Source organism: Arvicanthis niloticus, chromosome 10 (assembly GCF_011762505.2).
Source record: "Arvicanthis niloticus isolate mArvNil1 chromosome 10, mArvNil1.pat.X, whole genome shotgun sequence".
NCBI lineage: Eukaryota > Metazoa > Chordata > Mammalia > Rodentia > Muridae > Arvicanthis > Arvicanthis niloticus.
In genome coordinates this window covers 9,649,237-9,787,162 of record NC_047667.1, presented here as the reverse complement: position 1 = coordinate 9,787,162, position 137,926 = coordinate 9,649,237, and the positions used below count along the sequence as shown (strand labels likewise).

Here is a 137,926-nt window from a genome sequence, read left to right as displayed (position 1 = left end):
GGAGGTTTCCTCACTGGAGGGGCAAAAGGCAAATGTCCAATCAGATATGAGACAGCACTACGCAAGAGAAAAGTTCTTGGTGACTATCGGGCCCAGACAGGTCCTGACCCATGCTCTTGGGCCAGCCAACACCCTGAGGCTAGGTATGACCTAGTGAGCAGATGCTCTTCCCACCAGCCCTGGAGCCAGGCTAGCTCCTGGAAGGCAGGGCCTCCGGGTAAGCTGTGTCTCCACAGTGACACCTTGTGGCAGGTGGATGAAGCTGCAACAGCAGATAAATGATTTGTGGGGGACTTGGCTGTGAATCCCCAACAATTGAGAGGGGGTGGGAGTTCAAGCAGTTAACTGGGCAGCAATGTGACCAGGCAGGCATTTGGTCACCGTGTGAAACTGGCTCTTTCTGGTCATGCTGCAGGAGGGTAGGTGTGGGACTCTAGACCGTTTTTTTTTTTTTTTTTTTTTTTTTTTTTTTTTTTTGGAGGGAATCCCTGGTACAGATGGGAGGCGTACATCCTTTGGTACCTGGACGTTAGAACATTGCCCCAAGCCAACCACAGCAGCATGAATGGCTGAGTCCCGAGCTTCGTGGACTCAAGTACCTAACATGGGGGGTGTCCTGCCAGGAGGATAGACCCTTGGTAGAATCGAAGGTGTGAGCACGGCAGGGGAAGGGGCTATGATGGAGAGGTGGAGGTTCACGAGGAAAATATGGGAGATGGGAGAGGGGGAGGGAGAAGGAACACAGGAAAATGTTTCAAATTTACTTCCAGGGCAGGGGAGAGGTCAGGTGCTGTGCAAACACAGGTGCCCAAGTCTGGACCCCCAGCATCCATGTAAAGCTGGGCACGGCAGCCTGGCACAACACGCAGATGCACTCGGGCAAGGCATCCCTTCAGGAAGCAAGGTGTCCAGGGAAGCTTCTGGTTACCAGCAAGGCCCATAATAATGGGCACAAAGTGTTTTAGAGATAGGCATGGTGGGGTATCTGAAGCAAGGTGGCTGGTTGCTAAGGGAGCATAAATACTGGAAAAAGGGAGAGGGTTCCTAAGCTGGGGTGTGAGGCACATCTTAGCCAGTGTCAAGTCCTCTTCCTCCTCCTTCCCTCCTCCTCTTCCCCCTCCCCTTCTTCTTTTCCTCTTCCCCATTTTCTTCCCTTCCTCCTCTTTTCCCTCCTCCTCCTCCTTCCCTCCCCTCCTATCCTCCCACTCTCCCCTCTTTTTTCCCCCTCCCTCCTCCTCCCGATCCCCCTCCTCTTTCTCTTCTTCCTCCTTCTCTCCCTCCTTTCCCTCCTCTTCCTCCTCCTCTTTCCCCTTCCTCCTTCTCTTTCTCCTCCCCTCCTCTTCCTCCTCTTCCCCCTTCCTCCTGCTTCCCCTCCTGCTCCCTCCTCCTCTTTTTCCCCCGCCCTCCTCTTTCTCTTCCTCCGTTTTTTTATCCTTCTCTGCTTGGATGCCCTATGGCCATGAGAGAACAACTCGTAGGAGTCAATTCTCTTCTTCCACCACTCGAATGTTGAGGATAAAGCTCAGATCGACAGGCGTGGCGGCAAGCACCTTTAACATGCTGCATGCTGAGCCAACGCACTGGCCTCTTCTTCACATTTCCCTAGAGCCTTGTCTCCTGCTTCCTTCCTTGGGACTCTGCACTCTCACGTGCCCATGCAGGGATTCCACTCTCCCAACATTTCTCTTATCATTTCTCACACTGATCCTCCTCAGAGCCTCCCGGCACCCAAGTCCTCATCGGAGAACCATCGCACCCTCTGGCCAGGGTACTTCATGCTGAGTGGTTACCATTTCTGCTCGAGAGCATCTGAAGGAACTTCGGACATTGCACTTCCACCGTCTGTGCCGGTGCCGAGGACGGCCAGCAGCTCATGTTGTCCCAAAGCCCCTCACAGCCTGCAGAGAAGATTGGAGTGGAGTGGACCCAGGGCGCCACCACCCTTCAACCCAGTTCCCATTACACGCTGACACCTGAACTCCACCTTTCCAGGACTGGGACATGGATGGAGAGTAGGGTCTTGTACACACTGGGCAAGTGTTCTGACTCTGAGATATTTCTTGCCCCACCCACATAGTTCCCAAAATCTTTCCAAATAGTACCACCAACCAGAGGCAAGTGATTAACACGTGAGCCTACGTTTCAGCTCATAACAGTGGGGCTAAGAATGTGCTCGCTCAGTTGGAGGAGCACTTGCCTAGCATACCCAAGAGCCCTGGGTTTGGTCCCCAGCACCACATAAGCTGCCTGTGGTAGCCCATGCCTATAATCCCAGTAAGGAGGAGACAGGAGAAGTTCAAAGTTATCCTCAGCTACATAGTAGGTTCAAGCCCAGCCTGGGCTACACAAAACTCTGACTCAAGAAACAAAAACAATGCCATTCAAGTAATGGTTTCATAGAACCACTTTTTAGACTCCCGCCATCTTTGTCCTGGGCCATAGACTGCCCTTTGCCTGTCCTTCACCCTACCTCTGAACTTCTCCCGGGCCCACTAGGTGCTGGTGCCACTGACAGGGCAAAATACCACATCGGACTCTATTCTCACCTCCCCAAACCTCTGAACCCTCTGCTAACCCAATTCATCACACACGCACACGCGTGTGTGCGTGTGCACACACACACACACACACACACACACACACACACACACCCTGACTTGCCTCTTCACAATGGCCGTGGGCCTGCCTGGGATCGAACAATGCCTTGGGACAAGTCAGGTGGTGGAGTCTATGAGCCAGCACCAGGTGAGCTAGGCAGACACATCCTGTCCCTATGTTTCCTGGCTGTGTCAGCTGAGTAAGCCACCCCGCCTCACTCTACTTTATGCCTTCTGCTTCATTTGAAGTGCGGACTGAATCAGTTGCCTTGGGTTCCTCCCACAAACATCAAACCAGAGGCTGGCAGGGAGAGTGGAGGGCCCCTCTGAAGACACGGAACCCAGAAGCCACAGAGATGTCAAAAGCATCTGTATGCAGAGGGCACTGGTGTGAACACCAAGGGTGCCAGCATTGGTCCATCCACAGGCTCATACTGAGCACCCTCACTATGCCAGGCCCACAGGAGGCCCAGGGGCTTCAGCTGTACACCACCAGACAGGCTTCTGCTCTCGGGGAACCCTCTGACTGATGGACAATAGTGTTCTCTTTGGAAGCTAGGCCAACGACTGACTGCCTCTGTCTGTGTGTGCTGAGAACTGGAGCATTCTGGACACTCAGATTAGGGAAAAAGGGAAGGCTGGGTGAATCCTCAAAGCGTCTCTGGGGAGTTTATAAAAGGCAGGGAAGTAAAGGCCTCTGTGGTGGGTCAGGTTTCCATGGAGAGCGTACTGAGAAGGGATATAGATGCCATGAGGACACCTCATCTCTTTGGATTGATGCTTCAACATTGCCTCCTACTGTTTCTCTGTCTCTGGGTTTCATGTATCTCAGAACGGCCTTGAACTCACTATGAATCTCAGGCAGGCCTTGAGCTCCTGATTCTCCTCCTACCTCCATCTCCTGAATCCTGAGATTACAGATTGGCTCACTGTCTTAGGCCATTTCTGTTGCTATGATATAATGTTCTTAGCAAGAGTAATGGGAGGAATGGTTTATTGTTTTATATTTCTAGGTTAAATCACAGTGGCAGGAACTTGAAGCGTTTAGTTATATTACATCCACGTCAAGAGCGGGGAGAAATCAATGATTGCATGCTTGCTTCCTTTCTTGCTTGTTCTCACCTCAGTTTCTCCACTTTTATACATCTTGGGACCCCTGCCTAGGGAATGGTGCTACCCACAGTGAGCTGTCTCTCCTAACATCTATTAACTCGGTTAGGACAACCCAACAGACATGCCCATAGGCCAACCAACTTAGACACTCCTTCACTGGGATTCTCTTCTAAGGTGACTTTAGGTTGAATCAAGTTAACAATTAAAACTAATCATCAGGCCGGGGCAGTGGTAGCACATGCCTTTAATCCCAGCACTTGGGAGGCAGAGGCAGGCAGATTTCTGAGTTCGAGGCTAGCCTGGTTTACAGAGTGAGTTCCAGGACAGCCAAGGCTACACAGAGAAATCCTGTCTCGAAAAACAAAACAAAACTAATCATCACAGTCACCATTTATGAATGGCTGGGAATGGAACCCAGAGATTTATGCATATTAGGCTATCAGCTGAGCCACATTCCAGACCTTGGTGTTGTGTTACAAACAGAAATGTCCCCTACTGGCTCCTGTAGTTAGTCCTCAGCTGGTGGCACAGAGATTTAGGAAAGTTTTTGAGAGGGGCTTGTTGAAGGGAAAAAGTCACTAGGGTCCAGCCCACAAGTGGTTTTTGCACAGGACTCAATCTCTTTCTTATGCCCTGCCTCCTGTCCACCGTGAGGCGAACAGCATCCTTCTGAACATGTTCTCACCACCATGACATTCTGCCTTACCACAGCCCTAAAGTCAGGAGGGCCGAGGACAATAGATTGAACTCTTGGAAACTGAGAAAAATAAATTCCTTCTCTCTTACGTTGTTTATATTGGAACAACAAGAAAACCATACAATATAGACAGGTTTCCAGGTGCCAGTAAAAACATGTGCAAAATGAAGGACTAGATAGCTGCTGGTCCTTCGAGGAACCCAGGAGATGAGCAGCGACTGACTGCTTCTTAATCTCCACCCAGAATCTCACAGGGAGCCTGGGGCAGAACGCCCTCTGCTTTTCTGCTTTGGAGCAGCTACAGAGTGCCTGTCTGTCCCATCATCCCAGAGGCCAGTCTTTCTCCGGGCACCCATGCATGTTCTCTCCAGGTCTGAGAAGGGTCTTCCCAGGTGTCCCTGGGTGTGGCAGTTAATGTCCACTGTCAATTTGCTGGGATGTAGAATCACTTAGGAGATAAACTTTTGAGCATGTCTGGATTTTCTAGACTGAGTTAACTAGGGAGGGAAGAACCGTTCTGAATGTGAACAGCACAGTTCCATGAGCTGGAGTGAAAGAAAAAGGAGAGAGTGAGTTGAGCACAAACATCCATCTCTTCTCTGTTGACTGTGGATGCCATGTGAACAGCTGACTCCTGATGCTGTCCGTGCCTGCCACGACGGACTGTACCCTCAAACTGTGAGCCCCTCCTTTCCTAAGCTGATCTTGTCACAGCGATGAGAAAAGTAATTCATATAGCAGGTGTGACTTGGTCCTCGGATGACCCTTTCTGTAAAAGGCTACTTTCTGTTTCTGGCACTTGGAGTCCCATGAGGCCAAAGATGCCTTCCTTAAGCAGATCTCTCCATGTGACTCTGCAGGATGTGGTCTCCTTGTCTACTCTGTGCCTTCTCTAGTACTGGGGGCAGAAGGCCACTTCCAGAGACTATTAGCCACATGAGAAGTGGGACCCAGATCTATCTGGGGCTGGCCAGGTCACCAGGGCACTAGCCAAAGGCTCCAGTCCATGTGGTAGGTGACCTTGCCTGCTTGGCCAGACAAGGAATGAGCTAGAAGTGTCAGAATGTCTGAGAGTCTTCCGGGGAGTCACATTGGACAGGGTCCACAGAACAGCCAATCTAGAGCTGGCTGGGGCATGGTAAAAGTACCCAGGGTAGGTAGGAACCCCTGCCAGCTGGCTCAGTGTCACACTCCTCATGTCACCCAGGGCAGGGATGGAACTCTGCCAGACCTGAGCAACGAGAAGCAGACATTCTAAAACTGACTATTGCAACAGCCCAGGTGTCACAGGGAGTCAATGGTCCTTGCTTAGAGGAAGAACGGAGGAGTCCAGGGTGGAAACAGAGAGACAAATGCAGGAGGATGAAGCTGGGGTCCCTACAGCCTTCCTGTCTCCTCAGCCCAGTGAAGGGTCACCTGCCAGGCTGCCCTCCACAGCAGTAGAACTGGCTCTCAAGCCTGCATTTACCGAACACCCAGAGATGCTCTTACTTGCCCAGTAAAGCTCCATCCTCTGAGCAAAGAAGGCTGGGAGTGGACCTGTGGACTTCCGGCAAGTGAGAAAACCGCTCACAGGGATCTTTTCTGTGGTACTTGTTTGAACAATTTTTATTTTACTTGTTATGTGGTTTTTAGAGAATTTACTTTGTCTTCAGAAGATGGTGGGGGGAGTTAACAGGATGCCAGGGCTGCAGCTCTGTTGGGGGCAGTGCTGACCTAGCTCGTAGGAAGCCCTGAGTCCAGTTCTAACACCACAGAACCAGGCATTGTGGCACACACCTGAAATCCCAGCGCTCAGGAAGTGGAGAAGGAGGATCAGAAGGCCAAGGTCATCTTTGACTACCTAGTGAGTTTGAGGCCAGCCTGAGCTACATGAGACCCTGCTGAGAAAGAAAGAAGAAAGGAAAAGAAGGAAGGAAGGAAGGAAGGAAGGAAGGAAGGAAGGAAGGAAGGAAGGAAGGAAGGGAGGGAGAGAGAGAGAAGGAAGAAAGGGAGGAAGGGGAAAGAAATCGGGAAAGAGGGAGAAAGAAAAAAGAAAGAACAGAGGGAGGGAGAGAAGAAAAAGAAAAGGCTCAAGGCCTCTCAAAAGCCATACAACTGATGTGAAAAACGGCTCAGAGGAGAACAGCTATAGAGACCAGACCACAGACAGCCCTGCAGAACACACTTCCCCAGCCAGGTACCGAAGGACTTGTGGTTACGGATAGGGATCTCTTAGCTACTACACAGGCAAAGCAAAGCTTAAGATGTTTTCAAGAAATACCAAGGCAACAGGAGAGATCAGATCAGGGAGGATGGAGGCAGAGAGTACTGGGAAAGAAGACTAATGGGGGCCATCTTGGGATGAGCTAGAAACCTGGAGCAATGGAAACTCCCAGAAATCTACTAGGGTGACCCTAGCTAAGACTCCTAGCAATGGGGGTTATAAAGTCTGAACCAGCCTTCTCCTGTAACCAGGGGTAAAGGTGACTTAGAAATTGTGGGAGTGGCCAAGCAATGACTGGTCCAACTTGAGACCCATGAGCCCAGCCCTGACCCTGCTGGGAGATCCAGAACTAGAGGCTGGATAGCCCAGAGACCTAGGATAGAACCAAACATGACTGGGTGGGGGGAGTGATTCCTAACACTATTCTGCTGTACTCATAGATTGGTGCCTAGCCCAGTTGTCATCAGAGAGGCTTCAGCCAGTAACTGATGGAAACAGATGCAGAGACCCACAGCCAAATGTCAGGTGGAGTTCAAGCAACCCTGCCAAAGAGGGGAAGGGAGGGGTGAAGGAGCCAGAGGGGTCAAGGAAACCACAACAAAACCTACAGAATCAACTAACCAGAGACAAACACCAACCAGGGAGCCTGCACTGGCCTGACCTAGACCCTCTCTGCACATACAGCTACAGTTGTGTAGCTATATTCTGTGGGACTCTTAAGAGTGGGAGCAGGGGCTGTCTCTGACTCTATTGCCTGATTTTGAGGACCTTTTTTCCTCATACTGGGTTGCCTTGTACAGCATAATACAAGAGGAGGGGCCTATTCTTACTGAAACTGGATATACCATGTCTGGTTGATATCCAAAGGAGGCCTGACCTTTTCCTTAAGAAAAAGGAAGGAGGAGTGGGTGACAGAAGTAGGGTGGGAATAGAGGGAAGGTGGGATGGGGAACTGGGAGGGGATATAAAAATAATAAACAACAAGCAGACAGACAGACAGACAGACAGACAGACAGACAGACAGGAGAAATGCCAAGGCTTATGTGTCAGCTACCCCAGAAGAACAGAGTCAAAACAAAAGCCACAGCTAAAAGAGAATGGTCTGTTGCCACCCAGTGGAGGGTATAGACTCCTCTAGACTTAGGAAGCCCCAAGCCCCTGAGTCTGTTCCAGGCCCAAGACAAACACCCAACACCATGTATGCCTGTGTCTTGCCTAGAGATAGCCCCAGATACAGGTATAGGGAGACATGGGACTGGGAAATGAGGGAAAACTGAGCTAGAAGGCAGAACGGGGCCTTGGAGATCTTCAGAGCCCCAGCTATCAGGGCACCTGGCTCACAGAGAGCCAGCCCTCTGCCAACTTTGACTCTTTCCTGTGTGGGTGCACAGGGCCACCCTCAGGGCTTATTTATAAATCAGCACAGATGGTCTGATAACCTGGGACTCTTTCTGGAGTGTAGAACTTGGAACACCCCTGCTCTGGGACCTTGCACCTACTGATGGAGATCACTGGGGAGCCAGCCCATGGTTCTTCCTTGCCTGATAAGAGCATTTTAGACTTGCTGTGGTTGCATAGTATGGTCAATGCAAGGGGATTGCAAACCTCTCAGAGGTTGATTTAATATGAATTTTCTGTTCATGTCAACAGAAAAGCACAAAAGTACAAAATCTCCTGTGCCTTCCCACTTGGGGGAGATCAACCAGCTGGAGAGACCAGAAGAGACCACAGGCATGCTCTACTTGACGGATAAGGCAGAACGCCAAGGTCCAGACATCTTGCTGGAGGTCACACAGGCCTTATGTGACAAATCTGGATGGGTGCCCTGGCCTGTTATGACCACAGAGCCTACAAATATCTGGCCACCATACTATCCTTCTGGAACATTCTTCTTGTAAGGAGAGCCAGAAACTTCCCCCAGGCTTCTCTGAGAGGACAGAGGCTTCTACAAACCCAGTAATAAATATCCCAGTAGAGTGGCAGCTAGGGTCATGACCCTGAGACATTCCCACAGAGTTGACTGGGTCCCCTAACTCAAAAGAGCTGAAGAGTTAATTTTTTTATTGTGGTAAGTATTTCCGGCTTGGTGACACTCCACAAGTGGCATTTCCTATAATTTGTCTAGTTTTCAAACATTAACCTCTACCTGAGAGAAGAAACAGCTTAACCATTAACCCCAGGCCCCCAGCAGAGAGTCCCCTGACCACTGCTGAGTACATGAGCCAAATGGAACCTTGTGAGGGGCTGAGAGCTGAGTTTATTGGAAACTCACTGAGGTGGCAGGGCAGGTGAGGAGCACCTCAGTCCTTCCCAGGCCTCTTATCAGGCTCGGAGCATAAGACACCTGCCTGGTTCTAAGAACAACCCTCAACCAGTCTCTGCCTCTATTTCTGTCTGTCTCTGTCTCTCTGTGTGTGCATGTGTGTGTGCATGTATGCATGTGTGTGTGTACGTGTGATCTTGTGTATTCATGTGTGTACCTGTGTGTGTGCATGTGTTCCTGTGTACTCCTGTGTGTACACGTGCATGTGTGCATTTGCATGTGTGGATGTGGATGTGTTTCTTCATATTCACGTGGGGGGGGCATGTGCATGTATGTGCATGTGTCCCTGTGTGTTCGTATGTGTGTGGGTGCCTGTCAGAAGACAACCTCAGATGCTACATCCTGTTGTTGAGACAGTGTCTCTCACTGGTCTGAAACTCACTAGTTTGGCTGGCCTGTGAGCTTCAGGAAACTGTGCTTGTGCCTCCAGCCCAGCACTGGGATTGCAAGTGTATGCCACGATGCCTGGCTTTTTAAAACAACTGGGTTCTTGAGAAAACTGACGCAGGTCATTGTGCTTTTAAGGCAAATACTTAATTGAGCCATCTCCCCGGCCCCAAGATGGCTCCTTAATGATACACTCTTAGATGATAGGCTGCAAAGAGAGACTAGGAATACAATTAGCACTTAAATATAAAACTTATAATAGTGTTGACTTGTAATACTGTGTGACGATAAGTATTTCCCCTATGTATCAATTGACTGACCATGATACCAGGGATTGAGTGGAAAGACGGTCTTGTCCACGGTAGGCAGGCGATCTGTCCCTTGAGCAACATTTCTAGCTCCAGTGATGAAAATTTAAGTTCATAGTCTCTGGCCTTACCCACTTTATCTCAGTTAGTCTAATTCTGAAACAGACATGATTGTCTCCATTCTAGAGATCAGACTCAGAAGGTTAAATGATTTCCTACAATCACAACCAGTGAATGCCAGTCAGCACTCCCTAAACTGGAATGCTGGGCTTCATTAGCGGTGCCTTCTTTAGAAGCCAGGAGTGCAAGGGTGCATACATGGCCATATTTGCTAAGATGCTCCCGGCAGCACTGGAGAGATGGTTAAGCTGGGAAGCTCAGTGGTTAAGAGCACTTATTATTCTTGCAAAAGATCTAAGTTTGAGTCACAGCGCCCACACACTGATTCAGAACCTTCCATAACTTTGCTTCCGGGGATCCGATATTGTCTTCTGACCTCCTCATGTACCAGAAATGCATGTTGTACACAGACACCCATCTGAGAAAAATATCATACATATAAAATAAAATAAATGAATCTAAAAATAAAATGTTAAAGGTTTATAGTCTTTATAGGGCTTTCAGAGAGAGCGGGAATCAGGAATCGCCCAGTAACCAAAGACGTGTGTGTGTGTGTGTGTGTGTGTGTGTGTGTGTGTGTGTGTGTCAATCTAGTGTTGAATGGAATCCTCTCAGCAGGATGCTCTCAGGCAGTCTTATCTGGGTTTCCTAGTCTGCTCCACCAGCAGGAGATGTGTTCTCTCCCCCTTATTTTGACCATCCTGGTGCCATACTGCCGCCGCCCCCCCCCCCCCAGCTACCTTGCTCATCACAATGGGCCAAGAGTGTGGAGGAGGGGCGGAGAATGCTGTGCACACTTCCACCAAACCATCACTTTGCACTGGGGAGGTGCCTTGATGGGTTAAGTGCTTGCTATCCAAACATGAGGACTTGAGTTCAGAGCCCCAGAACCTATATAATGCTAGGTGTAAAGTCACACATCTGTAATCCCAGCATGGCTGAGGGAGAAAGGTACAGATAGTCCCTGGGAGCTCTCAGACCAGCTAGCCTGGCATGGGCATCAGTGTTGAAACCTTGCTCAAACAAGTTGAGAGGCAAGGAGCAGTTGTCCTCTGACTTCACACACCCGCCCCACACACATACACACAGACATATATGTATCATACACACACCATACACATGCACACACTCAAAGACTTACAAACTGACAGAAACGAATGAAAAACTCACCTTGATAAAGTGTGTGTGAAGAAGCAGACGGTGAGAATACACTGGCTGTTCCCAGAGAAAAGAGACATGAAGATGCTGCCTCCTGAGTCCATGAACACCATGTACCCGATCCGACAGCTGGTTGAACGCACAAAACGGGACCCACGGACAGCCCGCCCCGTCCTAAGGACAAGTTTCCCACCCCGATGACTCACAGGACCCACCTGCGAGGGCACCGGGCTGAGGGAGCATCCTACCTGATACCGGCTCCGGGCCCAGAGCCGCCTTCTCTCTGGAGAGTTCCTGCAGGCACTGGGCCTGTTCCTGTAGCAGCACACGCCGCACATCACACAATCGGGGCAGAGCTCCAACCTGCAAGGGGACACCGAAGATTCTCGTCAGTGCTGCTGAGCATCCTGCCTTCCTCAGGCAAGAACCGGCAGGCAGGCAGATGGTGAACACGGGTCTCCAACATTAGCTCCAGCGTTGCAGTGAGGATCTCCACCTGAAGGCCTCATACTCTACTGAATAAGAATAGGGTCAAAATGGTCTCCATGGATACCAACCCTCTGCCTCCCGGCCAGGAATGAGACAGAAAGAGGAAGAGGAGCATCTTAGCCGCACTCCCCTTTTCAAGGGTACACTACAATGTATCCATTTGGTGCCCACTTAAGAGGTCCACCTTCTCCCAACAGCACCAAGCTTGGGTAACACTTTGACACATGACATTTGGGGAACATTCCAGAATCAATTTTTAGGAAAAAAAAGTTCTTAAGTACAACTGTTGCAAGCATACACAGACTTGTGTGACTAAAAAGTGTATGATAAAAGAATTCAACGGTCTAAATAAATGCAGAGATGCCTCTTGTTTCTGGGTCCTTGCTCAGCCTGTTCTCAGTGGACGTTATCAAGTCATAACCGCAGCTAAGACTCTCTAGTGCCCGATCTTCTCCTTCCCAGAATTCTAGAGTCTGCCACAGAGTGACTTTGCAGGACTGCCCACTTCTCTGAATTCTTCTGAAAAGCTTAGCCTTGCCCTTCCTTCTTTGTCCGATGGCTCTCAGCATACTTTCTCTGGTACTCTGCGTTCCTAACTGTTTTTGTAAAGGTCTCCTCCCCGCTGTGGGGCTGCAGGACCGCTGTGTGGCTGGCTCATGGCCATACCAGCTTAACTCAAATGACATAGCTACTTTTCCTTCTCTTCCCCACTCTCCTCCTCCAGGCAGTGGCTGAGATTTACAGTGTACCTGCCCTGAAATTTTTCTCTCAAACTCTAATAAAATTGACCTAGAGCTTCAAATAAATGCACTTAAGGGATGGGGGTGTGGCTCAGTTGGAAGCGTTTATGGGGCCGGAATAAAGCCATAGGTTCAGTCACCTATGAACCAGGTGAGATGGTCCGTAATCCTAGCACATGGGAGATCAAGGCAGAGGATCGAGTTCTAAATAAGATACTGCCTTAAAGAAAGGAAACAAAACCCTCTGATGCACCCAGGTGAGCATCACTGGTATGTAACACATCTCGTGGCTGACTGCCCACCCAACTTCATCAGAAATGAGAAGTCCGAATGTTCCTAGCTGGAGAAAGGATCCAAATGTAAAAGGGTTGCCACAGCAACGCTGAAAACCTGTCACCTTCTCACTGCTGTAAAGACACAGGAATCAAGGGTCATCTGTGAGTCCAGCGCCGACTTGCTGGAGAACTGGGCAGTGTATTTAATCTGTGTTAGGAAGCACTGAACTATTTCCACAGAATCTACACTGCTTGTAGGGTATGAGCCTCACCAGTCTCTGGCTTCCTCTGTTCATCCCCAAACCTGGTGTGCGTGCGTGTGTGTGCGTGTGTGTGTGAGTGCGCGTGTGCGTGCGTGTGTGTGTGTGTGTGTGTGTGTGTGTGTGTGTGTGTGTGTGTGCAGGTACACATGCCTGTTTTTGATACAGAGTCTCACTGAGCATGGGGCTTAATGATTCAGCTGGTGTCCTGGTTGCTTTTTTTGTTTGTAAACATGACACAAGCTAAAGCCATCTGAAAAGAGAGGCCCACCACTGAGAAGGTGCCTCCATAAGAGTGGCCTGTAGGCAAGCCAGCAGGACATTTTCCTAACTAGTGATGGATGTTGAAGTGTCCAGCCCCTTGTGGGTGGTGCCCCTCCCCTAGACTGACGATCCTGTGTGGTATAAGAAAGCAGGGTGAGTACGCCACAGGGAGCACGGAGAGTCAGAAAGCCACTCCTCCATGTCCCCTGCTTCAGTTCCTGTTCTAACTTCTTCCGATGGATCACAGGCTGTAAGATGAAATAGACCCTTTCTCCTTGAGTTGCTTTTGTGAGGTGTTTCATCACAGCAATAGACAGCCTGTTAGCAGTGTGTGCAGGGACGCTCATACATGTTTGGTATACTTGTTGCCTTTGTCGAGCTGGGTAGAAGGCTCAGGACTTGCCTTGCAAGCAGAGGACCTGCATTCCATCCCCCCAAATCCTCTTAAAAAGAAAATTGAGCTAGGCATCATGGTCATAATATATTTTATACACAGATGAAATTCTCAAAGGATAAATTAAAATAATTTTTTTAAAAGACAGACATGGAAAAGCACACTTGTAATTCCCCTCTGAGGAATGGAGGGTACCAGAAGCTCACTGGAAAGTTCCAGGCCACTGGGACAACCTGTGTCAAAACAAACCAAGAACAAAGTGGGCAGTGCCCGGGGAACAGCGAAGTTTGTCCTCTGCCCTCCACATACACACACACACACATGTGTATGTGTGATAACACACTCGTGCACACATATACACAAACATGAATACACATGTACATGCAGTGTTGATAATTTTGCATGAAATTCACAGAAGCAAAAGGTAAACAAAGATGAAAAGATTGCTGAGGTCCACAGGAACAAAATTCCTACACACACACACACACAGAGAGAGAGAGAGAGAGAGAGAGAGAGAGAGAGAGAGAGAGAGAGAGAGATTCTATTAGTATACGTTCTTCCCCATTTCTCTTGTACCAGGACCTGAGAGGTTAAAATGAAATTGGCCATGCTCCCTCCTTAATGTCTGCCCGTTTCTCCTTTGGTAACCACATTCTGCTCACTTTCATTTTTATCGCCATATTTTTAACTTGCATGCTTTGAAACAGCAGCTCTCCCTCTCCTCTCTCCTTCTCCCTCACGTGTGCAGTCATCCCATGTGCACTTATGTGCATCTGTGTGTGGAGACCTGAGGATGGCCTTGCAAGCATGAGGGCTGTCTTGGTTGTTCTGTTTTGAGACAACAAGGTCTCTCCCTGGCCTGAAGCTTATGAAGAAGGTTAGGCTGGCTGAGCAGCAAGCCCTCCCCTGTTTACCCATCTCTGCCTCTCCAGTGCTGGAACCACAAATGCATGCCACTGCGCCAAGATCTTTTCTTCTTGTGTGCATTCTGGGGATTGAACTCATTTCAAATTTTATTTTTTATTATTTTAGATTACGTGAGTATATCTACGTATGGGGAGGTGCATAAGTTCAAGTACCCACAGACGCCAAAAGAGGGCGCCAGACGCCTGGGGCTGGAGGTTAAGGCAGTTCCGGTGCAACTGTTAGAATTGTGCAGCAGCCGTACTAGCTTCGAACCCCATCTCTCTAGCGCCCCCCATAGTCTTAAAACAACACTATTTCTTGGATTATTGGAATATCCCAAGCTTCCTATTAAGGCCATTAAAGATTTAGATGTTTTAAATTCTCCTTAGAAATATTTCTCTCTCCCGGATTCAGTACACTCTGTTCGTATCACTTTCAGTGAAAGCCACGCTCCATGTTTATAATGGCTTCTTTTGACAATGACGGATTGTTAGCTGTTGAAGCGAGTCCCGTAAGAGGATTATGTGTCCTTGGGCATTCTGTCTTCTCTGAGGTCAATAATTGCTGTGCTTTCTCATCTAATTAGTTTCTGTGTACCTGTGGCTGACCTTCGCTTTCCTGTCCCCATGTTTTTCTAGAATTCCTGCCAGTCAATGGTGGCCATCCGAATCCGCCCCCTGGCCTTTCAGCTTTCTGGGCTTTTTTTCTACCATTTCCATGAAAGATTCCTGGATATTATCTGTGGCAACTCTTTTGTTCTTTTTGTTCTCTTGCGAGGCAAGGTCTCAAATATGCCAAGCCAACCTTAAATTCCCTGTGTAGCCAAGGATAACTTCGAACTTCTAATCCTCCTGCCTCCATCTCTCTCCAGCTGCTAAGATTATAGGTGAACACCCTCTGGGGCAAGCATTCTACCAATTGAGTCACATTTCCAGCCCTACTTTTTTATTTTTTAATCTTATATATTTTAATTCAGTTTTTGTATTGCCAGGGTATATATAGCCTGTGTTAATTTTCTTTTTTAAAAGATGCGTTTGTTTTTAATTTATATGTATATACCTGCATGAAATTATGCATGTGGAGTGCCCTTGGGGGAGAGAAGAGAGCTTTGATCCTCTGGAACTACAAGTTCAGGGAGTTGTAAACCACTGTGTGGGTGCTGGGAACCAAACCTGTGTCCTCTGCAAGAGTAGCAAACACTTTTAACCCCTGAGCCACCTGTCCAGTGGCTTCCTTTTTAAACAACTGATACTTGACTTGTCATCTCTGAATCTTTATACATTCAACAGTGTCTGTGTGAGGAATGTCACCCTCTGTCCTAACATGCAGCTAAGGCTGGGCCTGCACTAGCACACAAGCTCAGATTTGCTGTTGGATGGTTGGCCATGACACCCAGTCCGCCATGACACCCGCCATGTTTAGTTTTGGATGTTTTCCAAATGGAAGGTATGTTTTACCATATCTTCTCAGCCTGAGAGCCCAAACTCCTCCCCAGGAGCAGCCCTACGTCTGTGTTTGTTGCTCTTTGTCTTCAGCTCACTAATGAAGCCAAAAGAGAAAAACAATGACCAAGTTTGGGGCAATTTATATGTTCTTGGATTCTTGGCCCTGCCATGGGACATAACATCAGCCTAGCCTGTTCACCAAGTAGATGCACTTGAAGCTATAGGCAACCACAGTTGTCCTTGTCCTTGAGAACACAATGGAAGAGTTTAGCCCAGTCTGGAGGTAGGGGGTAGAGAAACAGGTATCAACAGAAGAAAGGAAAGCTGTTGCATTCCATTAGTTAATTTAATTTTGGACTCTTAAGTCTGAGAAGACAAAATATAAGATGACAGAATTTTAAAATCTGCTCAATTCTTGGAAGCATATAAGAGGGTGTGGCTGGTGAAATGTTGTGTATGTATGAGGGCCTGGGTTTGGATGCCAGGACCCATGTAAACAGTGGGGCATGGCACCTTGCTGTTGTAATCCCAAGGCTGGTGCAGTGGAGACAAGAAAAGTAAGGAGACTCCCTGGGTTTTGCTTGCCAATCAACTTACCCAAGTCTGCAAGCCCCAGATCCTTGTCTTTAAAAATGAGAGGACTGTGAGGATGACTCAAGAAATAAAGAGTTTGTTATGCATCCATAAGAACCTCCGGAACCCATGTAAATCTTGGTAGACATGGCAGCCATCCAGGAATCCTAGAACCCACAACTTAGAGACAAAGGCTCCCTCGGGCAAGCTGTCTAGGTAACATAACTGTCAAGCTCTGAGTTCAGTGAGAGACAGCCTCAGATAATAACCGATGGGGCTGGAGAGGTGGCTCATCAGTTAGAAGCCCTTGCTGCTCTTGCAAAAGACCCAAGTCCACTTCCTCATACCCATGTCGGGTGGCTAGCAAACCCTTGTAATTCCAGGGAATCCAGTGCCCTCTTCTGGCCTCCTCAGGGAACTGCACTCACAGGCTCATGCTTCCATGTAGAAGCATAATTAAAAAATAAAATAAATAACATAAATAAACATAAATAAGCATAACATAAATAAAAAATAAAGAAACATTTTCTAAAGAAAGAAAATGGAAGATGACTGAGGGAAACACTCAGCCTCAACCCCAGGCCTCCACATGCACATATGGAATGTGCTCTCACACACATGTGAACACACAGAAACGTGCATACATACTACATACATGCGCAAAGAAAAGAAACAAAAATGGAGAAGGCACTCAGTGTAGAACTCTGGGTCCAAGTTGCACATGCACAGACACTTATAAGCACATGTACACACACACACACACTCACAACACACACACACACACACATACACACACACCGTCTCTTGCCCTTCTCCTTCTATGATGACACAGCATGAAGGACCTGACTAGAGGCAGCGCCTCAATATTGGATTTTCCATCCTCTTAAACTGTACTAAATAAATCTCTGAGCTGGAAACATGCTCGGAGGACCTGAGTCTGACTGCTAGAATCTGTGTAAATAGCTAGGCATGGCTACGAAAGCTTGTAATCCAAGCCATGGAGAAGTGGAGAAAAGTGGATGCCAGGGTCTCACTGGCCTGCCAGCCTGCGTCAGCAGTCACACGGCCAAAGGAGACACTTTGTCTCACAAAACCAAAGTGGACAGCACATGCATACACATGCATATGCACATGCAATCCCAAAAGACAAATGGACAAAAACAGTATAAAATGGTGATTACATGAAGCTGGGAGATGAAGGAAGAGGACAGATACTTAGAGAGTGGATTTCAAGGGCTTTTCACACACACGCACACATCACATATACACACATGCACACACGTGCACATGCACACACATGTGCACACACATGCACACTCACGGGGAAGCTCTATAAGAGATAGATGTTAATTTGCTTGACTGTGGCAGTCATTTTGTCATGTACATCAAAACATCACATCCCCTTAAGCACATGTGATTTTAACTGTGTGAGCATGCGTATGTATGTGAAAGTATGTACAAGTGTATGCATGTGTCAAAGCTGGGGGACAACCTTGGATGTCATGCTCAGGAGTACTGTCTACCTCCTTTGATACAAGGTCTGTCATTGGCCTGAAGCTCACTGGCTAGGCTGGACTGTCAGGCCAGCAAGCCCCATGGACTCTCCTGTCTCAGGCTCCCTAGTGCTGTGATTAGAATCATGAGCCAACCACCAGGATTGATGCCTTGACGTGGGGATGGAACTCCTGTGCTCCTGGTTGCCACCAGTGTTCACTTGCACTCAAAACACATACAATTTTAAAAGATATTTTTCAAAAATGTCTAGCAAATGTTTAGACATTTTTCAAAATGTCTAAACGGAGGCCACTGAAAAGCCTGACCCTGTGGGTGCTGAGCCGGGACCAGGCTGCAGCAAGGTGAAGGCTATAAGCCTAGAAAGAGCTTCCGAGAAGTTGGCCACCAGGGGGCAGAGCTGAGGCTGTGGAAGGAGGTGTTCAGAGAGCTATTTTACCAGCCTGGAGAGGACTGGGCAAGCAGAGCAGTTAATGAGAGGGAAATACTCAGTGTGACACCACTTCCAAGTAGAATCTGAAGAAGTCAGACACAGAGAAGTGGGGCTGGGAGAGAGCTCAGTGGGTGGTCACGCAAGACTGGTTCACCTGGGGAAGGAAGCTCCTGAGGTATGAGTCAGTGGCATAGTTTGGATCTAATATGGTCCCCAGTGTATTAGAGGCTGAGTTCCTAACTTGGTCTTATTTGGAAGGTTGTAGAACTTTTAGAAGGCAGGAACTAGTAAAAGACAGGTCAGTGTGAGTGTGTGTGTGTGTGTGTGTGTGTGTCTGTGTGTGAGTGTCTGTGTCTGTGTGTGTGTGTGTGTGTATGTGTGTATCTTAGTTTTGTTTCTGTTGCTGTAATAAAATACTCTGACTGGAGCAAATGGTGGGAGAAAGGGGAACTTCCAGCTCTCAGTTCCGTCATCCGGTCCATCATGGCAGCTGCGGTCTTGGCAGTGGGAGCTTGAGTCAGCTGGCCCCATCACATGCACAGTCCCAACAAATGCTTGCACACCAACACTCTGCGCCTTTCTGTGCTTCTACACAGTCAGCATCCTCTACCCAGAGATCGGCGGCAACCTCAATGGTGTTCCACCTTAGTTAATATGATCTGAATAATTCCCCAGAGAAACGCCCAGAGGGCAACCCAATCTAGACAACTCTTCCGTGATCTCTCTCCAGATGATCGGAAGCTAACCAGCACATGGGTGTGCCTGTGAAAGGGATTATAAAGATACAGTCTCTTCCTGTCTTTATTTAGCTTTCTGGTTATGAAGCTTGAAGTTTTGTTCCATTATGAAATTCCACCATGATGCTGGGCCTCACCGCGGGCCCAGAACAATAGGCTATTTATCGTTAAGTGAATCTCCAAAACTGTGAGCCAAATCAACCTTTGTCTTCATAAGTTGTCCCACGTGTTTGTTTTAATGACAAAAGCTGAGCAACACAGATAGGCAAGGTATAGGGACTGGGCATGACAAGAAGGCAGTGCCCCTCCTCAGATAGTGCCATGGGCTAAATGTCTATGTCACCCAAATCATACACCAAAGCCCTCACACCAGTGTGGCTGTATTTGGAGACAGAGCCTTTCAGAACGTAATTAATGTTGGTAAGGTGGTAAGGGTGGGTGCCAGACCCTAAAAGATCCATGTCCTTGTAGAAGAGACAATATTCGCTCAGCATGCTCCCTGGACAGGCCGCAAGAGAACAGAGCAGCTATGTAGAAGCCAGGACTCGAACCCTCACTAGATACTGGATATACTTTATCTGGACTTCAGCTCCAGAACCCAGGAAAAGAAACTTTTGCTGTTTATGCTGGTCAGTTTGTGGAGTGTGTGTGTGTGTGTGTGTGTGTGTGTGTGTGTGAATGTGTTTGTGTCTGTTCACACACACAGGTATACTAGAGGTCAACTTAATACATTATTATTCACTTATTGTCTTATTTTTTCTTTCTTCTGTTTGTTTGTTTTGAGACACGGTCTTTCACTGGCCTGGAATTTACCAAGTAGGCTGGACAGGCTGACCAGGGAGCCCCAAGGATTTGCTTGTCTCCACCTTTCCAGAGCTGAGATATAAGGAAGCATGCACCACCGTATCTGATCTTTTAAAACACGGGAATCAAACTTAGGTCCTTGTGCCCCCCGGGGAAGGGTTCTGTTAGGACAGTCTGGCTGACCAAGATGAATAGGAAGGAAAGAAGCAGAGGGTCCAGAGTAGACACATCCATCAGAAGCCAGCTGCTCAGAGGAAGCCAGTCTAGGTAGTCTTGACTCTCAGGAAATGCCAGGCAAATCCATCAGCTGGAAATGAGATTGTGAATCAGAAGGGTAGGGAGTCAAATAGACAGGTCACGTGAGCATGCCTCTGAGAGCCGCGGGTGAGGAGAGCAAGGTGGAGGGTTTCAGATAGAGTCCTGGGGTTAGCTGAGCTTATGGGGCCAGATTCCTAGCAGACTCATGTTCCAATAAGGGACAGGGTGGTCTGGGCTGCAGGCGTAGTTGAGTAGACCTACCTATCCCCATTAGAGTTCGTCTGTCAGAGTGGTCTGTTGAAGCCAGTAGCCCCAGGGTAGCCTCACTTTCTCAAGTCCACCCAAGTCCGCCTTATATTTATTGTAAGCAAGTACAAGTAGATAGAATCTGAGTGTTGTGGGTTTGACGTGGGGACCCCAGAGCCAGGTGAAGGTCAGTGTCCTTAACACGGCAGGGAGACTGGGGCCCAGTGATGAGACACTGGAAGGGGCTGCCACAGTGGTAGAACACTAATCAGACCAGCACGAGTACTGGGAAGACGGCTTGCCTACGGCTGCAATGTTGGAGAGTCTGGAGCCATCAACTTGAAAGCAGGGACAAGGAGAAAATGCCACAGCAGGCAGCAAAGACAACGCGTCCTCTGCAGTCTTTTACCTGGTTTGGAAGTGAGTTTGTATTGGGTATGTGTTAGTTAGCTTCCCGTGCTCTGATGGAGCAACAGAGAAAAGCAGCTGAGGAGGAAGGGTTGGTTTTGACCTAGAGTGTCATGTGAGCTGGTGGCATCAAGCCCATCTCAGTGACAGCACATGACAGAGGACACTGCCTGACTCAGGGTAGCCAGGAAGCAGAGAGAGGTAGAGGAAGAGCCAGAGTCACAATGTCCCCTAACTTCCTCCCACTAAACTGTGCCTCTCAAGTCTCGTTATCTCCAGGTTGTTCTATGGACTGGGCACCAAGTTTTCAACACGGGACCTTTGGGAGAATATATAAGATTTAAATTATGGGGCCGGGAAGATGGCCCAGTGGGAAAACTGACTGCATTTCAAGTCCAATGACCTGAGTTCAATCCCCCAAGAACCCACATAAAAAAGCCAGTCATGGTGACACATACTTAAAATGTCAGGAGTGGGAAATCGAAACAAGTGGGTCCTTAGGGTTTCAGACCACCCAGCTCAGCCAAATCAGTGAGTTTCAAACCCCAGTGGGAGACCCTGTCTCAAAACAAGACAGACAGGGTCCTGGGGAAGGATGCTTGGGGTTGACCCCTGGCTTCTGAACACATTTCTCCACACACACAAGATCCAAATTCTAACAGCCTGTTTTCGTCATTGGACACAGAGTCTCTGTTATTATGGTGCCTCAAATCCAATCATCGACACCTATTTGTAGTCCTGCTGATGTACCTCTCAGAAACATGACATGACAGACCTTAAGACAGTAGCCGTCACACAGGGGCAATTCCCCTCCTTGCATTCATAGAGCATTTGGCAATGCCTGATGATATTTTCTGTTGTCACAGCTTTGCAGAGATATGCATGGCCTCTAATCTAGGGAGACCAGAGATGCTGCCTCAGGCTCGCACAATGCACAGCACTGCTACATCTTGTCCACATGTCAAAAGTGTCAAGGTTGGCCTGGGGGTGTGGCTCAGCTGGTACAGTGCTTGCTAGTATACCTGAAACCCCGGTTCCCACCCACCCCCCAGCATAAACACGACATACGTGTGCACACCTGTACTTAGTAGGTAGAGGCAGTGGGATCGGAAGTTCAAGACCATTCTTAGTTACATAGGGAATTGGAGGCCAACCAGGGCTCCATGAGATCTGTCTCAAAAAAACTGTGTCAAAGTTAAGAAATCCTGTTTGAACCATGGGTCAGAAAGATTACAAGAGCCGGAAGTTACAAAAGACTGCCATAAGGCATGCTGGGACAATCACACACATGAAGTCACTGCAGCCCTGGTTGCCTGAACAAATCAAGCCAGCCAACATGCCAGCAGGGATGGGGGAGGGACTGTGAGTCCCCACCTCTAGCTGAGAAGCTACTGGCAGTTAGTCACTAATATGGAGCTTCAGGGATGTGGATTCAGTGCTACAGTGGATTACCCATGATCATATGGGCAACACAAATTGTTGTTTTGTTGAGAGAGAGGATGAACTTGAGAGGGGTTGGGGATGAATCTGGGAAGTTAGGGGAATAAGTGAGGAATAAATATGATCAAAATATATCAACAATATTATGAGACAAATAGAGCTAGTATAGAGAGCATAATAATTTCAAAAGATTTTTATATGAATGGGCATTTCGCCTGCATGTATGTCTGTGCACCATGTGCAGGCCTGGTGATTCTAATTTGTGGCAAGTTGACATTAAAACCAGCCATAATAACCAGAGCTAGGGAAGTGGAGACAGGAGAATCCCCAGAGCTCACCAACCAGTCTGCCTACCTCACTTGGTGAATCCCAGGCTAGGAAGAAACCAAGGTGGCTAGCACACGAGGAATAAAAGCCAGAAGATGCTCTCCGGCCTCCACATGCACACACATGCACCCACACACACAAACTTGTGTACATACATACATACACACACACCAAAGACCCTATCCTGGGGACGCAGCTAGCATCTCATTGACTCACTAACATGCATTAAACACACACCCGTTGAGCTCCCTCTTATGGGGCAGGTCCAAGGGACAAAATAGAACAAGATAAGTCTCAGTGTTCAAGCTACAGCACGTGTCTGGTGCGACAAGGATGTGTGTGTGTGTGTGTGTGTGTGTGTGTGTGTGTGTGTGTGTGTGTGTGTAGGGGGGGAAGTCAGATGTTATTGTCCCAGGAGCAAGCCAGCAAGCAGAGAAGGTGCCGTGCTCAGTTTCTTATGGTAAAAATCCAGCCCTCTTCAGCAGTCAGTGTTTTTTCATTTTCTACTTGCAAAGGACTCTCTGGCCCCTCCCCTGTAGGGAGAGGTGAGGTAGGGAGCAGGAACCCGCACTTCAGCTTCTCTGGTCTCTTTGGAAGACGCCTATGATGTCCCTCTGAGGGAAAGCCAAGAGGAAGGAATTGTCTTTATTATCCTCGGATCCAGCGTCTGAGCACCCAGAGTCAAAGGAGCAAAAGGGGAAGTCGCAGAGGCTGGGAAACAGTCCAACAAAGCAGGCCATCCACCCTCATTTATTAAAGGCGTTTTCTACTACAAACCCCAGGAGATAGAAACACAGGTCTGGATAAGCCCACACAATAACCAGAGGCCCACGGGAAGCCTTCTCCTAGAGATACCCAGGGTGCACGTGTGTATGTAAATGACATGCAAATACAAGGGGCACAAGGGACTGAACAAATTTCAGGCAGGCCAGACCCCTCCTCCCAAAGTGAGGAATCTAGCGATCTGGGGATCTGGGCGCCAGTCCCAGCCCAGCTCCTTAACAAGCTGATCAAAAGCAGGTCTCCCACTGAGGCCTCTGGTCGTCTGTAAAATGAGGGACTTGAACAGACTACTCAAACAGCCGTCTCAGGTGCAGTGAAGACTTTGAACCAGGCGAAGCCCTGGTTTCCCTATCTGTTTATTCCAGAGATCGCCTTTGAGGCAAAAATGTAAGCTGAGCCCGGTCATGCAGCCTTAGCGTAACACAAAAATGCCCCAGGAAACGGGAAAGAACGTTTTTAACCCAGATGGCAGTCTCAGGACTATTCCCTGTGGTAACCCTGGAGTCCAACCCTGCAGCCTTGACCTCCTTCCCAATTCCTGCCAGCCTCGATGCAGCCTGTCTGTCATTCAGATATCCCACGGGAAAGTTTCCAGAAGTTTCTATGGGAAAGAAATACAAACCACTACCCGCCTGGCCTCTCTCTACTCCTCCAACTTTCTTCCTCTCCTACCCCGAGTTTGTTGCGACCTACTGCTCCCAAGAAGGGCAGACTTTAGAAAGCCAGTCGCTCTGGGGGGGGGGGGGGGGGGGGGGGAGGGGAGAGCTGAAATGGTCCCATCACAGATGCAAAAACTGAAATTTCCCATCTGCACACCGGGGCACGTGGGGGAAAAAAAACACGTCAGAGGCTAGCTAGCCTGAACAATGTGGTTCTTACTTTTTTTCTGACAGTAAGCCTCTCCTGCCCTTTTCTGAACCTTGGTCTCTAAGCTTGAGACCGGGGTCTCAAAAGGGAACGAGGGTGTTTTGATAAAGCCCTAGAAAACAAATGTCTAGCACTTGTCGTTGCCGGGGTGGCTACAGAATTGTCTCCTGGAAAGAAGTGAGTTTAGCGGCGGGAAGGGATGAGCGAAGGTGAGGGGACTGAGCCCATGAAGTTTTTGCCTTTGGAGAAGAAGGGGGCTCCGACAAAGCGGACAATAGTATGTTGAGGGAAGAGAGATTCGCTGATCCCCATAACTCCTAGGACCCGATAGAGGACCGTGGGCTGGTCCGTGGGGTCCACGTCCGGGGGGCGCGGTGCGGGGCGCGGTACTCACAGTGTGCGCTACGCCGGTGAGCAGCAGCAGCCTCAGCAGCAGTGACAGCCGGGGGCTCATGGTGCTGAGCAGGCTCCGCCCACTGTTGTTCCCCTTTGTGCTCTGGCCTCTTTGGAGCTGGGTGTCCGGCTCTGTGTCCCGCTCAGCGTCCTGTACGTCGTCCAGGACTCTGGGCGACCCCCAAGCCCAGAGAAGCCATGGCTGGACCAACCCGATCCGACTAGATCCACAGCCAGGCTAGGGACTGCTGCTCCCTGGAGGAGGTGGCAAGACTGTTAACTAACCTGCAGTGCCTATTGATAAGGACTGGATGCTGCTCCCGACTCCACCCTGCTGGGAATAGCAGGGAGGGGTTGGGGGGCGGCACAGAGCTGGTAGGGAGGAGAGAGGAGGAGGGACCCTAGACACCCGCCTAGAGGCAGCTGCAACCTCCCTCCTTCCCTTCCAATCCAGAAAGTACTCTCTCCAAAGGATCTAAGTCACTTGCCTTGAGCAGTGACAAGGTAGGCAATACCTTTTTTTTTTGAATCCACGATTGAGACAGGGTCTCACTATATAGCCGGGGCTTACTTTGAACTCTCAGACGCCTCAATTTTTCTAGTCCTGGGTTTACAAATGTGGTCTCCTACACCTGGTCTAGGATCAGCTACCATTTCACAGGCTGACTTTTAAACGGAACAGTTAAGTCAATCAATGTCTACTCCGTCCTACAGAACAGCGTGACGTGACGTAAACTCTCTCGCTCTTTTGTTGTCATTACTGCAACAAACAAGCAGCTAATCCATGCAGAAAGAGAAAAGGGTTGTTTTGCTCATAGTCTGGAGGGCCTCAGTCTATGACCAGTTGGCACAGGTGCAAAGCAGCCCCATACTTAGGGTTGGGAGCTAAACTTTCTGTTTAACAAGCCCTGGAGACAAAGAGAAAGACGCCAGGGTCAACCATCTCCTCTGAGGTCACATCCCTTATGACCGAAGACCTCTCGCTAGGTCCCACTAGCTCCACCCCAGGGACAAAGCCTTTATTGACACAGGGGTCTTTGGGCACACTTAACACTCCAGACTGTAGGAGATACAAGCCCATCCTAGCCCCAAGCTCTTTATGTAGCCCTAGATGACTTTGAACGTCTGCTCATCCTGTCTCTATCTCCTGAATGCTAGGATTATAACCGAGTCACCTCACCCAACACATGCAGACCTAGAGATCAAACTCAAGGCTTCCTGCTTGCTAGGCAAGCGCTCTGACAGCCCAGCAAACAGCTCTTCTCGGTGTCAGAGGGAGACGGTAGAAACTGTGGTGGCCGCTATGGGGAAATACTATACTGTACGTTCTTCAAGCTTCAGTGTCACCCTCCCTGGGGAAGAGAGGGACCATTTTCTTATGTCAATCTAGTCACCCCAGCCACACTGTACTACAAAGTGGGACATTCAATCAAAGTCTCAACAATCAGAACCCTAGACATTCAGTGTGTCCTTCCAACAGATCATCCTGAGGAGAGGCGTCTGCTCTTGACTTCCTGTGTGAGTGTGCTTTTGTGTGTGTGTGTGTAGAGTGACCGTCTTCCTCAGTCACTCTTCCTTTATCTTTTGAGGCAGGTTCTCTCAGCGAACTTGATGTTCATGATTTGGCTACACCACTGGTCACTGAGCCCTTGGGGTCCTCCTCTCTCTGCTTCCCCAGGACTGGGATAACAAGGTCCCCATGCTGGCACAGCAAGCATTTTACAGACTGAGCCAACTCCACAGCCCTCTTGCAGACACACTTAGCACCTCCCTGAGGCAGGTTGCAAGGGCAGACACAAATCTTCAGAAAATGAAAATCTCAATGAAAATTTTATCAAGTGCCAAAAGGGAAACAAATTTCCCTCCTTACCCTTTTCTTTCAGCATATCCTATAGAATTCTGTGTCTCTTTACAGCATATGCAAATTTATAAAAATATAAACAAGCCTCTTGCCAGCTTTGAATCTGAGTACCCTCTCCAACTCCTTCTAGGCCTTATTTTTTGGGAGAGCGTCTCTAGCCCAGACTTGCCTTTAACTCTCTATGATATAGTTGGGGGTGCCCTTGAGCATCTGTCTGGTCCTCCTGTCTCTACACCCCTAAGTGCTGGGATTGCAGAATGTTCCATCACACCTGGTTTTGTGTGATGCTGGGACAGATCTTTGTGATCTATGTGATGCTTTGTAAATGTTAGACAGGCATGCTGCAGGAGCTTGGTTACTGTTCGTTTCCTTTTTTGTTTGGCTAAAAGCAATCCTGTGTGTGTAAATGAGTGTCCTTTCCTGACCATATCCAAGAGTGACACCTCTGTTGCTTTTGTAGAGAGCTGGTTAAAGCGCATCCAGTCTGACTTGATGCTGACTGGATGTGCTCGTTACTTTTCAGTGGCTGTGATAAAATACTTTGATGGAAGCAGCTTAGGGGGAAAGAGTTTAGTTTGGTTCATAGTCTAGGGGTACAGTCCATCATGGTGGGGAAGGCACAGCAGCAGCAGTGAGGCAGCTCATATGGCATCCACAGTCAGGAAGCAGAGAGAAAGATGCCGGGGCTCAGCTTGCTTCCTCCTTTTTAACTGGGTCCAGGACAGCAGCCCATGGGATAGTGCTGCCCACAATTTCAGTGGGTCTTCCCGTCTCAATTAATTTAATTAGTTAACTTCATCAACTAATAACATCAGCTATCACACCAAGTTAGAGAATTGTCTTATTTTCTTCACATTGTGAAGAGGATTCACCAATGATCTTATTTTTAAATTATTCCCCCAGTTATGTCTTATGTTGTTTGTTTTCCTTTCCCCACAGAAGGAATAAGATATGCTAGAGAATTAACATTATTTGACAAATATTTATGAAGCTCCTGCTCTGCTCCAGGGGCTTACATTAGGGTGATGGAGGCTTGTGGAGATTATCCTCGCCAACCCCAGCCTATGTGCACAGTCTACAGTGCTACGACTTCATCCTCTTCAGGATGCTAAAAAGGGTGCTGCTTAATTTAAGTCCTGCATCACCACAGAATGAAACAGTCTGCTGGTTAACAGACATAAGCAACTGGAGAATGCAGAGAGGGCAACTGTTTTCTCAGACTGTGGTAAATTCTATGCAAAGTAGATGGAGATGCTATAAAGATGGTTTCCTTGGTAAAGTGACTGTGAGAAAAGTGTGAAGACCTGAGTTTTATCCCCAGTGTCCACATAAAAGGCCACATTTGGTGCCCTATATCTGTTACTATAGGGGAGGCGGAGATGGGCGGTTCCCGGGGCTTGCTTTATCTGTGAGCCGTAGGTCTCAATGAGAAATCCTGCTTCAAAACAACAAAACAGACAAAAAACCGAGGTGCATGGTGCCTGAAGAATGACTCCTGAGGCTGACTTCTGGCCTTCACATATATACACACGTGTTCTACACGTCTACAAGGTTCATGCACATGGCACGGGCACAAACACAAACACACACACACACACAAACACAGCATATAGGGAGGTGTAAGACAACTAAGACTAGTGGATCTGTATATTAGTTGAGCCCTACCTGTCACCAGGCTTGTAGGCCAAGCACATTTGATCATCCATATTTTATAAGGACTAAGCCTGTTCTGACTCCATTCCTCTTCTTAATTACACAGACTTTTCTTGTCCACTTTCAGACCATAAACCTCAACAGGTTTTTAGGAAGAACAGCCTATGAGTTAACTTGTGACCCAGCAGGGGAGCAGTATCATCATCCCTTAACCACATAGGCAGTGAGTGGTCCTGAGACAGGCACTGGACTCATTCTGACCAGGAGGAGTGACACCAACACATCCTGTATGTGGACATCGTGATCAAACTAATAGCAAAATGGCAGTCTTTTCCAGAGGGACATCCTTGTTGAGAATGAAACCAGCTGGAATGGAAAGAACCAGTCACAGAGAGAGGGATGATGCAGGAGCTGCCATCTTTGTGCATCTGAAGTCCTAACTGGCTAATCTTGGTTGTCAATGTGACTACTTCTGGAATTAACTAAAACCCAAGCAGCTGGGTACATCTGCAAGGGGTGATTAGTTTTCTTTCTTTCTTTCTGTCTTTCTTTCTTTCTTTCTTTTTTTTTTTTTTTTTTTTTTATTTTTTTCTTAAATAAATCATTTGCAGTGAGAAGACACACTTCCAATTTGGATCTTTAAGGTGGGAAGATCTGCCTTTAACTGGGACCACACCTTCTTCTGGCAGCCTAATAAAGGACCAGGAAGAAGAAAGTTTTCTCTGCCAGCTCCCCTTGCTGTCGCTGGCAAATCCCTTCCTTCACTGACATTAGAGCCTACTTCTTTAAGATTCTGGTGTATACTGTAGTCCAGCTGAGACATCCAGCCTTGGGGACGGAACAACTGGTGTATTCTTAGATCTTCTCTTGGTAGAAAGCCATTGTTGGACTAGCTGAACCAAAGCCTGTAAACCATTTCTAATAAATTCCATAAATAGATAGATAAATAAATAGATAGATAGATAGACAGACAGATAGACAGACAGATAGACAAACTCATTCTATAAATTCTGTTCCTCTAGAGAACACTGATTAATACGCTTGCCTTCCAGTGAGGCTTCTCTAAGGAATATTTGAGATTTAGTGGTTTGGAGGTTGTGGGAGGAGATAACAGAGGAAAGAGAAAGAAGCAGGCTGCTCCAGATGTTTGTTTGAGTCCAAGGTGTCCATCAAATGGCTGCACAGGTTCAGAGAGAGCCATCAAAGGCATGGAATCGGCTCCATGGAGAGACCTGTGCTCTGAGGGGCAGCTTTACTGAGAGCAGAATTAATGTTTGATTGATGAACCATGAGTAATGAGCCAGAGTGGTTTCCTATTGAGCGCTGAGCTACAAAGGTTTGACATTCACATTGTAATGAGGTTTTAATGCTCCCACCTCTGTGTTTACTCTCTAAGTAGACTGCTGTTCTCAGGGAAGCATGCTCTCCTTTACTGCATTTTCCTCCACTGTTTGTCAGCATCCTTTTGAATATTTAAATGAAATATGAGAGTTAAAGTTGATCAAATAAAAGAGCAAATAAAGCCACCTCTGAGAGAGTGTTGTTAGTGCTTTCAAATCCTTATCATCTGTGGATGGAAGGTTGGGAGCACCCCAGCCTTCCCAGAGAAACCCACAGGGCTTATTCAGCCCACAGAATACTTGTGGACTGGCAAGATGGCTCAGCAGGTAAAGGTGCTTGCCTCCACGGCTGATGGCCTGAGTTCAATCCCTGAATCCCACACTGTGGAAGGAGAAAACTTACTTAAGTTGTCTTTTGACCTCTATACATGCACTGAGGCACACACACACACACACACACACACACACACACACACACACCAAATGCATTAAATAAATAAATGTTATAAAAATTTTAAGAATATTGTTAACAGCCAAACCTGGATTCAAGTCCTGACAATAATCAATCAGTACTAGGACTGTGGGCAAATTACTTGAACCCCAGAGACTTCATTACCAGTATATTCAAATATCAAGTGTGATGGCTGTGTTAACTGTCAACCTGAAAGGATCTAGAAGCACCTAGAAGACTCAGGCACACCTGTTAGGGGTAATCTGGGTCGGGCTAGTCTCTTGGGATGACTGCAGAAACTATCCTGATTGCATTAGCTGAGGTGAGAAGACTAGCCCACCACAGGTAGCACCATTCCCTGGCTGGGCTCCTGGTGTATAAATGGAGCTGGCTAAGAATCAGTCAAGTTTCTGACTAGTTGATGTTGCACTGAAAACTTGTATCACAAAGTTAGTGTCTTGAAACAATCAGTGGGTGAAACTTTGAAATCTTTTTTGTTGTTGTTGTTGTTGTTTTGTTTTTGTTTTTGTTTTTTGAGACAGGGTTTCTCTGTATAGCCTTGGCTGTCCTGGAACTCACTCTGTAGACCAGGCTGGCCTCAAACTCAGAAATGCGCCTGCCTCTGCCTCCCAAGTGCTGGGATTAAAGTCATGAGCCACCACTGCCCGGCGAAACTTTGAAATCTTAAATTCAGGCGGGGCTCAACTGGACAAATGAAAAGTCACAGATCGATGAAGATCCAAGAAGAGAAGACAGGGCCTCCAGCTCTGCATGGGAGAGGATGGGTCAGTAGCTAGTCTAAATTACCACAATGCCAGGCAAGGAAAGGGCTGTGGGGTAGGGAGCAAAAAGAGAAGGCAGGAGTGGGGTGGCAGCTAAGTCCTGCCTAGCCCTGAAAGCATGGTAAGCATTCTGAATTCTCCCCATCCAGTGTGAAGTCCCCAGAGAGATTTAAACAAGGGAATCAATGTCCCTCTCTGTTCCACGGAAACGTGTGACAAGCTTCTATGCCCGTTGTCTTGCTTGTCTCTTCACATTCTCCTGGGGACTGGGGCACCTCTCTGTCTGGTCATTGTGAATGCCAACTGCAACATGCACATGGGTAGAGGAAGTAATTAACCATCTAGAGCAGCAATAATTATAGAGAATCCTTGGGTCCAGAATCTCAGACTTTAATGAGCTCACAAATATCTCAGTGGAATTTTACTAAAATTTGGCTTCCGATTCAGGAAGTAGCCTGAGATTCTAGATTCTCAGCAAGCTTCCATGTCAGTTACACTGAATGAACACCGAGGGTTTAGAAATCAGGCTGGGGCTGGGGGTGGAGGGCATAGCTCACTCTGTAAAGTGTTTGCCTTACAAGCATCAGGATCTGAGATTTTTATCCCCATAGGCCACATAAATAAAAAGGGCCAAGTATGGTTTTAGCAGCTTGTAAACTCAGTGCTGGTAAGGCAGAGACAGGAGGATCCTTGGGACTTGCTGGTCAGTTAGAGACACTGCCTCAAAAAACAGTGTGAACAATGGCTTAGGAATGGCATGGTAGTGGTTCACACTGAGGATTAATCTAATAGAATCTAGAATCACCTAGGAGACAAATCTCTAGACTTGTCTGTGGGAGTTTTCAGAGTGGCTAAGTTAAGGTGGATTGACATACCCTGAGTGTAGGCAGAACCATTTCATGAAAAAAAATGGGATAAAAAAAAGAAAGGAAGCAAGAGAGAGAGAGAGAGAGAGAGAGAGAGAGAGAGAGAGAGGTGAGCATCAGCATCCATCTGCTCTGCTTCCAGGCTGAGGATTGAATGCGACCAGCTGCCTCTCCTGTGGCTGACACAGCATCCCCATGGTGGACTATACTCCTGAACTAAGCCAAAGTAAACCCATCCTTTTTAAAGTAGCTTTTGTCAGGCATTTTGTCATGGCTTTGGGGAAAGTACCTAGTGCAACAGCATATCTCTGTGTGTCCTTACCAGAGAGAACGCTGTTTACAGGCCTCTCCCAGGAGCTAGAGTCTTGGTAGCCAGAGTTGGATGACATGCCCAGCCCTAAATTCATCAAGCTAAGCTCAGCCTGGATGCAGCAGATGCTGCTACCTGAGCTGCTATGAGACAGTGGACATTAACAACAGACAGTGACCACATATGACAACAGGCCCTGCCGCTCATTGCTATGTGACCACGTGGGCACTTTCTATGTATAATAGGAAATACATTCTTACTAAGAAAGACACTCAGTTCACATTTTACACGCAGCCCAATACACATCCACATCCGTAAGTGCATGGAAACATCTTGTAGGCCGTGCTGGAGGACGGGGCATGAGGTCTGGAAGGTGGGTGCTTGTCCGCTTTCCTGAAGTCTTGTTCTGTTGGGGCACAAGAAAGAAGGAACAAAAGCAACCTGTGAGCTCACCCAATGGCGATGTTCATTCTCTCGGCCAACAGTAACCAGTGTGAGTAATCACTGTGGACTAAGGACAGCATCGAGGGCTATGGGAGAGCCAGAGACCCGAGGCCCTTCCCTAAGAATTTTGCTGGTGGGGCCTATGCTTAGAGCTGGGGTTGTAGCATAGCTGCCTAGCACGCCCTCCAGCTCCCCAAACTCTCAGCCCAGCACACACACACACACACACACACACACACACACACACGGAGAGTGATGGTACATATTTGCAATTCCAACACTGGGAAGGTGGGAGCAGAAAAATAAAAACGTCAAGGCCATCCCTGGCTACATAGCAAAGTTTTAAGTCAGCCTGAGATGTATGAGGTTATCTCAAAACTAAACACAAGGCGCATTACACAAACAATGAGTGGTATAACATACAAAGAGATAACTGTTATAAGAGATAAAGATGGAGCTTGGGTGTGGTGGCACCTACATCTCCAACATGTGAGAGGTAGAGGCAGGGGAGCAGGGGTTCAAATCTGGCATAGAAAGTGAATCTTACCCAGTGCCAATGTTAAAAGACGAGGTTATTGTAATTTTTTACATATAGTGTCTGTGTGTGTGCCCACATGTGCGTGTGCCTCAGAAGACATGTGGAGGTCAGAGGACAGCTTACAGGAGTCACTTCTCTTCTTCCATCAGACGGATTTAAGGATCTAACTAAGGTCGTCAGGCTTGGAAGCAAGCACACTTAACCACTGAGCCACCCTTCCAGTCCCAAAATGAGTTATTTTGTTTGTCTGTTTTGTTTTTTGTTTTTTATAGATAGGAAGGATGGTAAGGACAGGGGGAAAAGTGGAACCAAACCAGACCAAACTAACAAAAGGCAATGAACCTTTCCAGATGGGGAAGGGTTACATCCAGCACAACAGGTGTAGAAGTAGACAGTGTACAAGAGGTTAGACACCGTCTAGACTGTAATCCACAGTCTCCTCACATGTGACTGTCCAAATAACATCAAGTTTCAAGTCATCAGAAAAAGAGAGAGACCAGAAGAGACGCTGGAAAGAGAGAATGTTGAGCAGGCGCTGTAAACTTCCAAGGCTTCTGGATTAGACTTAAAGTCTTCTCCACAGGTAGGAGTTCAGGCCTGGTGCCCTGAGCCCAGTCAGAAGCTGGCGCCTGCTGAGTCAGCACTCTAAGAACCTACTCCTGCTGTTTTGCTAAACCGCATGCTGCCAAACTGCCTTCTAAAAATTTGTGGTAATACCCATGGGTTAGTAGAGCCTTAACCTTGGCCGGGGAAGCTGCTCTCTGCAGCAGGCACAGGTTTATGCAGAGATTCGTAAGTGGTCAGGGTGCTCAGCCTAAATAGAACTATGTCGACCCAACGCTCAGGGAAAATCAAAGAAGCGAGGCGGAGAGAATGACGGGCCAGAGGAAGACAGGAGTGCCGTGACATGCTGTCCTCTGGCGGTGACATGCCATGGCACCGTGAACTTCCTGCTGCCGTCCTTATCTGCACCAGACCTGCACAAGGTCAGGTCAGCATTCCGGCAGTAGACACTAATTGGAGTCAGTGGGTTATTAACAAAAGAGAAGATAACGTGTGTGTTGGGGGGGGGGGAGGGATTTATTGAAGGCTCTTGGTCCGGGCTGGGAGTGCATATGATCGAGATACATTATTTACATGTACAAAATTGTCAAAGAAAAAATAAAAGATACACTATTTTTTTTTAAAGTATGCAAGACAATGTGGGACTTTCTTCAAAATAATAGAAAGTACAAATGAAACTAGATCGGCTGAGATTTGACCATGGTTGCAGCGGGAGAAGGGGAGCTTCTTTTTAGCACACTGCCTAACTTTGCTAGTGTATAAACTTTACCATAAATCAAAGTGTAAAACTGGGAGGGGAAAAAAAGCAGACTTGACAGGAGGTCCCGCCCACTGGGCCGAGGCCCCGCCCCCATCTGCTCTTGCGAGCTGCCCAGCCCGCAGGGCGGCCAAACTCTCTCTGCTCCTGTGGGAATCCATCATTAGTTTTCCACATAGTAAAGTGACGCTCTCTGGTCTTTCTCAGGCTCCGCAAACTGCTCAGAGCCCAAAGAAGTTAACTCTCGTTCCAGAACAGAAACCGCCCATCTCCCCCCACATTTGGGGGCCGTTTGGGCTCGTCCCCCAGCACATCCTGGGAAAGCGTCCGCGTTGTCATGGCGACGCTCTGAGTAGGTTCCTGCGCGCCCGCCGCGGAACTATCTTCTGCAGGGTAAGAGGCTTCGGACTAGTGGCTCGAGTGTCCCAAGGTGGTCGCCAAGCTACTAAAGCAGCGGGAGCCCCCAGGCAGAGCCCCTCGATATTTATCTAGGGATCGGGTCGGGGTGGGGGCGAGGTGAGACTCAAACAAATGATGGTGGTAGGAGTGAGTCTACCACCCCTTCAGCTTGGATTGGCTTGAAAGAAGAGGAGATTAACAAGGGTGTGGCCCAGTCCAACTTTACCCTACCAGAAACACAGATAATGACTGTATGGGACCTAGAGCAGCAGGGGTTGGCGGTGAAGTTGGGGCAGGCATTGGAAGGCAGAGGGGGTGTGTGAGTGGGGAGGAGATATGTGTTAGCGGGTTCTCCAGGCTGAGTTGAGGATTGTGAGCCTTTGCTACTGAACAGGACGCTGGGGAGAGGACAGCCCAACTAATTTCTGGAAATGATTGTGACACAGCTACTGTGCTGACAACCTCGGGGTATCTCTACATTCTCTTGTGTCTTCTAGAAAGCTATGGGACTTCTCCAAGGAAAACAAAAAACAAAACCCATAAACGTGCATTCTTGATTTTACCTTCAATTTCAGGGGATTCTCCAAGCAGCCCCTTGGCTTGTTAGAAGGAGTCAAGAGTTGTGGATAATATAGAAAATGTGGGTTTGGGAGCTCAGTGGGTAAATGTGCTTGCTTTGCAAGCCCGATGACCCAAGTTCAATCCCCTCAACCCGCACAAGAGTGGGAGGAGACAACCAACTACACAGAGTTGTCTTCTGACCTCCACAAGTACACCTTCTGCCCCCTACCAGTCCTACAAAATAATAAAGGTTTTTAAAATGTGAAATTTGTAAAGTTTTGTTTCAAGGCAATATCGTTGACACCAAATGACTTTAAAATAGCAATTGAGAATGTTAGGGTTGGGAATGGGTGTTTCTGAGGAAAGTGGAATTTCTAATGACTGTCAACTGAAAACGGTCTTGACCCCGAATCCTAGGCATGCCCCAGGCCACCTACAGGCTCCATCACCCCTCTACCACCTCCTATTAGCAGACAGGTCCAGAAGGTGACATGTGAATGCCTGTATCTTAAAAACACTCAATATGTTGAAAGAACCCTTGTTCACATCTCTGTGAATGTGATGTGCAGACATGTCAGAAAGGAGACTTTTAACTGTCAACTTGACACAGTCTAGAATCATCTGGGAAGAGTCTGAATGAGGAATTATTTAGATCAGTTTGGTCTCTCGGTATCTAACTGTTAATTGATATGAGAAGACTCTGCCTACTGTGGGCAGCACCATGCCCTAGGCTTTTAACTGTGTAAGAGTGAAGAAAGCTAGGAAGCAAAAGGGAACAGCTAGCATAGGAGCATTCGTTTCTCTCTGCTTTTGTGTTAATGTGATTAGTTGTTTGAGTTTCTGCCTCAATTTCCCCTTAACGATTTGGAGTTGGAAGCCCAAATGAACCCTTTCCTCCCCCTATATTGATTTATTGTTGGGATATTTTGTCATTAACAACAGAAAACTAGGGCACTTTCCAAATGTATTAGCCCTTGAGAGTTCTTTCTTTCTTCCCCCCTCCTCCCATCATGTGCGCGAAAATCATCTCAGGAACACATTTAAGAAAAAGCTCGAGAGAGTCATGGGAGAGTTTGGAGCATGTTGTCATATTGGGTTATAGTGTGTGATGTCAAATGAGTAATGAGACAGTCCTGTGTGGGAATGCAGTGTCCAGTAGATGAGAGGCGGGGAAGGCCTGAGGCACAGCACACCATGTAGAGACAAGAGGTACATTTGTCAAAAACTGAGAAGAAATATGTGCGTGATTTCTCATGATAATTCTAGGACTCCTGTTTTTCTTCCCAGGAAATAACCTTTGACCCTAGACAGAAAGCTCCATTTTTCACGAAGAGATGGCAGCTGTAAAAAGCCCCATGCAGGAACTAAAACATGCAAAAGAACCCTTTGATAAGATGTCACCCCTCCTCTTGAAGAGCCTGGTGGAGGAACCCAAGAAAAGAACCGAAGTGCCTAACCACCTTCTGGAATCTAGTAAGTGGGCAGCAAACCCTTGCCTGTGAGTTACGTCTCCAGGGAATCCAGAGTCCAGGAAGCTGGGACTGTGGATGCTGATCTAGCTGTATCACTATGTATAGGCTCACAATAGATTTTATTATTAAGACTGGTAACTCTATTTAGAGCTAGCTGCTTAAATGGTAGATTTTTAAATATATTTATTTTCATTTATGTATGTGTTTATGTGCTTATGGAGGCTATAAGAGCCCCTCAGATACCTGGAATCAGGGGTCACAGGTGTTTGTAAACCATCCAGCATGAGTGCTAAGAACCAAACTCAGGTCCACATGAAGAGTTAGAAGTGCTCTTAACCGCTGAGCAATCCCCCTGCCTCCAAACAAAGATTTTTGTGGTAAAAATTACTCATAAGTTCAGTGACTTCCATTTCTTCACATGTTGTTCCTGTCTGTTCCACTGTGTAAGGAAGAGTAGAGCAGGAAGCGAGGCACATGAGGTCAGTAGGTAAAGCACTTGTCTTGTAAGCATGAGGACGTGAGTTCGAACTCCAGCTTCCACATAAAAAACATGGACATCAAACACTTGTAACCCCAGCACTGAGGAAGACCCCTGAGGATCAGGAATCCCCGAGGCTCACTGAGTCAAGATAGGAGACCCTGCCTTAAAAAACAATGTGGACAGTGGGTAACAACCAAGGTTGTACAGTACACACACACACAGACACACACACACACATGGTTAACACTTGAACAATGTCAGAGAAAGCCTGGAATACTCTCCGACCAAGGCTGACATGTCGCAGGCATGTGGAGAAAATCAGACTGTTATTCAGATGACCGAAAGCCCACCACACTGGGATGGAAGAATCCTGATCCTGACGGTTCATCATCCACTATTGAGCCTCTGACATTTCCCCAGCCCTGCCCACTTCCGTTTCCTAAAATGCTTTTCTCTTTTAATAAACTATTTCTGTTTTTACCGCCACTCACTTGTCCCTGATGCAATTCTTAGCTCTGGGATGTAAGAACTTAGACATTCCAGGGAGCACCCTCCAGGAGCACCCTCCAGGAACACCCTCCAGGAGCACCCTCCAGTGTCCACTATTTGCCTGTGACACCACAGACAATTTCCATCCTTAGCCAGTCTTGAGACTATTATGCTTCTTACTTCAGTATCTACACTCCTGGTTTCCCTTCTGGAACCCCCGTCTCTGCCCTGCTTGAAGACTCTCAACAGCTCTCTGTATACTGGACAAAGTCACAGTTCTGATATGCATGAGAAGACAGAGGGGCTGGACACTGTCACCCTCAGCAGCCTGAGGAGTTGCCCTAATCTTTAGGGACCTCACTTGGCCCAAACCAGGATTTATTTCTTTGACACAGAAAAATGTTCAGAAGTAGCCAGTTTAAGAAGCAGATATAGTATATTATTATAAAATACATTTTAATTAAAAAATATATCTTACTGATGTCTTTGGCACAAGGGTTAAAAGAAAGAGAGGTGTTCGGCAGAAAACAAGACAAAGGCATTGATGCAGGCAACTCCCTGAAAGTCACAGGGAGGAACATGAACCCAAGTGTGGGCGGGCTCCTGGACAGACAGCTGTAATTAACTGCCTTGTTAGTAGACAAGGATACCTTTTTGGTGGCTCTTTGGATACATTTCAACAGGTTGCTAAGAACTCTCTTCTGTCCTTTTCTCTCTCTTCTGGAGACATAACAAGGTGACTCCAGCAACTCTTGGATGGGTTATAATCTGAGAGAGTAAAACAAGAAACCATGGGGTCTGCAAGGCGGGTTCCCACGGTCCTTTCCTTGTCGATGAGCTTCTGATAATGTTCTCAGGCAAGTCCAGGTTTATAGCTGGGAAGGTAGAAAGGCCTTAGGCAATTGTAAATTGTGCTGGACTCTTGCTTCTGTGCTGATAAGAGGCTTTAGCTAGGGTGAGGGGCTCCTCTTCCTTTTCAAGTCCCCCAGTTTTTTTTCTGTTTCTCTTTCCTACCTCGCCGCCAGCTGCCTGACCAGACACCTTTGCCATCCACATGTCTTATCTGACTCATCCCCAGCCACATGGGTCACTCTGCTCCTTCAGACAAGGGACACTTCACCCTTTTGTGTGTACCACAGAAGAGCCTCTGGAAACCCCTGTAACTTGATGGGAGAGGATAACTATGGCTCTGCACGGGTTTCATCTTAGAGTCATACATTGACTTTCTGAAAACATTCTATTTCTGTTCTCAGTTGGAGAAGCTGACATGTGGGAAGGTCCCACTATTTGCTGGAAGTGGGCACCTTGTGAGGGAGGAGGGGGCATTCAGCAGGAAGGACAGGGAATTCAGCAGGGAGGAGGGGGAATTTATCAGGGTGGAGGGGGCATTCATCAGGGAGGAGGGGGAATTTATCAGGGAGGAGGGGTATTCAGCAGTGAGGAGGGGGCATTTAGCAGGGAGGAGGGGGCATTCAGCAGGGAGGAGGGGGCATTCAGCAGGGAGGAGGGGGCATTCAGCAGGGAGGGGGGCATTCAGCAGGGAAGGGGGCATTCAGCAGGGAGGAGGGGGCACTCAGCAGGGAGGAGGGGGAATTCAGCAGGCCAGCTCCCCACCAACATGTTCATCACCCCATCTTGGTTTCGTTTCCACTGCTGTGGTGAAATTCCTTGACAGTGGCAACTCAGGGGAGAAGGGGTCTACTTCAGCTCACATCAAAGCAAAGAGTTCAAGGCAGGAACTTGAAGCAGCCAGTCATGTCATCCAGAGTCAAGAGCAGAGAGAGAATGAATGCGTGCTCGTGCTCAGCTGGTTTCTTTTATATGGTCCAGGACCCCAAATTAGGGAATGGTCCCCTACAGTTTCAGCCTGGGTCTTCCCACATCAAGACAGCCTACCACAGACATGTCAGCAAGGTCAGCTTGTTGAAGTTAGGGCCCCGGTTCTTCCTCCCAGCCCCATGCTCCTAGAAATAAGACTTAGACTCAAAATATATTTACAAGTACCTTGGCCAAATAGCTAGGCTCTTCTCTGGTTAGAATCATAACTTAAGATAGTCCATTTAATTTAATCTACACTCTGCCATATGGCTGGTTACCTGTGCCCAGGTACCATGTATCTGTCTGTCTCATATCTTCCCTGGCAGATCTCCTGCCTGGCTCTATCTCAGAATTCTTTTTTCCTCCTGGATGTTCCACCTCTATTTCCTGCCTAAGCCATAGGCCGCGGGCTTTTTAATTGGCAGGTGATGCATCCACACAGGACACGAGATATTCTCTCTACAATAACTTTATCTAGACTCTAGATCTAGAATCTAGAGTCTAGACAGTCCTTTTCACTGAGACTCTTCTCCCAGGTCATTGTAGGTTGTGTCAAGGTTATAATTAAAACTAACCACACCCCCAACACACCCGCACCAATCATTCAAGCCCCACCTTAAACCTTAGAAATGCTTCTGTTCCGTCGTGGGCTCTTTTGTCAGCTTAAAACTGAAAAGTTATTCTTGTTACACTGTTATACTTCACCTGCAGGAGCACAGCATGCTGCTTTGTGACCCAAAAAAAAAAAAAAAAAAAAAAAAAAAAAAAAAAAAAAAAATTAGCGTTAGAAAGCTATCTGAAATGGATCAGGGCTGTAGCTCGGTTGTTAAGAGTCCTTGCCCAGCATGCGTGAGGCCCCGGCTTCCAGCTCCAGCACCCGTGGAAATCGCAGGTGGCAGCTAGCTCACATCTGTAACTTGGCACTCAGGAGATGAAGGCAGCAGAATTAGAAGTTCAAGATCATCCTTTGGCTAGATAGTGAGCTCGATGCAGCCCGAGGTACAGGAGACCCCAACTTTAAAAAAAAAGAAGAAGAATTAGAAGAAGAAGAAGAAGAAGAAGAAGAAGAAGAAGAAGAAGAAGAAGAAGAAGAAGAAGAAGAAGAAGAAGAAGAAGAAGAAGAAGAAGAAGAAGGGAAGGAAGGAAGGAAGGAAGGAAGGAAGGAAGGAAGGAAGGAAGGAAGGAAGGAAGGAAGAGAAAAAAGCGATCAGCTCACTGGCCAGAGCCGCTTGCCCGCTGATGAACAGCTGTGCACCAGTTGTGTGTCTCTGCTCCACTTCCACACGGGGCGGGGAGACACAGCTCCATATTGGTGCAGTTAGGGTTTAGAAGGCACCTCCAGGGGGACTCCAGGTTCTTGTGACTCAGAACAAGGAACCAGAGACATGGAAATTAGCAGGAGCAGGTGTATCTGAGAGCTAGAGCGCGGGGAGGGGGGTGACTCAGTCAATAAAGTGAAGCGCACAAGCCGGGGACCTGCCTCGTACCTCCAGACCCCGAGTTTTTAGAAAGCCAGGAATGGGAAACCACGTGCAATCCCAGGGCTGGAAGTGGAGACAGGAGAATCAAGGGCTCACTGGTCAGTGAGCACAGTTGAATAGGAGTTCTAGGGGAAGGTGAGAACCCCATGGCTAGAAAAGGGTCTGGCTTCTAAGGAATGACACTCCACAGGAACACACATGAATGTACACACACACACACACACACACACACACACACACACAATGGGGCAGGGGCAGAGAGGACAGCCAGCATATTTCAAAGAAGGGGTAGGTAGATCAGAACAGTGAGAGAGTTTAGAAGTTCAAAAGGCCCCAGTATGCAGAGTGAGGCTTTTATGTTTCAGTGCAGGCTTTTGGAGCATTTTCATGGAGCTGGTTTTCTCTCACAAATGCTATCTGTTACATAAGGTTTAACAGTTTCATGTAATACATGTTTCATTGGCATCTCAAATCTCCACCAAGGGTATGTGTTTCAGTGTTATAATGTGTCACATGTCACTTTCAGACACCCTGAAGTGACTGTGTCTGTGCCAGTGGCTCCAGAGGGGAGAGGGTTCCAGCCATTTTTTATACCAATATTTGTCAACCTTTTGCCAAGGTCTGCCGGATAGTTTAATGTCAACTTGACCCAAGTTCAAGTCATCCCAGAGGAGAGAACCTCGGTTGAGAAATGCTTCCATACGATCAGACTGAAGGCAGACTGGAGTGAAGTTTCTTAACTGGTGATTGATAGAAACCCAGCCCATTGTGGATGGGGCCATCCCTGGGCTGGGGGCCTTGGGTTCTGTACAGAAATAGGCTGAGCAAACCACAAAGAGCATCAGCTCCTGCCTCCAGGTTCCTGCTTAGCCTGAGTTCTTGTCCCACGTTCCTTCAATGGCTGTGACTCAGACTAACCCTCTCCTCCCCAAGTTGGTTTTGGCGGTAGTGTTTTATCACAGCAATAGTAACTCTAACTATGAAACAAGTTGGTTTTTTTTTTCATATTCTCATTTTGCAGCCTTTATGTAAACATGTGTAACGTGGGCTAGGAAGATGGCCCAGCCAGTATAGTTCTTGCTTTGAATCCATAAGGACCCGAATCAAATCCTACAACCCCTGTAAAATACACGCACACAGACACACCACCACCAGCAGCAGCAACAACAACAAGAAAACTCACGTCTCTGTGATGTGTGTTTGCCGTCCCAGCTCTAGGGGAGCAGAGCCAGGCAGTTCCCTGGGGCTCACTGGTCAACTAGCCTAGGCTATCTTCTAAGTTCCAGGCCTGTGAGACACCTCGTCTCAGAAATCAAGAGAAAAGTGGACAGCACATGAAGCATGACCCCAGAGGTTGTCCTTTGACCTCCACAAGCACACACACACACACACACACACACACACACACACAAAGACATGCATGGCATATGTGGAGAGCAGATAACTGTAATGGACAGTATGCACGCATGAACACACATGGAACAGAGGGGACAGAGGAGGCTGATCTACCGAGAGCACTTGCTGCTCTTCAGACTCAGTCCATTCCCACCACTTAGACCAGGCAGCTCACAGCTGCATGGAGCTCCAGCTCTGGGGGATCGGACATCCTCCTCTGGCTTCTGTAGATACACACAGACACAGACAGACAGACAGACAGATAGACAGACAGACAGACAAATAAAATTAAATATTTTTTTTTAAATAGAAAAGGAGACTCAGTCCGGTTTCTTTTGGGATTCAGAATTAATCTTATTGGCAGCTAAACCCACTGTGCTTAAAGAGCCCTAAACTAAAGACAGTTCATACAAATAAGAACTTCTTCAGTGCAATACTCTCTTTGATAGCTCATGATGGATGTGTCTACCTTTCTTTTATAGAGGTTTATGCCAAGCTTCTGAACAATAAGGTCATCCAGGCCAGACCAGGCATAGTCCATTTTGGAGGCTATGAGATAGAAAAAGAGCACCAACAGATTCTGGTAGGTACTTGTTAAGGGCATGGGTCAGGGGAAGCCTTTATGTTACTAATTCAGATACAAAGCAGGGGCTGGGGAAATGGCTCAGTCGGTAAGGTGCTTGCTGTACAAGCATGAGGTCCTGAGTTCAATTCCCAGCACTATGTCAAAAAGCTGGGTATGATGACACGGGCTTGGAAGCCCATTTGCTGGGAAGGTGGAGTCATTGAGCTCCTGGTAAAAATGAGACATCTTACTTCAAAAAAAAATAGTGGGGGCAGGCAGGGAGATGTCTCTGTGTGTAAAGAATCTTACCAACAAGCTTGACAACCCGAGTTTAATTCGTGGTACCCACATGGAAGAGGGAGAAAACAGAAAACAGACTCCCACCACTTGTTCTTTGGCCTCTATAAGCAATCCATGACATGTACCCCCCATAAGTAAATAAATGCAACAAAAATTTAAGGTAGGACCCTCAAGGAATCTCAGCTGGTTAGAGCACTTGTAGCCAACACTGATGGCCTGATCTTGCTCCCTGGGACCCCCATGGCAGAGTGAGAATCAATTCCTAGAAATTGCCTGAGCTCCACACTGGTGCGGTGGCACACGCTGGCCCTCCCAACAAAGACGTGTAATACAATTTAAAAAATAAACTAGAAAGTGACTAAAGAATACACCCAAGGTTGACCTCTGACCTACACACACACATGCATACAAGTACTTGAACACACACACAGAGAGAGAGAGAGAGAGAGAGAATGCTCATGCATGTTAGTCAGAAAGGCAATTCCTTGAAAAGAAATTAGAAAGGGCATCGGTGTCCTTGAATAAATGAACTCCACTCTGCCAAAGGACCCCTCTCAGCACCCTTTCTAAAACTGTGACCCTCCTGTCCACTTTAGGGACCAGGGTATGGGCTTCACAATAGCTCTGAGAAGGGGCTATCCAGATGAGAACCCCTGGTTCCAGTACACAAGGGATCGAATGATGGAGTCGGGATGGCATTCAAGGACGGTGTCCCTCCAAACCAGTGTGGTCACAACACCAGGGGAGGGGAGGTCCCTTTCCTCGGACATCCTAGGTAGGAGGAGTCAATTTGCCCTGCTCTGGAGAGGTGTCATGCCTGTCCAGAGATGTGTGTAGGTCCGGGCAGCAGTGGTCACTGCAGTGTACACATTCTCTCTGCCAGAATGACTGACTTAGGCCTGACCCCGGACCAGAGCATGTCGAAGAGAGCTCTGGCTTTGACCTCATCTTGCTGTTCTTTTTTTACCATGTGAGCTGGGACTCAGATATTAACATAAACAACATGAGGGGACTGGAGAAATGGCTTAGCAATTAAGAGTGCGTACTGCTCCTGCAGAAGGCCTGACCCTGGTTCCCAGCACCCATGTTGGTCAGTTCACAACTACCTATAACTCTAGTTCCAGGGGGTCAGACACATTCTCCTAGCCTCCACTGGCATCCACATGTATGTGCATAAACCCCCACAAAGACATACGTGTACACACAATTAAAGATTAAATCCTTACGATCCAAAGCGTCAACTCTGCCCTGCTGGAGCAGCCCCACGCCTGCTTCCCTCCCCGCACCCGCCCCCCCCATTGCTACTTCCTCATTGTCCAGCACAATGCCTGACACGCAGAAGACATTCAGTGAACAGAGGAAAGACTCTGAGCTCACTCTCACACAAGGTTGACTTGGCAATTCACTCATGCACCGAGGACAGTGTGACATCTAAAGCACATTAAAACAAACAAAAGTAGATAAAAGTACAATATGATTTCATCTTAACAGCATTCTGGGAGACACTGGGAAAGCCAGTTTCCTGTTCTCATCAGTGAAGCTAAGCAGAAGCCCAAAGCAATTACCTTATACTTCTGTCAAAGGCACTCGTAACTGTCCGAGGTGCTAGGAATGAGCAGGCGTGGACTCAGCCACAGAAGAGACATCTCCACGGACCTGCTTCTCCACCCACTAAGCTCAGAGAACATTAATGAGGAGTGGGCAGAAAGAATGGAAGAGCCAGACAATGGGGAAGAGAAAATCTTCTGGACATGACTTGCCTTTGCACATTTGAATTCACAGCAGCTATGGCTGCCTGCACAAGACCTTCGTAAGATCCAGCCAGTTAAAATTCCAACAAGGTCTGGGGAAAGACTCTTGAGGCCCCAGCTGGGGCTGAAGGAGTTACTGGCAGTTGATGGCCACTAGGGGAGGGAGAGTCGGTTTTCTGTGTGTAAGTTTCTTATGCCCCAGTAGATGACCTCACACTCACATGTGGGCAGCACCAATCTCAAGACAAGTCTTGCCAAACAAGGGGAGAACACTGACTGTTTTACTAAGGTTTCCCCGTCCCTGCAAATCAGTAGAAGTCTTCATTGTGCCAAAAAATGTCCCTAGTCATTCTTCTATTCAGGACTCTGCAGCTGTGTATTAAGGTCTCAGTCTTCAGCCAGCTGTACCATTTCTTTTTCAGAAACACTGACAGTATCTAAAACCTTTCTCACATTCTTGGCTTGTAACTGCAGCTGAACTCAGAGCAAGTACAATAGTGTTTCCTTCAAGGATTAACTCGTCTTTCTAGGCTTGATCTATGGAACACACAACACCTGTTCTGTGCCAAACCCTGTGGTTCAAACCGAAAGATCCCTCATTCTGAACCACGGGATTGATGGAGACGTGGGCACAGACATGGGCTCAGTCTTGAAATGAAAGCTGGGTCTAACAGCCTGGGACTTGATCTGGACGTGGCTCCAGATGGTTCTGGTAGCAGCCAGCTCATGTATGTTTCCTCCCTGCTCAACTGGAGCCTCCTTTTCCTTTCAAGGAGACTCAGCCCTACGTTGATGTTATTGTAGTGCCTCAGAAGGGTTCACAGGCATTGCATCCCCTCAGAGTGAGGTGGACATTTTCCGGAATGTGGGTTATTTGGTTGCTGAGAATGGTCTTCATTCTTGCAGAAGATGACAAGGACGTTTCTAGGTTTTGGCACAGGAAACTATGCAGATTGCCCACAAGTGGAATGACTGAGCTCAGTTCATTAACACTGAGGCCACGCAGATCTGAAGGGTCTGAAGCATCTGTTTGCATACATATTAATATTAGTGCCTCAGTCTACTTTGAAATTTTAAATAATGGTCTTTGTGGGTTTTTTTTTTAATTTGTTTTTACTTTTTTATTTTTATTTTTCAAAACCCAAGGCCCCTGGTATTCTTTTTTTCCTCCCTTTGGGGACAGATTCTTTTTTGCCTCAGAAATTATATTTGTTAATTAATAAGCTATCACGTTTCCTAGGAGACACCCAGTGTGTTTATAGGCCCAGACAAAACTTATTAACCTACAATGGCGGTGCCCTTGGGATTTCTGTAAAATACTGTTCAACTCTCTGACACAGCTTTTAAGAACTCTACCCTTCCCCAAATATTGCTTCTAGAAATTAGGACCATAAGTAGCAGTGTCTTCTCCTCAGGGCCTGGGGATGCAGGGCACAATATGGCCACGGCGCCCCCCGCCTCACAGCGCACTCCGCCTGAGTGTCATTATGCTTATGGGTTTGTTTTGTTTTGGTTTTTTTTTTTGAACCACACTTATTTGTTTACTATAGTCATTAGTTGGCCATGAATGCAAGATTTAGACAAAAATCAAGGAGGTCATCTCTTTATTTCATTCATATATATAAGAGTTGTCTGGGTGAATGTGGGCCAGGTGTGTAAGTTCCCTCAGAAGCCAGAAGAGGGCTGTGCATGCCCTGGAGCTGCAGTTACAGGCAGCTGTGAGCCAGCTTACATGTGGGGGTGGAATGGGGGACATGTATATGCATCTGAGTGCTAGTGCCCATGGCACCCAGGAGAGGGTGTCCTCAGATTCCCTGGATCTGGAGTTGCAGGTGTTGTAAGCCGCCAGCTGTGGGTGCTGGGAACTGAACCCTGATCCTCTGTAAATGCAGAAAGCATCCTTAACTGCTGAGCCACCTCTCCAGTCCTAACAAAGTCCTCTGTGATAATCAATTGGCAATCTAGAACTTTAAATTAAAAGTATTACATGTCTTACTTTAAGATGTGTGCTAACAAGCATATTAAACATGTTACATGTAAACACATAGACACATCTATAACACACATATGTAAGAAGGTAGGATGTTTGTGTGTGCACATGCGCACACATGCACACACATGTGTGGCATATGCACACACGTGTGAATGTAAGCACATGCACTCGTATGTATACAGGAGAAAGCCAGAAGAGGGCATGGGTGTTTTCTGCAGTCATTCTCCACCATATTTTTAAAGACAGAATCTCTCACAGAGCCTGGAGCTAATCCATTCTTCTAGACATGCTGGTCAGGGAGCCCCAGGGGTTCTCCTGGCTCCTCCCCAGCATCAGGGTTCACAGGTACAAACTGCTGCCATAGCTTTTTCATGGGTTGCTGGGATCTGAACTCAGTTCCACATGCTTGTCTGGCAAGGAAATCACTGGCTGAGCCATCTCCTAGCCCATATTTCATGTCTTTTGAAAATTTTAAAATACTAAGGTGTAAACAATGAAGAGACTATGTAAATAAGTCAAATTCTTACTCATTCTTCTCTCACCCAGAATATTGCCAATATTTCGGATGAAGACACACACCTTCATATTTTACCACCACAGACCAAATACTTTCAGATCAACTTTGAGAAGAAGGTACTTTCCCTGGGTCACCTTCCCTGCTGAGGGAGGTATGGGAGGAGTGTGGTTTCTGACTCAGGCCTGCTAGGGCAGGAGTGGGTGCATCCTTTATTCCTCTCCTGACTCCCCCCATGCCACCCCAAGTGCTGCTCCTGTCTGTCGGGTCCAGGGCCTGTCCCAACACAGCCTACCTGCCTTCCAGGAGCATCGCCTCATTCCAGGCTTGTCACTCAAGGTCACTATTAAATTTTCTCCAGATGAGTGGCGTTACTATTATGACTGCATCCGCATTCATTGTAAGGTGAGTTTCTGGAAGTGGTTATTTGTTGGGGGTGGGAGGGGGGTAGGCAATACTTCGTATCCTGATCCTGAAGGAGGACAAAGGGCAGCTGGACGAACCTGTGGGTTCTCAGTGTTGTAAGAGGCCAGATGGCCCACAGCTGTACCTTCTGCACAGTAGGTCTCTCCCCGATAGCTGTGCCTGACACTTAAACAGATCATAACCTGACAGGAAGAAGAAAGCCAGGGCTACCCCTCAGCACCTTCTGAGTGGTGTGTGAGGCTGTAGGCTCAGAGCTGTGCCTGTATCTCAACTAGGAAGAGGTTAGACCACAGGGACCTTGGGAAGACACTACCCTGCAGTCCCCCACTGCCTATGCCAAGCCTCCATTTATCCTGTAGTGGTGGGGCCCTATGTAAGCTTTGTCAAATAACGTTTGTGTGTTCCTTTAAGTGTAGAGTTAGAAAATAAATAGAGCCCCATTCTGTTGTTATAAACACTGGCAACTGGCCCAAGACTCCAGCGATGTCTGCAGACAGGCGTGGAGTCCTCAGTCCTTGGAAAGGTGGAGCCTATTGGCCTGAAGCGCCTGGTGGTTGAGCTCTCAGGAGCCTGTGCCAGGTCTCTTCATTCACCTACAGTCAAGGCTAGGGGCACAGTTTTGTGGTTAAAACATTGAGTTCAAATTCCCAGAACCCACGTGAAAACCTGGGCGTGAGTGTGCATACCTGTATTCCTAGCACCATGCTGTGACAGAGACAGGAGGATTGCAAGGAGTGCCTAGTTCTAGGTTCTCTGAGAGACCCTGTCTCCAGGGAATAGGCAGATAGAGCAGGGCACTCAGCATCTTCCCCTGGCCATTCACAGGCATGCATGCCAACACACACGTGTGCAAAGACATACACAATCAAACTAAAAACCAAGTAAACACATACACAAAAAGCCCTGAGCATTCTAACATAATACAGTCCAAAGCCACACTTGCCACTTGATTGGGGAGTAACCAAGAAAAAAATAAGACAGCTTCACTGTCAAGGGGAAACAATAAAAATGAAGACCCCGTTTCCATAATTAAAACGCTATGTTTCTGTAGAAACACTCTGCAGAATACTTTATATGTACAATTTATAAAAACTCTACAGTTAATCCTATGCCATAGTCTTGGATCTGAGCCAAAGTGTTTCAGACGGTGTTGACTGGCGTTTTTAGGACTCAGGGCATACATGATGCAAGTGTCCGTGCCCTGTATTCAGAACCAAGGCTGCCGTGATGTCAGGAGATGAACCATGGGCAAGTATTACTAGACACATCTCAGATTCACCAACATTTGATTTTAAATTTATTTTTTAGTCCTCGTGCATTTGAACCTTTTACTATTACCAAATATTTCATAGCCCCATATTCAGTTCTGTGATCTCATACAGAGTCTAGAAGCTTAGGTATTGAGCCCCAGACCATATTTTCTGCCACTGGATATGGTCACAAAGTAAATACAGTGTAGTGCTTTTTACATCTTGAAGCTGGAGTCTTGCCTTTTAAAGATATCCTCAGAGCAAAGTATAACTACATCCACACTGCTGAGGATCGTACAGACGTGGAGAAATCAAAGACCTTTTCCAAGGTCACAGCCAAACTAGAGCGACCTAGAATTGGCCTTTGTGCTCTCTTTCAGCTGAATGGCTTTCCACTCTGCCTTGCAGACCAGATCTTCTCTTGGTCTTCTTTTATAACTCACCCAGGGGGAAGCAGATAGAGCAGCAGGGGGAAGATTATTGCCTTTAGCTTCTACGGGCAAAAGCGAACATTGTTGTAGTAAGATAGATTTGAACATCTTTGTGCTTTGTTTGTGGTTAAGAAACATGACTTTTTTGTTGTTGTTGTTGTGGAGAGAAACATGTCTCTTGTCCTAGGGGTCGAGAGACAGCTCAGTTGGTAAAGTACTCACCATGCAAGCATGAAGATCTGAGTTTGATCCCTGGGACAAACTTTTTTTTTTTTAAATGCTGACCATGTTGGTATGTACTTGGGATCTTGTTACTGGGAGGAGGAGGAAGCAGACATAAGAGGACCCCTGGGGTTATCTTGCTTATTTGGTAACTTCCATTCTACATAATAAAAAGGTGATTGGCACCGAAACAGTGATATCCTAAGTTGTCCTTTGGACATGTCTCCACATGTGTGCACACACCCATGCAAATGGACACGCATGCACATGTCCACACACAGACACGCACAAAAGAAACCCAGGATGTCTAATGTTTTACTTAAAGCACCGAGGTTTCCTAAGGAAATTCTTGAGAGATTAAAGTTCAAAATGATAGTTTTCCAAACACTAAATTGACCTTTTCTCCACACTAATTTCAGGGAGACGACACCTTGCTTGTTCCCATTCATGCCTACCCTGTCTTGAATGACCTGGACTTCCCCACGTTTATAAATCTATCAGATGTCTTCCTCGGAGAGAGGTGAGTTCCCAAAGCGAACCAGGAAGACCCCGCAGGGTGTGGAAAGTTAACACAGGGCTGGAGAGATGGCTCAGCAGCAGAGAGCACGTGCTGCTCTCGCATAGGCCCACAGCTCGGATCCTAGCATCCACACCATGTGGCGTATAGCCACCTTAAGTTCAGCTCCAGGGGATCCTGTGCCCTCTTTTCAGTTCTGCAGACAGACATGCACATATACACATAAATAATTTGTTAAAGTTAAGAAAGATATAAGTGAGGCTGTAAAGGACTGGCCTCGGAGAGGGGTTCTGAGGAAGGGGTGTCTGGGAGTGGGAAACAAATGACTCAAGTCAAATTGTGGGTTACAAGCTGATGTCTTATGTACTGCTCAAGACAGCTTCCCAGATTGCGCTCTCTCTCTCTCTCTCTCTCTCTCTCTCTCTCTCTCTCTCTCTCTCTCTCTCTCCTCTCTCTCTCTCTCTCTCTCCTCTCTCTCTCTCTCTCTCTGTGTGTGTGTGTGTATGTGTGTGTGTTCTTTTCTTGTAATTCTAAAACTTCTGAATAGCTCATCTCTTGCAGATTAAAAGCCCAGTCTTTTATTTACATAGTAATTCAGTCATTACCCCAGGTTCCCTTTTAATTATCCCATGGATCAGCATGACCCCAGCCCCTTGATTCTTAGTAAGAGACAGCAAACACATGTTGGTTTTTTTTTTCTAACATTACAATAGAATTCAAAAATCTGCCTTCCTTTGTTAAACATAGACAGTAAGCTAGCTGGGTGGAATCCTGCCCTAAAATTACCATTCCTACTATGCCTGGGCCTGGATATAAACTCCCTCTGTCCTAGGCTGACCTTAAACTCAAGAATCTGCCTGCCTTTGTAAGCACAACTTTTCTGCATGGGATCTTGCCCTGCTATCATCACTCCCTAAATCTCTTTATATTCTTCCTTTATAACTTTCTGATAAGCTGCTTCATAGTGCAGCTGCCTCTGTTCCTTTAGCTCTTTGAAGCTCCTTAATACTATTCATATTGCATTCTTATATTTTGCATAGTTATGAAATCATATATTTTGAACTCATGTTTTCAGAGTTCTTTCCTACAGCCTTAAGGATTGTCCTGAAGGTCTCAGCCTTTACCATTTTGCTGAGACATAGAAACACCCTTGCCACCAGGAAGTGCTATTTCTGACAATCATGAAGTTATTAATCTTGGTGGGGAGAACATTGTCCCAATAACCTTGGCAGGGAAAATATTTCCCAAAGGAGTAACATGAAGTAAAAAATATATTTTCATACAAACAATCCCTGTACCCACAGCAACCATTGACTCATGGAGGCCCACACCCTGATGGCTCTGTTTCAGGGGTAGGAACCATGTCACACCGTCCCAGCCATGGCCAAGCTAGACTCAGTATGGGGCTGGGGAGATGGCTCAGTGGGTAAGAGTGCTTGCTGCACAAGCATTAGGACCTGAGTTCAAATCCCAAGTGTATACCAAAAAAAGTATGATCACATGCACGAGTAACTCAAGTACTATACTTGATGGACTAAGGAGGGTCACAGGGTCTTTATGCTATCCAGTCTAGCAGAAAAATGACAAGTTTGAGTGTGCTGATAAGTTTTTTTGTCAACTTGATACAAGCTGGAAAGAGAGACCTTTAGCTAAGAAAATGCCTTCATCAGAATGACTTGTAGGTAAGCCTGTGAGGTTTATTATTATTATTATTATTATTATTATTATTATTATTATTAATGATTGATGTGAGAGGGCCCAGCTCACTGATCAGGTGCCACTCATGAGCAGATGGTGCTAGACTGTCTAAGAAAGCAAGCCGAAGAAGCCATGGGATGTGGGCCAGGAAGCAGCGCTCCTCTATGGCCCCTGCTTCAGTTCCTGCCTCCAGGTTCCTGCCTCCAGGTTCCTGCCTTGGCTTCCTTTGTGACATACTGCTATAGGATGAAATAAACCCTTTCCTTCTTGAGTTGCTTTTAGTCATGGTGTTTATCATAGCAGTCAGGAAGCAAACTGGGACACTCGGGTTCAGTGGGAGAGCCTATCTGAAGGGAATGAGGGGGCAAATGATAAAAGAAGCCACCCAGCAAACTTGTCTGGTTTCCACACGGAAGTACATGGGCATGCACACCTGTGCACACCTCTACACACACATGCACACATCACACAATATGTGCATACCCCCCACCCACACAAACACCCCCCACAAGAGAAAACATACACTTGTGTTTTTTCTGACGAAGTTCATCCTTCCACCTCCATTAGACAGGATCTGTAGCAACACAAGACAAGACAACGTGATCCAAACAACTCAAACGAACCAGCTGAAAATACTGTTAAAGACGGGGAACTCGCCAGGTCTGGCTGGATCCAGAATCAGTTGGAACAGCCTGACTCTCCCCATGCCCTCTTTCTGCTACCTGAGATATCCTTCTCATAGGACCTGCTCATGGCAGGCAAGACAACAGCAGCCTGTTCTAGCCTGGAATAGAGTGTGACAGGAGGGGCTGAAGAATTAGGCCAAAACTCATGACTGTGTCTACAAGACCAGTTTGGCTCACATGGCTTCCCCCAACCCTCACATTCTCCTCACCAGTCTTTAGAAGAAGGGAAAGCAAGTGAGCTCAGATCTCAGATTCTGCCCTTCCTGCTGAGGAAATGGCTAATTATTCCAATTGTGGCCCAGTGTTTATCTCATCCTGTGAGGTGTGTGTGTGTGTGTGTGTGTGTGTGTGTGTGTCTGTGTGTGTGTCTGTGTGTCTGTGTGTGTGTCTGTGTGTGTGTTTGTGTGTGTATTGAGGGGAGGAAGGTCAGAAGGTAACCTCAGACATTGTTCCTCCGGTGCTGCTTACTTTTTATTTATTTGTTTGAGACGGTCTTTCATTAGCCTGAAACTGCCAAGTAGGCTAGACTACCTGGCCAGAAAGCCCAAGGATCTGCCTGTCTCCACCTCCCCAGCACCAGGATCACACAAGCACACACCACCACGCCTGACTTCCTATCACATGGGTTCTGGGGATCAGACTTCCATCCTCATACTGGAAAGGCAGACACTTTACCAACCGACCTATCTCCCAGCTCTCTATCTCACAGCAGATACTAAACACCTACCTGCAGGCATAGTGCCATCTGCCCTAGAGATGTCAAGGAGATGCTATTTGGCTGCTGGCTGTCCATACAGAGTGGCTGTGTTGGTTGTTTAAAGCTTGAAATACTCAGCTCAGGTTACGCAGAGAGAGCTGGTGACTGAAAGAAAAGTATTGAAATCTGGGCCAGTGAGAAGTACCTGCTTCCAAGCCAGACAACTGAGTTCCATTCCTGGAACCCACATGGTCAAAGGAGAGAGCTCCCTCCCACAAGCTGTCTTCTGACCTGCACACACATGTCATGGCACACATGTGACATGCTCAATAAATAACAAAATAGAATTTTAACTTGAAAAATATCAAATATTGGTCTTTCTGCACCAATAGGAAATGCCTACTCTCCTGGGAACTTCACCTCTCAACCCCAGCTCCCTCCCCTGGCCTCCTTCCCTCTTTTGTTATGATAAAATGCCCTAAAAGGAGACTTAAGGGGGAAAAGGGTCAGAGGGCTAGAGTCCATCAGGAGAAGACGTGACAGCAGGCAGGACGACGTGACAGCAGGCAGGGAAGGCGCCGCATAGGAGCAGGAAGCTGGCCGGTCATCCTCATCCATACACAGGACATTTAAAGAGAACTGTAAGTGGTGAGGCATGAGTGCCTGAAGCCCACCCCAATCCCCCGCCCTTTGACGTACTTACATCATCCAGCAAGGCCCTACCTCCTAAAAGCTCCACAACATTCCAGATCACACCACAGAAGGGGATCAGGGGTTTTTCCATGTTCTAAGCACAGCGCCCACTGAGCCTGATGTATAGTTCTGTCTGTCTGTCTGTCTGTCTGTCTGTCTTTCTGTCTGTCTGTCTGTCTGTCTGTCTGTCTGTCAGTCTCTGTAAACCACCTCTCATTTGGGTCATAAGCAGGGCTTATGCGTTGAAAGGGGAAAGACTGTCTAAGAAAGCGGTGCAATCAGGGTGCCTCACACTGTGGACATCCGTCACCGGTCCTTGAGAGAGACGTCCACCCTCCTCGAGGCCTCCCCCAAGCTATTTTCCACATAATGCGTCTCACTTGTATTCAGAATGAAAAATTCAGCTAAACAATTTACTTAATTGAGTTACTGTTTATAATGGCATAATATATTTTTTAAAACCTCTTAAAAGATAAACACGCTATTTTTCTCCTCCAGACATCCTGGCAGCAGGCAGTACCTTCCCAAGACTTTCTGCCCTTTACAGTCTCATAGGCAACGTTTAACCATTCAGACCCTTCTTTGCTTCTTTCAATCGAAACCATTCACTACTAGAATGACATATTTGAATAGACATTTTCCGAGTGAATCCTAGGCCACCTTAGTGCTCCAGTGTATCATTCAGATGGGTTCTTTATTCAGCATTCATTCATTTATCCAGCCAGTCAGTCACTCAGGCATTTCTCGAATGTTTGATGTGTTAGGTATTGTCTCTGTCCATTTTTGTTGCTATAATAAAATGCCAGTGAGTTATAAAGAGCAGTTCACTTCAGCTCTTAGTTCAGGAGGCTGAGAAGAGCATGGTGTCAGAGTCCCTCAGCTTCCAGGTAGAGCCTGAAGGAGGTAAAAGAGACACGACTCAGGGCCCTTTGTCAGTTATGTCACTTCTGTGACAGTAAAGGAAGAAAGGGAAGATGTACTTTGGCTCACAGTCCGAGGATACAGTCCATCATGGTGGGGAAGGCACAGCAGCAGAAGCATGAGGCAGCTGCTCACACGTGACCACAGTCAGGAGACGAAAAGAGGAAAGGCCAGCTCTCAGCTTGCTTTCCTTCCCGTTGAGTCCAGGACTCCAGCCAGTGCCATGGAATGGTGCTGCCCACATCCAGCGTGGGTCTTCCTTTCTCAGTTAACCCCATCTAGAAACTCTCACAGATGTGCCCTGAGGTTTGTCTCCTACTTAGGAGTCTAGATCCTACCATGTTGGCAGTCAGCATTGACCATCACTGTGCCCCTTATAAATCTCTGTGCCCCACTCTCCTGCAAACCCACTGGGTATCATGCATAGAGTCTAAAGCAGAAGAGAGAGTAAGGAGTCTCGAGCTAAGTCTTCACAAGGCCAATGCCTTTCTTCTCTTTTTTTATGTGGATTCTTGGGATCACAGTCAGGTCCTCAAGCTTTAGGAGGCAAGCACTTTACCATCTGAGCCATCTTCCCAGTGCTGTATATGTGTTTTCTTACAATGTCTCAGTAAGATAGCCATTTTGTTTACCGAAGACCCACCCTGCATCATGAAGAATTGGGAAAGCAATGGGAGAACCTAAACCTCCAGACGGCAGGACTCTGGCTTCATTCTGTTGCTGTAACGAATACTCTGGTCAAAATCACCTTAGACGGGGGAAGGTTTATATTGGCTTGGGACTCCAGGTCATAATCCATCACTGAAAGAAGTCAAGGCAGGAACCTGAAGGCAGGGATGTTTGATATTCCATGCAACATTACCTCCAAATAAGGGACTCACCTCACAGCCAAGAAGTACAGCAGGAACCATGGAGGATGCTGGGTGTTGGCTGGCTTGAAGGAAGGCTTATACTTAGCTAGCTTCCTAATATGGTTCAGGGTTCATCTGCCTAGAGATGGTGCCGCCTACAATGGGCTGGCCTTTCCTATGTCTATTAACAATAAAAACAGTCCCCCCACCCCTGACATGCCAGTAGACCAACCTGATCCAGACAGTTACTCCACTGAAGCTTCTCCTCTCACATGACTCTAGGCTGTGCCAAGCTGACAGCCACAGCCGGACAGGGGGACTCAAAGGACTCTATGTTCCCCTTTGCACATAGAAGAATTTGGACAAAATGTCAAAAGTTGAGGATTTGTGTTGAAGTCGCTCATGTGGCTTTCTTACTGTGGGGTAGCTCTCGGGAGGAATAACTGTAGTCTGACCAAAGCCTCTCTGAAGTCTGGACAGCATCTCCATCCATCTTCCTCTAGGTTACACAGTGGGCTTGTTCACATTTATCATCTACATTTTTTGGTGGCTTGTTCTGGCTGTTGTGAAGTTTTCTTTACTGAGATGCAATGTCATGAGGATACTTGCCAGATAGCCATAAACAACTTTGGTGGCTTGAGATCTGCTAAAACGCACCCTGACGTTCTCTATAAATAATAAAGTTGCATTCCTGCATCTGTCCAACATCCCCAAGTCAAACAGTGTCACTGGGTGAAAAAGACTCCCAGTTCTGTATTCCTCCATGGGCTCACTTTATAATTTACACCCAGATAAACTCAACTGTGCTGGCTTGTTAAATATGGCGGTCATGGGTTTGGGCGAGCGGCTCAGCGAGTAAGAGTTTGCTGAACAAACACGAGGACCTGAGTTTGGATATCAGCAGCCACAGAGAAAGCCAGGTGTGCACCTGTGTGCCTGGCACTAGGAAACTGAGGAAGGGAAGATCCCTGGAGCATATTGGCAGCCAGTGAGCCAAATCCTTGAGCCCCAGGCTCAGTAAGACACTGTCTTAGAAGAAAGGCAGAGAGTGATAAAGGAAGACACCAATACAGACACACACCACACCGGATAGTCCCTTGATATCTCCGAGAGTATTGTCGCCACAATGCAATCTCAGTCTTCCTATGTATCAAAATAAAGATCACACTCATATTAGATATTAAAATTTGCATTATATAAAATTTTGCATTATTCCACTCTTCTGGTTCTGGAAAGGTTTCGGTTAAGTCGTCTTTCTCTGCAGTTCTGCAACGCCATTTTTCTGGCTAGGTGTGATGACATACACCTGGAATCCCAGCACTCAGTGGATAAAGGCAGGAAGAGGAAAAGCTCATCCTCAGCTGCATGGTGACTTGAAGGCTAGCCTGGGCTACACCCGACCCTGTCTCAAAACCAAAACATGTGTCTTTCTCGTGCCATGTAGCCAGCTGAAGCCACTCGCCATGTTCTCCTATTACTCCATCTTCCTTGCATTAAGCCACCACTGACAACCACCCGGCTAATGAGTTATGGCTACCTTGCGATGGTTCATCTTGCCAACCTGATAGGGCTTAGAATCATTGTAGAGACAGAACTCTGGGCCTGTCTGTGAGGGAGTTCCTAGATTGGACTGAGGAAGACCCACCCAGAATGTGGGCAGCACCCTCCCATGGGCTGGGGTCCTGGACAAAACACAAAGTGGAAGGTGAGCTGAGCCCCAGCGTCCATCTCTGTCTTCGTCTTGACTGTGGATGTGACGTGACCAGCCGCCTCAAGCTTTGTACATCCCCACCTTCCCTGACATGATGGTCTGTATCCTCAAACCCAGAGCCAAAGGGAACCATTTCTTAAGTTGCTCCTGTCACAACAATGAGGCATTGAACCTCATGGCTTACTTTAGGTGTGGGAATGGCCAATGTCAGAATGTTCTGCCGCTGACTTTTAAACCCCTGGGTTGCATGGGAATGTGTATCCTCCAACTAGTGCTGACAGAGAAGATGGATGACACAGACAACAGCCAAGCCCAGCTTGCTCTTTGACGACTCTGAGCCCTTCTGGGAGGCTCAGAGAACCAGCTGCAACAGGTCACGGCAGGCAAACATATCAGTAGAAGGCTACAAATCCATCTCCAGGAAGAGCTTCAGAGGCCAATTGTCAAGAGAAAAATTATTCTTCCCCATACTAAGGACTCTGTTTATGCACCCCAGACTCAAGGTAGAGTTGAAGAAGTGTTAATATTTTATCAACGTGTGTCCCCATGTTGGCAAAATTAACAGCACATTCAAGAGACTTAAGAAAAGAGACAGTTTTTAATATACAATTCTGCAGAAATACGCCAGCATAGAAAGAGGGCAAAAAGTGCCAGCATACTGATTTGGTACAACACGGTGGTTTTCTTATACAAAAATGGACAATAACAATTTATTTCTTATACAAGTAAGGATGATTACCTTGGGGAAACACTTCTTCATTTCAGCTTCTACCTGCATCTCTGGGACAGCAGTTAGCCTCCATCTCAAAATCAGTATTTGGAAGAAAGAAATGACCATGGGCAGAAGAGAGGGCTCACTTGTAAGCTGCTTGCCTCACAGGTAGGAGGACCCGGGTTCAATCCCCAGAAACCACAGAAAAGCTGGGCTGGGGGTTTGGTGGTCTCCAGATGCTGCATTTGTTTGGGAAGGACTAGGAGATGTGGCCTTGTTGGAGGTGTTTCACTAGGGGTGGGCTTTGAAGAAAACTGTTAGTCTTCCCAGCGTGCCCCTCTGCCCCGCTTATACACCAGAGTGTGAGCTCTCAGGGTTTGAGCCAGCCTTTGCTCCACTATTGTGAACTCTAAGATAGAAAAGAAACAAAAGTGCACTTGTAATCTCAGTGCTATGCAGGCAGAGCTGGGAGGATCTCCGGGGCTCACTGGTCAACCAGCTTACTAGCCGACTTAATGAGCTCCAGGCCAGGAAGAGAACATGTCTCAACAAACAAGGAGGGTGAGGAGCAATATCCAGGCTTGATCTCTAGCTACTACAGATGTGTGCACCTGTACACATGCATGCATAAAAACACATGTGCACCTGCACACGTGTGCACACACACGCACATGCATACACACTTTCTATCATTTGACAAGCACCTGTAGTTTTGTTATATGAACAACTTTTTGTAGTTAGAATTTCTTTGATTTAAGATGCTCTGACTGCGCGCACATCAATCTAGTTGTTCCTCTCAGTCCAGTCTCCTCTTCTGAATTTTAGTGGGAAAGAAAAATATTCCCACTCTAAACTCTAGGGATCTCTCTGAACAATAATGCACGGGCCCAAGAGCTATCCCTTCAGGTGACAACTTCAGAGAGCTGACAAGGGGGACTTGCACCTGAAGACTTGAGTTAATACTCTCTTTGTCTTTCTCCAAACTTCTGGATCTAAGGGTCCTGGAGAAAGCAAAGGAAAGAAAGCCCAGCTTTAAAGTGCTAACACGCTCTTCTCCCGTCGACTTCGTTCATACTGTTTAGCTGGTTTGTGTGGTCGGTAAAGTGGACTAAATTTATGGTGTGCTCCATGAGCAAATGAATGTGTATCGGGGCAGTTAAGGGTAGAGCGTTTGTCATGATAGGCTCATCCAGTCTGTAAAGTTTTGGAATGATTCATTCATTCGGTATTTATGCTTAAACAGCCAAGCTAGCATCGCATACTAAGTCTTGATGACCTTCACTGTTAGAGAAAGTATTTGCAAAGACCAGAGAGATGGCTCAGTTCATAACTCACTGCCAAACAGGAGGAACTGAGTTCAGATTTCTAGAACCCATGTCAAAAAACTGGGTGTGGCAGTACCCATGCTTGTGATCCCCATACTGAGAAAGTGGAGATAGAGGGGTCCCTAGGGCTTGCACACACACACATATGTGCACACTCACACATGCACATGCACGTGTGCACACAAACATACACTGACACATGCAGAGTATTCATGGATAAATTGCTAGGCCTACTATTTAGGACTGTAATATAAAGAATGTCAGTGTCTATCTGAAGTACAATCCTTCATGGAGCAAAGGAAGCTGATGGTTTCCAGTTCCCTGCCCTCCAGAGTGGTATCTGTGTGCTCTTTCCTTGCCTGGGTCAGAGGCTGCTATTTCTAGCACTAACTATAGTAGCTAGTTGGTGTTTGGCTGCTACATCCCAGCTCTGCAGTACTGCACACATGACGTGATACGTGTGCATAGGTGCACATGAATGCACATGCAGGCATACAAGCACACAGGTACCTGTGTTCAACGTGCATTTTAGAATACGTTGGTTGGGTGCTTGTCAAATAGGATGAAGGAGTAGCTGCCAACTCCCAGAATTATGACTAAAATTCCTTCCTTTCTTTCTTCTGTCCTCTCTTTCTTTGTCACACTGTAGCCCAGGCTAGCTTCAAACTCCCTATATAACACTGAGACGTGTGCTATCATGCCCGGTTGGCATGGTGCTAACATTTGAACCTAGGGCTTCCTGTGTGCTAGGTAAACATCCCGTCGAGAGGTGCGACCCAAGCCATGGCTGTAGTTCCAGGAACAGCTGTCTTCTGTTATATATGGCCCACTTCTTAGCCCAGATCTTAGACAGAGCAGCTTCAAAACCAGAGGTGTTTGAGTTCCCTTTGTTTTGTTTAAAATCAATCAATTTCCTTTCCCGCAAGGGAAGAGAACACCAATTGATAATCGAACACCAAGTGGTCAGCCCTGAAAGTACAGGTACCGTCATACAGACTGAACAGGTTATATTTATATAGTTAGGAACACACACACAGCAACAACAGTTAAAGAAAAGAGGCCATGGATTTGAAAGAGTGTTGAGAACGGATATGTGGAGAGTTTAGAGAGAGCACACGGAAAAATGATGTAATTATAATCTCCAAAGAGAAAATATGTTTTAAATAAACAAAAGAAATGCATTTCTTATTCCAACACAGAATGAACCCTTTCTTTTGATGGCTGTGGGTGGGTGGGCCACAAGGACAGGCAGATGGTCAGCAGGGTGCCCTGTAGGTAATGCCAGTCAAATGTTATTACAGGCTCTTAGGCTGGGAGGATCTGTGGTTTTAATACAAGCATGTGTCCGCTTCCACCACCTCGTGTAAAGGAAGCCGCCGTGCATAGCTTTTCACAGCCTTTAGGGCATCTTCATATCTTCCCCTAATAACGATATATATTTCTCCATATGAAAACGCCAGTGCCCGTCAGGAGGCCTTTCATCCCTACCCCTACCCACCCCTCTACACTGAGCCTTCCCCCAGCTCCCTTCCTGGGTTCTGCCACCAGCTGACCCTCTTCCCTGGGCTTCAAACAGACAGAGCCTGCTTCCTCCCAGGGAGTGGTCCCTGAATTTTACTCTGTATCTCCACTCTCCTACCTTACCTACATTTGTGTGAACTGGAAAGCGCTGTCTACTATCAAATGTATTGTTTCTATTAAGAATTTCCTGTTAAGTGAACTTAACATTTAGTTTTTCCTGTGTATGTTCAGTTGTGTGTTTGTGTTTGTATCCTGGTGTGTGTGTGTGTGTGTGTGTGTGTGTGTTAAGGGGGGGGTTCTGATACACATTTACACACGTGTATGGAGGCCAGAAGACATCTTGTGTGTCATTCCTCAGTAGCTAGCTACTTTGTTTTTAAGACAGGTTCTGTCACTGGACCCAGGATTCTGTGCTTCCACAAGGCTGGTTGGTAAACAAGCCTTCAGGATCTCTGTTTCTGCCTCCTCAGCATCAGGATTCAAAACGCAAAGCAACACACCCAACTCTACATGGGTGTGGGATCTGAACTCAGGTCCCTGTGCTTGCAAAACAAGTGCTTTTTACCAACTAAGCTATCCTTCAGCCCCCTTAACACGTAGTTTGCAAAGGTATTTTACACTGTAAGACTCTCACCATGCAGAGGACCTACAAGCAGCACATTCTTGGACATGGGTATAGATGTGGCCACCAGTGTCTGTGAAGGAGAAATGGTGAACTAGTGTGTCGTGGGGAGAGGATTCAAACAAAGACAGTCCTGAGGGTGGCTGGAGGAGGCACAACACTGTGGTGCATTTAATGCCCAGAATGGCACATTTGAAATGGTAAAATGGTAAACATTATCGCATTCTTTTAAATGAGGTTTTGGATTTGATGCTGGGATTTGTATTTAGATCACACATGCTAAACTGGTGCTCCACCCTTGACCCTCTCACTGAAGACGATTGTGAAATGTGAATAAGATGTATATGATCTCTACAGATGGCAGTTACCATGGAACTTCTGCCTTCTTTGTTTCAGATGTGGCACTTGTGTGTGTGTGTGTGTGTGTGTGTGTGTGTGTGTGTGTGTATGTTTGTGTGCTCACGTGGACTAAAGGTTAGCATTGGGAGCTCCTACTCGCCTACTCTCTACTTTATTCCTTTAGACAGTGTTTCTCTGAACCTGAAGCTTGCTGTGAACCCAGATAGGTCTTGGGATCCACCTGTCTCTGCTCTCCCAGAGCTGGGGTTCCAGGTATAGCCGGCCACACCTGGCATCTACATGGATCCAGAGAACCAGAATTTAAGTCCTCAAGCTTGCAGAGCAAGACTTACAGAATTCTCTCTCTCAATTATTCTCTATATATATCTCTCTCTCAATTCAATTCTCTTACAATACCAAGGAAAAGAACATCTTAACATCTTTTATCAAGTCTGGAGAGGTGAACTCATGAGTCCAGGCTGCTCTCTGGTGTCCTTGCCTCTGTTTCATGGAGATAGCATGTGTGCTCACTGAAGCCTCTGCATACAGAACATACATTTTGCATGCTGTCATACAACACTTTTTGACTCAGACTATTGTCTTTGATCTGAATGGCCTATACAAAGATTTTTTTGTTCTTCTGCTCAGATCAAAGACTATTGTATTTGGTATGAATAGCACATACAAGGTTTTTGTTCTAATAGAAACGTAATGGAGCCTATTGTACAGGATGTGCGTCTCTATGGTGGATAGAATATAACGTGAGGAGAAGAGATCAAGAAAGCTGAGTAAGGGCAAGAGGGAGGACTGAACGCACATGGTGGATACAATGAAAGATTTAAAGCTATTTGCATTTCCCGGTCTAATTCAGTCATGGACATTTTGGTCTTGGTGCTGACTTTAACTGTGTAGAAGTTCATTGACTTGTACAGACTTTGAATCTGCTTAATTTTACTGTGTGAGGTTTTCATTTACTCACAAGTTTTTCTGCAATAAAGTTTATACAATTAAAAAAAACCAATGATTTAATTATAGAAAAATACTATTAACATTAATGTCTTAATATTTTCCTAATGTAAGCATACGAGTGTGAAATCAGTATCTTTGGCTATAACAGAATTTCTCACAGTTCTGGTGCCGAAGATCACGGTGCCAACATAATCTGGCTCCAGTGAAGGCTCACTTGTGGGTTTTCACTTAAAAAAACATTAATCTCGGATTTCCAAAGTCCAGTTGCCATGATAGAGGTGGGGTTTGTAACTAGGTGTACATAAGCTCGGATGGGGGCCCCCAATACTGACTGTCTCCCTCCTCCGTCTGCGTATGCGTGTGTGTGTGTGTGTGTGTGTGTGTGTGTCTGTGCATTTGTTTGTGAGGTTACATTTGTAAGTGTGCATTTGTGAGTGAGCATTTGGCGGTGTGCATTTACGTTTGTGAGTGCATTCATGAGTGTGCATTTATGACTGTGCATTCATTACTGTGCATTTGTGAGCATACACTTGTGAGTGTATATTTGGGGTGTGCATTTATGAGTGTGCATTTGTGAGTGTGCATCCGTGGGTGTGCATTTATGAGTGTGCTTTCATGAGTGTGCATTTGTGGATGTACATTCTAAGTGTGCATTTTTATCATGCTCAGCCTTTTAATGTGGGTTGTGGGTCTCTAACTCAGGTTCTCACATTTGCAAGGCAAATATTTTGCCAGCTCCATCTCCCCAGGCCCTTCCCTAAAGTTTTATAAAACGTAATAACTAACAATTACATTGCTGTAGCTGCGGAGTCCAGCCATTGTGGAACAGCACACATTTGTCATGCTCATTGTCCCTTGCTCTTCACTCTCTAGCAAAGGAGCCAAATCCTATTATGGTAAAGTGGCCCGTTCACGACACTCTCCAGACACCGAGAGCTTTAAACAGTTTATTTGATTTTAAGTCATCCAATAAGTTCACTCTAAAACAAATCAGAGATGGGAAGAGAGAAATTTGAACTTATTCTCTCTCTCTCCTCTCTCCCTCCCTCTCTCTTTCTCTCTCTACCTTTCTTTCCAACCTCCCTTTTCCCCTTCCTCCCTTCCTTCCTTCCTTCCTTCTTTCCTTCCTTCCTTCCTTCCTTCCTCACTCCTTCCCTTCCTCCCTTCTTCTCCTTCCTTTCTTACAGTGGGGTCTCAGGTAGCCCAGGCTAACGTCGGACTCACTGTGTAGTAGGGGATGACGTTGATCCTCCTGGATGCTAGGATTGCACGCGTGCCTGTACCAGCACACCTGGTTTATGCCGTGCTGCGGATGGAACCCAGGCTTCGTGCTAGGCAGGCACTCGACCGACTGAGCCACATCCCAGGCCCTCCCCTCTCATGTGTACTGTCTATAAGGTAAATGTGTACTCTCTTCTGATGATGACATTTGAACATAATACAAAGTCTTAGTATTTTAAAGGTTTAGGCTGCCATTTAAAAAAAAATAGGAAGGGACTCTTTTGAAGTATCTAATGTACTTTTATATGCAGTCCTAATGAAATTGATAAAATGAGTGGTAAAGTCAGGAGGATAAAACCTAAGATTATCTCCCAGAGAGCTGACTTCCACCTGCTTTTTTCTGTTTTAATTACCTGATGCTTGTCACTTAGAGAACTCTGACTTAAGGTCCTATTTGCTTCTGAGGAATAACAAGAATGGGATATTTGTTTCACTGTAGTTCAGAATTCATTAGTAGGGATTTAGCTTAGAAGTGTGTGTGTGTGTGTGTGTGTGTGTGTGTGTATACATTTGTTTTTATGTCTCTCTGCACATGTTTGTGTGTATCTGTGTGGATGCGTGTGCATGTGTATATGTGTGTGTGTGTCCAGAGGCCAGAGGAGAATATGAGATTTTCCGATATTTCACCTCAGGCTCTCTCCTTGGTCCTGGAGCTAGGCTGGCAGCTACCAAGCCTCCAAATTCTCTGGCCACTTTCCCCTAGCCCAGCACAGAGTTTTAGTTACCCTGATCCTGAAGCCTCATCTAAACTTTTAGCTGGGAACTAGGTATTTGAACTTGGGCCCTCATGCTTGCATAGGCAACACTCTTAGCTGACTAAACATGTCTTCAAAGCTGAGGAGGTTTGTTTGTTTATTTGAGATGCTGTCTCAGAAAAGTTTCTCAGGCTGGCTTTGAACTTCGGATCCTCCCACATCTGCCTCCCAAGTGCTGGAATTACAGATGTGCACCACTGCTCTCAGCAAACACTAAAGAACTTCTAGTACTGGGCTTGAACCCAGGGCCTCACATATGGTAAGCATCCCAGTTCCCTCTCCTGTTGCTGTGTGATAAAATACCCCAACAACAGCAACTTGAGGGAGAGAGGGCCTGGGAGGCTCGAAGTTCCACGTGTGCCAGTGCTTGGCTTGCTTTCTCTGACGTTGCTTGCTTTGTTTTTCCTACTCTTCTGTGGCTCAGAATCCCACTCAGCCTCTCAAGGGAACCTCCTGACGCCTTTCCTTAATTAACATAATTAAGATAATTCTACACAGCTGGAGGCTGTGTGGTGCATGCCCTTAATGCCAGCACTGTAGAGGCAAAGGAAGCCATGTCTCTGAGTTCAAAGCCAACCTCCCAAATGATCCTAGATTGTGTCATCTTGGCAATTAAATTAACCAACACATAAGGAGTGAAGAGATGGCTCTTTGGTTAAGAGTTCATACAGAAGAGACCCCAAGTTCACGTGCCAGCACCCACATCTGGCAGTTCACAACCACCTATAACTCCAGTTCCATAGGATCTCACAGAGACCAGCATTCATGTGAGCATCACCACACACACACACACACACACACACACTCATCTACGCATGTACACATGAAAGCGTGTCATTTAGAAGTAAAATAAGAGGCTGAAGCCAGTGGAGACTGGAGAGATGGCTCAGAGGTTAAGAACACTGACTGCTCTTTCAAAGGTCCTGAGTTTAATTCCCAGCAACCACATGGTGGCTCACAACCATCTGTAATGAGGTCCGATGTCTTCTACTGGTGTGTCTGAAGACAACTACAGTGTACTCATATACATAAAATAAATAAATTAGGCTGGAGAGTTAGCTCAGAAATTAACACGCACTTGCTGCTCTTGCACAAGAGCAAGGTTTAGTTCCCAGCAACCATACATACATACAAAGTAAATAATAGCCGGGCGGTGGTGGCGCACGCCTTTAATCCCAGCACTTGGAAGGCAGAGGCAGGCAGATTTCTGAGTTCGAGGCCAGCCTGGTCTACAGAGTGAGTTCCAGGACAGCCAGGGATACACAGAGAAACCCTGTCTTGAAAAACAAAAACAAAAAAAAACAAACAAAAAAAAAACAAAAAAAAACAAAAAAAACAAAAAAAAGTAAAGAATAATATTATAAATAAATGTGCACAATAAAAGTAAAAAATGTTAAAAAAAAAAAAATCTAACAAACAAACAACTAATTGTCATGGTAACGCTCCTGAGCTACAGTCCTGCCCCATCATCCTTGCAGCCCTGACACTGACAAAGGAGCCAGAGCAGCCAGAGCGGAGTGCAGATTCCATTGCAACCTGGTGACTTGCATCAGTCTGGCGTCCTCTGAATCACGGTGCTTGGAATTTTGTTCCCTTGAGGAACTGTTTGTTTTTCCAGGCTGGCAAGTGCATCGGGAACTTGGCTGCTGGTAATCATCACTAAACAAATACCTCAACACCTTTTTCTGAGAATTATCAGAGCTTAGGAGTTCATTGAAAATGGGCCATTTATCACCAACAGGAAGGACCCCAAGAGAGTCTGTGGGGAATTGTTTCAGCGCAGAAGCATCCAGCCATGTAGCATTTCTCAGAAGAGCCTTGAGCATCAATCAGATTGGGTCTGTATTGGGACGGCTCTGTGCTGACCCCTGCAGGTAATGACCTGTGAGCCATAGTCACCTGCCTTATCCCCAAAGACCACATGTGGACAGCAATAAGTCATTGCCCACACCCTGCTTACCTCTTCATGAGCAGGGTCCAGCCTGCTTGCTATAACAACCAGTGTTGGTTCAGTCTAACCAGTTTGGGTGGAATGGCTGACATGGAATGGAGTGCCTAAGCATCGGCTCAGCTGATCTGCCTTCTGTTTTAGATAAGATTGGGGCCTTCAGGGTGGTAAGGCCTTAGACAGCCTTGTGTGGTCTCTACTTCTCTAGATGCTGTGACAAAAACAAACAAACAAACAAACAAGCAAACAAGCCTGATAAAAGCAACGTAAGAATTGGTTGGTTGAGCTCACAGTTCCAGAGCACAGTTTCTCAGGGTGGGAAGGTGTGACGGTGGGGACTCAAGGCAGCTGGTTGCATGGCATCCCCAGTCAGGAAGCAGAGAGAGATGGATGCAGGCACTCAGCTCACTGTCTCCTTACTCAGTCCAGGACCGCAGCACACAGGACGGTGTTGCCCACAGTTAGGTTTAGAGTGGGTCTTCCCACCCCAGGCTAACCCAATCTACAAAATTGCTCACAGCCACGCCCAGAAGTCTCTGTTCATGGTGACTCTAAGTCCCATCAAGTCAACAGTCAGAGACTGACCATCACTCCCTAAAAAGGCAGCCACCGTTGTACACCATTCACTGTTTGCAGTATCAGGAGTTCTGGTCACCTGCACACCTCTAACAGAGCCCGAGGTAGGAAGGTTGTACAAGTTTTGTGGAAAATCCTGTGAACTGGGCTGAAGACAGGATCCCACATGACCATTATCCAGGATTTATATCAAAAAGTATCACTGCCAGAACCCTGGGGCCACCTTGTCTCCTACCAGGGCACTCAAGTGTTTATAGCGCACCTACCCTGACAGCATAGAAAGTCACAGCTAAGGAACATTTACCAAGAAGCAGGAGCAGCACAGAGCTGGGAGTCTGGCTCAGTGAGTAGCGTGCCTGTTTAAAATGCAGGCACCCATGGGTTCTATCTCCAGCACCACATAAACCCGCCATGGTGGCTCACACCGTCATCCCAGCGTTTGAGAGGTGGGGACAAGGATAATAGTGTAAAGTCATCCATGCTGCACAGGAAAACTAAGAACTTGGCTACATGAGACTGTGTTTCAGGAAGGATGAGAGGGAAGGAGGGAGGGAGGGAAGGAGGGAGGGAGGGAGGGAGGGAGGAAGGGAGAGAGGGAGGAAGGGAGAGAGGGAGGGAGGGAGGGAGAAAGGGAGAGAGGGAGAGAGGGAGGGATGGAGGAAGGGAGAGAGGGAGAGAGGGAGGGAGGGAGGAAGGGAGAGAGGGAGGGAGGGAGGGAGGGAGGGAGGGAGGGAGGGAGGGAGAAAGGGAAGGAGGGAGGGAGAGAGAGAAAAAGTAAACAGCAGTGGATCCAACTCTAGGCAGGCCTCAGGCAAGTTCCAGGGCTGCAGTGGACTCAGAGGCTGCAGTGGATCCAGGGGCTGCAGTGAACTCAAGGGCTGCAGTTGATTCAGAAGCTGCAGTGAACTTAGGGGCTGCAGTGGATCCAGGGGCTGCAGTGGATCCAGGGGCTGCAGTGGACTCAGAGGCTGCAGTGGACTCAGAGGCTGCAGTGGACTCAGGGGCTGCAGTGGACTCAGGGGCTGCAGTGGACTCAGAGGCTGCAGTGGATCCAGGGGCTGCAGTGAACTTAGGGGCTGCAGTGGACTTAGAGGCTGCAGTTGATTCAGGGGCTGCAGTGGATTCAGAGGCTGCAGTGGGATCAGAAACTGCAGCGGGCTCTGGGGCTGCAGCGGGCTCCTGGCTGTAGAGTTTATTCCCATGGATCAAGGAGGCACAGTCTCACTGACCTTAGAGAGTAGCACCTGCTTTTGCCTTGACAGTCTCACTGATCTTAGAGAGTAGCACCTGCCCTTGCCTTGACAGTCTCACTGACCTTAGAGAGTAGCACCTGCCCTTGCCTTGGAGCTGAGGGGAGACTGAGGTTCTCTTCCTTTTCATCCAATGAGAGAAAGCCAGGAGACGTCACTGAGCTGGGCCTGGCGCTTCACACCCAGCTGGGGACAGAGGAAAGTAGAGGATAGTGGCAACTAGGTTGTCATGCAGAGCAGAGCCAAGCTCCTGTTGGCCCAGTGGCTGGGGGAACTGTAGTCCTGAAACAGCTGCTTTGTAGGAGCCGCAGCGTTGTTAGAGAGAGTCGTAGATGACTATAGTACAGTTTTGCTCGTGTCCTCTGTCCGGCTTCTCCTGTGTACCCCCATCCAGATTTTCTTCTCAACTTACTGTCCTAGCTTTTAAAATATATAACCTACTGAGCCCAGTTGCCTGTGTGTCCATGGGTATAGTACTGACCCCTAGAGAGCAGACAACCCACCAAGGACCATGACCCTGACAGAAAATGTCTGTCTCTCCTAGTAGCACCTGCTCCAGGAGTGGCTTTGCAGGCTCTGCTCCCATCCATGCTGGGATGTTGACTGACTTATCTTCTGCAAGTCTCGTGAAGGCAACCACAGCTCTTGAGGGGTCATGAGTGCAATGGCAAATTTGAGTTAAGTTTGGAACCACCTAGAAAGCACATATGGGTGTGCCTGAGAGGGCATTTCCAGAGCAATGTAACTGAACTAGGAAGTCCTGTCCTGCATGTGGGTGGTGACATCCTATGGAGTAGGGTCCCAGATTAATAAGAAAGGGCAGAGAGAGCTGAAGAGCAGCGTTCAACACTGGCTGCCTCCCTGACTGTAGATGCTATGTGACCAGATGGGACCAGATGGGACCAGATGGGACCAGCCACCTGCTCTCTTGCAACTACATCTTCCCAAGCATGATAAGTAACAATGTTATTAAATACATATAACTACATAAACTTTAGGCAGAGGATACCCAGTACTAATCGCCCTTGCAAAGAAGAGAACAGAGATAGACATGCACTGTCAACTGGTGATATTTTAGTTCTTTGGAAATATTTTATAAATCTCAGTAATGAAAAAAAAAGACATCTTAATTGTTTTAAAAATATTTATATTCAAACTATTTCAGATATATCACAGATTATTAAAAGATAATGAATTTCAAAGCCCAATATAAATGTTTTGGACATACTTTTATCTTTTTTTTTTTTTTCAGAGCTGAGGACCGAACCCAGGGCCTTGTGCTTTCTAGGCAAGTGCTCTACCACTGAGCTAAATCCCCCAATCAATCGGACATACTTTTAAAAGTCAAATTTATAGTCTACTAAATGGTTACTGAGAACCAAATATTTATTGATCTCTCTCTCTCTCTCTCTCTCTCTCTCTCTCTCTCTCTCTCTCTCTCTCTGTGTGTGTGTGTGTGTGTGTGTGTGTGTGTGTGTGTGTGAATCTGGGATATCTCTGAAACTCCTACACATATGACTCCACCAGAATTCAAGGAACCCTGGTATTGCTGGTGAGGTCTAGCCTAGGGTGTGGTGGTAAAGTCCACTCAGATAGGTACCTCCCAAGAAGGCAGAGTCCCCTAACCCGGTAGCTCCACCCACAGTGACTACAATGGAGTTCTCTCAAGAGTGTGGATGAGAGGTGTAGCTCATTTGGTAGACTGTTCACCTACTATGGGCACAAAGCCCTGGGTTCCATCCTCAGCCCTGCATGGTACCATATGGTGGTGTATGCCTCCAATCCCACCATTCAAGAGGTAGAGGAAAGAAGACCAGAAACTCAAGACCTTCCTTGGTGTGATGGTTAGTGTTAAGTGTAGAATCACCAGAGAAGAGTCTCAGTGAGGGATTTTCTAGATCACATTGGCCTGTGGGTGTGTCTATGAGGAATTATCTTGATTACATTAACTGATATGGGAAGACCTGCCCACTGTGGGTGGCGCCATTCCCTGGGCATGGGATCCTGAACTGTGTAAGCAGGAACAAGAGAGCTAAGCACAAGCAACCATGCATCACTTCATTGTTCTCTGCTCTCAGTGGACGGTAGCTGCTTCAAGTTCCTGCTGCCTCAGTTTCTCTACAGCAATGGCAACAACCTGGCACTATGAACTGAACAAACCCATTCCCCCTTAAGTTGTTTCTGTCAGGGCCATTTTGTCACAACACCTGGAAACTGAACTCAGACACTTGGTCACATAGCAAGTTTGATGCCAGCCCAGGCTACATGAGAGTTCATTTTAAAACAAATCTTTTTGTTGGTGAGAGACAGGAAGGGCCAATTGGGGTCCCGGTGACACGTATTGCTGCTAACCATGCTTCCTGAGTCTCTTCACCTTTCTAGGCTCATTAAAAGGAAGTTTAGGAAAATGATGTGTTCCTTTCCTTCTTGTGCTTATTTTGCAGCAAAAGCTATGTGATCCCCTTGCAGTGCAGCTGCCCCGTGGATTTTGAATTCCATATCACGTTGCTTCGGTCTCATCAGGCCTTTACAATTGAGCCAAAGTCAGGTGAGGACAGTGTGACTTCAGACACCCAATTGCCACAGTGGTCTCAGGTCAGAGTCGGGGCTTGAAACATTAGTCGCTTTCCATGTTGTTGTAGCAAAAAACAACAGGAGGGAGGGAGGGAAGGAGAAAAGGTTGTTTTGGCTCACAGTCTAAGAGCACAGTCCGTCATGTCATGGTGGGGAAGGCACAGCAGCAGGAGTGAGGCAGCTGCTCACTTGGCATCCACAGTCAGGAAGCAGAGAGAAGGATGCTGGGGCTCCGATTGCTTCCTTCTTTTTACTCAGTCCAGCTCACAGAACCGTGCTGCCCATTCATGACACGTCTTCTTTCCTTGGCTACACATTTCCGGTAGCATTCTTACGGAGTTCCCACTCAGAGTGTGTTTATACGGTAACTCTGTGTTCAGTCCGGTTGATCAGAAGTATTAACCAGCAAATTTGGAGAGCACACACACACACACACACACTTAAATGAGGGGGGACAATAAAATGAGTCAAGTATACAGTTGTTTCAAGACACATTTCTTCTTCCAAGCAGCTCAGCAGTAACTGAACCCAGGTGCGCTGCTACTTGCCTATGTGGCCTAAAGGCTGAGAAGTTCAGTATTCACAGACACTGCACTCAAACACTCACCTCAGATCCACAGATCAGTGTATCCTTGAGGCCTTGTTCCATTTTACAGATGAGAAAACTGAGCTTCAGTTAAGGTGTTCAAGCTGAGTTGCAGAGTTCCTGAGTGACCAAAGAGAATTGTGTCTGGTGGAGGCCCAGTGACCCTTGAGTCTGCTCTCTTGCCCCAGGCCCTGGGCAACAGCAGTGGCCTGTGACTGAGAGGCAGAGGGAGGCCCTGCCTTCTTGGTGCCCTCCTCCATAACCTCAGTGCTAAAATTTATCAACAGCTTGTCTGCAGATGATTTTTAAACTGTGCAGCTGTCTGCTGAATCTTCCAGAGGTTAGTTCACTCCAAACCCCACACTCAGTGAGACCCTAAATCTTAAAGGGTAAAATTGTCCTTATAAGACTCCAAGCTTGAGGCTTTGGATGGCTCTGTGACAGTTCACGGGGGTCAGCCTGTGCCTCTGCACTCTCGCGAGGAAATGTTTAAAGTTAATGGTGACCTCACTGACCTGTGGGATCTATCAAGTTTGCTCTCACGGGGCTCAGGGTGTAGCTCAGGTGGCAGCATGCTTGCCTGGCATGCAAGTCAGGGCAATGCTCCAGCCCCACCCTGCATGACTGCACACCTGTAACCCCAGTGCTTGGGAGACGGAGCCAGCATGATCAGTCACCCATGGTCATCTTCAGCTACACAAAAAGCAAAGGCCTGGCACCCCAATAGTTTTGTTTTGGCCAAGTGTGCCGGCGCATGCCTTTAATCCCAGCACTCAGGAGGGAGATGCAGGTGAATCTCTGTGAGTTTGAGGCTAACCTGGTCTAAATAGGGAACTCCAGGAGAGCCAAGACTACATAGAGAGTAGGCTCATATCTTAAATTTTAAAAAAAAAAATTTTTTTTTCAAGAAACTATTTCATGGGAACAGAATCTAGACTAGTGGCTATCAAAAGCTAGGGATAGGAGGCGGGATGGTCAGCAGGTAACAGTCAGAAGGAAGTGCATATTAGAGTATCAGAGGTGAATAATGCGTGCTTCTAATGACTCAGCGGGACTGAGGGGAGCCCATCAGTAAAGCGCTTGCTGCTCATGACGACCTGGCTCTCCAGCACATGGAGGAACTTTGCCTACAATCCCAGACCTAGGACAGAAGGAGCCCTGGTGTTTGCTGGCCACACAGCCTAAGTGAGCTCTGTGTTCAGTGAGATACTGTCTCAAAAAGTAAGGTGACAAGCCACTGAGGAAGACACCCAATGTCAGTCTTCACATATACCTGCACATGTGTGCAGACTTGAGTGTGCATAGACATGGGCATACACAGGCACAGGTGTGCACAGGCATTGGTGTGCAAGGCATTCCTGTGCACAGACACTGGTGTGCACAGGCACTGGTGTGTACAGGCAAGGGTGTGCACAGGTATAGGTGTGCAGAGGTAGGCATGAGTGTATACAGACACTGGTGTGCACAGAGATAGGTGTGCATAGGTGCACAGACTCATCTCAGAGGATTTTAGATGATTTACTGTGACAAAGATAAGGTTTGGGGTGACAGACTTCCCTGCTTCCTCCTTATCCAAATGTGTATGTATGGAAAAAAATCATATCTGTACAATTATATGTTGATTAAAAAAAATTTTTAAGGCTATAAGAGTACATAGATGTATAGTATGGAACAATTTTTACAAGTTGTCCCAGCCTGGGCCTTACTGCCCTAAAAAATAATGTACTTTTATTTTCTGTTCTTTAATACCTGCCCATGCCTATCTTTCCAATTAAATCATTTACATATTTAAATATGTCCATGTGCAGAATCATATTACCTTATTTACATATTTAATATGTCCACATTTGCTTTATATTAGTGTCACCTAGAAAATGATACAGCGATATTTCCTTGTTGTGACTTCACATTGCTCAGTGTTGTGTGTTCTTCATAATGCTTACATTGATAGACTATGGCCTTTATATTTGTGTGTGTGTGTGTGTGTGTGTGTGTGTGTGTGTGTGTGTATGTGTGTGTGTGTGTGTGTGTGTTTATATGTATGCCACATGCATGTGATATTCATGGAGGGTGAAAGGGGGCATCGGATCCCCCTGGAGCTGGAATTACAGGCAGCTGTGAGCTGCCTGATGTTGGTGCTAGGAACCAAACTCCAGTCATCAGCAGGAGCGGCAAATTCTCTTAACCTCTCTCTCAGGCATCTTTGCAGCTTTTTGTTTCTCAGGCAACTTTTGCAGCTTTTTGTTTTTGTTGTTGCTATTATTTTGTTTGTTTGTTTGTTATTGTCTTGCTGCAAAGTGCGGACCAGACTGAACCCTGCCTCGCTCTCCTGAGTCCTGGGATAACAGCCACCCAGCTTCCTGCTCTGTGACTTTGCATTATTCTTTCTCCCTGGTTGTGTTGAGGGTAGTGATCCATAACGGATCCAAGAGTAGTAGTTTGAGTTTTAGTTTTTTATAATTACTTTCTTATGTATTTATTTCTTGTACTTGTGCATGCACATGTATGTATTGTGGGCCAAGGACAACTTTCTAGTTAGTTCTCTCCTTCCACCATGTGGGTCTAGGGCTCAGACAGCATGCGCCTTTACTGTGAGCCCTTCCCACTGCCTGCTCCAAAGACACACTTGTATTTTGCAGAATGGCCTAGAAGTCACTATATAGCCAAGGATAACCTTGAACTTCTGATCCTGCTGCCCCTCTCCTGAGTGTTGGCACCACTAGGGCTGACTTCTGTAGGGGATCTTTGTGCATGCTAGGCAAGCACCTGCAGACTGAGCCACACCCAAGGCCCCCCGAGGTAGACCTTTTCTAGTGAGGTTAAATATTGAGAATACCGTTCTCACTTATAAACACAGGACATCACTCCTTTGTGCCACTATGAATTTTAGCCAAGCAGAAGCTGTCAAGACTTGGCACGTGTTCTCCAATTGTCAACATTGCACAGCCTGCCACCACCATGTTCTGGTGATGGAGCTTCAGGGACAGGGAAAAAAAAGAAACAGTTTCCTGTGGTTGCCTGACCTACATCTCCACCACCAGCTTTAAGTATCATGTCTGGGCTGAGAGCACTTAAAAAAGTAGATTTTTTTTTAATTAAAAATTAAAGGTACACATTAAGCCGTGCTCCAGAGCTTTTCCTCATGTTTTTAAGTTACTGATCTGAAGTGAAGTAGTAGCGTCGTGGCCTCGAACCCAGATGGTCTACAGGTCCCACAGATGGATGCTCCAACCAAGTGATGGTCAGTATATTAAAACCTCTTCAGTTAAGATTTCTATCCAGATGTCCTGCTGTTAGCCTGCAGACCCAATGTCTCTAGTGACTCTTTCTACCTGGCCCAGGACTTGAGAGCCAATGGTGGCCATTACTTAATGACTTTGATCTCTCTTTGTACCCAGGAAATTAACAAATGCCCACTTGTGTGTGTGTGTGTGTGTGTGCATATGTGTGCATGTGCCATGCACATATGTGCATGTATGTGTGAGTGTGTGTGTGTGTGTGTGTGTGTGTGTGTGTGTGTGTGTGTGAGCTCATTGGGATACCTAATTTTATTGTTCCACTGCATTACCTTTGAGGCAGGGTCTCTCACTGTTTCTGCTAGGCTGGTCAAGGAGCTCCAGGAATCCACTTGTCTTCTCCCCTCCCAGTGCTGGGGTTACAGATATGTTCACCTTGTCTGGCTTTTACAAGCTGTGAGCTGGTGTTTGCCTTCGGGGCTGACAATTTCCCTGGAAGGTACCATTCAGTAGGACCCACAGAGAGATTTCACAAAGTGCTGACAGCCTCTCAGACCACCTTACAGGAGGGACTGGCCCTGAGCCACAGCTGGGTCAGTGAAGGGCAGGACCACACCTTGGCCAGGACAGCTTAGCCATGCCTGGCTCTGTTTAAACTTGGACTTCACGTCAGGGCCGCACGGGTGGACTGGGGGACCATTGCACCTCATCATTCTCCTTCTCAGTGTGTGTGAACTGACTGCATCTCTTCTGTTTCTCACTGTCACTTTGTCTCTGTAACTGAGTTACTAAGTGACACAGCCTGACTGCTTAGGATTGCAAAGGTCCAGGCTGTGGCCCTGACAACCCCTGGAACATACAGCACTCTAAGTCCAGTTGACATGAGATATACCAAGGAGGGATATAGGATAGTGTGCTGCGTGGTGGTAGAAGGAACACCAGTTCATCGGCCAGATTTGAAAGGGAAGGGCCTGGGTGTAGCTTCCTGCTAGAGTACTTGCCAAGCATGGATAAGGCCTTGGGCTGCAGCCCCAACACTGAGAAAAGAAAAAGGAGAAAGGCAGGCAGGAAGGCAGGCAGGAAGGCAGGAAGGCAGGAAGGCAAGAAGAAGGCAGGACGAAGGCAGGCAGGCAGGAAGGCAGGAAGGCAGGAAGGCAGGAAGAAGGCAGGAAGGCAGGAAGGAAGGCAGGAAGGAAGGCAGGAAGGAAGGCAGGAAGGCAGGCAGGAAGAAGGCAGGAAGGCAGGCAGGAAGGCAGGCAGGAAGGCAGGAAGGCAGGCAGGAAGGCAGGCAGGAAGGCAGGCAGGAAGGCAGGAAGAAGGCAGGAAGGCAGGCAGGAAGGCAGGAAGGAAGGCAGGCAGGCAGGAAGGAAGGCAGAAAGGAAGGCAGGCAGGAAGGCAGGCAGGAAGGCAGGAAGGCAGGAAGGAAGGCAGGCAGGCAGGCAGGAAGGAAGGCAGGAAGGCAGGAAGGAAGGCAAGCAGGCAGGCAGGCAGGAAGGCAGGAAGAAGGCAGGAAGGCAGGCAGGAAGGCAGGCAGGAAGACAGGAAGGCAGGAAGGCAGGCAGGAAGGCAGGAAGGCAGGCAGGCAGGCGGAAGGCAGGAAGGAAGGCAGGCAGGCAGGCAGGCAGGAAGGCAGGAAGAAAGGCAGGCAGGCAGGCAGGAAGGCAGGGCAGGAAGGCAGGCAGGAAAGGCAGGAAGAAGGCAGGAAGAAGGCAGGAAGAAGGCAGGAAGAAGGCAGGAAAGAAGGCAGGAAAGAAGGCAGGAAAGGCAGGAAAGGCAGGAAGAAGGCAGGAAAGGCAGGAAGAAGGCAGGAAGGCAGGCAGGCAGGAAGGCAGGAAGGCAGGCAGGCAGGAAAGGCAGGAAGAAGGCAGGAAGGCAGGAAGGCGGCAGGAAGGCAGGAAGAAGGCAGGAAGGTAGGAAGGAAGGCAGGAAGGCAGGAAGGCAGGAAGGCAGGCAGGAAGGCAGGAAAGGCAGGAAAGAAGGCAGGAAAGGCAGGAAGAAGGCAGGAAAGGCAGGAAGGCAGGAAGGAAGGCAGGAAGACAGGAAGGCAGGAAGGAAGGCAGGAAGGAAGGCAGGAAGAAGGCAGGAAGAGTGATTTGAGAGAAAAGAATAAAGTTATAGAAAAACACAGTACTGAAATGTCTGCTCCAAAATTCTAGGTGTCTTCCTAGCTCTTTGTTGCTTGCAGCACTCACAGTGCATTCTGGCCATTTTTTGCTGTAGGACCAGCATTCTGAGAATTTATGTGTGAGGCACTGATGTAGTAAGGTTTGTCCATATCTGTGTAACTACATGATCAGACAATTGTTGGAAAGGATTCCCATAGTCACTGATAACTAAGGTCCATGTCAACACTCAGGTGTTGAGTCATGTGCAGTTAAGGAAGAGACTGTACAGAGAGCAGAGGCACACCCACGTCTTGCTGGGACAATGGGGTTTGTGCACCCCTTTCACTGCACTTGCTGAGCAGAGCACACCTCTGTGGTGCTTCATCTTATCTGGCAATGCCAGAGGGTAAAAAAACGTCTGGGCAGGGCATAGGTTCAAGATGAGAAGATCCACCCTGCATATGGGACACCCCAATCCATGGCCTGGGGTCCTAGACAGAATAAAAAGGAGACAGTGAGCTGAGCCCCAGCATCCATTTCTCTGCTTCCTGACTGTGGATGCCATGTGAGCAGCTGCCTCACTCCTGCTGCCGTGCCTTCCCCACCATGACATGACGGACTGTGCCCTTAGACTGTGGGCCACAATAAACCCTTCCTCCCTAAAGTTGCTTCTGTCAGGCATTTTCTCACAACAGTGAGAAAAGTCATTAATATAATGACATTCATATCTATCTATCATCTGTCTGTCCGTCTGTCTCTCCTTACAGGAATAATTCCAGCTAATGGGAAGGCAAGAGTAGTTGTCAAGTTCAAACCCATTCAGTATGGAATGGCACAAATAAAAATTCAATTGTGGATCTCCCAGTTCAACTCTCAGCCATATGAATGTGTCTTCACTGGAACCTGCTACCCCAACATGGCCTTACCGTATGTATGGCTTCTTCATTGTGTTTCTGTCTAACCATGTAGCCCAGGCTGGCCTCAGACTCACTATGAAACCAAGATGACTTTGACATTCTGCCTGCCTGCCTTCTCCTACAGAGCACTGGGACACAGACATGCACCACCACACCCAGTTTATATGGTGCTGGGGATGGAACCCAGAAAGCTGTGCATTCTAGACAAGCCCCTACCAACTCAGCCACAGCCACAGCCCCAGACCCAATTTTTTCTTAACACTTCATCACAAACCCAATACAATTCGGTACTGGGCATTGTGGTACACACTTGTAATCCCATCACTGAAGAAGCAGAGGCAGAAAGATCATGAGTTCAAAGCTAACCTGTGTTCAAAGCTAGCTACATAGCAAGAAGTTGCCTTTTAAAAAATAAGAAATATCTGAGTTTTTCTTTCCACTTTCTCTCTTCTCTTGTTTTTAAGCTGGGAGTGCAGGTGATTGGCCTCTTGCCTGGCCTGTATGTGACTCCAGGTTCAACCCAACACTATGAAAACAACAACAAAGACTTTAAAGTATAGAGGAAGGTGTTCTGTTTTTCAAAGGGCACAGTCATTCTTTTACTAGGATAATAAATTAAAGTAATGGTTGGTATCTAAATCAATCAGCCTAGGTTGTTAAAAAGCTACAGGCTAGAAATAAATGACAGTAAACCAGGAGAGCATTCCCTACCCTGTTGTGTTTCATTTACATATTCATGAGAAATGCAAATAAGAGAAGGCAAAGGTACTTTGTTTTGAGACAGACCTGGGATCCACAAAGTGTTGTCCTCTGACCTCCACATGTATGTCATGGCACACCCAGGCACACAGACACAAACACACACAGGCACACATGCACACACTCGCACAACAAATATGTATATCATTTTAAAGGATGGGAGGAAAAGCAACCACTGCTGTATAAATATGTACACACATACATATATGCATATATACCAATATACATTACATATTAATATACTGATATGGAATTTATTTTCATGGACACACAAGTTTACTTTTCATTTAGTTATACTACTGGTTCACAGTAATAGTTTTATCAGAAGGAATACAATAACAAAATCCTTGATCTATGTGGGTACAGAGATGGCTCAGTGGCTAAGAGCAGTGGCTGGTCTGGAAGAGGACCTGGGTTCAGTTCCCAGCACACCATGGCCTCTCACAACTGTCTGTAACTCTGTCCCCAAGGGATCAGATGCCCTCTTTTGGCCTCACCAGGTATACAGACAATATGGCGACACAATCAAAAATAAAAATAAATCTTCATAACAAACCTCAAACCACTGGATCATACACTAATTTAACATCTGTTTTAAACTCTAGATTAGAAGAGTTTGAAAGATTAAATACTCGTTCTAAGAAAGTAAATGTTCCTCTAGAAAAAACAACGTATGTGCAATTTTACCCAACTCCAGCAAAGGCAAAACCTCAGAAGTTAAAGGTAAGGGGTTGGGTGTGCCCGGCGTGATGGGGAGAGGGAAGGAAAGAGCTCATTCTCCTCCCAACTGGGTCCTCAGGAAATCGATTATCAGGACCTGCGGTTTCCAGCCGACCTGTCAAATCCATTCGCTGTGGCAACCGTCCTAAACCAGGAACCCGGAAAGCTGAAGATTAAGGAATTAAAACAAGGTAGCAGTCATTTGGCCTGCCCTAAACCAGTCCCTGGGGCAGAGGAAGAAGGAAATGTGTCCATTCACATTTATTATTAATGAACAAAACTCAGTTAGATGTCTGTTAGGTGACATGGTTAGAAACTTGTGTTCGTCTGGGCAAATGACTGATTTGATTACGGCCGTGATCTCCACTTGTTCCTGCCTCCAGTCCTGGACCAAGGTGACGAAATCTCCAAAACCAGACAGATGAAGGAGGCAATCTTCGAACAGAAAGTCAGACAGGACATCATGACAGAGATCGAGAACCATCTTAAGTGGTAAATATGGCAGGATAATTTGTATCAAGTGACAGGGTGACTGCTTTTATGGGATAGCCTTTGAGGCAAGGAGACACAATGACAGGCAATTATTGATAAACTCTCTTGGTGAATTTGATTACTCAGTCTCTTCAGCCAGTGTTCCTGTCTCAGAATGAGTGGCTATTGGGTATAAATTAATAACTAAGACATGTTGTTTCCTACACATAGGCAGACAGGGCAGAGCAACCATGAACTGTGGGCGTGTGGCCCCTGCTTCCTTCCTGATACAGAGTCCCCATTCCCAGACAGACCTGGGATGACTCAGGTGCACACATCACATCCCATGACCCCTCACCTCCCTGTGAGCCCCCATGGGCATGTTGTGCATGTGTGTGTATGTGTGTGCATGTGTGTCTGTGTGTGTGTGTGCATGTGTGTGTGTGCATGTGTGAGTGTGCGTGTGTGCGTGTGCATGTGTGCGTATGTGTATGCATGTGTGCGAGCGCATGTGTGTGCAGTATGCGTGTATGTGCATGTGTATGTATGTGTGTACATGTGTGTGCATGTGTGTGCATGTGTGCATGTGTGTGCATGTGTGCGTGTGCATGTGTGTATGCATGTGTGTTCATGTGTGTGCGTATGTGTGTGCATGTGTGTGCAGTATGCGTGTATGTGCATGTGTGTGTGCATGTGTGTGTACATGTGTGTGTGCATGTGTGCATGTATAGACATATGTGCATGCACATACATGTGTACATGTGTACATGTGCATGTGTGTGTGCCTGTGGCATCCTGAAGTCAACCTTGGGTATTGTTCCTCAAATGGCATCCACATTATATTGTTTGTTTTAAAGATAGATTTATTTTATTTTAATTGTATTCCTATTTTGCCTGCATGTTTACCAGTGTGTGTGTGTGGTACCAGTAGAGGCCAGAAGAGTGCATCAGATCCTCTAATACTGGCGTTATAGTCTGTTGTGAGCTGCCACATAGTTGAACCTGGGTCCTCTGGAAAAACAGCCAGTGCTCTTAAACACTAAGCTGTCTATCCAGACTTTTTCTTTCTTTCCTTCTTTCTTTCTCTCTTTCTTTCTCTCTTTCTTTTCTTTTTCTTTCTTTTTTTCTTTCTTTCTTTTTTTTTTTTTTTTTTTTTTTTTTGAGACAGGGCCTCTCACTGGCCTGGAACTCACCCAGAAGGCTAGGTTGGCTGTCCGGGGATCCTTTGTCTCTACCTGCATAGAGCTGAGATAGAGTATACCGCTACTCCTGACATTTTGTACCAGGCTCCTATGGCTGGGATTGAACTCAGGTCTTCATGCTTGCAAAGCAAACACTTTACTGAATGAACTATCTCTCAGACCCTTGTTGTGTTAATTCATAAATATTTTAACATTAAGCACTAAATTATAAGCTTCATTTCACAGGACATATTATTCACCCCAGAGGTGATTCTCTCCAGTTTCTCCCCAACCCTCCTTGATTATAGAAGATAGCTAAGACACTCATTGCAAAGATAATGTTTGTGAATGGCTTATGGAGGTTGGCTTTTGTTCTCCACAGGCAGGTGCACCTTGGTAAAGACCACACAAGTTCCAGGTTTAGAAGAGAGCTCAATGAGGAGCGGCATAAAGCACGTGAGAAGTACAAGGTCAGAATGGCCGCCGTGATGATCTCATTTGTTTCACTAAATGCTTGCAATTCCTGTTGTATACAAGATGCCAGAGCAAGAGAAAGACAATGCAAGGAACGCTGAGAGTACTGCAGAATGACAGATCACCTGCCTAGAATGTGGGGTGTGGGGGAAGAGGGACAGAGGGAGACAAAGACAACAAGACACAGAGAGAGGCAGAGATACAGAAACAGAGAGACACAGAGACACACACACAGAGGGAAAGAGAGGGAGAGAGAGGGGGAGAGAGGGAGAGAGAGAGAGACTTTCAGTCTAAGGAGATGACCAGACTCAGGCTACGGGTCTAGATGTGAGATATACCTGTAGTCTACAGAGCATCATTGTGTCCCCAAAACTGCTGTCAGGACTCACCCCGAGCTGGATGCCACATATAGTCACATGCTGAGGAGCTAGGTTTGAGGCACTGGAGTCTGAATTATAGGCGACCTCCCCCCCCCAAAAAAAAACCAGCCATTAAAGCTTAATAGTGTGAACTACAAGGTCTCAATGAGTAGGGAGGATGGGAGCATGGCCAAGCTTTTATTTTATAAAGATTTATCTTATTTGTAATCATATGTACATGTGTGTGAGCATGCAACTGTGAGTGGGTGCCTGCAGAGGCAAGAAGGGGGGCAGCTGATCCCCTGGAGCTGGAGCTCCAATAGTTGTGAGCCAATCGGCACCATGTGGGGAATCGGACTCACTCCTATGCAAACACAGCATCCACTCTTAACAGCTAAGCCTCCTCTCCAGCCCCTGTGGCCAGCCTTTTGAGTATTACCATATGATGTCATACAAAATTCATACTGAAGGACCTGCAACTAGGTTGTTAAAAAAAAAACAAAGAAAAAGAAAGCCATATGATGTTTTGGGGGGCATGGAGGGAGACTGACTCCTACCTATCCTGGGATGCTCTGTGAGGTAGAAGCAGAAGGTTCAGAAGTTCAGGGGTATCCTCAGACACATAGTGAGTTTCAGGCTAGCCTGGGTCACATGAGACTTGGTGTCTCTATAAAATTTCCCCTTGTCTGAACAGTAAGAATAGTGGACTCTTTAGCCTCTCAGCACTCTGTGGCAGGGTGACCCATTGTCCTGTAGGCTTCTACAAGCTTTAAAAAGAAAGTTTCACACATTTGTTTTTGACTTTAGTGTGTCTACTAATATAAAAATCTAGCAAAACAGAGGCGACCCTGTCATAGGGGAGGAGCTTCAGCGACTCCAGACTGAACGAAGCAAAAAACGCATCGTCCGTGACTTGGAGGAGGTAAGTAACTTCTCTTCATTTGGACTCAAATTAAGTGGCAATTCTTTGTTCATTTCCAAAGACACCAACAAATATTATAGAAATTCCTTCATCAGGAGCTTCTAGAGTGTCATTTTACTGTGTGTCTTGGTTTCTTTTCTGACGAAAAGTGACATAAATGTTAGACTCTAAGATCCAAACCAGGGGATGCACTTCCCCAGAGTCACACATGGACAGAGGATTTGCTGCAACCACATGGGGTTTAATGATTCCAGTGCACCAGGGCTCCCTTGCATGCAGGCAAGAGAACCCCCGAACAAAAGCTGGGAGCCATTCTTATACAAAGTTTTCGAGGGCAACCACAAAGCCTGACCTTCTCAGGTCCGGTCTATCGATGACTCAGATTCACACATTACTTTCTTCCTGACCACCTCCCATCCTGGAATGTGTCTCTGTGCTCTGGGCCTTCCCCACATGAAAGTGGGTTCTCTTCCCTGTGGTCTGAGGAATGTTAATCAGCCTCTCCCTTTCTTTTATGAATGTTAATCCAGCAAGTGTCCTCCCAGTCAGGAATAATGTACTCCTCCCAGAATTTGTCCTGGGACAGTGAATTCTAAGTTCAAACCAAGACCTGAATATCTCACATTTAGTTCCTACAATCCCCCCTTTTTCTTGTGGGTGATTCCAATCCTGGAATCACAAGCTGTCATTTAACTTTGGGTGTACGAACCCTAAGCCCCGCCCTCTAAGGCTGCATCTGGGACACAGGTTAGATTCAAAAGTCTCTTATCTCCAACATTTGGGTAATCTCTACCCCTGTGTCTCTAGGGTGGAGATATCTCAGGAGTCAAGGCCTGCTGCTCTTTGGCCTTTTGGAACAGCAGGTGATCTTGAGCTTGAGGGTGTTGCTCAGGTGTCTGGCTGCTCTCTAGTTGGCATGAGGTGCAGGTGCTGGTCTGAGTTATGTGAAGTCAGGAAGTTACTCCATATACTTCAAGCGGAGATCAGGATGGTCAGCAGTGTTGCAGCCTGAGCTGCCCCACGTTGGGTGCCAGAAATGTCTCGGACCATTCTGTCAATGTTGGAATTCACACTGCCAGAAGCCTTGGGGGCTAAGTTGTTAGAACTTGCACTGCCCCAAGCTGCTCCGGTCCACGGGTCGGGGTTCAGCAAGAAAGAGAGTAAGGACAGACACGAGGAATGGAGACCAGACAGAGTGTGATTCAATCCCGTTTATTCTTCAGTCTCTCTTCTTCTCTCCAAGTCCCTAGTTCCTAGTCCCTTGTGCCTCCAAGTTCCAAGTTCTTTCTCCAAGTGCTAAGTGCCTAAAGTCTAATAACTAACTCAAAGTTGTACTGAACGAATGCCTAATTCCTACTTCCAGGTTGTACTCCAAGTTGTACTGAGTTGTACTCTAACCTAATTCTTAGTTCCAAGTTGTACTCCAAGTTGTTCTCTCTAATGTCTAATAACTACTCCAAGTTGTTCTTGTTAATGCCTAAGTCCTACTTCCAAGTTGTACTGTCTAATGTCTAATTCCTACTCCAAGTTGTTCTCTCTGAAGTGTCTGATTCTCTGTTACTCTCTTCTGTCTGCCTCTCGCCTTTTATATGTCTCACTTCGAAGCCATGCCTTTAATCATGCCCTTAGGTCTTGTCTCTAAATCTGATCTCTAAATCATGCCCTTAAATCACACACCTTTAAGTCTCACACACCCAAGGGAAGATCCTGGGTATCTAAAACAGGATGTTATCAGAGTGTGCTCAGCTGTTGTAGGCTATTGTAATCAAATCCCTTATCAAGGTATATGGCTCAAGATGGCTGAAAGGATGATAGCCGCCTTCTGATGGCTCCCCACACAGCAGCACCAGGAACAGCCTCTTATTAGCCTGAAAAGTCATTTGGGGGGGTGGGGGTCTCACACAAGAGGGGTGTTCCAGACTTGGAACAGGGATAGGACAAGGGACACCACCCAGCCAGCACCAATTTCCGAGGGCAATTTAGTTAAGGTCTCTTTTAGGGTTCTGTTTATTCTCTCTACCTGCCCTGAGCTCTGGGGACAGTACAAACAATGGAGCTTCCAATTAGTCTCCAATATCTCTGACAATCTCTGACTTACCTTAGAAACAAAAGCAAGATTGTTATCTGATTTAATTACCTCAGACACTCGAAACCTGGAGAAGATTTCTTATAATATCTTCTTGGTTATCACAGTAGCTGTTTCCTGTTTGGTGGCTCTTCCTCTCCTCTGCTGTCTGGATTCTCAAACCAGACAGGGCCAGAGGTCAAGGTCCCTACAAGTGGCAGGTGGGAAGCTGCTGGGCTGCTATAGTAGTGACCCTGGGGTCCCCAGCCCAGTCACACACACCAGGCTAGGCAACTGTCATGTGCTGCCCTGCTGCCATGCCTCCACCTCTGCCTCTACCTGCTGCCTCCTCCATCTCCTCAGACAGAGCTTTCTTTTCTTGGCAGTCAACTTGCACGGGGTGGGGGGTGGGGGGGAGTCCAAGGGTGCCACGCTAGGGGAGCCGCAAGCTGTCACCTGCCTGCCGAGTGCGGGCTGGGCAAGAGCGCCCTCCATGCAGTGCTACCTGGAGAATACCCTATGTGCGGTGGGCAGGCTGCCTGTCAAAGGACCTGCCTCTCTGCTCTGCAGCAGCTATCTTGCACCTGTGGCTCCATCTCCCTCTCTGCCAGTGGCCATGTTACCTCTTTTTAACTCAGAATGTTTAACACAGTAGATTCAGTCTAAAATAACATCAGTCAAAGTCCAAGAACACAAAGAACGACAACCAACACACAGTTTGCCAAGAAAACAGAGATAAACAGCACAGACAGCTCACCCCTGTCATTGGTGGCGCATAAACCAGGTGATACAGATGGTTCTTGCCCCTGTCACAGGCACAGAGACCAAGTTACACAATTAGGACATAGAAAGATTGCCAGTGGAAGACTCCAATAACCAGACGACATGGCCAGTCTACACTGGACCTAATTTAACAGATTTAGACGACTTGGTCAACCTACACTGGACCAAATCTAACAGATTCACATGACTTGGCCAGCCCATGCTGGACCAAATCTAACAGATTTCTAACACCACCAGCAATGAACAACACAAACAGAGTTAGACACAGACACACTGCCACAAGAGTGCAATAAACACCGCTCCAGGTAGTGGTGGCCAAGGACCACCTTCAAATGGAGAAGGGTCAGTCGTTCCTGACCCTATCTCCCATACAAATGAATCCCGAGGTGTCCCTGATGGAACTGTGGCCTGCAGTGTGCTGGCACATCTGCCCCACTGCTTCCACTACCCATGAATTCCCTCTCAGAACTTGTAATCTGACCCTGATCTCAGGGTCCTGACCCTATCCCAGTGTTCTGTTCTCCATGGCTTGCCCAGGTCTTGCCCCTGCCACAAGCACAGAAACCAGGCTGCACAGATGGTTGCTTCTGCCACAGGTGCACAGACACTTCACAGACACAGACAGTTGCCCCTGCCACAGGGACACAGACAGTTGCCCCTGCCACTGGCACAGAGACTTCACAGATACAAAAAAAAAAAAAAAAAAAACAGACAGACAGTACAGAAACCTGCTCAATCGAGAAGACCTCCGATCCCTGGAGATGTAGGGTCTGAGAGAGCAAATCTCGTTGGGACCTCCAAAATGTTTGACTTTAAGGTCCAAACCAGGGGATGCACTCCCCCAGAGTCACACACAGAGGATTTGTTGCAACAACATGAGGTTTAATGATTCCAGTGCACCAGGGCTCCCTTGCATGCAGGCAAGAGAACCGGAAACAAAAGCTGGGAGCTGTTTTTATACAAAGTTTAAGAGGGCAACCACAAAGGCTGACCTTTTCAGGTCTGGTCTATAGATGGCTCAGACTGGCACATTACTTTCTTCCTGACCACCTCCCATCCTGGATGTGTCTCTGTGCTCTGAGCCTTCCCCACCTGCAGGTGGGTTCTCTTCCCTGTGGTCTGAGGAATGTTAATCAGCCTCTCCCTTCTGAATGTGAATTAACATTCTTCTGAATGTTAATCCAGCAAGTGTCCTCTGACTCAGGAATAATGTACTCCTCCCGGAATGTCCCCGGGCAATGAATTCTAAGTTCAAACTGAGACCTAAATATCTCACATTTATTTCTTACATAAGGAACCTGGAGAGGTGGCTCCATGGCTGAATGCAGGTCAGGTGGCTCAACACCCCAACCCCTGGCTCCCCATAGCTCCAGCTCCAGTGTATCAAATGCACTCTCCTGAACTTCACTAGCCCCTCACTCCCAGTAGCACATACCCACATACAGGTGCACAATTTAAAATGAATCTGTTTTGTCAAGATTATTTTAGTGTATATTTTTGAGGTTTTAAAAAACTTGTTTATTTTTATTTCACATGCAATGGTGTTTTGCCTGCATGTATGTCTGTGTAAGGGTGTCAGATCCCTTGGAACTGAAATTAGAGACAGTTGTGAGCTGCCATGTGGGTGCTGGGAATTGAACCTGAGTCCTCTGGAAGAGCAGCTAGTGCTCTTAACCATTGAGCCATCTCTCCAGCCCTTGTTTTTTTTTTTTTTTTTTTTTTTTTTTTTTAAGCAATTTATCGGAGTGCAGGTTTTATTTGCTCACAACTCCCCATAATTCATACTCTATCACTAAGGAGCTCAGAGTCAGGCCTGCATGTTGTTTCTCACAAGCATTATGTCTGACACAAACTCACTTCACAGCTAGAGAAGCGCCAGAACACAGAGAGGAGGATGTTTACTAGCTGCTCCACCACAGGGCTAAGGCCGCTCAGGGAGGCAGGATGCTGGAGTTTGCCGGCTTACCACAGGGACACTGCAGTCTGAGGTGGCTCCGGGATCCTCAGGCCTGCAAGGAGGCCAGGGCTGTCTGGTTCTCAGGTTCTTAGACACCCAGGCACTGCTGGATGCTGTGGAAGAGCTAAGAACAGAGTGGGGGCCTGCGGGCTGGATCTAGCCTGGGCCGAGGGGAAGAGATGGGGGAGCTCCGGCTGGTCCTGAGAGAATGAGTCCTTAGCTTGGTCAGTGGGCAGCTTGGCTTGGGTTTGGCTTGGCTTGGTGGAGGCTGTGGCTGGGAGCAGAGGAAGGCCTTCTATGGGAGATGAGACAGCAACTCTATAAGCAAACACCTTCTCCTTGGTTTGCCATGGCCAGATCCCGATGAAAGAGGCAGTCCATGATTTTAATGCATTTATTGTCATGGCGGAAAGTGAATGAATAAAACCATACCACAATTCTCATGGTGGGCCTGAGGTTAAATACCTTTTGCAGGGAGGAGTGTCTAGGAAGGAAAGTTTATTGGCTAAGTCTCCAGGCCTTTAAGTACCTCATTAAAAAGGAGATCTGTCTTGAGCCTACATGACCACAGGTCACATCCTCTACCTGTGGAGGGGTTTGGGGTATTGCCCTTATATGACTGATGGCCACATATTTATGGAGGGCTGTGGCTTCCTGCCAGGAACCTGGTTCCCAGGGAGCAGGGTAAACTGCCTTCCATCCATTTAGGGTCACCGGGATTTCTAGCCTTAGCTTAACCAGGAACCAGGCTGCCTCTCACAGTCCTACAGCTAGCTGGCTCACAGGCAGCTAGCTTTCCTAAACAATCCAGAGCCACCTACTTAGGTATGGCGCTGCCCACAGTGGATTGGATCTTCATATCAATTAACAATCAGGACAAGTCCCCATACTTGCATATACCTACCCACAGGCCAGTCTGATCTAGGAAATTCCTCAACCAAGACTGTCTTCTTAGATAACTCTAGGCTATGACAAGCTAAAGCTAACTGGGACACTACATAATTGCAAATAAAATGTCAAAACTTATCATTATGGTCTGTGGAGATGGCTCCGTTGGTAAAGCGCTCACCGTGCAAACTTGAAGACCTGAGTTCCATCACCACACCCACATAAAAACACCAGATGGTGGTATGTACCTGTGCAGAGATAGTCCATTCAAGTCAGTGAGCTCCACACTGAGTGGGAGACTCTGTCTTAAAAACTGAAGTGGAGGCTGGAGAGCTGGCTCAGTGACAAGAGCATTAGCTGTTCTCAGTTTGAAGACCGAGACTGGATTCCCAGCACCAATATGGCAGAGACTGAACTCAGGTCATCAGGCAGAGTGGCAAACGGTGTCATTCTTTGAGCCATCTTGCCGATCCTGGTTTTTGCCCGTTTTTCTAAGAGTCTTCCTAAGTAGGCCAGACTTACCTCAGACTCCAGATGTGCCACCTTAGCCTCCTAAATTTCTGGTATTCCAGACACGTACTACCACACCCAGCCAGAGATCAAACGCAATAATATTTATTAAATGCTATGCCAAAGAGTTTGTATTTAAATGTAAAATGCACGTGTGTTTTTATATTTATAGAAAACCCAGGAATTCCATCCTAATTTTGATCCACTCATCAATAACATGTGGCTGAGCAGACACCGGGCACAAAGACGGTTTCAGCAAGCAGCACGGAAGGTAGCTCTCACCTCCAGATTGCCAGCGTCCTCTTTCTACCTGTGCAGTTATCAGCTGCAGGGAACACACCATTAGAGATGCCATTCGCACAGTGTCCCGGCCTTCGGGGATTCGACGAGACCTTAGGGAAGGGAGCGAACGAATGAAAGGACAAGAGACACAAAGAATGAGAGCAAGTCTGGGTTCTGATCAAGCTCTGAAACTGTAATTCTGGGGACAGGTTATAAAGACACAGCAAACCGGGAAGTTTAGGCGAGGGTCATTGTTTAGGGCTATCTTACTATGGAATCCTTACTGTCTAAGACCTTCCCACTGTCATAACCTTATTGCCCTAGACCATCCCACTGTCATAATCTGCTCCAAGGAAATGCCAGACGTTCTTTAGGTTCCTGGGACCTGAGACCTGTGAACGTCCTTTCTTAACCTTGTACTGACTAGACTTTCTAAGACAGCAGGTAATTTCCTGGGCTTGGCTCCTGGCAGCACAGCATAAAAATCACTTCCGCAAAGTGTCCCATTGAGCTAGTGTTCTAGTCCCTTCCCTTGCTGTCACTCTGTGATAGAACACTGACAGAAGCAACTTGGAGGAGGAAGGGGTTAATCTGACTGACACACCACAGTCCATCGTGATGGGGAGCAGGGCAGGGACTGCGGGAGACACCATGGAGAAGCAGTGCTTGAAGGCTCGCTCGCCCAGGCTCACAATGAGCTGTGGGAGGAGCCTTGTTCATCCATTAATCAAGATAGTCTTCCACAGATATGTCTATGGAGTAGTCTGATCTGGGGAAGCCCTGTCAGACTACCTCCTCAGCCACAGGAGAGTTAAAGCTAACCAGGACAGTGAGGTTTTAGTATCGTCACATATACAGACAGCCACCATTGCCATGTGATATTTACTTATTTAATTAGTCAGAGTCTATATTCCAGGGGAGCCTTGAACTCTCTAATCCTCCTGCCTCTACCTCCTGAATGCTAGGATTACTGGTGTGCACCACCAGACCAGGTTTCTGTTATGGTTGGAACTCCAAGCCTTGTGAAATTCAGGCATGCACTGTGCTGACAGACTGGACAGATGGAGGCACACCCCTGCCTGCTACCCAAGTTCCAAAACATTTTTGTTATGCAGAAAGGAATTCAGCAGTCCTTGCCCATCCCCTTCTTCCCCAGGTTCCTGGCAGCCACTAAGACTGCATTCTATCCCTATAGGCTTGGCTCTTCGGGTCATTCCATGAAATGGAATCACACTGTAAACACTCATACACGGGCTAGTGAACATGTGGTTCTCTACTCTCCAGGCTACATACGCCTAGGAGAGGAACTGCTGGGGCTCACACAATGACTCTGAGGCTGTGCGATTTGGGGGCAATTGTTTCGATGGAGAGTGGGGACTCTCAGGGGTGACACTGGGGTCACTGCTTCCCCTCAAGTCACCTCCTAGCATGCCTCCCCTTCATACCTATCCTCCACCAAGCATTTATCATGTAAGTGTGTGACTTCAGATCCATACACCTGTGTAAAAAGTCAGATATGATGGACTGTCCTGTGATCCTAACATTATGGAGGTCGAAACACAATGACCCTGGGACTGGCCTGCCATTCCAGCCAAATCTGAGAGCTCTGGGTTCACGGAGAGATCCTGTTTCAAAAAGAGAGGAGAGAGAGAGAGAGAGAGAGAGAGAGAGAGAGAGAGAGAGAGAGAATTAAGGATGATACCCAGTATCAACCTCTTGTCTTCATGAGCACATGTATGCCTGTACACCACGTACACACATGCACACACATGAATACATAGATACAGCACCACACAAAACAGAAATGTGGGAAGGGAGGAAGAAAGAAACCTTTCAAAGCTCTGACACAGTAGAGATGTCAGGGGGCGTGACACCACGTACACACATGCACACACATGAATACATAGATACAGCACCACACAAAACAGAAATGTGGGAAGGGAGGAAGAAAGAAACCTTTCAAAGCTCTGACACAGTAGAGATGTCAGGGGGCGTGTCTGGCTTCAGCCACACCTCTGCCTTAGGCTGTACCCACCCAAGAACAGCATCCCCACTGTGGATGAACCTGCATTTCTACTCCTCCCCTATGACTGAAACACTACCCTGTCTCCCTCCGAGGGTTCACCCGTGATGTGCTCAGCCCCTCTGTCCCCCTATGCCACCTGCAGGTCTCTCCTTTTTTGAGTGTGGCTCCCTTAGGGGACAAGGCCATACTCAAGCAAGAGAGAGTAATGATTAAGACTTTTCATGTTATTCACATTTTTGGCTGTGACAAAATGCCTGAAGCAGTCAACTGAGCACAAAAGAAGGTTAGTGTGTTGACTCAGTTCCAGAGGTGTCATTCCATCACACAGCAGCCCAGCGAGGAGAGCCTGCTGGGGCCCAGCCGATCACCTCTGGACAGCCAAGAGAGCCATGGACCAACCCCTAACCTGAAGCCGTTCTTTGCAATTCCAGGTCATGCTTGAGCGAAGGCTGCTCATTATGTTGGGGAATATCCGTGAAATGGACAAAGAAGGCATCATGAGAAAGCTTGTCCAGGTCAAGCGAACCCTGATACAAGGTAAATACACCCGAGGGCTGCTGGTCACCATGGCCTCCTAGAGCCCGAGGTCTCTCCTTGATGAAATCAGCTCTGGCGGCATCAAATCACATCACAAATCTACACACTGGTTTCCTGGTACAGTTATGACAAACTGATACCAACCTTGCTGCTTCGAATTACACAGATTCAGTCAGCACTTGCCTGTAAACTGTGAGGATCTAAGTTCAAGCCTGGAAACCAATAGAAGGCAGGCTGCAGTCGTCCCTGTGACAGTGAGTCGGGAGGCAAAGACAGCAAGGTCCCAAGAAGCTCCCTGGCCAGCTAGCCTAGCCTGCTTTGGTGACATTCCAGGCCAATGGGAGATCCTATGGCAAGCAAGAGGTAGAAGCACCTGAATACTGACACCCAAGGTGGTCCCCCAGCCTCCACATGAGGTGCACAGATACACATGTGTGCACACATGAGCACACAGATGTCAGCTTCTAGAAATCAGATCAGGAGTCTAAAAGCAAGCTCTCGGCAGTTTGGCTTCTTGTTGTACCAGCAGTGGTTGAAAGTTGCCTGCTTCCCTTGGCTCTCGGCCCCCACCTCTGCCACGGTTGTCTGTCACCTTTTATACCAACCCTGGGATTTCATCAGGCCTGCCAGGAAAATGAGAGTAATCTCTCCACTTTGAGAGGCCTGATTTACTTACATCTGCTAATTCCCTTTCACTGTGTGTGAACTGCCATGTACAATTGCATGCACATGGGAGTGGGGATATGGGCATTTCTGGGGGTTATTTTCACACTTACCTCAGATCTCCAGGCTAGCGTTGGCCCAAGTGCCTGGCCAGTTCGTCACCAAGGTCTACCTACCCTAGAAAATGAAATCTGGCCTCAGCTCGATCTCTGCTTGTCCTTTGCTACATCTCATCAGCAGACACACAGGGTACTTGTCCTTTACGGTTGCTGACTGACAGTTTGAATCTAGTAGATTCTTCATCTCTCATTTGCACACAAAGCTTGAGGCATCATACTGGCTGTTGTTTCAGGAAATTCTGATGGGTGGGGCTGGGAACATAGTTCAGTCAGTAAAGCATGGCTGGCAAGCGTGAGGACCAGTATTTGATCCCCAGAACTCACACTGAAGAAGCCACGCCTGGCGGCAGGCTTGCCATCCCAGCACTGAGAAGGTGGAGCCAGAAGGAACCCTTGGCAAGCTGCAGGCTGTTCAAAAAGCAAAATGGCATGCACCCGAGGAGCGACAGCTGAGGTTGACCTACGACCTCCACATGCAGACACACACACACTACACACATTCACATACATGGGGACCCATAAGAACATAGACATGCACACACAGGATCAAAAGAGGGAGGGAGGTTACGGGAGGGAGGGAGGGAGACGGAGGGGAAGGAGGGAAGGAGGGAGGGATGGAGGGATGGAGGCAGAGAGAGAGAGAGAGAGAGAGAGAGAGAGAGAGAGAGAGAGAGAGGCTCATTTTGATCATCTGGTCCACAAGGTGTTTCCAAGAATCAAAAGCCAAGTCATAATTTTCTCCCAGTCTGTGGTTCACACACACAAAGGGCCACAGGCAGCTGCCAGCCGCCCTGCTCAGGGCCAGCCTCTTTCATTCCTCTTCCTCCCCAGCAGTAAGGACACCCCTCTCTCCACAAGACTACCTTCTTCCCTTCCCAAAATGCTTTGCAGTGTTTTAATTACTCTTTTATTCCCCCTATAATATTTTACTTCTAAAATCGAAATTTCTGACAAAGAAAGTGGTTTTTTTTAAATAACAAAACAGTAAACTTTACATGAAAATATCATGTGGTTATATATAAATGCTCTCTAGAATTCAATTTTTTTTTGATAAAGTTAATCAGAGGTAATTTAAGTAAGAATTTAGTCTGGGAGACTGGAGAGGCGGCTCAGCACTTGCTGCTCTTGCTAGGATTTCTTTCCCAGCACCTCTAACGCTAACGCCGGGGATTTTGTTGCCCTCTTCTGGCGTTCTTGGTCACTGCAATCATATGCACAAGCCCGTTCACATAATCAAAAATATCAATAGCATCTTTTTAAATTTAAGAGAGTGTAGCTCAGTAAGCAAAATGAAGTAAAATTTTAATATTAATGGAAGCCAGGTGTGGTGGCTTTAATCCCCAAACTCCAGAGACAGTGGCAAGAGCGTTTGTGAGCTGGAGGCCAGCCTGGTCTACAGATGGAATTCTGGGGCAGCCAGGGCTACACAGAGAAACCCTATCTCAGAACCAAATCAGTTAATTAAAAGAAAAAGAAAGTGTACTGAGAACATTGCTCAGCAGATTGCTTGCCTGGCATTCACAAGCCCTGGGTTTCATTCCTAGCATCCCATAAACCTAGCATGATGATACACACCTGTAATCCCAGGTAGAGGCAGGAAGATCAGAAGTTCAACGCCATCCTTGGCTACATAGTGAGTTCAAGGTCAGGCTGGACTACATGAGACCTTGTCTCAAAACTAGAGAAAGACAAAGAAAATGGGGAAATTGACAATGTACATATGCATTGCATATGTGTGTGTGCAAACATGCTTGAGTCACATAAATCTGAATATTTCGAAAGCCTGTATTAGCATATACTAATATGTGTATATCATACTTGTATCTGTCTTTTAGTTTATTCACCCCACAGACGTCTTTTTCACCTTTCTCCCCACTCCTGTGGATCCCCTCCTTCCCAACTAATCCCTCTTGTGCAATGTGTGTGTGTGTGTGTGTGTGTGTGTGTGTGTGTATCTGTCTGTCTGTGTGCTCTGTGTGTGTACATATGTGTATATTCATGTGGCAGGCTATGTATGTGTAGTGTGTGCTCTCTCTGTGTGTGCACCTGTGATTGATGTGTGTTGTGCATAAGAGAGTGGTGTGTATATGGTATGCGGATGTGGTGTCTGCTCTGCATATGTGTGAAAGAGTGGTGTGGGGGGTGTGTGTGTGTGTGTTATGTATGTATGATGTAGAGTATGTGTGTGCTCTGTGTAATGTGTATGTGCTATATGGGTGTATGAATGTGGTATTGCTATGTGTTGTATGTGATATGTGTATTATGTATGTGTGCCTGAATTGATGTGGGGGTATTGTATGTGTATACATGTGTGTGTAGTGTGTGCTCTGGGGGTGAATATGTGTGTGATATGTGCTGTGTGTGGTACCTGTGTGTATGTAATTTGGGTAGGGGTGTTTGGCATACGCTGTGTGTCGCATATGTTGGTGTGTGTGTGTGTGTGTGTGCATGTGCATGGCTGAATGTATGTCTGTATAGTGTGTGTGTGTGTGTGTGTGTGTGTGTGTGTGTGTGTGTGTGGTGTGTGTGTGTGTGCCATGTGCATGCTTATACGTATGTGTGTGGTGTGTGTATACTGTGTGTGTGTATGTTTGGTGACCCAATACATTTACCTAGGGTTGTTTATGAGAGCATGACACCATATCAGTCCCCATGCCACTGAAGAAGATAAACCTAAATATCCTGTTGCACATGGCATCTGGTACAAACACAACTGAAGATGCTGGTTTCCCATGCAAATGCCCCGAGAAGGCCCTAAAATTGCTTGTGTTTCTCTAGGAGAGAATCCCTACCGATCGCTGAGGGCCCGCATGAGTCAGGACGACAACCTCTGGCGCTACTCACTACAGTCTGAGGAAGTGCTGCACTTCGCCTTCCCAACCGACTTGCAGAGCTACAACGAGTTGGTGGGTATCTTCCCTCTGTGGGGGGGAGCCGCTGGGGATGGCATGGGTGCAGAGGAAGCAAGCAGGATCACGTGGTGTGTTAGTGGGTGTCTCCCCTCTGGTGGGGAACCAGACAGGGATAGCGTGGGCGTGGGCAGCTTGCTAGCCAAGCGAGCTCTCAGTCTCTCCACCTGCTCTGAGAGGCTCCAGAGGAGGCTTGTGCCTGGAAATCTGTGAGTATCCACTGCTGTCTGTCCCAGACCTACTGAACCCTCGGGTACCCTTGGTTACCCTCTGGTAACCTGAGCTGCTTCCCAGGCTGAAGTCCAGAGTGAGCATGTGGCCTACACCCAGTGTATCTGAAAGAAGAGAAGACAGGACAGAACATCCACCTGCCTGGTGCTCAAATGAGCCTGGCAAATGCAAGGCCAAGGTCGGGGCATGTGACCCCAGACGCAGACAAGGAACCCCACCTCTCCACCCGCATCTCTCTCGTGAAGTATGACGATAATAATAATAATAATAATAATAATAATAATAATAATAATAATAATTGTCTGGGAACATAGCACCCAGGGTTGATCTCCAGAACACAGGTGAAAGTGGAAAAAGCTAAGCACAGTAGCATGCGATGCGTAATCTCAGTGCTAGGTAGGCAGCGACTGGCCAATCCTTGGGGCTCACTGGTTAGCCAATATAGCTAAATTGGTGAGTTCTGGGTAAAGTGAAAAATCTTGTGTCAAAAAACAAAGTAGAGGGCTGGAGAGATGTCTCAGCAGTTAAGAGCACTCACTGCTCCTCCAAAGGTTCCAAGTTTGGTTCCCAGCACTCGTATAGGCTATCTCCCAACTGCTTATGAATTTAGTTCTGGGAAATCCAGTCTCCTCCCCTAGACTCAGAAAGCACCGGCACACATATGTCATATGCTGACACAGACACAAACACAGACGCACGCACAATAAAACTAAAAATCAACCTTTTGAAAAGTATAAACCAGTTCTGAGTAAAAATACATCCAAGACTGTTCTCTGTGTCCCACATCCATGTGTATACATATGCACATGCACCTGTACATACATGAACCTGCACATATATCAAAACACACAATAATAATAATACATAATGTAATAATGATAATAATAATAATAAATAATAATGATAATAGTTAATTAATCCTTACATGGCATGTACCACAAGTCATGTCTTGAGGGCATTGGGTACCAGACTTTATCAATTTTAAGATGCACAGTTTTGTTTTGTTTTTTAACATTTAGCAACTTTAAAATTAAGTTATCTCTTTTAAATGGTGGCATGTTAGCAACTCACCATATTAAGGACATGCTGACGCCTAATTGGAATGAGGTAAAGAATGATATTTGTTGGGTGCTGGGACGTACTTGGGACTGCCCTAGGGTCTTTGGGTGTCTGAGGCAGATGGCTGTGTGGGAAGCTCTCTGGGGACCAGCACAGGGGTGGGGCCTGGGTGGAGAAGTGGAACCACAGTGCTTTTGAACAAAGAACTTGGCTAAGCCCATGAGGAGCTCTGAAGCTCTCAGGGTGACAGTAGCTAAACTTGAACTTTGACTTCAAAGTGTCCTAGGAAGTAGACCAGAAGGTTGTGAGGCAGCTCCCTCAGACATGGCAACTCCTTTGCTGACCTCACCAGTTGTTACTTTGAACTCTTAAGGGTTCCTGAGCTAAGTCCTTTAAGCCTGAGGGAATTCTGGAGCCGATAGAATGAGGAAGGGGGCCGGTGTTATTAGATTTGTCTACACAATACAATCTGGGTAGTCTAACAATGGCTACCTTATACCAGAGGGGCTGAGATCCTGGTGGCTGCTTGGTCCACAGGTCGCAGGCCTCAGCAGTCCCAACCTGCAACCGACGACCCTGGAGAGCCACTGGTCCTCAATCTGCAGTGGAAACCCAGAGAAGCCGACTTTTGATCTCAGCCAAGGAATGTAGCAGCTTGTGGCAGAGCAGGGTAGATAAGCTCACTGGTGAGGTCTAGGTGATGAGGCAAAAATCTAAAAACTTCCTCCTCAGACTTCTGTCCGCTGACACTGGATGGAGCCACCCACATTTTGGGTGGGTCTTCCCATTTCAAATATCCTGGTCAAGAGAATTCCTCCCGAGCGTGCCCAGCAGCTTGGCTCTTAGTTGACTCCAAATCCAGTCAAGTTAGCAACCAGGATTAACCAGCACAGAAGGGCGTGTAGCAGCCTACATCATAGTCCATAAGGTTCACACACAAAGAGGCAGCAGAGGGTGGGGGCTGCCTTTGTGCCCACAGCTGAGATAGCAACTGCGGCCACAGGAAGAGCTGTTTTGAGCACAGAACTATTCAGGTAATGTTTCAAAACATAATGACAGCACACACACACACACACAGAGCTGTTTCTGTTCACAGATGTGTATCTGTCTTTTTATGGGTTTTTTTTTTCCATTTTCCTATGTAGGCTCTTGATGGCCTTGGGCTAGTTCCAATCAAATCTTCAGAAGTTCTAATCAAGCACAAGTATCCGTACTTCACTTTAAAGGTGAGACTTGCATAGAATGCAAACTATCCAGGTTGCCTTTAGCATCTATCAATCATCAGGGAAGGCACACAGGCAACAGTGGGTGTGACCAGCAGGGAACAATTTTGGGGGTTGCTTCTCTCCTTCTACAGTGTGAGTCTTAGACATCGATCGTCAATTGATTGATGGTAGAACTCACTGAGCCGTCTTACTGGCCCTTGGGTTTCTTATGAAGGAGCACAATAGGCTTGAATTCGATTTGCGTTATTTTGTCAGTATTGCTCAATTCTGGCTGATGTGCAGTGGCACACTGCATTTTCTCTATTATTTGATGGTGTATTGAGCATACCTCAGGTTCTTTTTCTCTAAGGTGAACATGGAAACTGATTATTTTCTGTGGGTATAGTATATATTATGCATATAGGAAGCTCTCTACATATTAGAAACTTCAAGACACTAGTTACCCTTTTTTTTTTTTTTTTTTTTTTTTTTTTTTTTTTTTTTTTTTTTTTTTTTTTTTTTTTTTGGCTTTTCAAGACAGGATTTTCCTTGTAGCCCTGGCTGTCCTGGAACTCACTCAGTAGATCAGGCTGGCCTCGAACTCTGGATATCCACCTGTCTCTGCCTCCCAAGTGCTGGGATTAAAGGCATGTATCACCACTGCCTGGATAACCAGCCTTTCTTGCAGTGTAGGACCACTTGTGCTTTTAAAAGTAAAAATATGTTTATGTACGCCTCTAGTGAAGCCATCTGGTCCGAGAAAATGATTTGAATACTGACATGTGCCAAGACTCAGAACAAGGCTCAAGACTGGCCCTGTTAGGCAGCTGTTGTTGAGATGGTAATCTTACCAAACTGTAATGGATTCTTGTGGGCCATTTTTTAAAGAAAAATACAAATGTCTATTAAGTGTCTAGATAAGGCACTGCTGGCAGAACAAAGAAATTATTTCCCTCAGTCTAGATTGAAGATCCAGGATGTTTATTGGAATTATTTACAGGTACATGGGTGAAGGAATGTGTATAGGAACATGGATGATTCAAAGGGACCTATATCATTGAAACCCCACATTGTCATGGGTGAGGACTCACTAAAGATGCATCTCTGAAACACCCTGCACAATCTGCAGGCAGCTCAGTTAATCAGAGAATCTCCTCTCCCTAGGAATAGTTCACCTTGGAGAGGAGTTTTTTGTAAATCTTGTAAGTTTCAGGGGCTTCTTGAGACTTGTGAGTTTCATTTACTACCTGAGCCTTAGTGGGCCTTCTTCCTGGAAGGGATGTTTCCATTTGAAGGAAGTAGTTATACAAAACAGGCTTTTATGTGTCAGCAATATGCTGTCTTATTTCATTTTCAGGTTCCACAGTTATACAAAATCAAAGGATATCGCCCATTTTCTGTCAATAAGTCCTCAACAAATTACAGACTTCAGAAACTTGCTCGACCCCTGAAGCATGGTGCTGAGGTAATACATCTACAAATTCAAGAACTGTTCTCACCACTCATGTCCTGCCATCAAGACTAAAACAGGTCATTGAGTTGGAGGGATGGCTAAGTGGGTAAGAGAATTTGTTGTTCTTGAAGAAAACTCACATTTGAGTCCCACCATCCCTATAGCAATTCACAGCCATCCATAATCCCAGTTCCAGGGGATCCAACAGGTATTGCACATACATGCAGGCAGACATTCATATACATAAAGTAAAATAAATAACTCTTTAAGGAAAAAAAAGAAGATTAATAGGTCATTCTTGATCCTTACACAGGATGAAGTCACCACCATCATAACCCTACCCAAGAAGAACACCGTACAGCTCTCGGCAAAGCCCTCCATCTTGAGTATGAAACCACCCGAGGGCTTAGCCATGTCTGTGGAATATGATCCACTATATATTTTCGTAAGTACCAGTTGGCAGATGCCTGTGTCTTATATCCCTTTATCTCAACGATTACATGAAAACAGAAGCATGAGTTGGAAATATGTTTTTTTCCCTTGGTTTAGTTTTTTAATTAAATTTTTATTCACTAAATATCTGTGTTTGCTCTTATTACTTATTTGTGTGTATGCCAGGGGAGTGGGAACAATAGAGGACATCGGATCCCTTGGAGTTGGAGTTGCTGTGCTTATGAGACATCCAACATGGATGTTTAGATATGAACTCTAGTCTCCATGATAAAGCAAGAACCACTCTCAACCCCTAAGCTTTTTTTTTAAACCCCATTTTTAAAAACAGTATCTCATAGCCCAGGATGGGCTAGAGCATAATAATACACCAAGAGTGACCTTGAACTCCTAACTTGAAGACCCAAATACCAGGACAACCTGTGAGCTACACCACATGCATTTTCATGTGGTACTGGGGATTGACACATGCCAGGCAAGTCCTCTGCTAATGGGCTACACCCCAGCCTGGAATGCTTTCTCTTTGGTATCTCCAGCCAGATAAACACTCCTCCCCCTCTGCCTTCTGATTATGAATGGTGTGATATGGCCACCACCTCAGTTCCTGCCACCTTGACTCCCCCACCATGATGGACTGATCATCCAAAGAGAGCCCAAATAAATTCTTTCTCTCTTAAGTTGCTTTTCTTGGAGATTTTTTTTTTTTTTCAAAGCAACAGGAAAAGGAACTAAAGCAGACCCAGAAATGGATTTTCTCTTTCTAACCAGTTTGCTTATTTAGTCACCACCCCTGCTTCCTCACTGATCACAGCTAGAAACTGTTTCAAACTGCGCTGCCAATGGGAAGCCAGGCCAAGCTGAAGCTCCGCTCCTGTGCCCCAGTCTGCTAGAACAGTTAACTTACATTCCCATTGTTAGTGCTAGCTGGAGCCACAGCAAACGACACTGACGCCTGTCCTGTGCCTGGTATGGAGCCAGGTAAACACCATCAATCTGGTCTTCCTCTTCCACAGAATCCCAGCCCAGGATTGTTTGCTGTGAAGCACCCTCTGACCTATGCAGAGACGCTGATAGAGTACCATCTGTGCTCTCACCCCAAGTACAAGTACACCCAGGAGTCGCACATGGGGTCCAGTATTCCTCTCACCCAAAAGCAGTTTCTCCATCATACGGTAATGTCAGCCTCAGGCTTGGCGGAGCTGGCCTGGGACTGTGTGGAGGGGCAGGGAACAGGGAGAGTTGAGACTGAGAAAAAGAGGAGTAGGCTGGCAAGGCGGTTCAGTGGGTAAAGGTGCTTGCTACCAAACCGGATGATCTGAGTTCAACCCCTGGGCCCCGCACGGTGGAAGGAGACCAGGGAGAACACTGACCCCTCTAGCAACTTATACACACACACCACATGTACACACAGACTCATATACTCACATACTTACACACTCATATAAATGTATGCATACATATGAAAATAACATATGTGCATACACATATACACACACGTTCAAAATAGATAGACGCAATTTAGACGACAGCAAAGAGGGCTTGTGGCCTTAGCCATGAACCAAGAATGGTGACCACAATTCTCACACTGCTGGCTCAGAAGGCAATGGGACTGTTCTCAGTGCCACCGCTGTCCGCCTCTCCCAACCTTTCTGCTGTCTGTTGCCTTTTTACCAACACCCTCGCTCATTTTGACTTAAAGGGGAAATGGCTACTCATTAATATTTCAGCCATATGAAACGTTGTGTGGTGCTCTGGCCCTGAGCTCTGGCGTCCTCTTCACTTTGGACCCTCCAAGAATACAAATATCTACCACTTGCCCTTAGCATCTTCAGGCAGAACAGTCTACCAGCTCTGGAACATTCCCATATTCCCCCAGCCTAACTCTTACATGACTGCAGCTCCTTCCTCATCACCACCATGATTCACCACTTCCATAACCTCCCAGATGCCACAAATGTCTGACCTACCTTGAAATGCCTCCGTGGGTCAGGGGACTATGAACCGGCACAGTCAGTAAAGTGCCTGCCCCATAAGCATGAGGACCCACAGGAATCCAGGCATGGTGGCACAGGTATATAATCCCATCACCATGGAGATGGAAGCAGGTGGATTCCTGCAGCTTATTGGCAAGCCACTATAGCTGAATCAGCAAGCTCCAGGTTGCAAAAGGTTCAATCCAAATGGATCATTTCATTAAACTTGGCTGGCTTTCTCTAAAGCAAAGACAGTTGGTCTAGTCCACAGTATGTGGTGCTAGATGCTATCTCATGATTGAAGAAGACAGAGACATTGGCCTCTGGTATCACACACACACACACACACACACACACACACACACACAAACAACTCTCTGTCTCACACACACACACAAACAGCTCTCACACACACACAACTCTCTCACACACACAACTCTCTCACACACACACAACTCACACACACACACAACTCTCACACACACACAACTCTCTTTCTCTCTCACACACAACTCTCTCTTTTTCTCTGTCACACACACAGCTCTCTCTCATACACACAACTCTCTCTCTTTCTCTCTCACACACAGCTTTCTCACACACACACAACTCTCTCTTTCTCTCACACACACAACTCTCACACACACACAACTCTCTCTCTCACACACACACACAACTCTCTCTCACACACACACAACTCTCTCTCTGTTACACACACACATACACACACACACACACACACACACACACACACACACACGAACCTCAATGTATATCCATTGCCCAAAGTACAGCTCCACTGGTTTGTCCCTCAAGTCCACAATGACCTGCCTCCCTCTCCAGCCACACAGGTACCGTCCCCATCATCACTCAGCTGGACCGATGGTGCCAGAGCATTCTGTCCTCCCTGCCTGGGGGCCGCCTGTCCTCTTTGAATGCCTGGGAGGCCGCATCTGCCCTTGGTCATCACCACATGCTGTGGACTAGACCAACTGTCTTTGCTTTAGAGAAAGTCAGCCAAGTTAAATGAAATGATCGATTTGGATCGAACCTTTGGAACTTAAACATAGTCACCGGAATGAGATGAAGGCTAAGACATATCTTTGTTAGTTACTTTTCTTGGTCCTGTAACAAAACATACGGCGAAAGCAACCTAAGGAAGGCATGATGTCGAGAGCTCTAGTCAGCTGGCCACGTCACATCCACAGTCAGGAAGCCTGGAGGAAGGGATGCTGGGCTCAGCTCACGGTCTCCTTTGTACTCAGTCTGGGACCTCAGCCTATTGGATGCTGCTGCTTACAGTTAGGGTGGGTCTTCCACTTCCATTAATCCAATTTTTAAAAATCCTCAGAAACATTCCCAGAGGTTTGCTTCTAGATGAATCTCCATGCTGTCAAGTTAACCGTAGATATTAGCTCTCGCAGCTAACACCATCTTTCTGCATCCTGACCCTTTACCAACTTTCATCACAGGATATAATTCCTGGAGTCATGAACTGGAAGAAGTTCCAGCCCCTGGTGTTTTCCTCCATGTCTGACGCCTCTAAGGCAGAAGCGACTCAAAGGTAAGCTGGGAACTGCTGGTTATGTTAGCACTGTCACTTGCAGAGCTGGGAGACTCGGAGTCAAAGGCCACACTGACAAACCACACTTTCAGTTCATGCTTTCAAAACTGGAGGGGGGGGCTTGCCTACCAAGGAGATACATTGATAGATAGCCTATTTTCATATTTTGAATTTATCTTAATCAAGATATGCCTTTTAAAAGTAACATAATGCCGGCTAATTGGCGGCACAGATAGAGAATTAACTGATCATATAATTCTGTTGAAATACTCGTGTTTTTTTTCTTTATGGTTCATGGAGTAAGTGAGTTTCTCTCTCTCTCTCTCTCTCTCTCTCTCTCTCTCTCTCTCTGTGTGTGTGTGTGTGTGTGTGTGTGTGTGTGTGTGTGTGTGTGATGTGTGTGTCTGTGTGTGTCTGTGTGTGTGTGTGTGTGTGTATTCAGGCACACATGCTCATGCGTGCATATGCTTATGGGGGTCAGAAGGCAATCTTGGGTGTCCATCAGAAACTGCAACTTTTTTATTTTCAAGTGTATTCATTTACTTATTTATTTTGATATAAGGTCTTTTATTAGTAACTGGAGCTAGCTAGTTCTGCTAGGGTAGCCAGCCATGTTACCAATGGAGTCTCCTGTCTGTGCTTCCTCCACTCTGAGATAACAGGTGTTCATCACCAAACCCAGCTTCTTAAAAGTGTGTTCTGAGGCTAGAAATCAGGTTCTTGGGATCAAATTCAGATCTGCAAGCTGGCACGGCAAACACTTTACTGAGTCATTTCCTGGACCCTTGAGCAGTATTTTCCTTTTTGTGAGGCAGGGCCTATGATGAGAACTTCACTGGGATGTTGCAAATGGCTATATGAAGAAGTATCTAGGATCTAACTGGTGCTTCCTTTTGAGAACTCCTGCCATTTCCACTGAACTCTCAATGCTGTGCAATCGTTCTCTTACCACTAGATGGCAGCATCGGTCCCCTAAACCAACTCATTTTACAGGAACACCGAATGAATCAAACTGACCCATTGTTCTGGTTTCATTTTTGTTGCTGTGATAAAATGCCCTGACGCAAAGCAGTTTAGGGAAGAAATGGTTTGTTTGGCTTGCACTTCCAGGTTACATCTTGTTACTGCAGGAAGGTCAAGGCAGAAGCTTCAAGCACCATCACATACACAGCCAAGAGCAGGCAGGACAGAATCCTTGCTGTTTCAGGCCCTGCTGCCTAAGGCATGGTGCCACCCACAGTGGGCTGGGCCTTCCTATGTCAATTAACAATCAAGAACTCCTTCCATATACACACAGGCATGTTCACAGACAAGCCTGATATAGATAGACCCATATGGTAGCTGGTGTGTAACTCAGTAGTAAAGTTCTTGTCTCACATCCTCACCCCTACAGTGGGGGGTGGGGGGGTGGGATTGACACATGTAATCATCAAGCTATATTGCCCTGGGTCTGGGGTTGCGTCTGGACTGCAGTGCGCCCAAGGTTAACATACATGGATTCCAAGTATTAAAAACCAGCCAATTCATTTTTCCAAAGTAACGTCCTTGGAAACATCTCCCAATGCTGTTGTTTTAGTGGGAAGTCAGGAAGAGGTTGTCGTGGCCTGGAATAGCCATGCATTAAACATGAAGGTCATGTCAATGGAAAGCTTTCTGCCACGGCTTCGTGCCCTCAGCTTCTGTGCCTGGATGCTCTGTTGGGTCAGTTTGTTCCTGCCATTGCATAATAGCTCAAAACTCAGGAGCAGGGCCCAGGCAGGGGTGCAGCTCAGCTCATAGGAAGTATGTAACAGCCTTGGGCTCCATCCCCAGCATTGTAGAAACTGGACAAGGTGGCACACATCTGTAACCTCAGCACAGAGAGGTGGAAGCAGGAGAGTCAAGAGTTCAAAGTCATCCTCAGCTACACAGTGAGTTCAAGGCCAGCCTGGGCTATATGAGATTCTTCTGCCTTAAAAGAAAAAAAATGTTTATTTTTCTACCATGTGTTTATATTGGTTGTTGGATTGATGGTCTCGTTGTTGTTTCTAAAAGCAGTTATAAATAATAATGGTAATTCTTTTTCTAAATTCTGTATTAATCCATTCAGGTGCTATAACAAAGTGCTATAGTCTCCATAGGTTAAAACAACATATACATCTCTCATAAGTCAGGCACTGGGCAGATTTTGTGTCTGGGCTTACTTCCTGGTTCCCAGACAGGGCCTTCTTTTCTATTTTTACTTATTTCTGTGTGCGTGTGCATGGTATGGTTACACTCAAGCCATATCACATATGTGGGGGACAGAGGACAGTTTTCAGGGGTCAGTCCTCTCTTCTCACCATAGGAGTCCCAAGAATCAAACTCATGACATCAGGTTTGGTGATAGGAGCCATCTTGCTGGCCCAGAAGCCTTGCTTGTGACCTCCCACAGATGGAAGAGTGCGGCTCTCCAGGGTTTCTTTTCTGAAGGCTCTACTCCTAGCTGTGAGACTGGGCTCTGATGAACCAATCGCCTCCCAGCACTTCTGTCTCCACACATTAACACATTAGGAGTGGGTATCAGGGACACAGGGGTTAGAAGGGGAGACCTTCAGTCTCCAGTAAGTTCTGCAAGTCCATTCATGAGCTTTCACCTTCAAAGCCATTTTGCTTGAATAAATGACCTTCAATTACGAGGTCACCCTTGGAGTCCTTTAACCCTGAGATTTATCTGTACATTGTTAAATCATGCAGCACGGCTGTCAAGCATTCACTTAATCCAGATCACTTAGGAATATTTTCACGATTTTTTTTTTTTAATCTTGGAGGGGAAGGAGCAGAATACAGTCATGTGGAGGTCAGAGGGAAGTTTCTAGGAGGCAGTTCTGGGCTCTCCAGCCTCTGGGTCATGGCCCTCTAGGCAGTGTCAGGGATGGGCTCCCTTTCACGGCATGTGTCTCAAGCTGGACCAGTTATTGGTTGGCCTCTCCCACAATTTCTGCACCACTTTTATCCCAGCACACCTTGTGGGCCGGACAAATTGTAGGTCAAAAGTTTTGTGTCTGGGTTGGCATCCCAGTCCCTCCACTGGAAGTCTTGCCTGGTTACAGGAAATGGCCTGTTCAGGCTCTACACCCCCCATTGCTAAGAGTCTTAGCTAGGGTCACCGGTATAGATTCCTGGGAGTTTTCATTGTCCTAGGAGATGACCCCCCCCATTACAGTTGTAACTCCCAGTACTGTCTCCCTCCACCTCCAAAACCTGATCCATTCTGTTCATCCCCTTCCCCACCAACCTGCAATGTATCTCCATCGCTCTCCCTCCCTTCCTCCTCCTTCCTCCCTCTGTCCCTCGTCCCATTCCTCCTTCCCCTGCTCTGTCCCTACATTCCTCCCCCAATCCTCTCCCTCCCCTTCTCTCTCTCCTCCCTCCACCCTCTCCCTATTTTTCTTACTTTTTTAAAAAAAGATTTGTTTGGTTTTTATTTTGTATGTGTGCTTGTTCTTGTGGGGGGAATGTGCCTGTGGTATCCAGAAGAGGGCTCCAGATCCCCCGGAGCTGGAGTTAGAGGTGGTTGTAAGCCAGGCATCATGGGTACTGGGAACTGAACTGAGGTCCTCTGGAGCAGTAAGGGCCCCTGAGCACTGACGTGTCCCATCCATCCTTCTTTTCTCTCTTCCCCTGTATTGTGACTATGGAATTCACTGTTTCTTAATCCCACTTTCTTGCTGATTTAATGAAATCTTCTCAATATGTAGAACATCCATGTGTTTCCCAAACTCAGAACTACACAAAAAGTTCTTTTAAAAACAATTCTCGCCGGGCAATGGTGGCACACACCTTTAATCCCAGCACTTGGGAGGCAGAGGCAGGTGGATTTCTGAGTTCGAGGCCAGCCTGGTCTACAGAGTGAGTTCCAGGACAGCCAGGGCTACACAGAGAAACCCTGTCTCAAAATAATAAGTTACATCTCTAGAGGCAAAGTGTTTGTCATGTAAGCATCAGGACAAGAGTTTGGATCCCCAGCACCCACGGAAGTGTTGGACAAGATGGATGGGGCTGTGCCTATAAGCCCAGCACACAGGAGGCAGAGACAAGGGAGTAAACTGGCTAGCTCGGCTAGCCAGATCAGTGAGACCTGGGATCATTGAAAGACCCTATCTAGATGTATAAGGTAGATAGTCCTCTGGGCTCCACTCACACATGCATACAGTCTACACCCACAGGTGCCTATACACATGCAAACATGCACACACATATCCACACACTACTTCTACATACCACACTACATATATAAATTCTAGGGTCTAAGGACGGAGCTCAGATAATAGGGTATTTGCCTAACATTCACAAAGTCCCGGGCACCATCCCCAACAGAGCATAAGCCAGGCATAGCAATGTGCCGTATGTAAGCCCAGCACTTGGGAGGTAGAAGCAGAAAGGTCAGAAGTTCAAGGCCATCCTCAGCTAAGTATGAGTGAGTTTAAAGCTTATGTGGCATACTTGAGACTCTGTGTCAAGACAAACAAGCAAACACAGCAAACCACACAGGGGCCAGCATGAGAGCTGATGCATGTGGTCCTTATTGCTTGTGTCTTCCTCCACAGAAGTGACTGGTACAGCCCCATGATGCTGCCCATAGATGTCCCCGCCCCACTGGAGGACTTACCAGAAGAAGACAGATTGGAAACTACTGAGCGGTATTTTTCTGATTTTCTTCTTGGGGCTTTTGGTATGTAAGCTGTTATGTTTTCCTCACTCTGAGGGATTGTGGAAGAGTGCACAGCACCCATGTGTCTACCCAAAAGGAGCAGGCAAGGCTGATGCCCAGCTGTACCACCAGGAGATGACACAGACGCTTCCCTCTCGGTGCAGAATAGACTATCCCGGATGTCTCAGATGTGAGGAGCGGGGAAGGCGGCTCAGGCAGTAATGTGCTTGACACACAAGCATGAAGACCAACTTCAGATCCTCAGCACACATACAGAAAGCCAGACTTGTGGTTGGAGAAATGGCTCAGCTGTTCAGAGCACTGGCTGCCACTGCAGAGTCTGTCATGTCCCAGTGGCAGTGCACAACTCCCTGTGGTTTCAGAGTGAGGGATCCAGTGCTGCTTTCTGGCCTCTGTGGGCACCAGGCACACACATGGCATGTACCATGCATGTAAGCAAACACTCATAACTGGAAGAAAAGAAAAAATCCAACCATGGTGGCGCACATCTGTAACCCCAGCATTGAGGCTGAGGTCATGGAGACCATCAGATCCTTGGTGCTTACAGGCTACAGGCTAGTCCGTCTGTCTGCTACAGGCTGAATCAGGGTCCTCCAGGTTCAGTGAGAGAGGAAAAGGGGAGAGAACACTAAAGGAAGACACTGACAGTGACCTCAGGATTCTCTGCATTCGCACAGACACATGTACAACACGGACACATATACCACACACACACATACACACACTCAAACATTCACACACACTCGTACACACAAGCATGCAGACACTTGCTCATACACTCATACACACTCACATACACACAAGAACTATAAACTAGAAGCAAGGTATTTGCATTTCCTTTTACAAATCGGAATCCAACAGCTGGAGAACGTGTATCCTTAAATCCAGCTAGAAACTCCACAGCAGAAGCGAGAGCAGGAGCCATGAGCCAAGCGTTTCTGTACCATGAGCCCCTTGGTGTGACATCCAAACACCTCGGGCATGTGTGCTGGCTATGCTACCTGTCACTGCCCTCTCTACACATGCTTCTTCTTTGTGGTCATCTCTCTCTCTCTCTCTCTCTCTCTCTCTCTCTCTCCCTCCCTCCCTCCTCCCCCTCCTTCTCTCCCTCCTTCTCCCTCCCTCTCCCCTCCCCCTCCCCCTCTGCCTCCCCCCCATCTCTCTGTGTATGTGTGTTTGCACATGCATGTGGAGACCTGAAGCCAATCTTTGTTGGTTTTCTAGGTACGTTTGTTGTTTAAAACAGGATCTTTCAGCTTACTAGTAAGGCTAGGCTGTTTGGACCCTGAGCTCAGGAACATACCTGTCTCTGTCTCTCTAGCACTGCCATCATAAGCAAGCATTACTATACCCTGGGGACTGATCAGGTCCCCATGCTTATGCTACAAGCACTTTATCGACTGCACCATCTCCACAGCCCTCGTTTTTTATTCTTAATCAACCCAAACTTTCCTGTTCTAAATGATACCATAAGTTATAGTGAAGCAAAGAGATTCTGATACCCCAACCACCGACAAGCATTCATCAGCGTCGTAGACCAGGATCCATGTCAGCCTGCTTGCTGAGCACAGGAAATGGTTTGTCCTCGCCAGGTGCAGTATCTCTTACCCAGTATGTACTCAAAAATAATAACTTGTGACAAACTCTATTTCTTTCTGCTATTAACATATACTACATTGATAGTTTTAGCACATTTGCATGCAAAATAATCAATTAGTGAGATGCTAAATACCCGAGGCATGTAGCCAATTCCTCTGACACCTGCCCACGTGCTCTGGGAGTTGGCACTACTTGGGCATGCTTGCTTGGAAGCAAGATCCACAGAGGAAGACTGAACATCTACCCAAAGCACAGTACAAGGCCCTTTCTCTTTTATTTTTTGAATATGTGTGTGTGCATGCATGTGTACGTGTGCATGTGTGTATATGTGTGCATGTGTGCACACAGAGTGTGTATGTATGTGAGTGAGTGCACATGTGCATGTGAATGTGCATGTGTGTGTGTGTGTATGTGTACTCACACTTGCCCCAAGTTCTCATGAGGTGATCAGAGGACAACTTGCAGGAGCCACTTTTCTCCTTCCACCATGTACGTCCCAGGGATCAAACTCAGATCTCCAGGCTTCACGGTAAGCATCTTACCTGCTGAGCTATTTCTCTAGCCCATTCGGGAGACCCTTTCTTGAGAGTGCTGCAGGCATGGTGGGATGGTCCCTATTTACTTCAGACTGAGAAAGAGTCCTGACTTGCCCTGCCTATTTAAGAAGAGAACAGACCCAAGCAGAACAAGCCCTTCCTCCCCTCATCACTGTTGTGACTCAGTTTCCTTCACCTTTGAAATGGGTACCCAAGGCATGGGAGTAGAGTAGCAGGATTAAGGAGGAAGCTAGTAATCAGAATATAGCATTTCCCAAGCATTAAGTGTACATCAGGCAGTGCTTGGCAAGCAGTGCCACTTCAGGCCCAGCCACAGTGAGGGCCTGTTGTTAATTACGTTCCTCCCTGGAGAGGGGGAAGCTGCTAACAGGGGCTGATGTTTACAGAGTGATAAGTGCTCACTCTCAACTACATGGCACTACCACAGCTTCCTGCAGGTTTGAAGGGTAGTGTGTTCACACCTCAGGGATTCACATGAGTGCATAGGTATATGTGTCCGTGTGTGGGTAGACATGTGGAGACCAGAGGTCAACCTGAAGTGTAGTTCCTTGGTCATTCTCTACCTTGTGTTTTCAGGCAGGGACTTGCACTGAACCTGGAACTCACCAAGTAGACTAGGCTGGCTGGCTGCAAGGTGCAGGCATCCACCTGCCTCTGCTTCCTCAGCACCAGGGTTACAAGCTCCTGCCACCACACCCAGCTTTTCTTACCTGGGTGCAGAGAATGTAATTCAGGTCCGCCTGCTCTCCTGGCAAGCACTTTCCCAACTCAGCCATTTTCCCCAGCCCTCGAGGACACTTTTCCTAACAGGATACTGCCAGGGCCACCTCTGTGCATGTATTACGGCTGGATAAGCCATTCCTGTGTAAATCCAAGCCTTGAAGGTATAGCTGCCTTCATTGCGCTTGGAAGCATTTCACTTGGACGTGGTAGAAATGACTATTTTTCCAAAATACCATTGACCTTTCCTTCTACAAACATAGAATATTTGAAGCCAGAGGCTAAATTTCCCAGCTCCTTTGCACCATATCCTGCCCTTGACTAGGCCTTTACAAATGGAGCATCTACAGATAATATGTAGGCTCCTCGTGAAGCTGCTTAACAAAGTAAGTAGCCCTCCTCCACACTCTCGGGCCCCACTCTCTCCAGATAAACCCCAAGAGGTCAGGGACCCAATTTAACCAGCCCAACAACAGGCCACAGGTCAACCAGCAACAACGGGCTATGCACAAACCTGGCTCACCACCTGTGTGTGAATAAAGTTTTGTTGTAACCAACCACACCTCTTCATTTGCATATTTCCCATGCTTCCTATGATGGTTGGCTTTGGTGTAAACTTGAGAGGATCTAGAATTATGAAAGAGGCAAACATCTGGGCATTTCTGTGGGGGACTTTCCAGATTGTGTTAACTGACGTGGATCCGATAAATATGGGGGGTATCATTCAATGCACTGGGGACCCAGGCTGAATAAAGGAGAGAGCTGAGCCCCAACATTCACCTCTCTCTGCATCCTGAGTGCAGATGCCATGTGACCAGCTGCCTAAAGCTCCTGCCACAACACCTCCCCCACCATGACGGGCTGAGCCCTTGACCTGGGAGCCAGAATCAGCCTAGCCTTTCCTCAGTCACTTCCATCAGGCATTTTGTCATAGCAATTCATAAGTTACTAATAAAGTCCTTTAGTGCCACATGGCAAAGCTGAGGAGTTAAAACTGAGACCCACAACCCACAGAGTCCTCAAAGAAAACAACCGCTGCTCTCATGATACTCAGTCGCTCTCATCATCACTGTGGCAAAGCACCCAAAAGGAACACCGTCAGAAGGGAAGGGGTTGCTCCAGCTCATGGTTTCAGAGGTCCATCCATGCTTGCCTGGATCCATTTCTTTGGGCAGGAAACAAAACAGAAACATAATGGAAACAGGAGCCTGTGAAGCTGAGAGGAGAGAGAGAGAGAGAGAGAGAGAGAGAGAGAGAGAGAGAGAGAGAACGAACTTGAATTTCTTTCACTATTTGGAAATAGACTGTTCACAAGGCGACCCAAACACAGAAAGTCATAAATGTCATCTGTCACATGCAGATTCTAACCCAGAGTGTACACATATACACATGGAAGCTGGTGTGGTGTGGGAGACACAGAGGACAGCAATGGGGAGTGAGGATGCATGACAAGACACATGGGACATGAACGAGGAATTAATCCAAGTAGGGTTGCACAGGGAGGACGCAGGGGTGACAGGAGGTAGGGGACACAGGAAGAGAACTGCCAAGGCACACTTTGTTCTAAGATGCCATAATGGTACCTAACACATTATATGATTTTTAAAAATAAAACTTTCAAAGAGATACACTGTTTGATTTCACAGCAGCTCTGGGCTTTCTAGCTCCCCTTGGTTTTAGCTCTATTTTCATCCCATTGTGTCCAGAGGATGTCATCAAATGAATCCCAGCTTTTGAACCCACTTGAGCCTCTCTACTGTAGAGACATGGGATGAAGGCTGAGAGCCTCAAGGGATAGACATTCACCTGTGACCCCCTTTTAAAAACAGCTCTTTATAAATACCCATCCCCTCGGCCAGCACCATCGGGGGTGGAGGCAGTTCGCCTGCCCTCTGCTTCTCTGCACATGGATGCAGCAGCAGCTCTGGGAAACTCAGGGCTCCCAGATGCTCTGATAGTTCATCCTGTTTTTATGCTGAGAAGGAAAAAGCCATTCCCATGCTGCATCTTCTTCCTTTCCAGAGATCTCTGTGATCAGAGCATAGAAGTCATGCTGACGCCAGAAATGATCCAAGTGGAATTCCCCATTCTGACCCACAGGGACTCCAAGAAAGAGAAGTAAGTGGACACTTCTGCCCAGGATAAGACCTGTCCTAGGTGGAAGTTAAAAATATCATAATGTCTGAATCTAAGTGTGCCCAGCATTGAAGGAGGCATATCCCCAACACTTCAAATATTCAAATACATGGCATCCTCTTTCAAATGCTTTAGCACAAAACCTTTAAAAGCTGAATCCACAGGGCTGGAGAGATGACTCAGTGGTTAAGAGTGCACACTGCTGTTGAAGACTTCCCAGCACTCACACCTGCCTGTGGTTCCTGGAGATCCAATACCCTTCTCTGGCCCTTTGGGCATCGCATACACACACACACACACACACACACACACACACACACACACACACACTTTGCTTAAAGAGCAATAAAATATTTTTAAAACTTGCATCCAGTCAGTAAATGCCTACTGGGCAAGTGTAAGAACCTGAATTTGATCCCCCAGAACCTATGGTTTGTGTTGGTTTGTTTTTTTCAAAGAGGAAAACTGGACAGAATGGGACATGCCTTTAATCCCAGCACTTGAAAGATAGAGGATCTGTGTGAGTTCAAGGCTACCCTGGTCTATATAGTGAATATCAGAACAGCCAGGGCCACATAGAGAGACCCTATCTCCAAAAAAGAAGAAGAAGAAAAGAAGAAGAAGAAGAAGAAGAAGAAGAAGAAGAAGAAGAAGAAGAAGAAGAAGAAGAAGAAGAAGAAGAAGAAGAAAAGGCATGATAATGTATGCCTGTAATCTCAGCACTTGGAGAGGCAGAGAGAGGCAGGGGGATTTCTGGAGCTGGCTGGCCAGCTTTACTGAATTAGTTATCTCCAGGTTCACTGAGAGACCCTGCCTCAAAAAAATAAGACAAAGAACTTCCAAGGAAGATACCTGATGTGAGACTCTGTCCACACACACATACGCGCACACACGCACATGCACATACACATATGCAAACACACACACACACATACACACATGCACACACACACACTCATATGGACACAAATGTGCACTCAACAGACCCACATAAACACACCCATGGATACAAACACAGCTATTGCTGACAATTGAGACTGTATCTTGTAGGATCCATGTGACTGGCTTCTTGTCACCCTCACAGTGTTGCAAGGTGACAAGGATGACCAGAATAAGAGGTAGAGACTTCCATTCAGAACTCACCCATGTAGCAGACTATATAGCTGAGACCCAAATCCACTTCTAGTCACGTAGGAGCTGAAGGTTCTCAATGGTTAATAAATTACTGCTAAATATAATTACAACCTCTTTTCTATATTAAAGCAAAATTTTCCAATCTTCATGGGATATCAGGGTAATTTGCATGGTTTTTGAAAAGTTTATTTACTTGGTGAGTGTGTGTGTGTGTGTGTGTGTGTGTGTGTGTGTGTGTGTGTGTGTGTGTTGGTTCTCTCCTCCTATGATGTGTGTCTTAGGAATCAAAACCCCATATCATCAAGGCAAGGCACCAACTACTTTTACTCACTGAGTTCCCTCCAGCTTCTAAATTCTTTAAGTATATTTATTGATTGATTTTGTATGCATGAATGTGTATATATGTATGGGCCTTCATGTATCATGGTAAACAGGCATGTGGAAGCCAGAGGACACTCGTCTCTCTCCTTTTACCATGTGGTTACCAGGGATGGAACTCAGTTCATCAGCCTTAGGGTAGCGTTTACCCACAGACCTATCTAGCTGGCTTGACTTTCATGTTTTAGTATCTCCATATATCCTTATTGTGTTTCCAATATCCAGGGATTTCAAAGACTCATCCCAGGTACCTGAAAAGGGGGGAGAAAGGTTGCAGGAGGAGATGAAGAATCTGCGAAGCAAAGCTCTCAACACATACCTGATTCTAGAATAAAACCCACTGGTGTGTCCTCTGCTCTCTCTGCCTTCGAAGGTCACTGAGGTCTTCTGAGTCCATTTACATTCAAGCCACTTTTGGAACTAAAGTTTCTAGAGACAAGAATTGAAATGCAGATACCTTGCTTTAAACTATATATATATTTTTTTCTTTCTGAAAATAAAGATATACTGTTATGATGGCCATGCTGGGAGATTCTTAGTGGAAGCCTTTGTGCTAGAATGAAGCCTTCTTGAACAAGCCAAGAGTCAATGTGACAAGAGCCAGTGGCCTGGGGCTTGGGAGAAGGCTCAGTCAGTTAAGTGTTTGCCTTACAAGCATGAAGACCTGAATTTGATCCCAAGAACCCATGTAGAACATTGGTATAAAGGTACACACTTCTAATTCCAGTGTTGGTTGGCAAGAGACAGAGAAGTGGGGTCTCAATGGCCAGCCAGTCTAGCCTACTTGGTGAATTCTAGGCTAGTGGGAGACCTTGTTTCAGAAAACAATGTGGACACCTGAGGTAAGCCTCTATCTTCCAAACACACACACACACACACACACACACACACACACACACACACCAAGAGACTAAGACCCAGGCTCCTGTAGTTCCTTCTGGGAGTCTTTTGTGGTGTCTGATGGATTGGGAGGGATCTGACTTCCCACCTCTGCCCAGAACTTCTCTGGTACTTTGGCCTTAGCCACCACTCTCAGGAAAAGCCACGTGGGTAAGAACACTGGCTCCCGGAGTAGGAGTAGCTGTGCTGGTAGCAGAACCTGGCTAGCACTGGCACTAGGATGGCCATTGTGAGACAACTAGAACTCACAGCATACTGGAGAACAGCTGGACAGTATCTGGAACTTAACGGAACTCCCAGAAGCACATGGGGGAAGTCATTGCAAAGATACCAGGAATCCTGGTAGCCAAGTCTTTTAATTGTGTTTGTCAATGAGACACCATTCATATGTGCAGGTAAGGATGGTTGATGGTGCTTGGGTTCTGTCATACACATAATTATCCAATTGTAATTGGATGTTGTGGTAACTTAAATATACTTGGCCCAGGGAGTGGCACTATTTGGAGGTCTGGCCTTGTTGGAGGAAGTGTGTCACTGTGGGTGTGACTTTAAGACCCTCCTCCTCCTTACCATGTGGGAGCCAGTCTTCTAACAGGCTTCAGATGAAGATGTAGAACTCTCAGCTCCTCCTGTACTATGCTTGCCTGGATGCTACCATGATCCTGCCTTAATGACAGTGGACAGAACCTCTGAACCTGTAAGTTAGCCCCAATTAAATGTTGTCCTTATAAGAGTTGCCTTGGTCATGGTGTCTTTTCACAGAAGTAAAACCCTAACTGAGACAGGTGTATTCTGTTCCCTTGTATGTATGTTTGTGTGTGTGTGTGTGTGTGTGTGTGTGTGTGTGTGTATGCATGCATGCATGTATTATGCAATTACTTACTTGTCTTGTTGCTGCAACAAAATACCCAACAAAAGTGACTTAAGGAAAGGTTTCATTTTGGCTCATGGTTCCAGTGACTAAAGTCCAACATGGCAGGAAAAACATGCCATCAGGTGAGGAAGACATGGTGGCAGGAGCATGAGGCAGCTGGTCACATGGCATACACAGTCAGGAAGCAGAGAGAGGAATGCTGGTCCTCAGCTGTTGCTAGTCTTTCTTAGACCTGCTGTAAGGGTCAGAAAATCGCGGAAGGAAGACCCCAGACTCAGATAGTATGCAAAGGCAAGGGACATCTATTCTGTCAACCATTTTTCAAAATGGCGACCTGACGTAGAAAATCCTAGTTTCTTTGGAAGGTTAGTTTTGTCAAATGGTGTTTTGCTGGGGCAAACAGGTGAAACGATGTTTTGCTGGCACAGACACATGAAAGGACATGTGATGAAGGAATATAAAAAATGATCCCACAGACAGTGGAAGACGAGCACTGAGCTTTGGTTTTTCTTTGCTCTGCCCTGATCACTATTCTTTGCTAATGACAGGCATGTGTCAGTTCACCTTACATAGTGTTGTTGAACTCAGTTTGTGGTAGCACGGCCATTGAAAGAAACTTACCAAGAACTGCTCATGACGTTCCTTCAGCAGCTTGCCTCTCCCACAGCCTTGCCTGGGGCCTGTTGGTGAGATTGGTGGCTTCTTTAGGACTAGGCTGTAGCTGCTGGTTCATGCCTGGTGTCTGCCTGCTGAAAGGACTGGACTGTAGCCGCCAGTTCGTGTGTGGTGTCTGCCTGCCTAGAGGACTGGTCTGCAGCTGCCGATTTGTATTTGTTGTTTGCTGCGGGACTGAACTGCTGAGAAAGAACACCAAACTTCCCACACACACAAAGAACTATTGTTGACCAGGACTACATCCCCCATATCTTAATAACTTTCTCTTCCACTACCTCTACTGGGTGGTGGGCTAGAGGAGAGGTTGAACCCTTATTAAAAGTAGGTTACAAGAAATGTGTGCCTACACTGACTGACCCCAGACAAAGGCACTCAGGCCTTCTTATGGGGAACCAGGGGAACTCCCTAGAAGGATTAGGTAATCTAAAATTTCATTGGTGGGTGTTAGGAGGTCACAGGTGCTCAGTGGTCTGCATTCCTACTCATGAATATTTAACATAGAATGAGACTGGGCTGCCCAGCACAGAGGGCCCACTCTGAGATATCTCCCCAACTGTGTGGCTGTTCTTCGGGAGGGGGTTTTATGACCTTGTTTCTAGGTTTTGTGGTCTGTTCCAGGAACTGATGGCTTATGGCTTAGTTCCTGGGACTTATGGTCGGTCTGTTCCTAGAACTGTTGCTTTATGGCCTTCTTTTTAAAATCAGGCCTGGTCCTTAAATGGAGACAAATAGGGTTTGTTTTGTCCTTCCACCACCAGATGCTGAATAAAGACACAGAGACTTATTATTATTTATAAAAGCTTAGGTACTATAGCAGGTCTGCCTCCTAGCTAGCTCATACAAATCAGTTAACCCAACTCTCCTAGGCCACCTCTGCCATGTGGCCCATTACCTCTCTCTCTCTCTCTCTTTCCTCTCCTTCCTCTTCTTCTTCACCTTCCTCCTCCTCTTCCTCTTCACCTTCCTCCTCCTCTTCCTCTTCACCTTCCTCCTCTTCCTCTTCCTCTTCTTCCTACTCCTCTTCCTCCTTCTTCTTCCTCCTCTTCCTCTTCCTCTTCTTCCTACTCCTCTTCCTCCTTCTTCTTCCTCCTCTTCCTCTTCCTCTTCTTCCTACTCCTCTTCCTCCTTCTTCTTCCTCCTCTTCCTCTTCCTCTTCTTCCTACTCCTCTTCCTCCTTCTTCTTCCTCCTCTTTCTCTTCCTCTTCTTCCTACTCCTCTTCCTCCTTCTTCTTCCTCCTCTTCCTCTTCCTCTTCTTCCTACTCCTCTTCCTCCTTCTTCTTCCTCCTTCTTCTTCCTCCTCTTCCTCTTCATCTTCTTCCTACTCCTCTTTCTACTTCTCCTTCTTATGTTCTCTCTTCTCTCTCTCTCTCTCTCTCTCTCTCTCTCTCTCTCTCTCTCTCTCTCAGCATGTCCGACTTCCTCTGTGTCATGATAGTGAATCTTCAGGCCCCTGATTCTTCTCACCGTATACATCTCTCTGAAGTCCCGCCTTTCCTCTCCTGCTTAGCTATTGGCTGTTAGATCTTTATTAAACCAATCAAAAGTGAGGAAGATGTATGTTTACAAAATATCAAGGCAGATGATTAGCCATAAGAATGACAATACATGTCCAGCCATTTGCCGCACAGAATCAACATTTGAAAAATACAGAGACAACCTTCACGCAGTGCACCAAAATGTTACCCCAATGCTCTGCTCACTTTCTTCTTTTTACTCAGTCTGGGACTGCATCCCAAGGATGGTGATGTCCACTGAAGGATGGTTTTCTCAATTTAATTAACTTAACCTAGATAATCCATCTATAAAGAACCTGGTTTAAGAGACATGCCCAGAGATTTGTTTCCAAGATGATTCTAAATCCCACCAAGTTAACAACCAAGATTAACCATCAACAATATGTAATTATAAATTGTCAAAAATCTCTGTCTTATACACACCTTACACACACATACACACACACACGTGCACACGCACATGCACACACACACTCACATGTGCTGACATTGATTCCAGACCTCTCAAGACTCACCTCTTTGGACAGGACAGCCATTGACTGTCAGGAGAACATAGGAGTCCATCACTAATCAGGATCCCTTCAGGTGACAGTCACCTGCAGAGCAGCCCCTCATCTTTGATCCCATGGGGTGAGCGGTCTGTTCTCCTGAGTCTGTCTGGCAGAGTAAGTTAGCTTCTGCAGTGTTGAGGATATAGCTCAGTTCGTAGGGTGCTGTGGAGCCTGTGTGAAACCCAAGTTCTATCCCAGCATTTCATAAATGGGTTCCTACATTTATTATGTCTACTTATCCTCTGGCACCACAAAGGACACCCCATGGAATGGTTACATTGAGAGAGTTGGAGATCTTGTGCTCTCTAGTGGATGCTACAAGAAATACATCTCTTGACTTGATACTTGTCACCTCAAGTTCTACACCAACCAAATTGCCTTCCAGATCAACAGAAGAGCTTTCACCCCACCCCCTTCTTCAGATCTCCTATGTATGAAAAGGGGCAGGGAAACGTCACCTGCGTTTTATTCTTCAATCAATGCCATGGATAAAGCTGCTTCACTGCAGCTATTGGACATGTGATGTTCAGAGGTTCTTTGGGATCAGTCACCAAGTTCCTTGAGGATAGTGGATCACTCAGCTTCTCAACTGAGTGGCTGGGACTCTCGGGTGCAACACTTGCTTCTGAAGACCTGGCAGCTTGCTTTTTCTTACTAATGTTTTGTTCTTATGCTTACTAAAATTATCTGTTAGATTTAAACTAGGGGCTGAATAAGCCACAGTAAACTGTACCCTGTAGAGAACCTATCTGTGAATCTGTAACAAGGTCCTCAATATTCAGCACCAGGACCTCAGAAAAGAAATGCTAAATTTCAGACCAGATTGCTCAAGTTAATTCCATCTGTGAGCCTCCTGTCCCCCACCCCCCACCTCCCTCACCTGCTCTGGGATCCCTGATGCTACAGCCTCCCGCCCACCCTATACCCCAGTCCCCATCCATTCTCATTGTTGATTCTGGGACCCCCACTGTCAGAATGAGAGGGAAGAGGTCTTCTGAGAGCTTGTGAGTCTGCCCAGCAGAGAATCTGTCTAACTCATTGTCCTGAAGGCACGGAGTGCACACCTTTAATGTGGCAATCAAGAGGCAGAGGCAGGCAAGTACCTGTGACTCAGAGTCAGCCTGGCCTCCATAACAAGGTCCAAGCAAACAAATGCTACACAGTGAGACCCTGTCTCAAAACAAAACAACAAAAGCAAGCAACAAACAAAGTAGACAGCACCCGAGTGAGCCACGGCACCCGAGTGAGCACCCGAGTGAGCCACGAGCACAGCACCCGAGTGAGCCACGGCACAGAGAAACTAACAAACTACAACACTCCTTGGGTAGAAAACAGGAAGCTTTATTGGGGATCAAACAGCCAAGGCCATCGTTTGTGGGCTGGGGGAAGAGAGAGAAGTACACAGTAGCAGAAAGGCAGAGAGATTTAAGACAGTCTGTGAGTCAGCGTTCTGAGCCCCGGTACTGGGGGTTTGGAAGGGGGGGGGAGATGAAGCAGAGCCAGGAACAGGTGGGGTCTGCAGAATCCCACAGGTTGGGAGTTCCCAGGTGTGGGGATGGGGGGGGGGAATTCTCTGAGGATTTTAGTGTTACAGCTTTTTTAGACAGAACTCATGAAACAGCTCTCTTAGCTGATCTTCAGTGAAACAGCTTATGGGCATACACTTTATTCAGGGTTGACTGGGGGGCGGGTAATATATGAACCTTGGAGAGTGGAGAGGAGTTTTCAGGGTAAATGCAAGTCATTGGCTGGAACTTAACATACTGGGAATGCCTCATTTGCATGGAGAGGCAGTCCTGTAATCCCAGGGCAGATTCTTGGGGGTCAGGGGTGGAGAGGAAGTTTGTCAAGGACTACATGACCTTCCTCAGGTAGATGGTACGGGTTCAGGCTCTCTAGATAAGGTTACGTGGAGAAGAGGAAGCCCTGCTGCAGAAGGCAGGCTTCAGAGGAGCTATCCAGACGTGGGAGACCGAGACCTTAAATAGCAGTGTTTCCCAACAACAGTCAGCAGGTTGGAGATCTGAGCTGACACAGGTTGGGAACTAGGTGTCCTTGCACAAGGTAGTTGACCTTTGAGGGAAGGCTGGGAGAGGTTCTGTGACAGGGCAAGACAGTACAGAGGCTTCTCCACCTTTCATCCTCGCTAAGGCCATTTTAGGTTTAACTAGAAGTTGATCTCCTTGATAAAAAAAAAAAAAAAAAAAAAACATGGAAAACTACCCAACTGTATTCTAGGAACTGAGGTCAAGATGTCCCAGAAAATTTATCTTAGCTAAACTGCCTGGTGTGCAAACCTCCCTGACCAGCTAACCGTTCACCTTAGCTTCTGTTGAATTACTTGCTTCTGTAAAACTTCTCCCAGCAGCTGTCAATCAAGATACCAGGATGTAGGGGTTTGTTTTTCCCCCTTTAAAAAACCTTTACTCTAAGCACTCAGCTGTAGGAAGCCGCTGTTAGCGGTGATATAATTCCATCATTCCAAGATGGCACGGACATCGTGTCCTTCCCACTAGTAAATAACTAACTGCGCAGGTGCAAAAAGGCAAAAGCGTGCCAAAAGTCACTGCCCATCCCAGGGCGTATTATGGGTAATGAGTGAACAGCCAATCAGAAGTGAACACGGCACTCTAGGGTGTATTTAAGCTGTGCCTCTTCCTGTCTTTGGCCCTTCCGCGTTTTTCACTTCTGCTGTTACAAGTAAAACCTCGCTGTGGTGATACCCGAATTCTGCCTCTCGTGTTTCTCTTCCACGGGTGAAAAGGGGACACGGGAGGTGCGCGGAACAACTGGAACCGAAACCTGAGAGTTTCAAGGCGACACGGAGACCCCCAAGTTTTGGGGCGGGTCAAAGCCTGGTGGGCATGGTAGCCTGCCTGTAGCCCATTCCATGATAAGTGTAGACAGGACTTCTCAGAGCAAGATGGCTTACTAGACTACTAGACTGGCAAACTTTAGAATCAGTGATAGACCTTGTCTCAATAAACAGGTAAAGAGTGACTGAGGAGTACACCCGCCATCAGCCTTAATCCTTGGCATGCACACATGCACAAATACTCAAGCAGATGCACACACATTTAAATACGCATGCACACATATGTGCACATACCACACATACACATTCATACAAAAGTTTTAAAAAGCAAAACCTTGAGGTGCATATGGAAAGTAGTCAGAGGGCTCTAGCCCCAGTAAACAACAGTACACATCTTACACAAAGTGATAAACCAGCCTGCCTCCATCTTAGGCTTAAAAGCCATCTTATAGTAAAGACAAACTCGATTCACTCCTGTTTATAATTAAATATGTCTCTCAAGGATAAGCCCATGACCCACATGTAACCTTAAGTACAAATGATTTTTGTACTGCCTTTTCCAAGAAACAGCAACCACACCTTTGTTTAAAAAGGTTATCATAACCATCTATTGTTATGACCACCTACAAACACATCTTTGCTACAGGAGGCCTTGACTAGTTTGTTATATTTATGTTCTGCTCCTACAGCCCCACCTACTTGCCTGCCAAATCCCCCCTTTCAAAACCTGCTGCTGCTGGCCAGTGGTGGTGCACGGCTTTAATCCCATCACTTGGGAGGCAGAGGCAGGCAGATTTCTGAGTTCGAGGCCAGCCTGGTCTACAGAGTGAGTTCCAGGACAGCCAGGGCTACACAGAGAAACCCTGTCTTGAAAAACAAACAAAAAACAAAAAAAAAAGTCAAAACCTCCTGCTACCAAATCCTAAAAACCCTTACCTTACCCATGCCCAATGCTATCTCTTGAACCCTACCTTTAGGGAGAGACAGCCCATGTACACAGATAATAAAAGCTTGCTTTAATTAATTTGGCTTTATGATTTGGGACAGTGGTCTTTCTCCTTGCATCTGAGACACAAACATACCACATCCCTGGTCCAACCCAATAAACACGGGATTTTTTTATTAATGCTTTTTGCATATGTTAATTAAAATAATTAATAGTTTCATTATGATTATGATATTTCACACATGTACTTAATGTTCATTGTATTCACCCTTTCTTGTCCCCTCCCCTCTCACTGATCTGCTTCCTCTTCCTAATTGTTCTCTCTTCTACTTTCATGTCTCGGTGTATAACAATGAATTTCGTGAGGGTTGCTTACAGGAGCATGGGTGGGGGTTATTTAAAGGAGCGCAGGCATCATCTCAGCGCTATACTACTGAGGAAAACGTCTCTTTCTCTCCCCAGCATTCATTAACTTGCCCATAGATTCTCCCAGAGGGGTGAGGCCCCCCGAGGAACTCCCTGCTCCATGACAGATGTTGACCAACCCAATGCCCCTGGCCAGGAGTCACAGCTGCTGTGTGGCATCGACTTTACCCCTCAGTGTAGAGATGCAACAGAGAGCACCGCTGTCTTGATAACTGGACTGCCAGCTAGTCAATGACCACCGTTATCTTTACACCCTGTTTCACAGCCTTGGACTGACCATGCACTGTTCCTTATACCTTATATTGGTGGGCTGTGGGTTAGTCCCTTCCACAGCTAACATCATGTCTAACATGACCAGAACAACAGTCTAGTCTAAGAAAAAGTGCTCTCCCTCCTCCTGGGGCACAGCTAAGGGTGGTAAGACCGAAGTCCCAGCAGGTCCGTCCTTAACACTGAAAGATAAGCAAAGCTCCCAGCCTGGAACACTGGTGTTTTCCTGGCTCTGGACTAAGACTCAGATCAGAACTTTTGCATTTGTCTTCTTGCTCTGGGGGCTTCTGGTTTTGACCAGTGGCAGGCCACAAGCAATCTTGGTGGTTCAACTATCTGAAAGCAAACCTCAGGTCTCCAGCCTTGGTAACTGTATGGAGCCCATCTGCCTGCCTCCGCCTCCCAAGTGTTGGGATTAAGGATCCAGGCCACCACGTCCATGGAACCAACGCTTTCTATTAAACTTCTTTCCACAAACCCTCACACTCCAGGCTCTAGTTCTCTGGAGAACTCTGACTAATCCTGGGGGTGAGTGTGTTTAACAGAACCAACTAAGCCGAGTGGTGGTGGCACTGACGGTGGCAGCAGCAGTACTGTGGCATGTGCCTTTCATCCCAGCACTCAGGACGTAGAATCAAGTAGATCTCTGAGTTTGAGGTCAGCCTGGTCTACACAATGAGTTTCAGGACAGCCACAGCTACAGCTACAGCTACACAGAGAAACCTGTCTCAAAAAACAAAACAAAACAAAAAAAAACCAACTAAGTTCACCGAAGTGCAAAGTGTGGTTTGAGATGTCTCAGAAAAATTGATTAAAGATGGAAATCGTGGGATATAAATAAGAAAGATAATCTGTAAGGCTTGTGGATGAATTGAAAGTTGACCATAAACCAATTAAAATAATATCCTTATCCAGAGATTCCTGGGTGTATTAAGGTAATATTTGTAAACAGACTTTTAGGCTTAAAGACATGAGATAGTTAAACATATTACTCTAACCTACTGAATAGTAACTAAAATATTAGTAATGGTATTTTAACACGCAAAGCCCCTTGGAATTGCTTTTTAGAAAACTCCTTAGACTATTAATGAGGTGGCTCAAGTGGTAAAGTGACAGACGCCACAAAAGCACGCAGACCTGAGCTCAAGCCTCATCATCCACATAAAAAAACTGGTTGTTAATGGTGTATGCTTGTAATCCCAGCACTGGAGAGACAGAAGCAGGTAGATCCCTGGGGCTCACCTGACCAGGCAGGTTAGCTTAATTGCTGAACCCCAGGTGCCAGTGAGATACCCTATCTCCAAAAATTGGTCAGCTGGCTCCTGAGAAGCAGCATCCAAGTTCACCTCTGGCCTTTAAACGAATGAGCACACACATGTGTATCCACGCATCTACCATTTGCTGGTGTGCCTTCTAGTAAGTATTGCTTACTTAACTCTAATCTAGTCTACACAGCACTTCTTGCAGGCCTCACAAGGTTACTTGACCTTCGGAATGCAGTGGTCACTGGCAGCAAATTCCAGACCTCACCAAGCTATGCTCTTCTCCCAGCGTACTGCACAGACACTTATTCTGCGCTGACAAACCCGGACCAACAGGTCACTATCTTAGCTCCGATGGGCGCCACGACACGGTTGAATTGGATAGCAAAATCCTCAAGCTGCTCCTCCTCCCTTTGAATAAGACCTTAGCGAGCTGACTCCAGCGATACAGCAGCCAGGGCCAGAGCAGAAGCACGGCTCCAAGCCCCGCCCACAAAGGACCATCCCGCCCACAAAAGCCCCGCCCCCGAAGGCTCCAGACCGGCGTGCTTTGCGCCTGCCCAGTCCAGTGCGGGAGCGGCGTGTTCCGAGGTTGCTGGAGAGGTAAGATCTCGCTCTTGGCTGTGAGCACGGGAGTTCTCCCATGTCTTGCTTCCGGGTTCAGTCATGTTCCGGTTGTTGGAAGCAGCCCCCTGTGTGTCAGGGCGGAATCGCGTTGGGAACTCTTCTAAAGCCAGAATCCTACACCCGCTTCTAGGCCAACTGCGAGACTCAGAGGTCGACCCAGGAGAGTTTTTTTGGTTCCCTCCCAAGGACCCTGTCTTTTCTAGCCTCAGTTTCCTCTTGGAAAGAATGGGTTAATTATGTGATGCAGTATATTAAATGTTGTTTGCAGTAGTATATTGCTAATCAAACGCTTCGTGGAGATAGTAGCAAAGTGAAATTTTATCCAAAGATAAATAACAGTCATAATTAGTGGCTTAATAATCACAGATGAAATAAGGTGCCCAGAATATTCAAAAGTGTACCTGTGAGACCTTGTCTCAAAGAAAAAACCACCACCCACAAAACAGTATTAACTATAATAATTAGTGAGGTTGATGGTCTATGTGTGTATATGTAATAGATAACATTTTTAAAGTGAACCGCTTGCTATGGACCCCTAACAGCCTGTGATCAAATACTGAGCCTCTACTGTGAGTGGTTAGCATGCCACTAGTTAGCCAGTAGTTTATTTTTCCTTAGTTCCGGATGCTGGAGGTCCAAGACTGAGGTATAGCCAGGCTTGGTTCCCTGGGCCTTTCTGCTTGGCTAACAAATGGCCTTCTTTCACCTCCATTTCATGTGGCATTTTTTCTGTATGCCTTCTAATCTGAGCTCGAAAGCAGTGAGATTTGGCTGTTGCCATCCCTTCCATTCCATTTCTCTCATAGACCCAAGCTCCAAATACAGTCCATCCTGAGATAATGAAAGTGTGGCCATGGGAGCTTGGTGGAGGTGGGGACACTGTTCAGCATGAGGCACTGCCACCTGGGGTTTTGGTCAAAAAACCTGTCCAGCACCGGGCAGTGGTGGCGCACACCTTTAATTCCAGCACTTGGGAGGCAGAGGCAGGTGGATTTCTGAGTTCGAGGTCAGCCTGGTCTACAGAGTGAGATCCAGGACAGCCAGGGCTACACAGAGAAACCCTGTGTCTTGAAAAAACAAAACAAAACAAAACAAAAAGATAGAAAGAAAAGAAAAGAAACCTGTCCAGCTGTATTCCTTTTCACAGCTGAAGACCAACTTTTGCGTTATTGGTTCTGGAAAGACAAGGATGTTTGTTTGTTTGTTTGTTTTAGACTGACTGCATCCAGTGAATTGCCTATGTCCTCAGACTCTATATTTGGTGATACCACCAGCTACATATCAAAAATGTTTCAGAAGGAACATTTTTATCTGTACTGAATATGGCTTTATTTTCTGGTCTTTACTCCCTAAGCAATAACAGCATCACAGCTACCTGTGTAGTGTTTGCATTGTGATAGGTACTGTAAGGTACTGTGAGTGACACAGAGGTGACTTAGAATATAGGTAATAATATAATAATAACAAATTCTAAGCCTTGTAAGAGATGAGTATGTGAAGATCTTGGAATGTTTATGTTTGTATCTTGAATCTAATCCTCCAAGGTTGTGCACATTTAGTGTGTGCACATTTATGCACAAATGTGTGTGTGTTTAAATATTCCCTGTGTTTATTAGTCTTGCAGGTATTTCCTAGTACAGTTGGCTGGCTGTGTCCATGCATATTCAATCAGCCAAGGACTGAAAATATGCAAGCAAAATTGTCTGCTGAGCTCGCAGACGTTCTAGTGGAGTCCAGCTCTATATGTAGTATTATGTTGCAGTGGGTATTATAGTAGTATGGAGATAATTTAAAGTATGTGAGAGGTGGGCTTGTATATGTGGGAGCTCATATGCAAACACTGTGCTATTTATATAAAGCAGCTGATGGTCTTTGGATTTTGATATCTGTGGGGATCCTGGAAGCAAACCCTTGTAGCCACCAAGAGACAGCTGTATACGCAATGCTCTCGGTACTGTGTGAATTAAACATGTGCTTTATTGATAAGTCAGTTAGAGAGTTACTCTGAGATGAGTGGTGGTTGGAGTGAGGCTGTTAAATACTTAGTGCTGTGTGTGACCATGGCAAAAAGTAATTACAGCTATTGCCCCAAGATGTCCACCACACTGTGCTATGTCTAGCCATGGCAATAAGTAATCACAGCCATTGTCTGAGGCTGTCCATCACTGCGAAACACTGAAGCGTCCTCTCTGTATCTACCCGTCACAGTGACTGCACACCTGGCTGCCTGATGGAGAGCTGACGTTGTGAAACCTGAGGCGTCTGACCCTGGAGGGAACCCATACCTTCAGCCACAGTGCAACGTCACTTCAGTTAAGAGCGGTGTGGCCCCGGAGGCTGTGTAGCCTGCAACCTGACAGAACCATCAGCTGACTTCTCTTATTCTTGGCCAAAGTATCAGCAGAGGCAGTACTCATGGCTGGTCCTCTATGGAGGGCTGCAGCCTTTATACAAAGACACAGAACAGGCCTGTTGGTGGGTTCCTGCGCAGGCCTGTTTGGGGTTCAAATCTCATTTCACCTCTTCTCAGATCCCATAGTCCAGTGGCTCTACCAGTACTGGCCTCACGGCCAGCCAGCTCCTCTTTGCCCTCAGCTGTGGAGCCTCTTCCAAGAGGTGCTAAAAGACATAGGTATCCCTTCAGGTCACTGCTACAAGCCTTTCACTGCCTTCACTTTTCAGCCTGTGAGTGCTGGCTTCCCACGGTTGCCTGCTGGGGCTGTGGTGGGAATCCCTGCCATCTTCCTGGGTGGCCCTGTGACCAACATTGAACACACTGTGATCATACATGGGCAAAGAGTGGACTGGCAAAGCCCAGCAGGCACCAGGCTGAGAGATGCCCTGACCCTGTCTCATGATGCCCAGAAGTTTGCCTTGGCCAAGGAGGTGGTATACCTGGAGAGCGGTGTGGCTGCCCTACAGACCCTGCCAGCCCCAGCTTGCCTAGCAGGGACATGGGCAATAAGTGTGGGTGCCAAGCATGCCCTGGGGCTCTATGGAGGCCCTATGAGCTTGCGAGCTGCCTTCAACTTGGTGGCAGTAGTGGTAGGCTATGTAGCCTATACCTTTTCCAAAGACTCCCTCACTGTTGCCCTGGAAAGCTGGCTGGACCGCCGCACAGCCTCTCTGTCTGCAGCCTATGTCCAAGGTGGAGTGGAATTCTATGAGAAGATTCTGTCGGGCAACTTAGCCCTGCGCAGTCTTCTGGGCAGACAAGGGGAAAAGCTGTACACACCAAGTGGAAACATTGTCCCCAGACACTGGTTCCGCATCAACCATTTGCCCTACACTACCCGCCGGGACTCTCTGCAACAGATGTGGAGGGCGACAGTCAGCCCAGGCCAGTCCTGAGAATCCCGGCAACAGGGCAGTCCTGGCTCACATAGGCACTGCCTCGTGATGAACTCAGGAGGAATCTCTTGGTGTGGTTGCATCCACCGCCCAGGCTCAGAAGAGTGTCCATCTTTGGAGTTAAACAACTCAACTCTGTCCTCGCCATGAATAGACTGGCCGATCGTGAGTCCCTATGTGAATCTTGAGTCTTGTTTACCTCAACTGTGAAATAGAAAGGACTGACTGTAGGGTTGCATGAGACTGTGAGCCTGCAGGCCTGCTAGAAAACAGCATAAATAAACAGGACTTTCTTCCTTGGTGGTCTCTGAATTCCAATGGGCTGTGGAAGTGAAACCATGAGTCACCACCTGACTTGTTTCTGATATATGGGCCCTTTCTTTCCTGCAGTAGAGAACTGCCCAGTCAACCGATTGTCCTATAGCTAATTTATTCCTTGCCTTTAATCCTTGGACAAGAGCCCTAGCAGGGTAAGATGAGAGACCTGTGATCACAGAGCCAAGCCTAACTTGGACATTCCCAGCATCTTCTACTTGGAAATTATCTCTTCCCTGGGGCAGTCTTGAAGGATGCCTGTGTAAAAGGGAAAGGATTAGGCCACACTGTAGGAAGGGCGCTCTGTGGTGACTGGTAGAACATCTTAAAAGGAAGGTGAGCCAGGCAGGCTGAAGAATGACAGGGTGGGAAACCACTGGCTTCTACTCAGACTTTGTTTATGATCTAGAGCTGCCAGACACAGGTCCTTCCCATGGGCATGGCAGGCTGAGCTCTTGAAGACAAGGGACTCTAGAGCAGCATACAACATGGGCCTGATAAATGGATGGTGTTCTAGCTTCCTCTTCTGTTCATGTGATAAATACTCAGACCAGAAGCAACTCCAGTAGGAGAGTTTACACTTCCAGGTCAAAATCCATCTTTGAGGGAAGTCAGAGCAGGAACTCAAGTCAGAGCCCTAGAGGCAGGGACCATAGAAGAATGCTGCCTTCTGGGTGACTGACTCACAGACTCTGCTTACCTAGCTTTTTTATACAACCCAAGACTACCTGCCTATGGATGGTACCATCTACAACTGGTCTCTCCATCGTTAACAGTGGAGAGAATCCCCCATAGACACACAGAGACCAGTCTGATCCAGGCAATTCTTCAATTGGGCTTTCCCTTCTGAGTATAGTCTTTGTCAAGTTGACATATGTAACCAGGACAGATGGATAAAGTAGTTACTGGATGAATGGCTCTCCATCCTGGCTAACAACACTCCACAGACTCTGGGGTATCTCTCAGTCACTGTTGTTGCTGTATGCTAGCTAAAGGCCAGAAGGCCACATCAACACCCAGATGGAAAAACCTGGACACCGTGGACTCCATCTTGGCACTTAACTCTTAATCTTTCCAGGAACCAAGATGGTGGCAAAAGGCCTCTCTACTTACTTGCTCAAGTGCTAGGGTTTAAATGTGGAGGCAGCGTTTCAACATTGCCCCATTGTGGCAATGTTGAAAGTAGGGAAACCCTTGAGAGGCGGGCCCGGTAGGAGGTGATGAGGCCTTCAGGGGTATCATCTTCAGGAAGGATTTGTGCTGGTCTTGCACAGTGAGCTCTGGCAGGCACAAGTAACTAAGGTTTTGGTTTGCTTTAGGTTTTGAGATGAGGTCTCACTGTGTTGCCCAGGGTGTTCCCAAACTCATGGGTTCAAGGGGTCTTGCCAGCTCAGCCTCCTGAGTAGCGAGCGGTGCTGCAGACGCACCACCACACCTAGCACAGGTTGTTAGAATAGGAGCAAGACCAATGCAGAGTGTGGTGGTACACATCTGGAATCACAGCATTTGGGGGGGGGGGGGGCGGGTTGAGCAGGAGGATTACTAGTTTGAGGCCAGCCTGTGCTAACTAGTGAAACCCTGTCTCAGAATAACAAAAAACATGGCATGGTGCCTCACACCTGTGATCCCCAACAGTTGTCAGGCTGAAGCAGAGGGGTTAGAGGCTAACATGAGTTATGTAGTGGTGAATTCCAGGCAAGACTGAGCTAGGCCAGGACCCTATCCAAAGAGTCCTTCCCCCATGGCTTTCTGATGTACACTCTTCTGTGACACCTTCCTCAAGGTACCACCAGAGATGGGCGGAAAGAAGCAGGTGATATTTTCATGAACCTTCAGAAGTATGAGCTAAATAAACCTCCTTTTTTTAAAAAAAATGATTCAGCCATAAGTTTCTTCTTGTAACAGCTGAAAACACCAATACAGGAAGCTAGCACTGGGGTAGGGGAGGAAACTAGTCCCTGAAATAGCTCCTTATTTCTCTCCCTGCTCCTGATCAAAATCATAGAATTTCCCATGTATTTTACATGGCCCCCTGCTTCCAGAGCTTAGCTAATGATATTCTCTCTCTCTCTCTCTCTCTCTCTCTCTCTCTCTCTCTCTCTCTCTCTCTCTCTCTCTCTCTCTCTCTCTGTGTGTGTGTGTGTGTGTTCATATTCAAAGGGGCCTGAACTTTACCTTCAAGGTGACAGATCCTGGCTTCCCAGCTTCTGGCCCTGCATTCATGGAGTGTGGCCAACCCTTTATCTGAAAGCCATGAAAGCTTCCTCAGACCTGCAGTGGGAACAGATTTCCCCAGCAGCTCTAGCTGACTAGATCCATCCATTACCACATTCACATGAAACTGTGCATGGCATGGTGACAGTGCCCCCTGAAGCAGCTTCCTCCAGTGGGGACTGTGGCTCTGAAACTCCCCATGGGCTCAGGAAACCTTACAGAGAACTCTGGTGTCTAGAGCTCTTCCTCTGTACTCTCTGGCGTCAGGACATTTTAGAGCTGAGGAGATAGTTCAGTCAGGAGAGGGCTTGCTTTGCAAGCATGAGGACTGAAGTTTGATCCAAAAAACCCACATTAAAAAAAAAAAAAAAAAAGAGGCCAGGCTTCTAACTAGGGAGTCAAAGACAAGTGGATTCCTGAGGCTCGCTGACCAAGCACCCTAGCTTGTTTAGTGATTTCTAGGTAAATTGAAAGACAGATTCTCAAAAGGCATGATTAAAGATAAAATCAGGTTAAAGTCACTTGCCACCAAACCTGACAGCCTAACACACATGAAGAAAACCAACTCAGAGCTGTCCTCTGACCTCACCTGTGTAATGATAAACACACAAGTAAGTAAATAAATAAATAAACAAATAAATGTAATTTAAAGGCTTTTAAAAAGAGGGTAGCAGGGCTGGAGAGATGGCGCAGTGATTAAAATCACTTGCTGCTTTTCCAGAGGACCCAAGTTCAGTCCCCAGCACCCACAATGGGCAGCTCACAACCACCAATAACTCCAGCTCCAGGGAATTCAACACCTTTTGACCTCCTTGGGCACCCACATACCTGTGGCATACATAAAAGCAAAAGTTAAAAATATATGTAGTGACTAAAGATGTGTCCCACCCCATACACACCTCCCACCTCTCCTATCTCTTCCCACTTGGTCATTCAGGGGCCTTCTGCCTCATGTTCTTCGTGGTTGTCTATAATCTCAAGGGACCTCAACTAACACTGTTGTTCCCTCATCCAGGCAGACATATGAGGTCCTAGGGCCTCACCTCTGCCCTCAGGAAACTCTCAATCCTACATCCACACCCGATTGACAACATAGAGACCAGAACATGGGAAACGCTTGAAGGAGCACAGAAGACAGGTTCTAATTCAGCTTGGATTAAAAGGGCAGAGGAGACTTCCAAGAAGACATGCCCTGCTCCCTAAATCAGAACGGTTGACCCACATAAGAATGCCATGTTGTACATGACACTTGTTATATGCCGTGTGTTTTGCATACATTAGCTTATGTGATTCCTACAATATTCATATTACTCTGGTGTAGTCTGAATATTGTGTCACCCCCAAACTCATGCACTGAAACCTGAGCCTCTGTCTGCTAACATTAAATGGTAGGCCACAAGGAGGTGTCCTGATTTGCTTCTTTGTTGCTGTGACCACACACTGACCAAAAGCAGCTTGAGGAGCAATGCATGTATCTGGCTTACGGGTAACATACAGTCCATCATGAAGGAAAGCCAAGACAGGATCAAGGCAGGAACCTGAAGGCAGGAATTGAAGCCAAGATAGTGGAGGAATGCTAGTTAATGGCTTACTTCCAGGCTCACGCTCAGCCACCATTCTTATACAACTCAGGATCACCCACCTAAGAGTGACATGACCCATAGTCACTTCATTAATTAGCAATTTTTTTTAAAATGCCCCCACAGACACACCTGCGGGCCAATCTGGTAGAGTCAATTCTTCAACTTATGTTTCCTCTCCCAAGGTGTCTTTAGTTTTTGAGTTGACAAAACCATCACAGGAAGTGATTAGACATGAAGACAGACTAGAGTTTGGGGCCTTATAAAATGACCAAAGGAGCTCATTTTGCCCAAGCTACCATGTAGAGGCACATAGGACACCATGTATGAATAGCAGGCCTCCAGACACATCAAATCTGCTTGCACCTTGGCCTTGGACCTCTTAGCCTCTAGAAGGTGGAGCCATACATTTTAATTAGTCCATACACAGCAGGTCAAATGTACTCAGACACCTCTGCTTACACAAGGAGGAAGAAGGCTGAGTGGGTTTCAGCAGCCAGTGTGTGCAGTTTGGTCCCAAATGGTCCATCTCAGCATTGTGACCACAGTGGCCGGTTCTATCCAAAGACCCTGGACAAGAGCCACCAGTGAGGTGGTTCTTATGCTTTTGTGTCAGTTTAGGTCCAAGCAAGAGACTGACCCCACAGTGACTTAAACAGGGAAAGTATACTGTAAAGATTTTTTTTTCTTCCAATGTCCTTATGTAGGCCTCCAGCAGAAGGTGTGGCTCAGATCAAAGGTGTGTACCACCAAGCCTGGATCTAAATCTTGCTGTGTTCTGGGCTGACCTTGAGCTCAGAGATCAGCTTGTCTCAGTCTCCTGGAATTAAAGGTGTGTACTCCCTTGTCTGGGCCTAAGATGTTTTCATGGCCACTGTCTCAGGATCCAGGTCAGAAACCTGTCTTGCAGCCTGAAGATCTGGATCTCAGGTGTGCCCTGACATTGTCGTTCATCCCAGATGTAGTCAGGTTGACAACCAGGAATAGCCATCACTACAGGAGGCTCCTGAGCTGGTTCATGGCAGGGCTAAACCCAGCAGGTGGGAGTGTCCCTGCTCACTCTGTCCTTGTGAACATTGTACAGGTCCAAAAATGTCTCTGTCAAATTGGTGAGGCAGGGAAGAGCTGGAGCAAGGGTCCTGTTGGGTCCTAAAGAAAAGATCTACAGGTACTTCTTGGCAACCTTTGGCCTTGAAGCCAGACAGCCGAAATTAAAGGTACAGGTTCTGGGGCCCAGAGGGGTGGCGCAGCAGTAAAGAGTGCTTGCTCCTCTTCTAGAGGATCTGAATTCAGTTCCCAGCACCCACATAAACTACTTACATGTAGCAGGATATTTCCCCCCATACATTTTACAATAAAGCTTGGTAATTTGGGAGGAGCTAATGTGGCAGGAGTGAGGAGAGGAAGGAGGGAGAAGCAGAGAGATGTAGCAGCCATGGAGAACCATGCATGGGTCCAGAACAGTCCTGGGTAACAATTTATATCTTAAGGTTAGATATTGGGAAACACCTCTAATTGTGTGGGCAAAATGTTAATTTCTAAATATATAAAGCCTTTGAATAATAATTACGTTTTAGAGTCTCCTTTCTACTGGGTACGACATAGATGGCAGGTCCTGTCTGGGGTTCAGCCAAGCATTGTGGAGACAGAATGGTGGATTGGCAGAGCCAGCCTCCACGATGGCATCTCATGGGTGCCAGGGCCGGTGTTTCTGGCTGGCCGTTTCTAGCTGTGGCGCAAGCGTGGCCTCTGGCTACAAAAACGTGGCAGCTGAGCTAAGCAGAGCTGCCGACACTTAGATAGTCAGCCCAAACCTCAGATTTTTAGAATATTACCCTCAACACTTACACCGCCTGTGGCTCTAGGTCCAGGGGATTTGACAATACCTCCTTTGGCTTCCTTGGGCACCAACAACACATATTTGGCATGTGCATAAGTGCACACACACACACACACACACACATACACACACCATAACATATACTATACACAAAAACAAAACATCTGCCTCTGCAGCTTGATATTCTGGGCATGTTGATCTCTCGGTGCCTCAGTTTCCCCCATATGAAAGTAGGGAAAATGGTGGCAATGCCCACCTCTTTCCTATCACAAGTTTTATTCATAAAACCCCCTCCACAGTGCCTGGCCCAGAGTTAAAACCTGAGGCTGAATATAATTTTTTTCCTGTCATTGCTGAAGGCACAGTTGTCAGGAAGTGGCTAAATCTGAGCTAGCCTGGCATGTCACTTATAGCATCTTCTTGGGTGGCTATGATGATGAGTCAGGTGTGGCAGCCACGCCCTAAAGGACATTCCCAAACTACAGTAGAGCTTCTCAAGTGTGTGTGTATGTGTGTGTGCGCGCGCATGCGCGCATATATGCATGTGTGTCGTGTTGTGGTGTGTTTGTTATATATACATATGTACATATCCACATGAGAGTGCATGTGAACATGTGTGTGCATGTGTGTGGAGTATGGATAATAATGTCAGTTGTCTTTTCCTGGTCTCTTTGTCTTTATTTTTTGAAATAGGATCTCTCACTGAACCTGAAACTTATCCATTCAAACAGGCTGGCTGGACGATGAGTGCCACAGGTTTGCCTGTGTCCATGGAGCTATACCCAAGCCCACTGCCATATACAGCATTTAAGCAATTATTTATTTAGTCATTGTATATGAATGTTTGTCTACGTGTATGTATGTGCACCACATGCATGCCTGGCCCTGTGGAGGTCAATAGAAGATGTTGGATCTCCTGGAACAAGAGCTATGGATGGTTGTGAACTGCCATGTAGGTGCTAGGAACTGAACCAGGGTCCTCTGTAAGAGTAGCCAATGCTCTTACCTCCTGGGTGATGTCTCCACCCACATGCTCAGCATTTTCTATGTGGATTGTGGGCCTCTAAACTCAGGCCCTCATGCTTGGATAACAGACACGTTACTGGCTGATCCATCCCCCTAATCCATTTATGTATATTTGGCTTCATCCTGGCCTGGGAACTCAGAAAAGCAGCAGTGGGCAGCACTGACCTCTTCCTGCTCCTGCCCCTGACAGTCAGTGTTCAGAAAGCATTTGTGGAATGAGTCAACACGAGAGTAGAAGCTGCATCCAGAAGGAAGCCGTATTGTACCTTTGGATGGTTTTTAGCCCACTGTGACTGTGAGGGCGTGTTGGAGAAGCTCAGTCTGGTTCCAGTAGTGGCTGCTCACTTCACTGTGGATGTGCTGGTCGATTCTGACAATCCAGAACCATCGAGGAAGAGAGTGTCAACCGAATTGTCTAGATCAGGTTGCCCTAAAAGCATGGCTGTGGGGGCATGTCTTGATTGCTAGTTGATTTAGAAAGACCCAGCACCATTTCCTAAAGAGTTAAGAAAGCCAGCTGACAGCAAACAAGGAAGCCTTAGATTCCCTGTTCCCGACTGTGGCTGTGGTGTAACTGGCTGTGCAGTGGTTTGAGTGAGATGAACCCCATATTCTCAGTCATTTGAGTACTTGGTCCCTAGTTAGTGGCACTGTTTGGCTAGATTGAAGAGGTGCAGCCTTGCTGAAGGAAGCATGTCACTGGAGGTGAGTGTATTTAGTCATGGTCCTCTAGAGTAATAGAACTTAAAGAATGAATATGTACGTATACATGATTTATTAATTAATGACTTACAGGTTGCAGTCCAGCTTCCAGTAATGGCTGGCTGTGAAAGGAAAGCCCAAGAATCCAGTAGTTGCTCAGACCCTGAGACTGGATGTCTCAGCTAGTCTTCAGTATACTCTAGAATCCCAAACAAGTAGGCCCCAATGCCAGTGAAGGAATGGATGTGCTAGCAAGGTGAGGGCAAGCAGGCAAAGAGCAAAGGCTTCCTTCTTCCATGTCCTTCCATAGGCTTCCAGCAGAAGGTGTGGCCCAGATTAGGTCTGGATTAAAAGTGTGTCTTCCTACCTCAAAGAGCCAGGTGAGAAGTGACCTTCTACTTCAAATTAAGCAAAAACAAAACAACAAAAAACAAACAATCAACACACAAATCACACCAAACCACAGGTGTTCCCTTCATTTTTGGGCTTTAGTTCCAGATGTAGTCAAGTTCACAACCAAGAGCAGCCACAGTGGGCTTTGGGAGTTTGATAGCCACGTGGCATTCCCAGTTCACCCCCTCTACTCTGTGTTTGGGGTTGAGTGTGTGAGCCCTCAGCTTCTGTTTCAGCTTGCATACTTGCCTGCCCGCTGCCATGTTTCCTCACTATGGCAATGATAGATTCTTATCCCTCTGGAAGTGTAAATCCAAATAAATCTTTTCTTCTCTCAGCTGCCTTGGTCATGGTGTTTTATCACAGTGATAGGAAAGTAACTAATGCAAGCTGTCTCCAGCTCATCCGTGACTTCCCTGCAGTGACGGGCTGGAGCCCAGGACTGTAAGCCACATAACAACCTTACAAGATGCTCTGCTCAGGGCATTTTATTATAGCAACGGAAATGAAAACTGGAACTGTGGACCAGAAAACAGCCCAACAGGAAGCAGACTGGATATAAACTTCAAAGGCTCACCCAGAGTGACCAAGTCCCGCCCGCTGAACCTCCATTCCTAAGGTTTCCGCCTCTCAAAATAGTCCCACGGGCTTGGGATGGTTAAGACACAGTTTCATATCCAAGTCACATCAGTGTCTGAGCTTCGAGAGTCATTTCGGTGACCTTTCCCAGGGGGCCATGCAGCAGAGAGGCTGCTGCAGCCAGACCTCTCAGGCCCAGCCTTGTCCCCTCTGGGTAAGGCAAT

At 46.9% G+C, this 137,926-nt stretch overlaps 3 protein-coding genes across 6 annotated transcripts in view; 2 read left to right on the top strand and 1 right to left on the bottom strand.

Annotated features, from left to right (window-relative positions):
• Positions 1–24,776, bottom strand: part of Sctr (secretin receptor) — a 54,110-nt gene extending 29,334 nt beyond the window's left edge. The window contains exons 1-4 of one of the 4 annotated variants that reach the window (XM_034513215.2): positions 24,465–24,776; positions 11,158–11,272; positions 10,922–10,966; positions 1,791–1,898 (exon numbers count right to left, since the gene is read on the bottom strand). In XM_034513215.2, the coding sequence (XP_034369106.1) occupies positions 1,791–1,898; positions 10,922–10,966; positions 11,158–11,272; positions 24,465–24,524 (328 nt within the window). In that variant the 5' untranslated portion in view covers positions 24,525–24,776. The remainder of the gene's footprint in view (positions 1–1,790; positions 1,899–10,921; positions 10,967–11,157; positions 11,273–24,464) is intronic. The other 3 variants (XM_034513214.2, XM_076941037.1, XM_076941036.1) reach the window with 3 other exon arrangements.
• A 9,513-nt stretch (positions 24,777–34,289) lies between these two features.
• Cfap221 (cilia and flagella associated protein 221) lies at positions 34,290–115,363 on the top strand. The gene is made up of 24 exons (XM_034513415.2): positions 34,290–34,422; positions 36,277–36,462; positions 42,608–42,708; positions 47,281–47,367; positions 47,555–47,653; positions 49,997–50,097; positions 71,094–71,197; positions 77,918–78,077; positions 79,432–79,549; positions 79,626–79,737; positions 79,930–80,038; positions 81,581–81,668; positions 82,864–82,953; positions 89,329–89,427; positions 91,896–92,001; positions 95,562–95,689; positions 98,128–98,208; positions 99,545–99,652; positions 99,954–100,085; positions 101,104–101,262; positions 103,533–103,624; positions 108,193–108,285; positions 113,216–113,311; positions 115,067–115,363. Exons 2-24 carry the CDS (start codon positions 36,324–36,326, stop codon positions 115,173–115,175), a joined length of 2,511 nt encoding a protein of 836 aa, XP_034369306.1. The 5' UTR covers positions 34,290–34,422; positions 36,277–36,323; the 3' UTR covers positions 115,176–115,363.
• Positions 115,364–125,572: 10,209 nt separating this feature from the next.
• Tmem177 (transmembrane protein 177) lies at positions 125,573–129,353 on the top strand. Its single transcript, XM_034512741.2, has 2 exons — positions 125,573–125,678; positions 127,911–129,353. The coding sequence occupies exon 2, from the start codon at positions 128,118–128,120 to the stop codon at positions 129,051–129,053; it is 936 nt and encodes a 311-aa protein (XP_034368632.1). The 5' UTR covers positions 125,573–125,678; positions 127,911–128,117; the 3' UTR covers positions 129,054–129,353.
• Positions 129,354–137,926: the final 8,573 nt, after the last annotated feature.

Excerpts from the sequence above, each read along its gene's own strand:
- Cfap221 (XM_034513415.2), top strand. The coding sequence starts at position 36,324 with ATGGCAGCTGTAAAAAGCCCCATGCAGGAACTAAAACATGCAAAAGAA. Across the intron at positions 50,098-71,093 it reads GATGTCTTCCTCGGAGAGAG|CAAAAGCTATGTGATCCCCT; the intron begins GTGAGTTCCCAA and ends CTTATTTTGCAG. Across the intron at positions 89,428-91,895 it reads TTCAGCAAGCAGCACGGAAG|GTCATGCTTGAGCGAAGGCT; the intron begins GTAGCTCTCACC and ends TTGCAATTCCAG.
- Tmem177 (XM_034512741.2), top strand. The coding sequence starts at position 128,118 with ATGGCTGGTCCTCTATGGAGGGCTGCAGCCTTTATACAAAGACACAGA.